The 121,896-nt window shown below is 37.8% G+C and overlaps 3 protein-coding genes across 7 annotated transcripts; 2 read left to right on the plus strand and 1 right to left on the minus strand.

The window, feature by feature from the left end:
- The first annotated feature begins 11,063 nt into the window (after positions 1-11,063).
- Positions 11,064-20,350, plus strand: TP53INP1 (tumor protein p53 inducible nuclear protein 1). Its single transcript, XM_027856957.1, has 3 exons — positions 11,064-11,818; positions 12,392-12,731; positions 15,727-20,350. The coding sequence occupies exons 1-3, from the start codon at positions 11,707-11,709 to the stop codon at positions 15,974-15,976; spliced, it is 702 nt and encodes a 233-aa protein (XP_027712758.1). The 5' UTR covers positions 11,064-11,706; the 3' UTR covers positions 15,977-20,350.
- Positions 20,351-52,677: 32,327 nt separating this feature from the next.
- Positions 52,678-66,732, plus strand: CCNE2 (cyclin E2). Of its 2 annotated transcripts, none has more exons than XM_027856955.1 (12): positions 52,678-53,019; positions 54,273-54,312; positions 54,405-54,501; positions 54,592-54,648; positions 55,681-55,832; positions 57,866-58,001; positions 60,157-60,303; positions 61,756-61,851; positions 62,649-62,783; positions 63,562-63,673; positions 64,693-64,850; positions 65,403-66,732. In XM_027856955.1, the coding sequence occupies exons 1-12, from the start codon at positions 52,875-52,877 to the stop codon at positions 65,514-65,516; spliced, it is 1,389 nt and encodes a 462-aa protein (XP_027712756.1). In that variant the 5' UTR covers positions 52,678-52,874; the 3' UTR covers positions 65,517-66,732. The 2 variants fall into 2 exon arrangements, with proteins under 2 accessions (XP_027712756.1, XP_027712757.1); XM_027856956.1 differs by lacking the exon at positions 52,678-53,019 and adding an exon at positions 53,208-53,231.
- Positions 64,172-119,648, minus strand: INTS8 (integrator complex subunit 8). 4 transcript variants are annotated; one of them, XM_027856953.1, is made up of 28 exons: positions 119,519-119,648; positions 116,451-116,625; positions 115,248-115,388; positions 114,740-114,811; positions 112,457-112,508; positions 111,246-111,428; positions 107,900-108,007; positions 107,019-107,171; positions 103,098-103,198; positions 101,057-101,105; positions 99,233-99,303; positions 97,942-98,117; positions 94,155-94,288; positions 91,258-91,368; positions 89,560-89,761; positions 86,853-86,974; positions 85,375-85,559; positions 84,893-84,926; positions 81,247-81,303; positions 81,109-81,170; positions 79,799-79,917; positions 78,610-78,713; positions 76,511-76,561; positions 75,029-75,102; positions 74,877-74,941; positions 74,510-74,553; positions 66,782-66,919; positions 64,172-64,887 (listed from the first exon to the last, which is right to left on the minus strand). In XM_027856953.1, exons 1-27 carry the CDS (start codon positions 119,646-119,648, stop codon positions 66,803-66,805), a joined length of 2,892 nt encoding a protein of 963 aa, XP_027712754.1. In that variant the 3' UTR covers positions 64,172-64,887; positions 66,782-66,802. The 4 variants fall into 4 exon arrangements, with proteins under 4 accessions (XP_027712754.1, XP_027712753.1, XP_027712752.1 ...); XM_027856952.1 differs by having other exon boundaries at positions 64,172-64,797; positions 100,964-101,105; XM_027856951.1 differs by having other exon boundaries at positions 100,964-101,105.
- Positions 119,649-121,896: the final 2,248 nt, after the last annotated feature.

Genomic DNA, 121,896 nt, shown 5'->3' on the forward strand with positions numbered 1-121,896 from the left:
AGGGCTGGATTGGGGCTTCAGGATGAAGAGGTGGGGCATGATAGAAAAAGTCCTCCTGCAGTCTAGAAAAGCAATAAGGGTATACCCTTAGGTGACTTTGCTACTATGGCCCACTGTGTTAAAATAGTTGTCACCTGGAGCTAAGATTTCATCACATTCACATCAATTCCAGTTCCAATAAGCAAATAAGAGGCTTCTTGCATACTAGCATACCATGCATGCTAGTACTTCAAGGAGATGCCAAATTTATAGGAGACACAATACTAACTGATCCCTGATCTCAATTTTCCTGCTTTCACTGAGTTGTTGAGTCTCAAATAGGATAATTTTTGCCTCTGCAAAGTTTCAAGTGCTATATGTCAGTCATCATCATCATTACAGTTATTAGCTATTGGATAAGTGTTCCACAAAAATGGCCCTAAATCTTTTGGCTTGATGGGGGTTGGACTCAACCTCTAAGATCTCTTCCCCCTCTAATTCTGAGCCTATGAGCATGAAGCAATGCCTGGGTCTGAGTACTGACTCTGACACTCATTAGGTTTACAGAAAACCATTTAAATTCACTGATGCCATTTTTATGTATAAAATTGAGATTTGAACTTATACTACCTATCTTACAGGATTCTTTTTTTTCCCAATTGACTATTCCTTTCTTTTTCTTTTTTTTTTAGGCTATACATATACATTCTTATTACACACATTTTCATATTAGTGATGTTGTAAGAATTAGAATTAATAGGAGGAACTACCAGAAAGAGGAAACAAAACACAACAGAAGAAAAAAAAATAGCAAATAGTATGCTTTGATCTGCATTCAAACTCCATAGTTCTTTCTTTGGATGTGGATAGCATTTTCCATCATGAGGCTCTTGGAGATGTCTTAGATCCTTGTACGGCTGAGAGGGGTTAAGTCTATCAGTCAGTCATCACTTACTGTGGCTGTTACTGTGTACAATGTTCTCCTGGTTCTGCTCACTTCACTCAGCATCAGACCATACAAGTCTTTCCAGGTTTATCTGAAGTCTGCCTGTTCATCATTTCTTATAGCACAATAGTATTCCATTACATTCATATATAAGACTCACAATTAAGATAATTATCTGTTTTTCTCTTCATCCTTCCCCCCCCCCCCCGTTTATGCTTTCTTTCTCCTCCTCACTAATGTTCTGCTTTTGACCACTGTCTCCCTCAGTCCCACTTCCCTTCTATTAGCCCCCTCCCTCTTCTTTCCCCCTTTCCCTCCTACTCCCTATAGGGCTTCTTAGATTTCTATACCTGATTATGTTATTCCCTTTTTAAACCAAATCTGATGAGAGTAAGATTCAAATAATGCTCATCTCCCTCCATTCTTTCCCTCTCCTGTAATAGGTTTTTGTGTCTTTTCCTGTGATGTAATTTACCCTTGTCTGATTCCTTTCCTTTTCTTTCAGTATTTTCTTAGTTACATCAGATTAATTCACTTAATTGGATCCATTTAACCTACTTGATTAGATTTTTTTCAACATTACATCAAAGTCAATTTATACCCACCCCCTTTATGTATACCCCTTTAACTTGGTATAACAATACAGTTCTCAAGAGTTACAAGTGTCATCTTCCCTTGTAGGGATGTAAAGAGTTTGTCCTTATTAATAACATGTTACTTTCTGTCCCATTTACCTTTTTATGTCTCTCTTGAGTCTTGTATTTGAAGATCAAATTTTCTGTTGAGCTCTGGTCTTTATATCAGGAAGGTATGGAAGTCCCCTAGTCCATTGAATATCCATCTCCTCCCCTGAAAGATCATGCTTATTTTCAGTGGGTCTTACAGGATTCTTGTGAGGGAAATGTTAATATAAAGCTTTCTAACCACAAATGTTCAGATAAGTGAGTTACTGCTACTTGGTCCCAGTATCCTGTAGGCATTCTTGCCTCAGGGTAAGTCAAAGGAGCCGCTCCATATCCCCCTCAAATGACTTACACAAGGTTAATAAGGTAATAATAATTTTATATCTCCGTAACTTTCTATTTTCAAATGTTTTGAAACCCACTGTTACCTGATCATCTACTAGTTACCACCTTGTGAACTATTTTATCCCCATTTTACAGATGAGGAAAGAGGCCCTAAGAAAGCAAGCAGCTTGCCGAAAAGTCACAAAGCAAAGTTAGCGGTGAGAGCCAAGGACACACCGGCCTCTCCCTCAGACGCAAACCCCGTCCAGGCGGGAGGTGGGGCTCCCTGTAACCCCGCTTTGGCTGACACCTGGGCGGACCAACTCCTTTCACACACTCCGCCGGCCTTCCAGGTGGGGCCCACGGGTTCAGACAGTTTTCTGGGCCGGGTCTTCCAAATGCAGGTGGGGCCTAGCCCTCCTCTGAATTGGGTGAGGGGGTGATGCATACACCTTTCCGCTAGCAAAGGCCCCGGACTGAGACTGTCCTACTGCCCAGTCCGACACAGGACGCTGGCCCAGACAAGGAGCTCGGAGAGCAGCCCCTGCAGGGAGATGGGGCCGAGCTCAGAATAGGCCTGAGGTCCCGTTAAGACGCCTAAGCCTTTGCCCCTGGGGGTCACGAAGAGGCCGCCCGAATGGCCCAGGGACTCTCAGAGGCGCCTTTCAGAAAGTGCTTCTTGTCCTCCTCAGGCGCAGGTCCTCACCTCCCGACCTTCTCAGACTCTCCTCCGCCCGTTTCCAGGCCCCGCCCCCTCCCACCCCGCAGCCCCCTCCCTCCTCGGCTCTTTCCTCCTTTGTTGCCCGGGCTTGTTTCTAATTTGAGAAGGTCTCTGGCCTCGCCGCCAGGTCACGTGCGTTGGTGACAGCCTCTCCCCAGGCGGCCCCGCGGCTCGCTCCCTCCTCATTGGCCTCTGGGCCCGGGGGGCGGTGCCGAGGGCGGTGCTGCCCATCAGCTGTTCCGTGCTCTCTACAACAACAAAAGGACAGGAGGCGGCGGCTTGGGAGCTACGGCCACAGCGGGAGCGGCGGCGGCGCTGGGAGGGAGGACGAGGACGAGGAGCAGGACGCCGCTCGCTCCCCCCGCCGGGCCCCTTGCAGCTACCTCAGCCGCCCGGGGCTTTCCGAGCCGTGCCCCCCCGAGCCGTGCCCCCCTAGCTCCTCAGTCCCCGGCTGCCGTTTCCGAGGCCAGCGTGAGTGTCCGGGCGCGGGAGGAGAGTGGGTGCTGAGGGCGCCCCGCCGGCTCGCTGGTCCTCCTCCCGGCTCAGACCCGGCCGCTGGCGGAAGGAGGCTGCCCGCCCCGCCGACCGTCTCACACAGCCTTCTTTCGGCCGCATCCGCATCACTCTTTGTGGACTTTACGGTCTTTTCACTTCCTCTTCCCGGGCCGCCGGGGTCAAGCCCAGCCACCTCAAGCCTCAGAGGACCCTTCAGCTGCGGCTGCCCCCAGAGCGCGGCATGGGGGGGCCGAGCGGCGCCCGAATCGGGGGCACGGGGCGGTAGCTCGGGCGGGGGGCTGCGCCGGGAACCTCTGGAATTGAATGCGCGTCGGGTGTCCAGTTACTGCCTCCTCCCCCTTCGGGTGGCCTGTTTTCTCCGCCGTGGTGGGCAGGACCTTCTTTTTCTCCGCCTCCTCCCTGGGCTCTCCTCATCTCCTGCACCTCCTCCTCCGGCTGGCTGTCGGGGCACCTCATCCAAGCCCCTCTGTCTCCCCCTCCGCTCTCCCTCCTCTCCGCCTCCCGGCTTCCTTCAAGTCCCAGCTACGATCCGCCTTCTGCAGGAAGCTGCCCCCAACCTCGCCTAGCTCTGCTGCCTTTCCTGTTGATTATTCCGTTTATGCTGTATGCAGTTGTGCGTAAATGGTTGTTTGCATATATTTTCGCTTCAATTAGTTTGAGTACCTCGAGGGCCGGGACTGGCCTTTAAAGCCTTTTTTTGGCATCCCCGGTGCTTAGCACAGTGTCTGGCACGTGGTAATTAGTTAATAAATGCTTTTTGACGGATTTCACCTGCGGAGACGAAGCTGGGCTTCCATCCCTGTTCTCATGGCTGGGCAGCCTGGCCTGAAGTGATTGCTTCCTCTGCTTCTATCAGTACTGTTTCCATCTTTCTTCCCACTGACATATCACACAACTCGATAAGCATTTATTAAGCACATGCCATGTGCCAGGCACTGTGCTAAGCCCTGGGGATACAAAGAGAGTGAAGTCAGCCATGTACACTTAGTAAGCTCTCAAATATTTTTCTGTTTGCTTTCTTTTGGCTTCCCCTTAATGACCCGCTGCCTTATCTCTCGGTCCATTCTTTAAACCTCACCAAACCTTGGTGTTCTCCTTGTAAAATAAGGATTATCTCACAAAATGTGAGGAAAACAAATGTGTTAACCTTAAACTAATATAAGTTTATTTTTTGCAATAAGCTGGTGGAGGTGATCCTAGCTAGTGAAGCTAGAGCAAAAACTTGACAGAATTGGTATGGCCTTTGTGACAGGCATCAATCATTCTGTTGCCCAAGGACCATCCTAGTGTACCTCACTAGGTTGATTGTATCGGGATACGATCCTAGTGTACCTCACTAGGTTGATTGTATCGGGATTACTTTTTTTGGCCAAAGCAATTTTTTTTTTTAGGCAATTGGGGTTAAGTGACTTGGCCAGGGTCACACAGCTAGTGTCAAGTGTATGGTTTGAGGCCGGATTTGAACTCGGGTCCTCCTGACTTCAGGGCCGGTGCTTTATCCCCGAGCCAAAGCAATTTTCAAAGACCCTTTCTGCTTACAAGAATTGATAGCTACCTGCCTCAGTGGAAGGAAGTTCTCAGAGATCCATGACGAATTGAATTGAGTATTACTGCTTTTATGTAACTAAGCTAGTTGCTAGTGCTGTTCTGAAGCACACTACTTTTTATTTAAAAAACAGAACCAGTTGTTAGTATTGATAAAATATATTAATCCTCATGTTTATCTTCTGTATTAATTTCAGATTTAAGGCTGGGAATAGTAGTGAAGAGATTAAGGAAAAGCCCCTTTGCTATTATCTTTAAGGGAGTTAACTCCTGTTGTCCACTCTGACTCTTCTGTGTTTTGAGTAGCTTTGGGGGGGGAGAAAGGGGTGAAAAATGATCTTGCAGGTTAGATTTCACATTTTATTCCTACTTTAAATGTACCATGAATTAGTATGCATTATATGTAGCCTATCCCCAATAACAGCTTTCTTGCTTCACAAAACCCTGTAAAAGGTGCAAGTATGACCTTGTTTATGATTGAGAAAAATGTGTCTTAGAGAAATTCAGTGATTTGCCCAATTCATCCAGCTTTATAGTTTCTACCATTTTAAGGGGATCTTAATTGGCCTTTTCATTTTGCAGGTGAAGAGACTTTGTCCACTGATAGAGCTAATTTGCAAGGAGCTGAGACTGTACAGGTCACCTGACATTTCTGTTCCAGACTGCATTTAAAAAAAAATAACAATTGTAAATGGTCTTTAAATATTTGATTAAAGAAAGGCCATGATAACTCATTGCTTTGGGCCACTAAAATTATTTGTTTGGTTCTACTGCCTATTCACCAGAAGTGAATTTTATAAATGTTTAAAAATTAAATTTTTTTTTGAATTTGGAGGCTCTTGGAGGGGAAGATAAGTTCATAATCCTTCTGAACCTGTAGTGTAATAATCTTCTGGGAGAAAAAGTGTTTTGAACCAAAGCTAATAGGCTAATATAATTCGTGTGACTGGTTTATCTCCCATCTCCTCATCCTTTTTGTTTTTTTTAAAATGTGTTGTCTTTCTCCTTCTTCCCTAGGGATTGGCATAACTTTGAAAACTCAAGGTTAATGGGTGGGAATTACCACTTAAATGCTATCTTTTTGTACTGTCTTTCATCCTTCTGGGTAATTGTAAACCTGGATGGTTCTCTGGGGAATAACCCAGTTTAAAGACTGGCTGATCCCTGGAAGCAAAAATGAATGGCAAATAATTTTTTTTTTTTGGCCTTATAGTTGATCTCTCTGAAGACAGTTCACATTAGCTTTTAAATTGCTAGAATAAGCATGGCCATTTTCCTCTACAGCTAAAATGCTTCAATATTTCTATAAGTCTGATTTAAGTGGAATTGGGAACTCCTTCCACTTAGATAAATTAAAAACTCCCTGCTTTAGTTAAGATTGAGAGGCTTACTTTTAAGACTGGCTGATGACTCTTTGAAGATGAATCAAAAGTCTTGTCTGAGTCAGTACTTAACCTTCTGGTGTTTGGGGGTCTGTCAGCTGGAACTAGCTGACAGAAATAAGGGATATGAAGTGGAAAAAGGGAAGATGAATACTTTAGCCTTGTAGTGTAAAACCCAAACCAACCACTGACTGTACGCCCAGATTGAAAACTGATCAGTCAAGGTGTGGGATTTTTTTTTTTTAAAGTTTGTTTTTTGGAGCCGCCTACTGGCGGCTGAAGTACAGTTGGAAAGAACTATCCAAGTGAAACTAGTGGGTTGTGAAAAGTAACTCTAATTGAGGCTACATAGTATCTTAGGCTTAAATTCTGAGACACCAAACCAAATATAAAAGATCCTCTTTGTCCACTTTAGTTATAAAATAAATAAATTACAAGGAGAAAAGAGTTCTTTTCCATAGCATAAAAAGGCATTTTACACTGTATGGTGTTTTTGTCTGGGGCTATATCTTATATAGAAATCCACTCCATTCATGGCTAGTTTTTCAAACCTGCTTTTCGGATGTGTCCAACTACAGGACCTTATTCTGTTCCTGTAAATATTAAGCTCTGTCTTGTCTACACAAAGTGTTTTACATAAATTTACCTTGATTAATCCAGTGAAGCAGGTAATATGAGTACTTAATCCAGTTTTTCAAATGAGTCTTAGAGGCATTAAGTGACATGGTTATGGTCATGTAGTAATTTTCGAACCCAGGTTTTGAACCTGGTTCATTTCCATTGTAGAGCCATAATCTTTCCACTGTACCATGGTATCTGAACAGGGCAGGACAGAATTCCTTTGTTTTGTAAATTTAGTCTCAGAAATAGACTTGTTTTCTTGCTAGCTGTTCTCTTTAGTCGTGTTACATATAATCCAAAATGTACTAGTTCAAATATAATTTGTAGTTTTTATTTTTCTAGTTCAGAAAAGCTGACACCATTCCTCATAATCCTGCTTGATTTCCAGGGTAATATTTTAAAATTTGTTAATTTGTGGTTTAACAGCAGGGATCCATTTTTATTTGAGTTTAGTAGGTAAGGTGGTGGTGAAGTGGATAGCGTGCTGGGCTTAGCTAGGAATATCCAAGTTTAAGTCTGGCCTCAGATGTTTAACTAGCTGTGTGGTCCTGAGCAAGTCATTTAACCCTGTTTGCCTCAGTTTCCCCAAATGGGTTCACGAAGAGCCAGACATGAATGAAAGTGATTAACAACAACAATTTTTACATTTTACCCTTTTTAGTCATATAGGTTAGTCTGGGAATTTAATTTGAGGTAATATCCAATATAGCAAAGATAACTGAAATGTGCAAAATCAGTGCATGCATGGTGAGCTCATGAAAACGCCTCCCTTGTGAAATGAATACATGTTATCTGAAGTACTACTTGGCCATACCATTTTTTTCTAGAGTGGGATAGTCTTAACTGCAGGGCTTTTTAGTAGCAATAATAGATAACATTTAGATAGCATTTACTATGTGCTACTTACTGTGCTAAGGTGTTAACAAATACTATCTCATTTGACCTAACCTAATTTATCCAAAGAATATTCTGTCTAGGTGTGACAGAATGGCAATGATAGTGCCTATGTTAAATCATAAAGTTTAACAGTTACTCCTCAAACTTAGTTCTTCAGCTAAAGAGAGTAGCATGGTACATATGGAGAGTGCTGGACTTTGATCCAAAAATTCATATTCTGGTTCTCCTGTTTATTACCGGTGTGACGTGGGGCAAGTTTCTCTGGGGCTTAGTCTTTTCTGTTCATAAAATTAGGGGGTTAGACTAAATCAGTGGTGTCAGACTCACATAGAACTAGATCCCTGCTTATAAAAGCACAAATTAACATTTTCTAAGTTATATTGTATTTTTATGTGCTTTGTTTGAACATTTCTCAATTACATTTCAATCTGGTTCAGGCCACACGTGGGAGTTCTGTGGACTGTGAGTTTGACCTGTCTGACTAGATGTTAAAAGGTCCCTTCTAGCTCTAAACAGATGACCTTCTGAAAGCTTCTGCCAGTCCTAATTTTTTTCTTTTTATGACGATTTTCCTACTAGTCACTTAGCACTGACCATTCCTGTGTCATCTTTTTCTCATTCCAGTCCCTTACCCCCCACTCCCACATAATCAATTGCCAGTAATCATTTCTATTAGTTTCACCACCCCAAGATTTCTTCCATCAGACTATTTCTTTCCACTCTCACTGCAACTATTGGTTCCTATCTCTTTTCCCCAAAGCAGTATTCTAACAACTATGTGACCCTGATCAAGTCATTATCCTCTCCCAACCTCAATTTCCTCATCTATAAAATGAGGGGGATGGCCTGTGAGCTCACCTTCACCTCTAAATTTACAATTTTGTAATCTTCACACCCTGCAGTCTTTTTCTCATTCATCCTTCACAGTCCTGGCTGAGTAACCTTCCAGTTGATAATTATGTAGTTATTCAGCCATGTTCCACTCATCGTAACCCTGTTGACTAAATGTCCGTGGGTTTTCTTGGCAGAGATATTGGAGTAGTTTGCCATTTCCATCTCCAGCTCATTTTACAGATAAAGAAACTAAGGCAAACAGGGTTAAGTGATTTGCCCAGGGTCACTCAGCTAGTAAGTGTCTGAAACGGGATTTGAATTCATGAAGATGAGTCTGACTTCAGGTCCACCCTGACTCTGTCCACTGCATCACTTAGCTGCACCTGCCTGGCTCCACTCCTAATTGGTGGCTCTTTTCTGACCACCTGTTTAGGAGGAGCCCATCCATGATAACTTTATTTAGGTACAACCTATTCTCTGGACTCCTCAGCTGCTCTGCCATTCTCCTTACCCCTCTATGGTTACCATTCTTCCACATTTAACCTAGTTTACCTTAATGTGGTCTTCCCCCATTAGAAGGTAAGCTTCTTAATAGTAGAGAGTTTATTTGTATCCCTGCTGCTTAATATAAGTAGCTTCAATTCCAGTTATCTAAATCTCTTCAGTCTAGCTAAAATTCAACCTTCAGCCTGTCTTGTGTATCTTCTGCTATGTTGACTGTATTCTATTTGACTCTTTGTCTAGCCCATATCTTGAGGACCATCTGTGATGTTGCTTCTGACCTCACTTTTATCTGCTTATCTGTCAAATGAAAGTGAATTTTTTTGATAGCTCTAATTTCTTAGCACTTTACACCTGTTTGCACTTATGTGTTTCTTGATCATATTGTTTACTTTTTTTTTCTCCATACATCCTTTGCCTTCTATTAGATTGTGGACTTGTTTTGAAGAAGGTCTGTGCCATGTCTTAGTATCTCAGTTTCTACAACAGTGTCTTGCTTGTTGTAGGCATTTAATGAATATTGAATACCTGAAGAATCCAAGCTGAGTATCCTTGTTCAGCTGAATTACATGGTTGCACCAAACTGGCTTTTATCTTTCTGTGTATTTTATAATATCAGTCTGCATCTGTTATAGGATTGCTGTATGGTAGGCTCTATGTGCAGTATTTAGTTGCCTTAAAATCACGAAGTCTGAAAAACAATGGATTTTAAAGATGAAAAGAAACCAGATCTAGTCCAAAATCTTCATTTTTATAGGTAAGGAAATAAAGTTCTAGAAGAGGAAAATGGCATCTGATAATAGCCAGTATTGCTAATTCAGAGGTTTGCCATTGTTAAACACAATTTGTAAGTAAATATTGGGAATTGATTAGGCTCCCCATTAAGTGGATTAAGGAGGTCAAAAAGGCTTGAGCACATCTTTCTGGAATTGTGCTTTTAGAAGGTTTTGAAAGAATATCTTTGGTTGCAGGGCATTGAGTGTTCCCAGCATAAAATAGTTTCCACTAAATAAGCATCATAGGAAAGCTGACATAGTCAACTGCTTCTGGGCCACACCCTTGTTCCTCATAGAATGAGGCAGGGAAGCCACTGTAACCAGCAGTATTTTCCTGAGCAGGATTTCCTGCCCTGTAACTGAGACAATACTTGGCCTATTTGGGGCTTCATCCCCAGGCTTCTCTGAAGCAGCTTGCCAAAAGGGTGAAATAATAATAGCTAGCATTTTAAAAATGCTTTATTTGTAGTTTTATCCTCATAACAACCCTAGGAGGTAGGTGCTTTTATTCCCAATTTACAGATGAGAAAACCGAGGCAAACTGTCAATAAACATTTATTAAGTACCTACTCTGCCAGGTGCACTGGTGATAACAAAAAAAAAAGCAAAAGAAAGTCCTCAAGAAGCTCACAGTCTAATGAAGGAGATAGCAAGCAAACACATATTTACAACCAAGCTATATACACAGTAAGCAGGAAAAAAACAGAAAACTTTAGAACTAAGAGGAGTTGGGAAAAGCTTCCTGTAGAAGCTCGAATTTTAGCTGAGACTCAAAGGAAGCCTGGGAAGCCAGTCACACAACAGTGTCTGAGGAGGGGTTTGAACCCAGGTCTTCTTAATTCCAACAATCACTATCCGTTTTTGTCCCTAGGACTAAGTCTGGAATCTTGAAAGTAGTGTAGGCATTTAATGTTAAATTAATTGAATGCAGCAAGCGTTCAATTCAAGCATTCAAGAATGATTTTTGGAAGCAATGTGCCATAATAGTTCACCTAAGTTGAATTCAGTACACGGGACACCTATAGAAGAGGTATAGTAATTTGAAATGTATTACTTTAAAGAATTGCATTTTACTCCTATCTAGTAATGAAAAAATGCACTAACATGATTGTTTTCTGTATGAACTTATTTTTTAATCTAAAATTTGTTGTTGTTGAATTGATTGAGTCATGTTAGACTTTCTGTGACCCCATTTGGGGTTTTCTTGGCAAAGATACTGAAGTAGTTTGCTATTTCCTTCTCCAGCTTGTTTTTACAGTTGAGAAAACTGAAGCAAAGAGGGTCAAATGACTTGCCCAGGGTCCTAGTAGGTGTCTGAGGCTACATTTGAACTCCAGTCCTCTGACTCCAAGGCCTGCACTCTATCCACTGCACCACCTAGCAGCTCAATCCAAAGTTAACTTCCTAAATTTGAGTGTTATTAAACAGATTGGCCAGTCTTGGCTGATGTTGAATCCTCATTTTGCATAAATAAAATGAATATTTTGTATTGAGCTTTGGTCTTCTCCTTTTGAGTTTAATACCTGTAGTAGCCCCTCAGTGACTATGAAGCCTCTCTACCTTTACTGTGCCATGAACGGGGCTATGCTTAGAAGTATGTATTGGGTCAGAGTCAAAACTGGCTGTGGCTTTCTTCAGTAGCATTACAAATATTTGTTGGTTGATCATGTAAAACATTGGCCATTAGAGCAAATACAGTGTAGGAAAGAAGTGTTTTTTCCCCTTCATGGAAGAGCATTTGGCCTAGTGCCTTTCTAGAAATAACAGGAAGACATAAGACTAGAGGGCTATAAATATGTCCATGTAGCAATAATTATTCTTTTTCTATTTCAGCTGAGGATAATGATTCTCCACACTCCATACTTTATTTAAGTAAGAATTTATGCACTTTAATTTCCTGTCTGTGCCATTGGGCTAATCGAAGACAGCATTTTGAAATCGCAGCTACAGAACCAGCCAAAGTCACATTCTTGCCTTAACAATGTTCCAGAGGTTGAATAGTATGTTTGTGGGTGAAATCAAGAACTCTTCTAGCAAAGAACCAGAATTTAGTGAAAAAGAAGATGATGAATGGATTCTTGTTGACTTTATAGGTAAGAGATCTTCAGTATGTAATCATTATGAGAAGTGGTAAATGTTCTCAGTTTGCATGGATAAATCAGCAACTCTGAGGTATTACAAGGTTAAAATGTAAATAAATAATTTGTTGGAAAAATAACACATAGGTTTTTGTGCCAAGGGACCAGAGTGATTGACTCTGATTTATAGACCTTAAAAAACTGACAAAATTAGGGCTAGCTAGTGGAAATCCACTTTTATTACAGGTAATGAAGTTTCATTTTTTTTTTCCTGGCAGTTTATTGAAAAATCAATGATAAGCCATTAGGCTTATCATAACTGATTAACCATTACCAAATCATAGTTGATTACCATTTCTCTTTCTTGAACAGATAACCAAACCTTTGTTATGAAAATAGAGGCATGTGAACATAATGTGATGTTAATAACATTTTCCCTTTTTTTCCCCCATATGCCCTGTGGATTTGATTATTTAAATAATCAATGTGACATCCATTTCCACTGTGGAACTGTTCAACATCCTTTTGGATTTGGAACACTACCTAGACACTAATTTTTCTTCTTTTTTTTTTTTAATTCTTTTTTAGACACTAATTTTTCAACAGAAGTAGAAGAGGAAGATGCCAGTGAAGAATCACCTACTGAGCACCCTCCAGTTTTTTCCTGTTTACCAGCTTCCTTGGAATGTTTAGCTGATACTAGTGAATCTTGCTTTGTCCAATTTGAGGCCTGTCCTATGGAGGAGAGTTGGTTTATTACCCCTCCCCCATGCTTTACTGCAGGTGGATTAACCACTATCAAGGTGGAAACCAGTCCTTTAGAAAACCTTCTAATTGAACATCCCAGCATGTCTGTTTATAATTCCTCCAGAAATCTTAATGAGGGCAACTGTGAGACTGATGAATTTCATAATCCGAGCAGTTCTAGGTAAGTTGTAAGTAACTTACATGATCCATATACATTACAAGTAATTTGCTTTAACTCTAGTACAAAGTCTAATTTGAGATGGAAAGATAAACATTTCAAACAAAAGATTTATTGAAAGGATGTACATGTTAACACAATTATGTGATAGGGTGAAAAATCGCTCTAGTTATTTTTCACTACATGACATAATCTATGTATTAAACTATCATCTAGAAAAATTTTTAAATAAAATACTTGAATTATAGTTGACCTCTGTCTGAAGTTGTAGATGGCATCTGGAAGTCTTGTCATATTTACTAGAATTTCATCCCGTCCCCCTCACTCCCTCATCCATGTTACGGGATTTGGGTGTTTTTAAAAGTTAGACTTCACATAGTTCAAATAGGGATCAATGTTATTTACACCCAAATGGTGACCAGCTAACCTACATATGCTGGGATTTTGTTTTGGATACAGCCTTGCATTCATAGTCCTAGCAATTGGACCAGAATTATTTTACCAAAGCATTTCTTTGCTGTTAGTATCTTAACTCACATTTATATAGCACTTCAAAAATCACAAAATGCTTCATTTCTATAGATTTATGCAGTCCTATGAAGTGAGGTTGGCAGGGCAGGTATCCCTAGTTAAGGAGCTACTTTAGATTATCCAGAGCTAGATTCCTAGGGCTTCAGTCTATCTAAAGCATTTGATCTAAAACATTAAGTTTACAAACAAATTTAAACATTGATTGATTCAGACTAGAACAGTTTGGGAAGCAGAGAATAAGATGGTTGGTTAGTTTCATCACTTTGTTAATTAAAGCAGTTTCTTTTAAAATGTCATTGAAACCACACCTAATTTCTCTATTAGGAGAGTAATAAAGGATAAAAACCTATAAGGACATTATTAATGTATAAATGACAGAAAGTTGTCATTCAATTTTGCACCATTTTAAAGACCCCTTAAATAAATGTCTTTTAAAATATGTCACCCAGTTAGTGTTTTATGAATGAACTTTGTATTTTTTTTCTTTTGAGTTCTAAATTGTAGGCAGTTCTCAGCTTACACTCAAACAGACCCTGCACCCAACAGTTGGGAGTTCTCATGCTTCCTTCAGTCTCCCCAACCAGCCTCCCACCCCCCACCCCTTGCCACCCTGCCCTTTACTGGCTCTTACCTGAGCCTGGTTGGGGACCTTCTGGTTCTCCTCTTACCCCAGACCTGGTCTAATTCTAGGCCTGGAGGTGGTGAAGGGGAAGTAGAGGGAGGAAAAACTTCAAACTCAGCAGCCATCCCTCTCTCAGACTTTCTTCTGACTGCAGTGTCCTAGTAAGGGAAAAACCCTGATTGGAGGATGGCGGTGGAAAGGTAAGCATTGAGCCAAGCCCTTGGGCCTTAGGAAGGGAACAAACAAGAGGGGGTGGGGTAGGGGTGGAAACTGGGTTGTCTGGGGCTGAGAAGTAAAATAAGGAATGCTTAATGAATATTAAAACATGCAGTATTTTCAACTGAAGAACCCCCCACAACATTACAGTTAGGTATTCAATAACTGACTCATACAATTTTCAGATTCTTAAAGATCCATCTATCCCAGTGTGGGTGCTAGGTATCATTTTTAAACAGTTAGATGGACTTTTGATCCATTCTAGCTGTGTTACTGATTAGTCTGTTTTAGTGATGTTACTATAGAACATTTTACTATTTCATTATAGAACTGAAGGAACCCTACAGTGCTGTGAATTGATGGCTCTGAGTCGTGGTTTACACCTGACTGCATTTAAACCTTGATTGATTTGTGATAAATTATGTTCTGCCACCGTCTTAATTAGGTTTAAGTAATACATAAATTCAAGTAAATCAGTTCTAATAAAGAAAATTTGACCAAAAAAGTTTAACTAGCACTTGAAATCTCTTTAGTTGTTCAATAGTATGGCATTTGACATTGTAGGGTCAGGAAGAGCTGCTTAAGGTTCAGTAAGTATTCATCACCTTGGGACACAAGTTACATTTTAAAGTCTTACTAGTAAGACAGAGATTTTGTAAAAATCTTTTTTATATTTTAAAAAGTATTGATTTTAAAACTTAGAATTGACGAGAGTGGAAGCATCTTTATTTTCTGTTGGCTCTTTATGGGTTTCTTTATGTGATTATGAATTCTGCTATTTAGAAAAGTCCATATAGTTAGATAATTTAAGCCATTCAGCAGATACTTATTGAGCCCTCTTTTTTTGATCATATTCTTCTTAAACATACAAAACCAACTATAAGCAGATGAATGAAAATAGCCATGTAAATTTGGCTGTATAGACGTGATCCTCTTCTGTAGTATGTTGGGAATCACAGTTTTTCATTCTTGTTATAAATACAGTTCAGTTCAATACTATTAGATCTTCAATACAGAAAGCATATTATAGTGCTAATGTTTTGTACTATCATATTTAATGTTTATGATAGCTTAGTAGCTTGGGTTACATAATAGCACTCTAAATACCTAGATCAACATTAGATTAAGCATTTTATTCTAAACTAAAAATTATTTGAGCAGTAATTGTATGCCTGGGAAAATGTTTGTTAGAATCACATAGCCAGTTATTACACAAATTTGTATAACATTGGTTAAATCATATTACCCCCCCTTTTCCATTCTAAAGGCTTTGTTTATATCATTGTTATCCAATAGCAGATGTTAGTTCTGTTCCTAAGGGATGTTTAAAGCACTCCACTATTCTATACTAAAATATTTATAGCTGCCTATACTTAAATTATATAGCTGCCTTGTCTGTGAATCTTATGTATGGATATTTTAGCTAAATGTTACCCCAAAGACTGAAACGGTATTTACTGCACAGTCAAAGACCAACTCCTTTACAATGCTAACTAATACTTAGAAGTACAGAAGGGTGGATTTTCAAATTTGGCCAAAAAGTCAATTTTGAAAGTTTAATTTCCAAATAACTGATAGATTTAGTTAACATTCTGTTTGTGAACATTTGACATGTTTTTGCTATTTCAGAATAGAAGTACGGAATGAAGTGGGGCAACATGTTCATTGCTATGTTGCAGCTTTTGCTGCTCATTCAACTTTCCTGGAACAAACCAAGAGCTTTCGTCCCACTCAGTGGATAAAGGAACATGGTGAAAGACATTCTCTGAACAGAAATAGCCTCCGTCGCCAAAATCTTACCAGGGATTGCCATTCTCGGCAAATCAAGCACAATGGGTGGGTTGTTCACCAGCCTTGCCAGCGTCAGTACAATTACTAAGGATTCCAAGTCTTAATCATATCAATTTGTTGGTATATTGCTCTTGGTTTTATATGTGAGAGTGTGGGTGAGTGTGATGTGCGCACATGCGCTCAAATAACAAAGGTGTAGTATTTGCAGCTTGACTGATGATCAATCATTTAAATAGAATTGTTTCTCTAGATAATTTTTTTTTAAAAATTTACATTCTGTGTGTCACACAATGCCTTGCTCTTCAGAGTTAACTTTTTGCCTGAACTTTTTCAGAATGTTTTAGAAACATCAGTATGATTGCAGTGTTTAGTATTTTGGGAATGTCTTTGACTCAACTAAGTTATGTGAGTTAGTTGGCATTTTAAGGAAATTTCTTACTGAGTGATGGAATAGTCAGGTTTCAGCTGAATTTTTTTCCTTTTTTTTTTTTTTTTTTTTGTATTAATCAAAAGTTTGGAATTTCTCAGGGTCAGCCATACACTTTAATGACCAGTACTTGATAATCTTTTCTGTATATAATGAATACTTTTTTTTACACACTAACAAGCATTAAAAGGCAGTGGTTGCCATGGACATAATGGAATCATGACTGAACTTTCTATTGAAAGAGAACTTGATATTTTACTACTTCCTCATCAGTCATACAGTTAATTTTGATATCAGGTACATTTAGTTCATAGATAGGAGTTAGCTGTCTTTCTGATAATTACAATGATGTGGTACAAATATTACAGGTTATTGTGGGACAGAAATACCTGTTTCATTTAGTAAAATTAAAAGCAGACCTGTGGTTTATACTTAGAAGTGTTCATTTATGAAAAATGCTCATTTGTTCCATTGTTTTGATTACTTAGGGCTTTTTCTTTTTCCCCATTGGTTAGTTGCAGAATTAGAAAATAGCCATTATTATTATGTAGAAATTAATACAGCCTCTTCACTTTACACAATGAGAAGCACAAGTCTTTATTTCCAGGCTAGGAACAGAATTATTAGTTCTGCTTTTCCACCCTTGAGTCTGTGCTGATAAGTGATGTGTACGGATTGACTCCTGACAAGCACTGCTTCCAGACCAACATTGTCTTGAATGAAGATTAGTAGCAGCTGGAGTTTTCTCTCTCCTGTTTTCCTTGGTTCAATAGTTGAATAAAAATACCTACCTCACAGGGGTGTTGTGAGGATTATAAATAAGAAATAAGGTTGAAGTGGAGTTAGGAGATTTCTAGAACTGGACCTTCCATGTAATTCCAAGGGGCTCTCTATACTGAATCAGTTGTTATTTGGCTATATCTCTGCCAGGGCTGGGTAGGTAGTTCAAGGGAGCATGGTGCTAATGAAGCCAAGCTCTGGTTTAATTTCTCTTCAGGATAATTAATTAACTTCACAAAACAAACAAAAAAAAAACCAAAAACCCATGACGGACTACCATTAATCTGTAGCTGGCTTTACTTTTTTAGTATTTAGTGATGGCTTTTCTGAGCTATACACACTACAAATTCTCAGTTTCTTGTATGACTAGGGACACAATTAGAACTCAAAAAGTCCATTTCTACTAGCAGTAGAAGAACATCATGTTAATAATTTGTCCGTCCTTTTTCCACCTATAGTCCAGCCCTGACTAAATAATAAATGCATGTTTTAAGATGCTTTCAAAAGCATTATAATCATAGAGTATTATTTTAAATGGCTCTGTGTGGACTTCAGATACTAGGAACTGTGGGAGCCTTTCCTCCCCTTTAAGTGTGAAAAGCTGTGTTGAATAGCATGGGGTGGTTGTAATTCACGAAGTCAGATGGTTAGTGTGTTTAGATGCTTAAAATAGTTCTTCCAGTAGCACTAAGAAAGTGTCATTTTTCAAAACGGGGGGGGGGGGGGTTAAGTCTACTTTTCATGGCTTTCCCCATTATTTATTTATTTTTCCTGATTAGGGGCCAAGTCCACAAAGCTCTGTCAAACTGGGCTAGTATTTTGTTAAACTGCTAGTGTTTACATGGGAGGAGAATGATTTAGAAACTGTTTGCTAATAGGGCAATACAGTTGGATAACTTGAAAATAATATGACTAAATGGTTTCTTGTAAAGCTTCTCAGTATTGAGAAGGAAGATTCTTATACATAGGTTACATGAAGTGCTGGTACCTCAAGCTATAGATCTGACATTCAGTTGTGAAAATTTGCTATGGCCACATGAACAGATTTATGTATAAAGTTACCGTATTCTCCCCTTTCTAGAGGGCTTTTAATTCATTCACCTCTATATTAGCTACTGACCCTTTGTTTGCCTGTCAGTTTAGTTTTGTAAGCTTAAAATTCTTTCTTAAAAACTGTTGGAATTTTATAGAGTGAGAATTATCAGGATGTAATCTGTATGTACTATAAGCATGCTATGGTATTTATGTTGGCATCAAAATTTATCACCTAAACCTTGGTTTAAGTTCGTGGTTATTCAAGGTGCTGCAAGGCCAGTAGCCTAGTTAGAAATATGAATCTGATATATTTTTTGAAATATGGCCAAAGAGATTAGATTTTAAAGTTTGTTGATAAATGCTAGTGATTTGAAATTGCTTATTCTGAAATCATACAAGGAGAAATGCCCCTTTTAAAATTTCATAAGACTTTTTCACTGTCTGCAGTTGAGTTTTTTGTTAATAATGCCTAGATACATGAAGACATTACATTCTGTCCGTCATATGGCAGTATTGTGATATAAATTGAAAACTAACTGGTCCATGATTTATCTTCCATATAAATGCATTTATAATTTCATTTGGTTTGGTTTGTTTGGTGTTGTTTTTGCAGTTCTAAAAGTGGTTCAATTATAAAATTTCCTACTGTGGGGAATTTTTGTTACTGTCCTTCATTTGATTTGTGCTGTATGCTTTGGTTTACATACTCTTCTGTTGTGATTTGATTCTGTCCCCTAACCTAACCTCTTTTAGTGGGAGAACAGTAAATTTACCATCTGATAAAACCTTTTATCATTTGCTTATTTTATGCTTTCAAAGTGGAATCACTTTTTAAAATCCTTTTTATTTTCTTTAAAGGAAAAAGAGCAAGGAAGAGTATAGTCTAAATTTACCCTGATTCTCTTTGAGTTGGAAAAGACAAAAATAAAGGAAGATTAAATCTTGTTCATCTCAAATTAGACTATATAAATTGTCATTTTAAATAGTGAGATTGAATAATGAAGTGAAAAGAACTTCCTAGTCTAGGGCTTTTATTTTTGCTATAGAGACAATTTGAGACTGCTCCTTGTACCAGGAGATACTAATCTGTTGGATGTTTTTTGTTTTGGTAATGTTTTTTTAAAGTTTTTTTAAGGCCTGTTCTTACTAATTCTTGTAGAACTGAGTCACCAGAATTGAACGTCTTTTGTCAGCAGTCAAGTTAGGTAAGGTGATTCATCCCTTTCTACATGTATGTTTAAAGTGTTATTTAAATTTTTATATTCACATAAAAAAAATATTCACATTTTTTTTGTGGCGATGAACCTTGTCATATACCACAATTTTCTTAAAACTGTTCAAGTTTAAGTAGATTGAAAACTAGGAAAATTATGCAGCTAGAAGGACATCTGTTTTAATGTCTTTATTTTGGGAGAAGTTACTTTCAGAAAAGGCAGCTTCCGTTCGAGATGATATATATGGTTGCATATCATTGGGGATTCTTTTAATGTATATGTTGTGGTTTTTTTGTTTTGTTTGGGATTTAAATCTAAATGTTACACTCCATATAATAATGCTCTGTATTTTTGTCTGGAATTTTAAGGGGTTTTTATTTTCTAACTGGATGGCTGTTTACAAACCAAGCCACTAGAGGGGAGGGGAGGTTGGGTCTGGTGTGTGTGAAGGGTTTCTGCTGAAACCTTTGGTTTGTTTTCCCCAGAGGTTCTGGACTTTAACTGTTATCTTTTTTTATGTGTTTTATTTAAAGTAAAAGAAGTGGCTTTGATTTTGTTTTAGAAATGTTAACACATTGATTTTTTTTCCCCCAAGACAATACATTTTGTAACTAGATTAAATAGTACTGTCAGTTGGACTATATGTGCCTTGTAAATGTGTTTCTATACACAGAAAATTTGAACAACTTGAAAGACTCAAGGACATTTGGTTAGGAGAAATACTGTACATCAATCTATGCATAAATGGCAGCTTATTTCTTGAGCCACTCACTGTCTAGTTTCTGTTTTTGTAGAAAATTTGATACTGATTGGTTCACAGAGGAATGATTGGTTTTACAAAACAGACTGAATAATACAGTACAGCACTTTGCCAAAAAAAAAAAAAGTGTAGCATTGCTTAAACATGTGTACTAACACCAGTTTTTGTATGGGGGGGGGGTCTTTGGTGCATTTTGCACTTCTTGGTCTTTACCTGTCAGTAAATAAAATGTCTTTTGCTTCAAAATTATTTGTCCACTTTTTTCCTTTTTTTATTTCAAAATTGTTTTATACAGCAATAAAAAATATACAGCATTTCACAGAACATGAATATCAAGTAATCTCAGATTTCAGAGTGGGGTAACCAGTTTGCAGAGATGAGGTCTTTACATGAAAATATATATATTGTAAATCCCAGAAGAGATACATTATGAAAGGGATGAGGATACCTTACATCATTGTTAGGTTTCTCAAACCCAGTACCTTCAATGTCCTAAGGATACTATTTTTCTGGATTATAAGCTATTTTCTGGACCATTTTTGAGATCTTTGCCGGGTGAGAGTCCCTTGGGTGTTCCTCGGTAACTACTGACCTGACCCAACATGGATGTTGGTATTCTGGAGGGAAGTATTAAGGTCTTTCACATGGGAGAAAATGTGCAGACTATGGAAATTATTGAATATCAGCACACTAAATGTCGAAAACAAACCCTTACTCTACTGTATCACAGTACCTCAGTGACCCTGGGCAAGTCACTTAGCCCCAATTGCCTCACCAAAAAGAAAAAAGTTGTTTGTAGGTATGTAATCACTTCTACTTGGAGTCGAGGAAAGTTCTGAGAAGGCTACACCTCAACTGAAGTCTGAAGAAAGGGGAGATGCAGTTCCTCCTAGGTAAAGGGAATAGTGTGCACAGCTATATGGGTAGGGCAGAAAGGGAAGAGGAGTGGCTAATTAGTAGTCCAGTTTGTCCGGCATATAGAATATATGAAGTAGCATGAAATAAGACTTGGACAGCAAGAAGGCAGATTGTGGAAGGTCTTGATACCAGAAGTGCCAAAACTGAGCCAGATTAATACAACATAATGTTAATTGATGGTTTTCTAAGTTAATAGGCAGCCCACAGGGATCATTTCTATATTGAGTGGTATCACTGTACAGTGGAGATAGCTCTCAAGTTTCTGATGCTAATATTTCTACAAGAATAAAATGGAATGGAAAATCATTTATTAAGTGCTTATTATACACCAAACATTTCTAAGCACTGAGGATACTAATAGAAAATCAGGATAGTTCCTCAGGGAGCTCACATTCTAATTAAGGAGTCAAAATATATAGGAAGGTTTAGCTTCAGGGCAAATGGAAAGGTCCAGTGGACTTTGAGGGAGAACAGCAGTGGACTGGGACTTTGGCCTAATAGGCAGGGGCCGGGAAGAATCTGAGTAATGGCTGAGTAAAATGGGTCTAGTGTACAATTTCAATAGTATTTTTAAATTGGTGAAGTTTTTTTGTCAATCAGCAGAAGTCAGTACTAACTATTCATACTCAATCCAAACCAACTTCTTTCCTCTCACCCCGAAGAATTCCCACTCCACAATTTAGGATAGATGGCCTAATCTTCACTGAGAAGACTGAGGTTATCCAGCATGAACTCCTTTCAGCTCTTCCAAAACCAAGCCCTGCTTAGCCTAATTTAGCACTTGTTTGCTCTTCCTTCTACCTGTTCTCTAGATTCTCTAGACCTCCTCTGTCATGCCTCTTAAATCTCTTTGCACTGATTAGCTCTAGTCTACATTCAAACATGCTCAGGGGTCCCAATCCTAAAAATCAAAACAATAATAATGAGGAAAAAATTTCCCTTGGTTTTATTTTTTCCTCTCATTTATCACAAAACTTCTTGAAAAAATTGTTTATGCCTACTGCCTCTCTCCTTTCACTCTTAGCCAGCCACCGCAATTGGGCTTTTCTCCATTCAAAAATCTCAACCTGCTCTCTTAAGTATCACTATTGTGCTCATGACCTTTAAATCCAATGGCCTCTTTTCAGTTCTCTTCACCTCTGGACATTTTCCTACTTTTTACCATCCCTTAAACAATACTAATACTAATTTATATAGCACTTTTAAGTTTTCAAAAGCACTTTCATGCCAAACAACCTTACAAGGTAGTGTACCCATTTTGCAGCTGAGGAAACAATTTTAAGGAGGTTAAGTGACCTGCCTATGGTCATGGTGTCCCATGGCTGCAGAAATATCACACTTGCCTGCTTCTCCTCCTGTCTTTAACCACTCGTTATGTCTCTGCCTCTTCCTGACCCCTTAAATCCAGTGTTTCTCAAGGGCCTGTCCTTGATCTTCTCTTTTTATGTATTTTCCCTTGGTAATCTAATTCATTCATGCATTCCCTGCTTTCTGTTACCAGCATCACCACTTTAATATAGGCAAGCCCTTATTACCACCAGTTTGAACACCTAAAATAGTGTCCTAATGGGTCTTCCTGCCCATTCCAATATATCTTTTATATCACAGCCAGAATAATACTCCTCTTACATACATCTAGCCACTTTACAACTCGGCTAAAATTTTTTTTAAAATGCATTGGATCTCTATTGCCCTGAGGGTAAATTTAAAACTCTTCTCCCTGCCATTCAGGGCTCTGCTTCTACTTTAATGTTCAACTTTATCTTTACACGTCCTCCATGCACCCTCTACACTGGTTAAACCAAACTGTTTGAGGTCCCAAAAATATGTCACATGCATTCCTAACTCAATGCTGTTTCTCACGTTGCCCAGGTGCCTGGAATGCTCTCTACTCCTCTGCCAATCAAATTCCTACCTATCATTTAAAGCCTAATTCCAATGCTATTTCCTCTGGGAAATCTTGCCTGAGCATCCTGGCCAGTAATAATCTTTTCCCTCAGATCTCATACATATAGCATATTATTTTGTAACTCTATGATGTGCATATGTAACATTATATGGCAATCTTTTCTATAGACTATAAGCTTAGGGCAAGGGCTGTCTCATTTAAATTTTGTAAATCCTTCACTGCCTAGCACAGTGAAGCAGCTTACCAGGAGACTCTAAATAATGTAATACCATGATAGCTGTTTCAGAAATGCTTTTATTGAAATAGATAAACTGGAGCATATAATGTATAAATCAAATGTCCGTAAATTGTGATCAATAATAACAAAACAATAGCTTAAAAAAAAGTCAAAGTATAAATATTCCCATACCAGAGTGTGATTAGTTACTTTATCAATATTCACTGTTCACTCTACCAAGTGCAGACTGTTGTACTTTGTAATATGAGTGATAAAAGAATAATCAGTTGTCTCTCTTTTTTAAGGCAATTGGGGTCAAGTGACTTGCCCAGGGTCACACAGCTAGTAAGTGTCAAATGTTTGGTCTGAAGCTGGATTTGAACTCGGGAACTCGGGGTCCTCCTGACTTCAGGGCTGGTGCTCTATCTACTTCACCACCTAGCTGCCCTTCAGTTGTGTCTTCCCTTAAGAAAGTTACATTCTAGTTGGGAGATAGAATACTGATATGTGAAATTAACAACCATTTATATAGCACCATATTATGTGCAAAAAAATGTGATTGTGTTATAATAGAAAGCTAATAAGATCACCAGAGTAAAGAGCTGAGTAGTAGTCATCTAGTTTTTTATTCTGCCTTTTGGTATAGATTGTCTCTAAGTCAACACAGAAATAGTGCTATCTAGACAAAGTATGATTTTTTGCTTTATAAAACAATTTTCTTTTAAGATTCTTCTTAATAGCAACATTCTCCCAAAGTGCAAATATGATTCAATTTGCCAAAATGCAATTTACAAATAACTACAAGAATAATTATTAATATGCGCAAGGGGAAGAGCAAGTAAAAATGCCCAGAGTCTGTAGATGGAGTGTCTTTTGTAAGAAAAAGAAAAGAGGCCAGGGTCACTGGATTGAAGAGTATGTGGGGGAGAATAAAGTGTAAGAGGTCTGGAAGGGGAAAGGGGGGGCAGGTTGTGAAGAGTTTTGAATGCCTAACAAAGGATTTTATATTTAATCTTGAAAATCATAGAGAGGCACTGGAGTTCTTATGGAACAATAGTATGAATTGTTTGTGCAGTTTTTCAATTTAATGTAATCAAAGTCATCCATTTTGCATTTTGTAGTGTTTTCCATCTCCTGTTTGGTCATGAATTATTCTATTCTCCATAAATCTGATAGGTAAACTATTTCTTGCTCTCCCAGTTTGCTTATAGTATCAGCCTTTATATCTAAATCATGAACCCATTTTGACTTTATTTTGGTATATGATGTGAGATTTTGGTCTATGCCTAGTTTCTGCCATACTCTTTTCCAATTTTCCCAGCAGTTTTTATTAAAGAGTGAGTTCTTATTGTAGAAGCTGGGGTCTTTAGGTTTATCAAATAGTAGAAGTGGCAATGGGGATCACTGAGTATTTCAACTCCCCCACCCTGATCACTGAGTGAAAGGGCAACCAGTGCTAGAAAGGGAAGCCCAGGAGGCTATGTCCCCAGGAGGACGCCAGGTCTCAGTGAGAGTAAGAAGATGAAAGGAGAGAGGAAAAGATTTAAGATGAAAGGTAGTTTGTTACCTATGGAGCAGACATTCCAGAGAGCATAGTGAAAAGGATGGGTACCTTTAAATTGTAACGTGGGGGTGGTGGTGTTGGGTTGAGGGAAATGGAAATGAGAGCAAGCAGTGAGGGATGGAGAAGACTTTATATAACAAAAGCTGGGGGTTCAAGATCACTGGGATGAGGAGGGTATGAGCATGTTAGACTTTATTAACCACTGGGGAATGAATTCAGGGTTATTAACTTTGTAACTGTCTGGCCTCAGGGTGGTGTTTTTTTTACGGTGTTAGGTAGCTAGAAAACAAAGGATTTAAGAATATGATAGTAGTCTGCAGATATCTGTAGGTTTGTCATGTGGAAGATCAATTAAGCTTCTGTTTGGCTTTAGCTCAGAGAAGTAGGGCAAATAGTTATAAGGAGGCAGATTTTAGCTCAGTAGAAGGAAAAACTTTCTATAATTGGAGGATAATATTACATGGTCCATCTATCTCCTAGTTTCTATGAGGAACATGATTTTTTTGGTAGTTTTCTTTGGGCCTTTAAATGTTTAAAACAGTGGGAAGAGCTATCTTCTTATATTTCTTCTTTAAGACCAAGCTTAGGAACATGCTTGTTTAATTAAATGTGATTTATTATTGATATTATGTTAGTGAGATAATGACATATTTGACATTAAAAAAGCTGCTGTACTTGTATCTTCTTTCATCAACTGACCCAAAGCCATTATAGTCTTTTCAAATTGATTAAGGGTTTATTCACACCTAAGTACAGGCAGTTCTGCTATCGAGACATATGCTTTCCTAAAAATCACCTTTCTATACAAAATTGCTCAATAAAAACCACAGGGCTTATGGGAAAAATGGAGAGAGGGGCACAACAATAGAAAACTTTGTCAGTAACAAATTAAAAAAAGATAGGAACCTAATAAAAATAGCAGTTTCATATATGTTATATTGTTAAGAAATACATAAACACCACAATAAATGTCCTCTGCCTCTGGCTGCTGCTTGTTCTCCATGCTGGTTCCCACAGCAGGAGAAGGTGGGGGTGGGGTGGAGTGTGTGAGTGTGGACTAGCCCTCCTTTACCCATAGCTCCTTCTGGATCAGAAGACATACAATAAATATGGCATTTTACCTTGACAAAGATCTAAAGTTCGAAGTTTGGTCCAAACTCAGTCTCAGAGGAATGAGTGGGATCCAGGTCACCACCCCTGGCTGGGTTTTTCCTGGGCAGGTGGCTCAGAGGTGACGGGGTCAAAGGGGCTGGTCATGTCTGTTTTGGGGTAAGTGGGGGACACACTGAGGGTTCTTCCTGTCTTCTCTTGCCTCTCTAGGCCCTCATTTCTCATTTCCCTTGGCACCAGTAGTTCTCACCACATCCTAGCTCAAGAAAGATGACTGAAGCAGTGTTTTCCCCCAGTTGGAGCCAGATATCTCCTCCAGCATCATCCTGCCACTGTGGCTCAATTTTCCTTAATGACAAAATCAAGAATAAACAAGTGCAAATGGTGGAGCTGGAACAAATTTGTGTTTCCAAACCAAACATTACAGCAGAACTTCCTATAGCTTGACTTGGGGGTTAAAGGTTCAGAGTCTGCAAAACCAGAATTTAAACTTGCCTCTGCCTGATGCTGTGACCACAGGCAAATAAATTACTGAACTTCTTTGAGTCTCAGTTTCCTCACCCAACACCTAGCACAGCACTTAGCACATGATAGGTACTTAATGCTTATTCACTAATCTGTCAAATGGAACTAAAACTACAATACCTACCTCGGAATTGTTGTAAGGAGATAAAAGTTTAGTACTTTATAAGTGCTAGTCATTATTATTAAAGCTGATAGAGAGCCAGAGATGAAAAGTTTCAACCATATATTATGTTAGTATACCCCTGATGTACACTATACTCAAACTCGTCAGTAATTAGAGGGGTGTCTACCCCAAGCATGTGAAGACTTCCCTGGTGGAATGGGTGGATGAGAACAATTTATTCCAACAGTCATGAAGGCAGCTGAAGCAGGAGTTGTAGAGTGCTTAGAGGTTGGTTAGCCATCGAAGATGCCAAGGTCATCCACTGCATCCTGAGCCATCACCAGCCCTCTTGACTCTGTCCTGACACTGGAGCTGTGATGACTGGAAGAGAGAGTGACGCCAACTACTCTGTGCAACCCTGCCTCACTGAAATCCAATTTACGCATGCATCAAAAGACATCACCCATACCATTTTACCAATCTCAAAGTCCTGTGGTGACAGGCAAGTGACAAAGCAGCAGGCACAGATACACTGGGAGCTGTAGTCACAACCCAGGTGGCCCAGGCCATAGGGTTGTCTTCTCATTGGAAACAGCAGTGGGATTCGGCAGCCCCCTATGTGTCTGAGCAGCCTTGTAAGAATTGCACTGCCCACCTCCTGGTGTGAGGAAGGGCTGGAAAAGGTGCCCTAAAAATTGTCTGCTTATTCAACCTTGGCCTGATTACCTTGGCAGGCAGGAATCTTACCCTGTGGTAGAAACAGAAAAAAATGTACAAAAACATTTTTTTAGGTTATATTTTATTTATTTTTAAAATTATTTATTTTTAGTTTTCAACATTCACTTTTTGAGTTCTAAATTTTTCCCCTTCCCTCCCCTCCCCAAGATGGCATGTAAACTGATATAGGCTACACATGTACAATCATATTAAACATATTTCCACATTAGTCATGTTGTAAAGAAGAATCAGAACTAAAGGGAAAAACCACAAGAAAGAAAAAACAACAAAAAAAGAAAACAGTATGCTTCGATCTGTATTCAGACTCCACAGTTCTTTCTCTGGATGTGGACAGCATTTTCCATCTTTAGTCTTGGAATTGTCTTAGATCACTGCATTGCTGAGAAGAGCTAAGTCTGTCAAAGTTGGTCACCGCACAATGTTGATGTTACTGCATACAATCTTCTCCTGGTTCTGTTCATTTCACTCAGCATCAGTTCATGTAAGTCATTCCAGATTTTTCTGAAATCCACCTACTCATCATTTCTTATGGAACAATAGTATGAATTGTTTGTGCAATTTTTCAATTTAAGGTCATCAAAGTCATCCATTTTGCATTTTGTAGTGTTTTCCATCTCTTGTTTGGTCATGAATTATTCTATTCTCCATAAATCTGATAGGTAAACTATTCCTTGCTCTCCCAGTTTGCTTATACTATCAGCCTTTATATCTAAATCATGAACCCATTTTGACTTTATTTTGATATATGATGTGAGATTTTGGTCTATGCCTAGTTTCTGCCATACTCTTTTCCAATTTTCCCAGCAGTTTTTATTAAAGAGTGAGTTCTTATTGTAGAAGCTGGGGTCTTTAGGTTTATCAAATAGTAGATTAGTATCGTCATTGACTACTGTGTCTTGCATACCTAACCTATTCCACTGATCCACCATTCTATTTCTTAGCCAGTACCAAGTAGTTTTGATGATTGTTGCTTTATAATACAATTTAAGATCTGGAATGGCTAGGCCACCTTCCCTGGCATTTCTTTTCATTAGTTCCCGTGATATTCTGGACCCTTTGTTCTTCCAAATGAATCTTGTTATTATTTTTTCTAGCTCCATAAAATAATTTTTTTGGCAGCTTGGTATAGCACCAAGTAAGTAAATTAGCTTAGGTAGAATTGTCATTTTTATTATATTAGCTTGGCCTACTCATGAACAACTGGTGTTTTTCAAGTTTTTTAGATCTGATATTATTTGTGTGAAAAGCGTTTTGTAATTGTGTTCATAGAGTTCCTGGGTTTGTTTCAGGAGGTAGACTCCTAAATATTTTATAATGTCTACAGTGAGTTTAAATGGAATTTCTCCTATTTCTTGCTGTTGGGCTTTGTTGGTAATATATAGAAATGCAGATGATTTATGTGGATTTATTTTATAACCTGCAATTTTGCTAAAGTTCTTTATTTCAAGTAGTTTTTTACTTGATTCTCTAGGATTCTCTAAGTATATCATCATATCATCTGCAAAGAGTGATAGCTTTGTTTCTTCTTTGCCTAGTCTAATACCTTCAATTTCTTTTTCTTCTCTTATTGCTAAAGCTAATGTTTCAAGTACCATACTGAACAACAGTGGTGATAATGGACATCCTTGTTTCACCCGATCGGAAATGTTTCTATCTTATCCCCATTATATATGATGCTTGCTGAAGGTTTAAGTAGATGCTACTTACCATTTTAAGGAAGACTCCATTTATTCCTATGCTCTCTAGTGCTTTGATAGGAATGGGTGTTGTGTTTTGTCAAAAGCTTTTTCTGCATCTATTGAGATAATCATGTGGTTTCTGTTAGTTTTACTGTTGATATGATCAATTATGCTGATAGTTTTCCTAATATTGAACCAGCCCTGAATTCCTGGTATAAATCCTACCTGGTTATAGTGCATTATTCTCAGGATAAGTTGTAGTAATCTATTTGCCAATATTTTATTTAAAATTTTACATCTATATTCATTAGGGAAATTGGTTTATAATTTTCTTTCTCTGTTTTGACTCTTCCCGGTTTAGGTAGCACCATATTTGTATCATAAAAAGAATTTAGTAAGACTCCTTCTTTGCCTATTTTACCAAATTGTCTATTTAGTATTGGAATTAATTGTTCTTTAAATGTTTGATAGAATTCACTTGTAAATCCATCTAGCCCTGGAGATTTTTTCCTAGGGAGTTCATCAATGGCTTGTTCAATTTCTTTTTCTGAGATGGGGTTATTTAAGTATTTTACTTCTTCTTTTGGTAACCTGGGCAATTTACATTTTTTAAAGTATTCATCCATTTCACTAAGATTGTCAAATTTATTGGCATACAGTTGGTCAAAATAGTTCCTAATTATTGTTTTAATTTCCTCTTCATTGGTGGTGGATTTACCCTTTTCATTTGTGATACTAGTAATTTGGTTTTCTTCTTTTTTTAAATTAAATTGACCAAAGGTTTATCTATTTTATCATAAAACCAGCTCTGAGTTTTATTTATTAGTTCAATAGTTTTCTTAATTTCAATTTTTGGTTTTCAGTATTTCTTTCTTTTTCTTTTCTTTTCTTTTTTTTTTTTTTTAAGGCAATTGGGGTTAAGTGACTTGCCTAGGGTCACACAGCTAGTAAGTGTCAAGTGTTTGGTCTGAGGCCGGATTTGAACTCAGGTCCTCCTGACTTCAGGGCCTGTGCTCTATCCACTTTGCCACCTAGCTGGCAAAGTATTTCTTTCAGTATTTCTAATTTGGTATTTAATTGAGGACTTTTAATTTGTTCTTCTTCTAGTTTTTTTAGTTGCATGCCCAATTCATTGATCTCCTCTTTCTCTATTTTATTCATGTAAGCATTTAGAGATATAAAACTTCCCCTAAGAACTGCTTTCTCTGCATTCCATAAGTTTTGGTATGTTGTCTCATTATTGTCATTCTCTTGAATGAAGTTATTAATTGTTTCTATGATTTGTTATTTGACCCATTCATTCTTTAGGATTAGATTACTTAGTTTCCAATTAATTTTTAGTCTATGATTCCATGGCCCTTTATTACATTTAATTTTTATTGCATCATAATCTGAAAAGGATGTACTCGATATTTCTGCCTTTCTGCATTGGATTGTGAGGTTTTTATGCCCTAGTATATGGTCAAATTTTTGGTAAGTGCCATGTACTGCTGAGAAAAAAGTATATTCTTTTCTGTCCCCATTCAGTTTTCTCCAGAAGTCTACCATATCTAACTTTTCTAAAATTCTATTCACCTCCTTAATTTCTTTCTTGTTTATTTTGTGGTTAGATTTATCTAGTTCAGAGAGGAGAGGTTGAGGTCCCCACTAGTATAGTTTTGCTGTCTATTTCTTCCTGTAACTCCCTCAACTCCTCTAAGAATCTGGATGCTGGTATTACAGCATTGTCTATGGTGCTTTAGCAGGATGTAATTTCCTTCCTTATCTCTTTTAATAAAATCTATTTTTGCTTTTGCTTTGTCTGAGATCAGGATGGCTATCCCCGCTTTTTTTTTACTTCAGCTGAAGCATCACATATTTCTACTCCAGCCTTTTACCTTTACCCTGTGAGTATCCTCTGTTTCAAATGTATTTCCTGTAAACAACATATTGTAGGATTACGGCTTTTAATCCATTCTGCTATCTGCTTCTCTTTTATGGGAGAGTTCATTCCATTCACATTCACAGTTAATTCTCTCCATCCTTTTTTCCCTTGTTTATGTTTTTCTTTCTCCTTTCTCCCTTTCCCTCCTCACTAGTGTTTTGCTTTTGACCACTGCCTCCCTCAGTCCCCTCTCTCTTCTACTAGCCCCCTCCCTTTTCTCCCCCTTTACCTTTACTATTTCTTCCTTCCCTTCTACCCCCCTCCCTTTTTCTTTCCCCTTTTCCCTCGTATTGCCTATAGGGCAAGTTAGATTTCTATACCCAACTGATTATGTTATTCCCTCCTTGAGCCAAATCCAGTGAGAGTAAGGTTCAAACAATGCTCTTCTCCCTCCCTTCTTTCCTACTATTGTAATAGGTTTTTGTGCCTTTTCCTGTAATATAATCTACCCTTGTCTGCCTCCTCCTCATTTAACCCACTTAACTAGATTTTTTTTATCATTATACCAAAGTCGGCTCATACCCACCCCCTCTGTCTATGTATACCCCTTTTAAATGGCATAATAACAATACAGTTCTCAAGAGCTACAAGGATCATCTTTCCTTGTAGGGTTGTAAAGAGTTTGCCCTTATTAATAATCTGTTGTTGTTTTTTTCTATCCTGTTTACATTTTTATGCCTCTCTTGAGTCTTGTATTTGAAGATCAGATTTTCTGTTGAGCTCAGGTCTTTTTATCAGGAAGGTTTGGAAGTCCTCTATTTTGCTGTCCATCTCCTCCCCTGAAAGATTATGCTCATTTTACTTGGGTAGTTGATCCTTGGTTGTAATCCAAGCTCCTTTGCTTTATGGAACATTGTATGCCATGCCCTAAGATCTTTTAACGTAGTCTTTGACCTGGTAATTTTGGAATTTGGCTACTATATTCCTTAGTGTTTTCGATTTGGGATCTCTTTCAGGAAGTGATTGCTGGATTCTTTCTTATGGCTATTTTACCCTCTGGTTCTAGGACCTCAGGGCAGTTTTCCTTGATGATTTCCTGAAAGCTTTTTTTTCATTATGATTTTCAGGTTGACCAATAATTTTTAAATTGTCTCTCCTAGATCTATTTTCCAGGTCAATTGTTTTACCAATGAGGTATTTTATGTTTTCATCTATTTTTTCAGTCTTGTTTCTGTTTGACTGCTTCTCACTCTCTCATAGAGTCATTAACTTCCACTTGTCCATTCCAGTTTTTTTTGTTGTTGTTGTTTTTTTGGTTAGGCAGTGGGGTTAAGTGACTTGCCAGGGTCACACAGCTAGTAAGTGTTATGTCTGAAGCCAGATTTGAACTCAGGTCCTCCTGAATCCAGGGCCGGTGCTCTATTCACTGAGCCACCTAGCTGCCTCCCCATTCTAATTTTTAATAAATTGTTTTCCTCTACTAGGTTTTATACTTACTTTTCCACTTGGCCCATTTTACTTTTTAAGGTATTCTTCTCAGTGAGTTTTTGTGTCTCCTTTTCCATTTGGACAATTCTGCTTTTTAAGGAGTCATTTTCTTCAGTGTTCTTTTTTTTCCAGTTGGCAAACTGTATTTTTCAGGGACTTGTTTTCCCCAGTGTACTTTTTTTCCAGTTGGCCAACTGTATTTTTTAAGGACTTGTTTTCTAGGCAAACTGTATTTTTCAGGGACTTGTTTTCTTCAGTGTACTTTTTTTCCAGGTGGCCAACTATATTTTTTAAGGACTTGTTTTCTACAGTTAATTTTTAACTTTCATTTTCCAAGCTATTGACTCTTTTTCGTATACCTCTCATTTGTTTTCCCAATTTTTCTTCTACCTCTCTTATTTGACTTTTAAAATCCTTCTTGAGCTCTTCTAAGAAGGCTTTTTGGGCTTCAGACCAGTTCATATTCCCTTCCGAGGTTTCAGATGTGGGTATGTTGACAATGTTGTTCTCTTCTGAACTTCTGCCTTCATCTTCCCTGTCCCTATAATAAGAATCTATGGTCATTGTATGTTTCTTTTTGCCCATGGTGTTTGCTTATTTCCTGACCTTTAAAAAAATTGATCTCTTTTCCTGGGGCAGAGGGGGCACTGACCCAAGCTTCTTGTTCTGGGAGCCAGGGGCCTGGTCACTGGCTTTGAGTGCTGGCCCTCAAGTGCTGGCAGTTGGACGATGTAGGGCTCTGGCAGCTTATCTGGTGTTGGGCTGGAATCAGCAACACTGGAACTCTAGGGGCAGGATTGGGTAGTCTGGCCCCTGGAGGATGCCAGCTCACTCAGGCCTTCCACTCTTTTCTTTGACTCCTGCTCACCCAGGCCTCGAACTTCTTTCTTTGGCTCTTGCTTACCCGGGCCTTGCACAGGGATGTTTTGCTGCTGCAGGATGTCTCAGCCTGGGGCTTTACCTCTTGGAATTGTGCTTCCCAGAGTTTTGCTGAGGCAGTGAGAGACTTGGCTGCCAGAGAATGCAGTGGTGGTTTTCTGAGCCAGTTTCCACCAGTTCCCCTGCCTGTACTGAGGCACTTGGGGGTGGGGGGGTCCTGGTGTTGGTGCTTCCCTGCTTCACCAGCCTGGGGTTCAGGATCTCCCCCTGGTATGCTGAGTTGGGGCTTTCTGCTAGCTTGCTGGGATGCCTCCCATTCTGTACTGTTCCCCCTTCCCCAGAGTGAGAGGGGCCTTTCCTGTTAATCCCCCAAGTTCCTGGACTACAAGACTGCTACACCCCCATCTTTCTGCTGGTTCAGCTGTTCCAGGGTTTTTCCTGGGGCAATATTTTCTGGGCCTTCAGAGGTCAATAAGGGAGGGTAAGAGAGACTTACTTCTTACTCCACCATCTTGGCTCCTGGAAGCGGAACTTCAGGAAAGGCTTTTCATACAAGATGAGATTTTAGCTGAGACATGAAGAAAGCCAGAGAAGCCAGAAGACAGAAATGAGGAGGAAAAGTTTATTACAGGCATGGGGAACAGCTAGTGAAAATGCTTGGATTGGGGACCTGGAGTGTCTTATTTTGAAGAACAACATGGAGGTCAGTGCCACTGGATAGAAGAACACATGGGGGTAAAACAAGGTATTAGAAAACTAGAAAGGTAGGAGAAGACCAGGTTGTAAAAGGTCTTTGAATGCCAAACAGAGGATTTTATATTTGATCCTGGAGATCATAGGGAGTCATAAAGTTTACTGAGTAAGGGGGGTGTGATGAACAAAAAACCCCAAGAAACAGAAGTTCTAGGTAATTAATAATCAATTTATTAATTTTGTTAGCAGTCAATAAACTGATGGGTCAGTGGTTTCTCTCAGCAAACAGGACAAAAGACATGGAGAGCCTGAAAGCTTTAAATAATCCTTGAAAGGGAATTCCCTTGATAACTGATAATCAACCCTGATTGGTGGACATTGGTGGAGGCACGCTAGAAGTCTTCAGCTCTTCCTGCTAAGAATGTAGCTAGATCATGAGACTCAGCCATCTCCAGCAATCTGCACAAGGGAATCCATCTCCATCCAGACCACTTTAGCTGGTTTTCTCCTGCAATATCTGAGTCACCCTCCTCCTGGTAAGAATTCACCTAGAATTCAGTCTATTCTGTTTAGGAATTCTGTTTATACTCTAGATAGAAGGAAGGTCTCCTAATTGGGCGGGGTCCTGCCCAAGATAGAAGAACAAGTTCACAGATTACAGAGAATTAAAAAAGAAGAGTGAGAGGAAGGCAAGTGCCTTGATTATGGGTGGCTTTCTCAAGCAATTTATCCACAAAAGGGAGAAAAGCCATGGGATGAGAGCTAGTAGGGGATGGACAGATTAAGTGAGGGTTTTTTGAGGATGGGGAAGACATGGGTATGTTTGTAGTCAGTATTGAATCAGCCAGTAGATAAGGAGAAACTAAAGACAAGCAAGAGAGTGAGATGATGGAGTGGACAATCTGCTGGAGAAGACAGGATAGAATGGGATCATTTGTGTGTGTAGCAAGGTTCACTGTGGTCAGGAGAAGGACTGCTTCATCATGTGACACAGAGGAGAAGGTGGCAGGAGGCATATGGGAGATGTTAGATGAGGAGGAATAGAGAAGAGTGTGCTCTCCCAAATCTCTCATTTTTTTTAGTGAAATATGAGCCAAAGTATTTAGCCACTAGTATAGGGTGAAATGCAGACATGAGTGTTTTAAGAAGGTATGAAAAAGTTTGGAAGAGATGCTGTAGTGAGTGGAATAGTGAGCTAATTAGGAGATGTTGGTTGGTTGTTGTCCTTTGTACTCAAAGAGAACCAAAATGACATCACATCACCATGTTGGAGTCAATGTACAGTGTGTCCAACTGTGGCTGATCATACCAATAAAAGCTTTGAAGGCTCTACTACAGGTTGGGCACAAGTAGCTCATATAAACATTTGGATGGAGAAGTTCCTACATTTGCACATCTCATGTTTCTTTTGAGCTACTGCAGTTCTGCTTTGTTCATAGAGTACAACTCCTTCTTTGATGCAGGCATGCCATGCTAGAGGTCCTGTGCCAGTGTCTCCCATGTCTCAAAATCAATTCCAAAGTTCTTCAGGGAGACCTTTAGAGTACCCTTGAATCACTTCTTCTGACCTCTGTGTGAGCACTTGCCTTGTGTAAGTTCTCTGTAAAATAGCCTTTTGTAAACATGTGTTTGGCATTAGAACAATGTGGCCAGTCCATCAGAGTTATGCTGTCTGCAGTAGAGTTTGAGTGCTTGGCAATTCAGTTGGAGAAAGGATCTCAATATCTGGTACCTTACCTTGCCAGGTGATCTTCAGACTCTTGCTAAGATAATTCAAATGGAAGCAATTCAGTTTCCTGGCATGGCAATGGCATACTGTTCAGTTTTCATAGGCATACAACAATAAGGTCAGCACAAGAGCTCTGTAGACCTTCAATTTGGTAGGCAGCCTAATACCTTTTCTTTTCCACACTTTCCTTCATAGACTCCCAAACACTGAACTAGCTCTGACAATGCTTGTATTAACCTCTCATCTATGTGTATCTGTGGAAAGTATACTGCCAAAGTAAACGACATTATCCACAGCATTCAAAATTGCTCCTTTTGCTGTAAATGATGGTTCCACGTGTGGATGGTGTAGTGCTGGCTGGTGGAGAACTTTCGTTTCTTGGTGTTAATTGTCAGGCCAAAATTAGTACAAGCAGCAAAGAATCAAACCATACTTTGTTGCATCTCAGTCTCAGAGGCTGTACTGAATACACAATCATCTGTGAACAAAAAGTTGCATACCAACACTCTTTCCACTTTGTCTTGGTTTGTAGACTTTTCAAGTTAAATAGTTTACCATCAGTGCAATGGCTGAACTTGATGCTTTTTTCATCTTCATTGAAGGAGTCAACAACATCATTGAAAACATCATGCTAAAAAGCATAGGAGAAAGTGCATAGCTCTGCTTTGTGGTGACTGGGAAAGCACAAGAGCATTATCCATTATCCAGAATCCATGCAAGCATGCCATCATGGAACTGATGACAATAATGATGAACTTCTCTAGGCAACCAAATTTTGCCACGACATTCCACAGACCCTCACGACTGACAGTATCAAAGTCCTTCATTAGACTGACGAATGTTATGTACACACCTTTATTCTGCTCCTCGCATTTCTCCTGGAGTTGTGAGGCATCAAACATCATGTTGATCATTCCTCAGCCTTTTCTGAAGCCACACTGGCTCTTGGGTAAACGACCATCTTCCAAGTAAAGGATCGGCCTATTAAGGAGGACTCTGGCAAGAATCTTGCCAGTAATGACTAAGAGAGAGACCTCCCTCCCCCCACGATTGTCACAGGACAACTTACTTCCTTTTCCTATACTGAGATGGACAATGAAGGCATCTTCAAACTCCTGGGGGGGGGGGGGGGGGGGGGGAGATAACCTCTTGCCATATAACCTGGAAAATTTCAGTCAGTTTTGTATGAGCAGTAGACCTCCTGCATTGTAAATCTCAGCTGGAATGGAATCAGCACCAGGCACTTTGCCACATAAAAGGAGCCTAATGGTATTCAAAATCTCTTCTTCAATTGGAAGTCCAGCTAGAGAGGAATTGACTTCAACTGAGGCATAAGGTCAATGGCTTCAGGATTGATTGATGACAGTCTATTGAGAACACTATGGAAATGTTCAGCCCATCTCTCCAAGAGCATGTCCTTATCACTGATCAGTGTGGTTCCATCAACACTAAGTAGCTGAGATGCACCTTAAGTCTTTGGTCCACAAATAGCCTTCAGGGCATTACAGAAGCACTTTGGGTTGTTACCATCAGCATAAAACTGAATTTTATCTGTCTTCTTACTGAGCCAAGAATTTAGCATCTCTCTAAGCTTCATTTGTACTTTACTTTTGATGGAGTTGAACCCTGCCTTCTTAGAGAATGATGAAGTACCCTGCTGGGAGTTCTCATTTTTCCATTTACTAGCTTCTGAATTTCCCCATCATTTTCATTAAACCAATACTAATGTTTGTGAGTGTTCTAGCCAGATGAATAAATGTGGTGCTCTACACCAAATCTCTGAAAGCTGCCCACTCCTTTTCTGCTCCACTGTTGCTAACTGTGTGTTGGTTCAGCTTTCCCTCTGCGTAAGCAACAAACTGTTTACTCTTAATTTGTTAACATTAAATCTTCATTAGTCATCTTGCCTTGGGGCACCTGCTTGTTGAATCTGAATGTTTAGCTTGGAGAGGATATGTCCATGATCTATGATTGGTCCTGTACTTTGCACCACATATCACTTTGAAAATGCCAATGTTTGCTGGGAGGGTGCAGCCAGGAAGTTTTATTGCATTTAAATAGAAGACACTGTTGGGTGATGAAGTCATGAGATGCACAGATTTTCAATTATAAGAGATCATTGCTCTTACTGTTTCTGACTCCATTCCTCCCAAGGACTCCTTGCCATGTCTGATAATCTGTGCCTACTTTGACACTAAAGTCACCCAGAATTACAAGCTTGTCCTCTCTTAGGACATTGATGATGAAGATTTTCAGGTCTTCATATATGTATATATATATATATATATATATATATATACATATATATATCATCAGGGCTCATCATGGCGAAAGTATACACATTGACGATGGTGGCTTGGCACTTTCCTTAAAGTGGCAATCACATTGTCATGAATCTGTGTTTATTTCTTTTGAGAGATATACAAACTTGTTGACTAGATCAATTCAACTGTGAAACCCACATTAACTTCATGGCACTACTCACCATGACAACCACTCCAGAAAAATGTGTATCCAGGTCTGATTTCAGTAAACTGGCCTTCATTTGCCAGCTATGAGCCAGCCCCTCAGGGCTGGATTTGGATACAATATCTACTCAGTTCTCTTACAAGCGCCATTCATCTTTCAAGTCTACTGGATTTCATGTTGTCCATAAACATGTGCACTTCTATACACCAATGGTAAGTGGAATCACCTTTGCAAAAGTTTTTGTACATTTTTTTTTGTGTTTCAACCGTGGGGTAGGATCCCCGCCTGCTCCGATAAGCAGGCCAGACTTAGGTTAGGTGAAGCAGACAATTTTTTTTTCTTTTTCTTTTTTTTTTTTTGTTATGGTAATTCTTATTTATTTTGTTTTCAACATTTACTTCCACAAGGTTTTGAGTTCCAAATTTTCACCCCATCTCGCCCCTCCCCTGCCGCAAGATGGCATGCATTCTGAATATGCCTTCCCCTAGTCTGCCTTCCCTTCTGTCTCTCCCCTTCTTCTCTTATCCCCATCCCCTTCTATTTTCCTGTAGGGCAGGATAGATTTCTGTACCCCATTTACTGTATTTCTTATTTACCAGTTGCATGTGAAAACATTTTTTTTAAACATGTGTTTTTAAAACTTTGGGTTCCAAATTTTCTCCTTTCCTCCCTCCCCACCCACCTTCATTGATAAGGCAAGCAACTAAATATAGGTTATACATGTGCAGTTATGCAAAACACTTCCATAGTAGACATGCTGTGAAAAAATAACTATTTCCCTTAATCCTATCCTGTCCCCCCCGTTTATTCTATTCTTTCTTTTGACCCTGTCCCTCCTCAGAAGTATTTGCTTCTGATTATCCCCTTTCCCAATCTGTCCTCTCTATCATCCCCCTACTCTCTTGTCCCCTTCCCATCCTATTTTCCTGTAGGGTAAGACAGATTGCCATACCCAATTGAGTGTGTATGTTATTCCCTCCTTAAGTCAAATCCTATGAGAATAAGATTTACTCATTCCCTCTCACCTTCCCCCATTTCCCCTACACTGTAAGAGCCTTTTCTTTTCTGTTTTTTTTTTGAGATAATTTACCCCCTTCTACCTTTCCCTTTCTCCTTCTCCTAGTATAATCCTCTCACCCCTTAATTTTATTCTCCAGATATGACCCCTTCATCTTCATCTCACCCTGTGCCCTCTATCTATCTATCTATCTATATCTATATCTATATATATATATACACATACATAACAATTTTTTTCCCTCCAACTACCCTAATACTGACAAAGGTCTCATGAGTTACAAATATCATCTTTCCATGCAGGAATGTAAACAGTTCAACCTTAATAAGTCTCTTATGATTTTCTCTTTCCCGTTTACCTTTTCATGTTCCACTTGAGTCTTGTATTTGAAAATCAAATTTTCTATTCAGCTCTGGTCTTTTCATCAAGAATACTTGAAAGTCCTCTATTTCAATGAATGACCATTTTTTCCCCTGTAGAATTATACTCAGTTTTGCTGGGTAGCTGATTCTTGGTTGTAATCCTATCTCCTTTGCCCTCCGGAATATTATATTCCATGCCCTGCTGTCCCTTAATGTAGAAGCAGCTAAATCTTGTATTATCCTGACTATGTTTCCACAATACTTGAATTGTTTCTTTCTGGCTGCTTGTAATATTTTCTCTTTGACCTGGGAACTCTGGAATTTGGCTACAATATTCCTAGGAGTTTTCCTTTGGGGATCTCTTTCAGGAAGAGATCGGTGGATTCTTTTAATTTATATTTTGCCCTCTGGTTCTAAAATATCAGGGCAGTTTTCCTTGATCATTTCTTGAAAGATGATATCTAGGCTGTTTTTTGATCATGGCTTTCAGATAGTCCAATAATTTTTAAATTCTCTCTCCTGGATCTATTTTCCAGGTCACTTATTTTTCCAATGAGATATTTCACATTGTTTTCTAATTTTTCATTCTTTTGGATTTGTTTTACAGCATCTTGATTTCTCATAAAGTCATTAGCTTCCAATTGCTCTATTCTAATTTTTAAGGAAGTATTTTCTTCAGTAAGCTTTTGGACTTCCTTTTCCATTTGTCCAATTTTGCTTTTTAGGGCATTCTTCTCCTCACTGGCTTTTTGGACCTCTTTTGCCATTTGGGTTAGGCTATTTTTTTAAGGTGTTATTTTCTTCAGCATTTTTTTGGGTCTCCTTTAGCAAGCTATTGACTTGTTTTTCATGATTTTCTTGCATCACTCTCAGTTTTTCCTGTACTTCTCTTACTTGCTTCTCAAAATCCCTTTTGAGCTCTTCCAAGGCCTGGGACTGATTCACATTTTTCTTGGAGGCTTTGGATGTAGGAGCTTTGGCTTTGTTGTCTTCTGGTTGTATGTTTTCATCTTCTTTGTCACCAAAGTAAGATAATATAGCCTGACTCTTTTTGCGCTGCTTACTCATGATCCCGGCCAATTACTTGAGTTTTAAACTCTTTGTTAAGGTTAAGAGTCTGCTTCCAATGTGGAGAATGTATTGTCCCAAGTTTTGGGGGATTTGTACAGCTGTTTTCAGAGATACTTCTAGGGACCTGAAAATTTTCAGTTCTTCCAAGGGAGTATGATAAGGGGTGAGGTGTTTCCTCTCCACCGCCACAACAACCTCCACCACACCAGTGCTCCTCCTCGACCCTGGACCGCCCCTCAGAACTGTGACCCAGATCCAAGCATGGGCAAAGCAAGACATTCCTGCCTCTGCACTGGCAAAGAGATCCCTGCAATCCCCCTCTGATTCCCCCTCAGTCTGTGGCCCAGAAGCTCAGGAAACAGCCGCGACTCTGGGCTGAGCTCAAGACTTACGGCTGAGACCTAGCTCCTCTCTTATCGCAGTCACAGACTTTTACCACTGACCTTCCAAGTTGTCTTTGGCGTTCATGGGTTGAGAAGTCTGGAAACTGCCATAGGTACCCGTGATTCAGTCCTCTGAGGCCTGCTCCATGGTCGCGGTGGCCTGTGTGCCCATGCTGAACTGTGCTCCTTTCCCTGTTAGGCGCGATATACCTTTCTGATCAACCATCCAGGTTGTCTTGGGCTGGAAATTTGTATCGCTCTGTCTTTTTGTGGGTTCTGCTGTTTTAGAATTTGTTTGGAGCCATTTTTATAAGTATTTGGAGGGGTTTTGGGAGAGAGCTCAAGCAAGTCACTGCTTTCCCTCTGCCATCTTCTACTGAATGAGCAGACAATTTTTAGGGTAACTTTTCTAGCCCTTTCCTCATGCTAGGAGGTAAGCAGTGTGGTCCTTTAAAAAGGGGGCTCAGACACCTAGGGGGCTGCCAAATCTTCCTGTTGCTTCAGTCCAGTGAGAAGATGACCCATGCCCTTGACTGTCTGTGTGTAGGGTTGTGACTACAACTTCCAGGATATCAGCACCTGCTGCTTCATCACTTGCCCATCACCACAGGACTTTGATTAAAGAGTAAAATAATAAAATAATGAAATAGTAAATAGAAAAATGTAAAATGGTATGGGTGATGTCTTTTGACTTGGGCATAAATTGGCTTTAAGCAAGGTAGAGTTGTGCAAAGTTATTGGCCTCACTCTCTCCTCTAGAGTCATCAGAGTGCAGTGGCAAGACAAAAGTCAAGATGACTGGCAATGGTTCGGGATGCAATGGATGACCTTGGCATCTTCAATGTCTAACCAAGCTCGAAGTGCTCCACAGTAACTGCTTCCGCTACCTTCATGGCCTATTGGAACAAATGGTTCACATCCACTTATTCTAGGGGCAAGTCTTCACATGCTTGAGATAGACACCCATCCAACTCACTGATGGATTTGATGTCCCTTGGTTACCCTCAACTTGATTTAGCTGTCTGTCAAAATGGTTTTACCAGAATGTGGCCACTGCAGATGCTATAGCTTCTCAGAGCCACAGGTGAGAACTGGGTGGCAGATGGTCACCAAAGGTGGAAAGCAGCCCTGAATAAAGGACTCAAGCAGCTCTCACACCAGAAGTACTACTATCACTTGAACACCTGCACACCCCATTAGGAAGGTGTAAAAGAACACTGAATGTTCTAGCTATGCTACAAGGATCCAATGAGATTAAGACATGAAAGTTCTTTCTAAACTGTACTGCACTATTTAAAGGAAAGCTATAATGCAAACAATAAGGTCAGAATTTACCAATATGCTTATATTATTGTATCTTTATGAACTCCTATCTAAAGTCACTATTCACATCCTCATGAGGCTTTTCCTGAAACTTTTGTTGTTGTTCAGTAATGTCCAACTCTTTGTGATTCCATTTGAGTTTTCCTGGCAGAGATAGTGGAGTGGTTTGCCATTTCCTTCTCCAGCTCATTTTGCAGATGAGGAAACTGAGGCAAACAGGGTTTTAGACTTACCCAGGGTCACACAGCTAGTAAGTGTCTGAGGCCACATTTGAACTCAGGAAGAGGGGTCTTCCTGACTGTGCACTTGGCACTCTATCCACTGTGCTACCTAGTTGCCATCTGCTGAAACTATCTGGTATTTATTTTGAGAGGCAGCCATGATATAATGGATAGAGAGGTAGTTTCAGAACTACAAAGAATGGGCTTCAGAGCCTAACTTAGACTCAGACTGGTGATCCTGGGCAAGTCAAGTAACCTTTCAGTGTTCTAGGCCTGAGATGTCAAATTCGACAACTGCTGTAAGCAGCTGCAAAATTCCCCAAATGCTGATTAAACCAGACTAAAATATAATTGAAAAATATTTAACAAAATAAATAAAAATACAATAAAATACAGATAATATTACATTTAAAACTAAGTAAATATGTGCCAGTAGGGATCCTAATATACAATTTAATGGTCCCCTTCTCTATTTAATAGAGTTTGACACCACTGGTCTACTGGAGCACCAAGAGATTAAAGAACTTGCCCAGGGTTACAAGTCAGTATGTGTGAGAGGCGGGACAGCCTGGCTATGATACCAGCTCTCTAGCTACCGTGCTGTGACACTTCTCTTATTATTATTTATAGAGTACTAGATAATAAAATGACTTGATAAGGATGCTACTACTTTAACCATCCTATATTTTTGCAACTCTTCTGAAGCTCATAGGAATTTAAAAAATGTTCCAAGTTCAATTTTCTTGCATCTTTAGAAAAACTTCTGTTTTGTTTATTTTAACAGTATAGTTCTTATATCTATAAAATGAGGCTTCAAAGTCTACCAACTTTCCATTCAGTAAAGTCAGAAAAAAAAAGATGATATGAAGATGTTACAAAGGATGGTGAAATTCTAACTGATGCTTTTCCCCTTGTGGTATGACCTTCGAGTCTGTATAACCAAAACAAATTTAAGGAGCCAAAACTGAAAGAAAACAGAAACTCAAGAAACCAAAACTAATTATAAAACTGATTGATACATGCTGACGCAGTATTTCCTTTGCAGTTTATAAACTGAAGGGAAGTGAAACATTCCCAGTTTATGTGTTTATGTAATGCTATACTAAGCATAAATGAGTTTCGAGAAGGCAGGAGCCATTAACATAAAAATAATACAATATAATAATGAAGTTAGTTTTTCAAAATTTCAGAAAAACAACATGTATCACAATGAAAACAGAAGATCTGGAATTTGGGATACTGAAAACCCAAAGTTGTCAATCAGTATTAACAGAGACTAACTACTTGGCTTTTCTCTACTTTGAATCCATCCTTTAAAGATCCCCTGTGTCCCAAGGACTATGAGATTTCCTGTTAAAATCCACATGATCTTCAAAGCAGGTATTCTTCCTTTCAGCCAGCTAATAATCCACACATATTTAATAAATGCCAAATTGTGCTAAATACTGTAGGGGATACAAGAGAAGTAAAAGATACAGATATTCCTATCTAGGAATTTATGGTTTTAGTAGGGAGATAAGAAATATACACAAGTAATTTTGTCATTTTCTAATAATGTCATTAATGCATTATAACAAAACCCCATGTTAACGTGGAATCCTGCTGCTCATCTTGAGGCACAAATCAAGTGTTTGGCAATCATCTGAACTAACTCCACCTTGTAACATTGTTTCACCTAATAACATGGTTAGGTAGAGTATGCTCATATATAAATGCCAGAAGAGTGATATTGGCTATAATTGCTATAGGAAAGTTTCATGGAAAAGGTGGGATTTGGACTAGGTTTTTTAAAATGGGAAAGTTTTTGATAGGTGGATATAGGTTGGGGGCATTGTAGGCAGAGGAAACAATATAAGAAAAGACATGACAACAAGAAAAATATATTTTCTTTTTTTTTTCTTCAATTTATGTATTTATTTATTTTTAGTTTTCAACATTCATTTCCACAAGATTGAGTCCAAAATTTTCTCCCCATCTCTCCCCTCCTCCCACCCCATGACAGCATGCATTCTGATTACTCCTTTCCCCAATCCGTCCTCCCTTCTATCAAACCACCTCCCCCTCCTTCCTTACCCTACCTCCCACCCCAATACATTTTCATAGGATGGTGAACAGACAAGTTCATCTATGGCCTAAATGTTCCCTTAGGGAAGAAATGGAGAAAAAAATAAAGAAAATCAAGTTGGGTCAGATTGTAGGAGGCCCTGAATTTTGGGATGGGGGAGAGGAATACAACAATTATTAAAGTGACATGATAAAACATGGTTTTAGGAAGATTAGTCTGACAGAAGTGTACAGGACAAAATTGGAAGGGGGAGAGACAAGTGACATGTAGATCGGTTAGGAACCTACTCCAATAATCCAGGTACTGTGGAATAATGGTTTGACCTAGGGTTGTATTAGTAGGAATGTATGACAGAGTTGTATACAAAAGAAGTTGTAAAGGAAGAAGGTGACTAGGACTTGATAACTGGCTGGATGTGGAGAAAAGGAAAAAGACATGAGTAGCCTAATATAGCGGGTAAAGTCTTGACCTATGGTCAAGAAGGGCCTGGGTTCAAATGTTGCTTCCAATAGTTACAAGTTGTGTGACCATAGATAGGCAAGTCATTTAACTTCTTAAAATCTCAATTTCCTTATCAGTTAAATACTTCTGATTCTTATCAGTTATATTGACCATGAACAAAACACTTAACCTTTCTAATTCTTGTTTCTTCATTTTATAATCCTAGGTGGCTAAAGGGTGCCTTGCATGCAGGAGATATTTAAGAAAAGTTCACTAAATTAAACTGAATTCAATTTTATTGCACCGACCTTGCAAACACCTCTCTTTGATGTTTTCCCCCAATATCTAGCCTTAGGAAATCCACATTCAATAGATTATAAGCTACTTAATGGCTAGGACTATTTCATTTTTGTTTTTATATTTCCAGTGCCTAGCACAGTGTTTGTGATCTAACATTATATAGCATTTTAAGGTTGGTAAAGTACTTTACAAATATTATCTCATCTTATCTTCACAACAACTCTGGGAGGTAGGTGCTATTATTAACCCCATTTTACAAATGAGGGAACTGAGGCAGACTTATCAAGGGTCACAGAGTTAGTAAATGTCTGAGGTTGTATTTGAACTCAGGTCTTCCTGCCTCCAGACCCAGCTATCTAACAACTATACCACCTAGCTGACTCTTACATATACTAAGAAAAAAAATTTTTTTTAAAAGCTTGCAATTGTTATCTTCTGACTCCTTTTTTCAGAAAAGAACATAGATACATAACTTCATAACTTTTCCTTACTACATTTTGGATAACTTATCCTGATGTCAGTATTCTATCTATGTGTACTACTTTAGAGGGTTCTGGGCCCTTTCTCTACACATGTTCTATTAGACTCTAAAGCCTACGACACTTTGTAGTGACAATATTACCAGTTTCTCCTTGATGAATCCTCACCCAGATGCTCTTCATTTTACTTCTCTCCCTATGGTTCCTACATATCTTCACAGGGTATATTTTGTTAGGGTACTCTGCCTCTCTCTTCCTCCTTCCCAAACTTTGTAATGTATCTTGTTTCTTCTGAATAAATAATACCTTTCTAGAGTCAAATTCCAGTAAGACGTCTCATCCCACCAGGACCCAATGATACTAGGTCAAGTTTGCCCCTCTGTGTCAGAGTAATTAAGAGTTGGTGTGCAAAGCACTCTGGAGAGAAACTGCTAACTCATCAGACAATCAAATACCATGCCTTTAAGTTTTCTTTGATTCTGAAACTGCCATAAAAAGTTTGAATGATGAATGAGCCTGACTAGAGGGAATCAAGGAAATAACTGGAGAATCGGGAGTGGACAACAGATTCAAAAAGCTTGGATATGAATAAGAAGGAAGCTGCTAGCAAGGACAGGAGCTCAATTCTTTTGAGTCTTAAAAGCTATACTTTTTCTTTTCTCTCTCTTTCTCTCTCTCTTTTTCTTTTTGGTGAGGCAATTGGGGTTAAGTGATTTGCCCAGCTAGTAAGTGTCAAGTGTCTGAGGCCACATTTGAACTCAGGTCCTCCTGACTCCAAGGCTGGAGCTCTATCCACCGCGCCACCTAGCAGCCCCTATTATACATTTTCAAAGCCACAAATTACAAGACTTATAGCATGCTTAGGTCACAAGCCATTCTAATAAACAGAAGTGAGGACAGTAGTTAGATTTTTTTTAATCAATGAGCTGAAGAAGGACTGGTTCTTGTAACAAAGGGGAGGTGACATGGTATAGTGATGAAAGCCCTGGACCCTGGTTTAAATTCCAGCTGTGCTATTTACAAGTTTTGTATATGACTTGGAGTAAGCCACTTCACCTGTTGAGGCCTCAGTTTCCTTATGTTGAAAATGAGGGTGTTGAAATCTATTGACTCCAAAGTCTCTTCTGATCTGGACAACCTATGATTTTATAGATCACTTTGTATAATGTTTGCAACTACCAATGTAAAATTTCATCTGTTAACTGGCTTTAAGGTAGAAGCTCTGTCAAGTAACAGTAAATTTCTAGCTGAATGTCTTTCTCTAAGACAGTCTCAAAGATGATCCTAAAATGCTCTTACCTCAGTGTTCTAAGGAAAATACTATTCAAATAGGCCATTATATGAATTCTTTTAGTAAATGTATATTAAATGCATTACTCATTTTTTCTCTCAAACCTTCCCCTCTTCCAAACTTTCCTATTCCTGTTGAGGGCACCACCACCCTCCCTGGCTCCTAGGCTTATAACTTGGGTGTCATCCCTGACTCCTCCACCTCCCATATCCAATCTATCCCAGGGCCTGTCAATTTTACCTTTGTAACCTCTCTTGCCTATGCCTCCTCTCCTTTGACACGGCCACTACTGTGTGTCAGCCCTTATCACCTCATGCTTGGTTGACAGCAACAGCCTACTGCTTGATCTGCCTATCACAAGTCTCTTCCCACTCCAGTTTATCCTCCACTCAGCTGTCAAAGTGATTTTCCTAAAGAAAAGGACTTACCATGTCATCCCCCTATTCAATAAACTCCAGTGGCTTCCTATTACCTCTACAATCAAACATAAAATTTTTTGTTTGGCAATCAAAGCCCTTCATAACCGCACCTTTCCAGGCTTCTTATATCTTACATCCCATCAAGTACTCCAAAATCCAGTGACATTCTGGGCATTTTCTCTGGCTATCCCCTAGGCCTGAAATGTTCTCTCTCTTCAACTCTGCCGCCTAGCTTCTTTCAAATTCTAGATAAAATTCTATTGTCCACCAGAAGCCTTTCCCAATCTGCCTTAATTCTAGGATGTTCCCTCTGTTAATTATTTCCAATTTATCCTATATATAGCTTGTTTGTACATAATTATTTGCATGCTGTCTCCCCTATTAGATTGGGAGCTACTTGAAGATAGGGTCTACCTTTTATCTTTATTTGTATTCCCAGGCCTTAGCATAGTGCCTGGCACATAGCAAGCATGTAATAAATGTTTATTGACTGACTGACTATATCTATTGTTATCTAGAAAAAAGGCATAGTATAAACCTACCATGAAATTAAATAACTATAAAAGTATGATGAATATAAGCCACTGAAGTTCATTAAATCTTGTAAATTTCACAATTATTAAATAATTTCCTATCCTTTTCATTTGTATTTTTAATAACTCTAGCAAAGTTTAAAGATTATTGTACTTAAGGTAAGAATTCCTGTGTCATACTTCCCTAAATATTAGGTAAGAACTTAATTGTAAATTCTACAAGGCTAAGATCATGTTTTATCTAAACTTTTGCAACTTTCTAGCATGTTAATAAATTTTTGTTATATGAATTACCTGCCTGAGAACATTCACTCCAGCTAAGGCTTCATATTTACTTTCTCCATCCAACTAGTGCTTTTCAGAGACTGAATCCCACTTAAGAAAGAAATATTTGGAAAAGAAAGAAAGAAATATACAAAAATTTCTAGGACAGCCTCAGCAACAAAGGTTATTGTTTTTTTGTTTTTTTTTTTTTGTTAAGGCAATTGGGGTTAAGTGACTTGCCCAGGGTCACACAGCTAGTGTCAAGTGTTTGGTCTGAGGTTGGATTTGAACTCAAGTCCTCCTGACTTCGGGGTCTGTGCCACCTAGCCGCCCCAACAAAGGGTATTCTGACAACATGACTTTTCTACCCTACTTGTTTTTGTCTTGCATCTGTCACACTTACAAAAAAAAAACACAAAAAAGTTAATGCAGTCTCAGGACTGCACTTACAGAGCAAATCATGTCTAGAATATTATGTCTGGTACTATGTATTACAGTACCAAATTTAGGGGTGATAACAAGCTAGGGCAAGATAGTAAAGAAACTTGAAAGCATGTTCAAGTAATGATCAGCAGAGTAATTGGGGCGGTTTAGTCTAGAAAAGGAAATATTTAAAACAGATATATATATATATATATACACACACACACATATATATCCCTTTTAAATATATATATATACATATATATGAATGAAAAGTAATCATCTTATCATGTGGAAGACATGATTTAATTGCCTTTGTATGGTAGATCCAAGATTAATAGGTAGCAAATTTTGACTTACTAAAATTAAAAATAAAATGTTAAAAATTAGAGCGGCTCAAAAGTCAAATGTGCTGCCTAGAGAGATATCGAGTTCCCTGGAATTTAAATGACAACTTGCTGGTGACATGGTAAAATAGATTAATGTTTTGTATTCGGGTAGACCAGATGAACTTTGAGGTCCTACCCAACCATGTCATTCTATAATTTTGCTTAATGAATTAGATGTATGCCAAGATGTTGTGGTATAACTTAGGCAGAGGAGCACAATAACTTTTACATTTATCTTAGAGTAACTATTAACCGTACTTTGAAAAATGCCTCCATGAAGTCCTACAAGCTCTGGTAGGTCTTTTTTTTGACACAGATCTTTGAATCCATTGACAAAGGAGACTCAATGAGGAAAATACCTGGGGACACTGAGAAAGAATAAGTAGGTCACACATACAGTATGTGTCAGAGGCAGGACTTGAACCCAGGGCTGGCTCTCTATCTATTACTCCCATGTTCCCTTTCCTAGCAGGTCCCAACAAGCCAAAAAACCTTTGGGTATGGGTCTCCAATGAACTGTATGTCTGCACCCCAACAATCAACCTAAGTGCAGAAAGTCTCATTATAATAAAGTTGGCTATTATGTGATTAATTTTTTGGCCAGAACAAACCAGGAAGACATCTACTAAGGAACAGAAGGGTTGTGATATATATCTATGGAGGAGGTGCCCACAATTGATGAAATAATGGATACTTTAAGTATTCAAGATACTGTGACAAGCGCATGAGTAGGAATCTGAGTTTTAAAAAACATTTTTGATGAACATTAAGATGAAACAAGAAGCTTAGGGGAAAAAAAGAATTTTGTTCTTGTTTATTTTGGCCTCAACAAAAAAGTATTAAGTTGTATTCAGTTCTACCCACTTTCATAAATCTAAAAGAATAGAAACATTAAAAATTACTGCATTATTTGGGATGTTCTCCATCCTGAATGCTTACTCTAAATTAAGAGTTTAATATGACAATTCATTGTCAATGTGGCTCTTATAATAGTATTAGGAGGTAATCCATTAAAAACAAAACAAAACAAAACTTGTACTTTTGAGAATTTTCCTGTCATCTTCAAAGGAATAATGCAGGAATGACCAAACAAATACACTTAGTAAATATTTAATAATGATTGACTTGATTCTACTTTAATCATGGTAAGGACGTTGTTACTCATTCTGTGGTAAAGCAAGTGGTAAAACTGCAATGTTCTGAATTTTGGGCTACTGTGGAGAAATGTACTTTAGAATATTCCTTCTATCAGAATAAAAGTACACACAAAAGCACACATGATAGATACAAGAAAATCTTATAAATTTGAGGGATGGAAGAATTTTAATCTCGGTTTATATGGGGAAATGAGGTAAGGGAAAATGAAATTATTATGGATGAAGGAAATAAAACAAAAGGTGACAATGAAAGATGATGAAATTTTGGGAAATGGTAACATTCAGCCTCCACACATACTCAAGATTCTAAAGAACTTCATCTTTGACTTCTAGAGACAAAAACACCTAAACATTTTATAACCATGATAAACAACATGTATGCATGTAGTGATAAACACATATCATACAATATTGTTGGTTTTTCCTGTTATCTTCATCCAAATGCCCTTTACCACACTTCTCTCTTTGTGGTTTCTAGATTTTTTCACATGAGTGTATTTTCTTAATATACAATAGTACTCTGCCTCTCCTCCTTCCAATATGGCTAAAATGACTCTCAATTTCCCCAAAAAGGTGACATTATTAGTATGTTGCTATTCTGAGCTGGGTATTCTTTTAACACGTGAGCGTAACAAAAATACGTGCATTATACACAGCACGTAAAACATACACATACGTGCATATTTTCTTAATACACAATGGTACCTTGTGTCTCTTCTTTCCAATATAGCAGAAGCTACTCCAAATTCCCTAAAAAGGTGCTATGAGTATTATGAAGACCTTATTTACTGCCATCCTCATCTGGGTATTCTTTTAAAACTTCAGATCATAACCAAAATATATCTATATATCTAGCTATACATACATGTATATGCATGTATATATACTATGTATGCATATATGTATATATTAATACACTATGCTACTCTGCCTCTCCTCTTTCCAATATGGCAGAAGTGACTCCAATGTCCCTTAGAAGGGAACCTTATGAGTATTCTTAAGATCTCTTACTGCTAGCCTGATTTGGGTATTTGTTTGAAACGCAAGAGAATGACCAAAATGTGTAAGTATACATAGATAATATATGTATGTTTTCTTAATACACAATGCTGCCTCTCCTCTTTCTAATGTGGCAGAAGGGACTACAGTGTCCCTTAAAAGCGGGCCTTACAAGTATTTTGAAGATTTCTTTTACTGTAAGCCTGTTTGTGAATACATACATACACATATATGGGAAATTATTTTAAATTTAAGTGCCTCCTTTATAATTTGCTGATTGGTCAAGTGTTTGTTTATTCATTCTAAATAATAATTAATCTCATCCACTGCCTGATTTCTTGTATATTTTGTCCGAGTGAATGGCTTTTCCTTGCAATCCATTCAAAGACTTCTTCGTGCTCCCCCTCCCTATCTGTGTAGCTTTCTCCTCTCCCCCTCCCTCTCCCCCTCCATCTGTGTAGCTTTCTCCTCTCCCTAGGAAGGAGGTGAAGCCCCGCCAGGCCGCAAAGAAGGCATCCAGAACAAATGAAGCCGGGGCCCTTCCACGCGGCCGGAGCTGGCAGCCGATCGCCAGGTAAAGGAGCGCGCTGAGGGTCGGCACTTCCCCCTTCTCCGCCCCCGACCCCCGACCCCAGCAGCCCGAGCTCTGCCGGGAAACAAAAACCCTTCTCCCTCCTCCGGCCAGAGGCCAGGCTCGCGCGCCCGGGGCTAGCGCACAGCTCCAGCTCAGTCCAGTCAAAGGAAACTGAAAGTCGACGTATTCCGTGGGTCGGTCCCACATCGCTTCAGGGGGAGGGTGGGGCAACCAAGCCGAGGACGGGAAGGGACAGAAGGGTGCAGGGAGGGTGCCACTCGTGTTCCATCGATAGGAAGGCGCTGGGCGGGCTCCCCGGCAGAACCTCTGGCGGCTCCCGCCCGCGCAGGGGCTCACGCGGGAAGCTCCAGGGCGGGCTCGCCCCAGCGGTGGCGGGCCCAGAGAAGGGGGCGGGCACTACACGTGGTCCGGACCTGTGCCTAGTTCGCCCCCTCGGCTAGCAGCGGAAGACCAAACCCCTCCCCCAGCCCTCCCGCACGTCCCGCCGACGAAATTGGGGGTTCTTCTGGGAACCCCGACGACCTTGGAACCCGCAAGGCAGTGGGAAGGAAGCACAGAGAGGGCGCTCGCGCTTCCAGCGCCAGGCCTCCGGGGTGGACTGGGGGACTGGAGGAGGTGAGGGACCAGAATGGAGACGGAAAATGGGGAGGTACGTACTTGAGTCCACGAGCGGGGACAAAGCGCAAGGTCCGTGACCAGGCCCTGCCCTCCTCCCAGCCTCCCTCACTCTCGGGCACGAGGTCCAAGAGCCACGGCTGTGGCTGCACAGGGCTCCAAGGCCAGCTGAGGACACGCCGCTACGCCGGCTTTGGCCTGGGAACCCCGGCACTGTTTACATTCTGCAGCAGCTCCACGTTGTAGAGGCGTTGCCGTATCCCATTGGCCAGAGCTGCAGCCCTGGCCCCGCCCCTTCCACGAAGGGGCGGAGCCAGCGCCTGGGCCGGGAGCAGAGGAAAGGAGCAGCCGCCGGCCGCTGCCACCTCCGCTGCTTCCGCGGCCCTATGGCCCAGGCGTCTCACCTCTCGGGTTTGACGGGTGTCACCTCTCCGACCAGCCTATCCGCTTCTTCCCCCCACCTCCTACAGTTGCCACACCCTCGAGTCAGGCCGCGTCCCCGAGGGCGGAGGGGCGGGAGGAGAGTCGTGGCGGGAGATGCCGGGGTCGAAGAGGAGGGATGGGAAAGGAGTCTCTTCTTCGGCTCCCTTGTTCCCCCCAGGGCCTAGGGTCTGGGCCCGACGGCCTGCGACCGCCGGCACCCTTCGCGTAGAGGAAAAGGACCTGGCGAGGCGGGAGTCAGGTGGGGCTCGCGCCGCAGGACGCTCGCGCGCCGGGCGGGGCGGGCGGGGCCGGCGAGCGGCGCGGGCCGAGGCGGGGGAGGGGAACAGGCGCTGTCCAGGGGTGTCAGTCCTAGGCGCATGCGTACGGGGCGGTGCTGGCCCCGAGGTATATATAGGGTTGGCGCCGGCGCCAGCTGAGAGCGGATCTGCAGCCGGGCTTCTGGTGGAGCAGGTAATGGGGCCTTGGGACCGGGGGACCCCCACCGCTGGGCGGAGCTCATCCATCCTATCTGGTCGGGTTCCTTCCCGCGGGCGGGAGCTCGGGCCGGGAAGAGGGGATTCAGGAAGGCTCAGCCCGGGAGGGACGGCTGCGTGTCACGAACCTGGGGTCCCCCTGAAACCCTGTTGTCCGAGGGCGGGCGGGCAGAGCGGCGTGAGGCGCGCAGGGTAGCTGGAGCCAAGGGGGTGTCAGCCCAGAGGGGATGGGGCCTCGTGCCTGCTTTGGGGTCAGGATGGGGGAAGGAGCAGGCAGGGCAGCGATTGCCCCGCTTTGGTATGGGGAAACTTCTTGTTTGAAAATAGCCCATTCTTACTCCCCGATTCTCAAGCAGGGGCATGGGAGGGAAAGGACTGGCTGCCCCCTCCCTGCCCGAGGGCGGGGAGGAAGGGAAGAGAGGAGGCTGAAGGACACGACCCGAGTCTCAGTTCCCTCCCCCTCTGGCTTCCCCGCCACTGCCGCTCTCCAAATTGGCGCGGAACCGGCTTCCCCAGAGTTTTGGCTCTCCACCTCCACCCCCCATCCCCCGTCCTTCACACCCAGCCCTAGTGCAGACGGGCCAGGGTCGTAGGCGCCCAGCACCTAGGGGCCAGGGACTCGGAGAGCTCAAGCTGCTGCCTCCAGGGAGGGGTATAAGGCTAAAGTGCCTGTCTCCCCCCTCTTCCCCAGCATGGGAATGGGGGTCGTGCAGAGGGGAGACCTGTTTGGGGAATTTACTTTGGGCCTCCCTCGGTGGGATAATCTATATAAATAGTCATTTGGATTTTGTAAGTCTGCACAATACGTATCTCAAGAGTTCTTGTACTTCATCTGGTGGTGGATAGAAAAGCATGCTCTCCCCCTTCCCCCCCCCCCGAAAATTAATTTGGAAAATCTAGAATAAATAATGATGGGACAATCAAAATGACTGGCTATCTCCCCAGTTTACTAATGACTCTGGTTTATGGAACACACATCGAACCATGTGCTTGACTCTTTTTCCCCTTCCTTCTCCAGAAGCTTTGAAGAACCGAAAGAAAAAAATGTCAAGAAGAAGGTAGTATTTTGTGTAATCTGTATGATATTGCTTGTTGTTCGACCGCAGATCTTTTTTTTAATCTTTCCCTTCTTTTTGTTTACCATTTGTAGTAGCCGACTGCAAGCTAAGCAGCAGCCCCAGACCAGTCAAACAGATTCCCCCCAGGAAACTCAATTCCTTCAAGCCAAAAAAAGGAAAACAGCTCAGGTAAGTCGAGAAGCTCAGAAAAGTTACAAGACCACTTGCTGTTATCGTTTTGGGACTTCAATTCACTACTGGTTGTTTTTTATATTCTAGGATGTAAAAAAAAGAAAAGAGGAGACTGTGGCCAAGGGACAGCAATATGAAATTAGGGTAAGGCAAGACTGGTAAAAGCAGGATGGACTGATGAAAGCCACTTAAGGCCATGGGAGGAAGATTTTGAGGGGTATTGCTTCACAATAGAAAAGGTCCATGTGACATTTTTTACCTTGAAATGCCGCCTAGAGGTTCAGCTTGGAGTCTGGGTGATTTAGGATATATGAGCCTGACTATTACAACTGCAGAGTACAGACTAAGTCAGTCTTCTAGCAGCTGGTTCCTCTTTGTAAATCCCTCCCCCTTGGAGTGGTCTGGCCAGTCCAGGGCCCGCCTAATCCTTTTGGATATACAGCTCTTTGTTCACTTCATGACTGTACCAGTGTTCTGCTAACTACAACCTGGGTAGCCTGGCATTTGGGTCCAACATCCAGAACCTCTAGTTTCTTACTGGAACCTTATTATCCATTCTCTTATATTTTGCCATGAAGGGGATCCTGGAGCCAAGGCTCTATACTTTTACCACTGCCCCCACCTTGAACACATTCTTTTGGAAATCAGCACAGTTTTATTCCTTCTCAGTCATTTTCAGTGTTTTAAGTTTCCCAATTAAATAGTATATATTGACTCATGAGGCAGGTGAAGTAAAATGTGAGAATCTTATTTTCAGAAGGCACCTTGTTGGTATAGCTGTAGTGGGGAAAATGTAAATTTTTTGTAAGTCTAGAAATCTGGTATTCTAAAACTATACATTTCCCATACTCCCTCCTCTACCTGTTTCCATGTAATTAGCTATGTGGTGACTCCACTTTCGACCTTCTTATTTTCTGCTTCAGGTTTTTGCTAGTTGCAAAAATTTGGTCCTTTGATCATATTTTGTTGTCTTCAGACTTAGGAACTAAATAAATAATCTGTATAACTTACATGTCATCTTAAATACTTGACTTCTAAAAATTAGATTGTTTATATGCAGGTGTTTTTACAATCATAAATTTCATTTTTAAAAATTATAAACAACAGATCTTCTTTACTATTGAATAAAATAGATCATCAGTAAGCAAACTAAATTTTTTTTTCTTTAAACAATAGAATTGCTGGCCACCTGTGTTATCTGGGGGTATCACTCCTTGCATTATTATTGAAACACCACACAAAGAAACTGTCACCAGTGACTTCTCCAGATTTACTAATTATAGGTTTAAAAACTTTTTCATAAATCCTTCACCTCTGCCTGACCTAAGGTAAGTTATTTTCCATACTTTTCTAAAATAGATGGAAAACCTAAAATATTTATAATTTAATTTAATGTTGCTACTGATTTATTACTATTTTACTGTCATCCTGAAAGGCCAACCTAAAAATTAAAGGCAAGTATTCTTCAATTAAAACAATTATATACACACATATGTATATACATATATACTTATAAAACAAATTTATATATTTTAAAAATTATTATGTTAGTGCCTCCAAGTGGCCTAAAAAATAGGACCATGAATTTAAAGACTCAGGAACATCTAAATTTAAATTCTGGCTAAGAGAGTTAGTACTTATGTGATCCTGGGCAAGTCACAACCTCTCTCAGGCCTAATACCCACATCTCTAAAAAAAGAGATTATAATACTTATAGAACTTATTCCACAGGATTGTTGTGGGAACCAAATATATAAATGGAAAGAGATTTGCAAACTTTTAAAAGTCTATTATTAGAAGAATGATGGATACTGCAAAACCACTTTTAAGAGGCTCAAACAACTATCAGTAATCAAAAATCCCTTTCACTGTACAAACCTCCTAACTGATCTATCCAGTCTCCCCTTTTATACTCTTCACAGAGTTGTCAACACAATATAATAGAGATCACCTGACCTTTTTCCATCTCTAAGTCTGATCTTATAATCATGTCAATTCACCGTCACAAACTTTTAGTGGCTTCTTTAGTCAGTAAGCATTTACCTATGTGCCAAGCATTGTGCTAGGTGCTGTGGATACAAAGAAAGGCAAAATCATGGTCCTTGTGTTCTAATAAGAGGGAACAAATGATTATATATCTGCAAGACACATACAATGTACATCTAGTGTAACTGGAAGATAATCTCAGAGGAAAAATACTAGCAGCTGGGGACCAGGTAAGGCTTCCTACAGAAGGTGGGATTTGACCTCAGTCTTGTTCGATGCCAGAGAGGCTGTGGGGTCTGTAAGGAGGGGAGCATTCTAGGTACCCAGGGCAGCCAAGGAAAATGTTCAGGTTGGGAGATGAGTACTGTGTGAGGAACAGCAGGAAGACCAGTGTCATTGGATCATAGAGTATGTGGAAGGAAGTTAAATACAAGAAGAATAGGAAGGTGTCAGGTTGTGAAGGACTTAACAAGTCCTACAGGATTTTATATTTGATCCTGGAGGTAATAGGGAGCCATTGGAGTTTAAATACATGGGAGCAGTTAACATGGTGACACAGGGGATTTAGGAAGATCCCTTTGGCAATTGAGTGAAAGATGGACTAGAGTGGGAGGAGACTTGAGGCAGGGAGCCCAACCATAAGACTATTGCAACAGTGCAGATGGGAGGTAATGAGGAAGGATCTGAAGCAGGGTAGCTGCAGTGAATAACAACATTTGGTCACAGACTGGATTGGTGAGGAGAGTGTGAATGACAAGTTGAGGATGATACTGTGGATATGAGGCTTTATGTAGCTTTTTGGATAAAAGAAACAACTCCTTAGTCTGCATGCTGTTACACTAGCTCCAGCCTACCTTTTTGTCCTTATTTCAAATTACTTTCACATAATATAATTGGACAACTAGCTGTTTTGTACAAGATGACCTCCATGAATTGTTTTAATGGTCTCTCATGGCTAAAATACATTCTTTCTCTATCTTTATCAAACTCCTTTCTCAAAGGCTAACCTTATGTTCCACCTTTTTAGTGAAATCTACGATGTACCGCCATCCCTTTTCCCAGTGTTCTAGCTTAAGTTAAGTTTTCTCTGCCAATTTTCCTAAAACTCGTCATCTGGATCCCTGGATCAGTTTACTAGTACTAATGTACATATATGTTGTGTCCCTCCCGAGTAGTCCGTAAAATCTTTTAAGGATGGGAACTGTTTATTCATGCAGCCCTAGTTCCTAAGCTTAGACTTTGTGCAAGCCATCTTATTCAATGTTTGAATTTAATTGTAAAAGCCATATACCTTAATTTAATAGATCCCTCAATAGAAATGAAGTACATTTTTGCCCAACAAAATTGTGTATCATATTCTTTTTCTCTTTCATAGTTGGGGATGTTCTAAGGATGTCTGGTTTAATATGTTAAAAAAGGAGACCAAATATGTTCATGACAAACATTTTGAAATGTTACACTCTGACTTAGAACCACAGATGAGGTCAATACTTCTGGACTGGCTTTTAGAGGTGAGTTTAACTCTTTTTGCTTTGTTTCAAAAACCAAAAATCAAAATTTCCCATACTCATCCATGTAAATGTCTTAAAGCAGAAATTAGGCTAGTGGGTTTCTTTTTTTTTTAAATTTATCTGCTTCAGTCTTTGTGATGTTTACAGTTGATGGCATGACTAAAACCTGAAACTAGCCCTATGTCAATTGCCACATATGCTTAGAGAGAGATATAATTTAAAAGGGCTAAAGAGTTTAAAAGGAGCCTAGGTTGAAATACTATCTATGACTCACTTATTCACTTAACTTGGTCTATAGTATCTGCATCTGTGAAATGGGGATAATCCCTACCTACTATATAAAGGTTCTGTGAGGAAAATACCTTGTATACCTCCAAGTAGGGCAGCTGGGTGGCCCCATGGATAGAACACTGGGCTTGGAATCAGGAAGACTTATTTTCTTGGGTTCAAATCTGGTCTCAAGACTTTTACTAGCTGTGTCGCTCTGGGCAAGTCACTTAATCCTGTTTGCCTCAGTTCCTCATCTGTAAAATAAGCTGGAGAAGGAAATGGCAAACCACTAAGTATCCTTGCCAAGAAAATCCCAAATGGGGTCACAGAAGAGTTGCACATGGCTGAAGTGACTCAACAACATATCTTAAAGTGGTAAAGAACTATGAGTTTTTATTCTGCAGTATTAAGGAGCTGAGTTACAGCTGTATTATGGATGGCATTAACCAGCTTGATTACTAAATAGGGTCCTCAACTTTCTTAAGTAAAAATGAAAGAACCAAGGAGGGAGACTGAAGATGTAATTTCTGCATTCCTAAACTATGCCAAGGAATCCTGACATACACGTGCATTTGAGGGAAATAAAAAATTTGATTGAACAATTCCTAAACCACCAGGTTCAGGGTTGTGAGGTTCCTTGAAGGAGTAGACTATAGTCCCTGAACAAAAAAGGCAGGATAGCTAGAGTTCTGAATGTCCTTGTAGGGTAGGCCTATGATCTTAAACTTTTCTGGATTTCATGTAACAGCATACTCCAGAAATATACCCTTAACCTTGCCCCTCACCACCTCTGGGGGAAAAAAAAAAACAAAAAAAAAAACCCCAAAACCCAGACCCTTAAGTCTACTCCTGTTAGAATAATCACTTTAAATTGGAAAGCCACCTGTACAATTAAGCAGTAGCCAAGTACCACCAGTAGACCCTAAAGTACCAGAGAAGAATAAAAGAAGATTCTTTGAACCAAACCTCCTACTGCTCAGCAGAGGTGGTGGACTACAGGTACAGAACGAGGCATACATTTTCAGACATGACCAGTATGCTGATGACTTTTGAGTGTTTTCTAGGGAAGAAGAGGCCCATTGGCGATGTAAAAAGAGAAGGCATTAACAAAACTTTCTTTAAAAGCACATAAGAGTTAAAGGAAAGGTACATGTAATTGTCTCAGGTGTCCCTTATAAGCACCAGTGTCTCAGAAATACAGTCTCACTGATCAGAGAACAGATGCTTCACCTAGCTACTCATCTCTGCCACCCTAAATCTTCTGCAGGGACACCACCCAGGTCTTCCTCTAATTAGCAGTTTTTAAAGTTGTGTAATAGACTCTCTTGGCAGTCTAGTGAAGCATATGAACTCCTTGGAAGAATGTTCTTAAATGAATAAAATACATAGTATCAAAAAGGAAACTAGCTGTATTGAAATAAATTTTTTTCCCCACCCGAGTTTACAGATCTCTGCAAATCTAGCCAGGTTAAGAACCCATGCTCTTGGACTTGTGAGACTACATGAATATCAATGTCCCACAGGGCTAACTACATTATTATCCCCCTTAATATGACTGGTCCCCTTCCTTTTTCAGTCATATAGTTGTGATAACTTTGGGGAAGAACTGACCCAATTATTCATAACTTTCTATCAACTGTATGGAAGTAAAACTGGAGATAAAGTAGTTTTGCAAATTGGCATCTCCACTTAGTAGTTTGGGGAGAAGAAATAAATCCACCCATTCTAGTACAAACTAACAACTTTTAAAAATTTATCTTGGGCAAATTTTTTAAAATCTAGCCTTAAAAATAAAAGTGCTTTATTTAACTTGTAGTATGTTTAGAATTACTTTTCACTTTGAAGAAACCTAAACAATAATTTAAATGTTTTAATTCCTCTTTAGGTATGTGAAGTATATACACTTCACAGAGAAACATTTTATCTTGCTCAAGATTTTTTTGATAGATTTATGTTGACACAAAAGAATATAAACAAAAATATGCTTCAGCTCATTGGTATTACCTCATTATTCATTGCTTCAAAACTTGAGGTAAGTGATGATTTCTGAAATACATTTTTAATGGAAGAAGTAGCAAATGCTTTTCACTTAAACTTTTAACAAGTGTACTTGATTAGAATAGTAAATATTTTAATACTCTATAGCACCTTTGTTTTGGAAGTTCCATAGTGATTCTGCATCAATACATTTGTTCCCATAATAACATCAAAGAAATAGTAAGTTCAGATACTACATGCAATCCGTTTCAGAAGTGGCACTGCATATATCACTAAAGGTAGACCATGTCTTGAGAGTTAGAGTAATTTCATTACTAAATTGTGTCCAATGTATGAGGTTTTGTAATATTTTTCAAACTCATCTATTACTATATAATTTTTGACCATACCATCCTGCCTATCCTTTCTCTGAAACCTGTTTTTCAAAAAACTATGGTGTGTGTCCAACTGTAACTGGCTTTCCATTCTAACTCAAAGAGTAGTGACTTCTTCTCAAGATTACCTCTCAAGGTTTCCCTCTTTTTTGTTTTGGTAGCCAGTTCCTTCATATTGTCAGGATGAGATCCAGAATGACACTTCATTTGTCCTTCAAAAGGTGTAGGGAAGGATATCTCAAAGGCTAATCAAGAATTCATGAGCAGTTCTGCTTTTAATAGGATCTCCAGCAGATGTTTAGATCTCTAGCTCACCATATTACCCTTATGTTTTACATCTGCATCTAATTAAGAGGTCGTAAGTTAGTACTGCCCCCCTGCCTGGATATTGTTTCATGTTTAATACTGTTACTATCCCCTGATTAGGATAACATGTTGTTATTATGTGGTTTATGTCTTACCTGCAATACAGTCCCATTGTAGGGACTGGTGCCAAGCTCTTCTTCCTAAATTACACTTTTGCTCATGTCACTCCATTACTTTTGAATTAATTCCATCTGAATTTAAGGTCCTAAAGTGATTTAGTCCCAACCTCTTACCCTGGTACTTTCCCTTTACATCTTATAAGTATATATCTTATAGTGGTTAAGTATGCTGGACCCCAGATGCATTCACAACATCATGCCTTTGCTCATGCTATTCATTCCTTCTCAACAAAGCATAGGGTTTATTGCTTTATTTTACCCAACATCTCTTACCAGCCTACTTGTTCCCCCAAGTTCCAAACTCTTAATTCCAAGATCATTCCTTATTCAGACATAGTTACTCAAATCTTGACTCTCATAGCATTCATTAGTATCTCTGACTACACTTTTACATTCCATCTTGCATTATATACAAAACTAATCCTATGAAGGCATGAAATATTTTTCATTCATCTTGATGTCTGTCTACTTCCACCAGCCACTCTGTAGGCCTTCAATAAATGTGGAGATTTATAACTTATCTGTGAAGTTGTCCTCAAGGATAATATATTTCAGCTGACTTGAGTAATGCTTTTATATTCTCTCACTATGAGATTTTATTTAAAATACAAAATTTCATCTTTAAAGGAAATCTATGCTCCTAAATTACAAGAATTTGCTTATGTCACGGATGGTGCTTGCAGTGAGGATGATATCCTGGGGATGGAACTCATTATATTGAAGGTAATTAAGATAAATTTTCATTATTTCTAAGTGTTAATTAAATGCTAAGTACATTGTCATTCAGTTCATCATATGATTATACTAGGCTGGTTGATTTTCATAATCTAGCCCTAGTTGGTAATGGCTTTCTTTCACTGTGGATATCACATAGGATTTAGCTGTGTTTAGATTGTAAACCCCAAGAAACCAAGAACTATATTTATCTCAGCTTTGTTATCTCCCCTAATACTCTACACTGTACAAAATAAGCAATGTATTGCCAAATATATGAATGAGTAGTCAGTGACCACATAATGGCTAATTCAAAACTGTCATTAAGAACATTTTTAATGATGAGTAAGCCAGATTAGAAACGGTCAAGAAAAATTGGAGAAATGAGAATGAGTATCAGGATCAAAGAGCTTCAGTGTAAATGACACTGGCTAGTAGCTAACAGGACTAGAGAGTGGTTGTTTTGGCTATTTAAATTCTGATTTTCCAGAACCAGAGATTATGATAAATATTTCAAAACATCCATATAGCAACATACTTCAGGAAACAGGAAGTCGGGCCACAGAAACTTAACTGATGTCAAGAAGTGAGCTGAAATCAATCTGATTCTTAAAAATGTTAGAGGCAGTATAGTATTGTGGAAAGGACTAGGAATATGGAAAAGGGGTTTAAATTTTTCTCAGTTACTCACACTAGGTAGTTTCCTCATCTAAAATGAAAGAGATGGACTAGTCAGATGATATTTAAAGGCTTCTGAAAGACCCAATAACATGAATTTATCTTTGTTATAAAACTTCTGTTAACAGGCTTTAAAGTGGGAACTCTGTCCAGTAACAGTTATTGCCTGGCTGAATGTCTTTCTTCAAGTTGATGCTTTAAAAGATGTTCCTAAAGTACTCCTACCTCAGTATTCCCAGGAAAAGTTCGTTCAAATAGCCCAGGTATAAAAGTTTTTAATGAATTTATATTAGCATTACTACCTATGTTTTTCATGTTGAATTAAGCATACTCAATTGCAAATCTACCAAAAAAACCTATTTCCTGTTTTCCCTACTTGTGTTTCCAGAAAACTTCAGAGATTAAAGTGAATAAAACTGCTCTTAAAACTCCCATGAACATACTTCCCCTAAAAAAGAACCAGATTAGAGTGATTTGTTATAAATGTCTTTTTGGAGTAAAAGAGGAAAAAAAATTGAAGTGGGCTAAAAGAGATTGAGTGGTAATTCTGATTATTTTCTGTAGAAATTTAACCTTAACTTTTAAATAACTTTATGCGGCACTTCAACATCCCATAAAAGGCCTGTGACTTTTGGGTGTGTGTAACTCCTTTTACCCTACTCCTCTATATCTATACTATTTTCACTAGTTATGATGGGTAAAAAGTAACCTGGTCCAGAAATAGTTTGCCATTACCTTTGTCTTTCTATAGTCTTTCCAGATTGGCAGGCCCTCCAAGAGCTTGCAACCGTACTGGCCAGATTTGAGAACCCAGGCGAAGGTTTGATATTAGAATCATGAAATTAAATTCTTACTATGAAATAAAATCTTATGTATACCATTGACCAATACCAAATCTTAGTGCTTTGAAAGGAGTGGAAGGGTAGGAGGTAGGACATTTGTTTCACCACTTTTCCCCCTAACATACTGTTACAGCCTTCATACAGGCACATAATCTTCAGTTCCCAAGTTGATCATAATTAACTATTTTTCCTTGGATAGCTCCTGGATCTGTGTATTCTCTCCATTGATTCATTAGAATTCCAGTATAGGATATTGGCTGCAGCTGCTTTATGCCATTTTACCTCCATTGAAGTCGTTAAGAAAGCTTCAGGTAAGACATTCTCCTACTTCTTGTTCATACAATACACTAACTTATGCTATTAAATTTTAAAAATTTAACCTAAAGTCTAATTGTTGAGGGATAATACTTTCACTTTTGAGTGAAATTTTCTAATCTGATCAGAAAATCATAGATTTAGAGCTTCAATGGTTCTTATAAAGACTTCTAGTCCTACACTTTCATTTTATAGATGAGGAAACTGAGGCCTAGGAAACATAAAGTTCATGGTCACACAAAGTAATAAGGTCTAAACAGGGATTTTGAACCCAGGTCCCTAACTCCAAATTCTGTGTACTCTCTTACTGGATGCTATTTCCCTTGTTTTCACATAAAAATCCATATATAAAAAAGTTTAAGCTCAAATGGAAATTTAATTTGTTACGAATGGACTAAAGTAGTAGTCATTGTTTTATCCTAACAGACTTTTGTCTGCTGCATCACTCACTCTGTAGTTTTGCTATGAGATGAATAAGAAGTTATATTCTGAGAAACAGCACAGATATGAAAGTTTATTTGTATATTATGCTGAAAACTTGGCTTGCACTTTGAAAACTAGCCAGTTGTCTTTAGATGGTTTTAACTCTAATCAGTCTAAGTCTTTGACATGTCTCAGTCATGATTCCAAGGCATAAAAAACAGCAATATGAAATGAGTATATTATCTAGATGTGGCTAAAGTAAAATCAGTTGCCATTACTAAAATTTAAAAGTTGACTACATAAACTGCCTCTAATGTTGCTAACCATCATCTCCCAATTCACATTTAAGATACTGGCCTAATACCACAGGCAAGATGAATAAACAGCATCTTTTTCTTTCCAAATATAGTGAGATACAGAGAGATACAGACATTAAACTTGGGGATCAAATAATAAGGCAGAGAAGGAGAAGAAAGTTCATACATCTTAAGTTCCAGAAGATGAAGCAAAACATCACACACATAAATGTATATTTTAAAGGAAAAAATGTTGATCTGTAATGTGAACTATACATTTTCCTTTTGATCCACAGGTTTAGACTGGGACAACATTTCAGAATGTGTAGAATGGATGGTACCTTTTGCCAGAGTAGTGAAGGGTGGTCCTCCGGTGAAACTGAAGGTTTTTAAGAAGATTTCTGTAGAAGATAGACACAATATCCAGACACACACAAATTACTTGGCTATGCTGGTATGACTTTGCTTTCTTTGGGGTTTGAAAAGATAATCTGAAATTTAAATCATTTTGGATAATTTATTAACTAAAGAACATTATTCCATTATTCACCTAGTTTTTATCTTAGCATATCACAAAATGCAAACTGATACTACTAGACCAAATTTATAATTAATTTAACATGGCTAGGGAAATAGGAAATTGAGCTAATTCTTATCCAGAACATTGGATCAGTGTACCACACTACTATCGTCATTATTTCAAAATGAATATAATGATATACTCAGTTTGAACTGCTTCCTATCCAGAAGGTACCTCAGGATTTTACAGTTACATGTCATTATGCAATTAATTAGAAAAGCTGGTAAGGACAATTATGATTATGAGGAATGCTTAATACATTTGTGCAAACTTTAAAAGGCAGAGAGCTATTGGGCTTTAGAAACATGATCAATCAGAGTCATATTTGGCCAATGCTTGAAAGAGAAAATTTGAGAGAGGATAAATTTGACAATTCTGTTGCTAAAGTGCTTTGTGTTGATAATACATCTTTCTTTCTCAAAACAGGAGGAAGTCAATTATGTGTCAGCTTTCACAAAAGTGGGACAGTTATCACCAGTGTGCAATGGAGGCATCATGACACCACCGAAGAGCACAGAAAAATCCCCAGGAAAACACTAAAGACAAAGTTAGCTGACAAAATGCTGAGTGGATTTGTTCTTACTTGGCAGTAGAATATCATATTCCTTTTGGAGTACTAAAACAGCTGAAACAACTTTATTCATAGTCCTAACCAATTCAGAATTACACTGCCATGAACAAGTTAAAAGCCTACCCATTCACAATTAGGATAACCATAGTTCAAATTTTAGCTGTCAAGAAAACAGCTGAACTAGTTTACAAACATTAGTATTTCATTCCCAGAGTGAGTACAGATCCAGGAACTATGAAATCAGATATAATTTTTACCATAGCTACATTTTTGGGACTCGTGCAACAAAGTTCATTCTGATAAATTAGGAATGTTTACTATCTGAGATATTTTGGACTAAATGAGTGCTACTTTTAAATTGTACTCTGGAAGTTCAAGAACTCATTTGATTGGTGCTATTCAGTTAATTCTTGAAAAAAATTCTTGACTGTTTACAAAGGTTTAATAAGATGATAAAATTTTCATATAGCTGCCGTAGCATTCTGCTCCAAAATACACAAACTTTTATGAATTTCAGGAAGATCAATATAATCAATCTTTGGGTAAAACCAAATAAGATAAAACAAGAAAAAGGTTGGCTTTTCTGAACTCCAGATTTAGCAAACAGCTGTGCACATCTTAATCAGAGCTTTGTTTAATATACAGGTTGCTTTATATAAAACCTTTGTATATTATCACAATGATTTTAATAGGGAAAATTTTATATGAAAAATAGCTTTATGAAATAAAAAAATGCCCTTTTAAGGTACGTTTTTTAAAAGTTGTAGAAACTAAAGTCATTTATGTTCAGAAAATTTAGGGTTCCCCTCAAAAAATACATTGTCTTTTTCATAATGTGGAGAGACATGATTTAAAGTAGAAACGGCTAAAGCAAAAGAAAGGTGTATATACAGTGGCTTCTAGAAAACTTACTGGAAAAATAATGTAAGAACTCAAAGCGGGGCACTCAAGAAGTTGGTGTATAAAGAAAAATTTCTGTGTAAATATCTCAGCAGCTAAGCAACTGGACTTCATCAGAAAAAAACCATTACACTAGGTTATTTCTGCTACTTGACCTGTGAAATCTTTTCTTCTTTTGAAGAAACTGCACTAGATTAGTTTTTTTTCCCCTTAAAATGTTTCAGTGCATTGTGTGAGGAAAACACCACCACTTATGTGTACATATATTGTATAAATGTAATATTTTAATATTGTTTATTTTAAACTTTGTTTAAAAAAATAAAGTTAATCATACTTTTTGAATGAGAACATTTCTTTAAAAGTAAAGTTTTGCCATTGCTTGGAAAAATTTCTTCTTTCTTCTCTGGGCTGCAAGCTGTAATACTTCTTCAGGATTACTCATATTCAGTTCTGTCTGTCCAATGGCTTTTATCTTTCAAAACAGGATAGGTTTGAAAATTAACTATATATATTAAAATAGTGCTATACTGACAATTCACATAGCAAACTTCTGACTTTTAAGAAAGAAAGTCAATGAATTTTATCTAATAGGTATGCATATAAAATACTAAAATATGACAATTTTCCAGTTCAATCTGTATGGTAGCATAATAGACCTTAGTTCCTACCCCACCTCATCCCTAGATCATTTATCTCCTTTTATTCTCTATCCTCATAGTATATTTAGCAACATAATGGAGTGAAAAGAAAGATTTTTTTTTTCCATTTGTTTTTTTTTTGGAGTGAGGCAATTGGGGTTAAGTGACTTGCCCAGGGTCACACAGCTATTAAGTGTCATTTGAACTCAGGTACTCCTGACTTCAGGACCAGCGCTTTAACCACTGAGCCACCTAGCTGCCCCCATTAACTTTTAAAATACTAAAAAGTAGTAGGCCTATATTATTCTTGGCTCAAATAATTTAATTAGTATAGAGTTTAAGTGGTCCTCATTTACAGTTTAGTTTATGCTGAGAATATGTTTTCCCAAAATAAAACAGCAAATTAATCTGTCTTAAAGCCTTAAGTCAATACACATTTATTTAGCCCATATTATGTGCACTGTGCTAAGGGCTTGGGATACAAAGAAGCTAGTCACTGCCCTCAAGGAGCTCACAGTCTAATGGGGGAAGACAACAAATATATGTAAACAAGCTATACACAGGATAAATAAGGATAACTAACAAAGGGGGGGCACTAGAATAAGAGATTGAAAAATGCTTCTTGTAAAAGATGAAATTTTAGCTGGGATGAAGCCAGGAAGCCAGGAGGCAGAGATAAGAAGGGAGAGGTTTCCAGTTATGTAGCAACCAGAGAAAATGCCTGGAGCAGAGATGGAGTGTCTTGGGTCAGTGTCACTGGACAAAAGAGTACGTGGGGGGGGAGTAAGGTGTAAGAAGACTGGAAAGGTAGCAGAAGGCAAGGTCATGAAGGGCTTTGAATGCTAAACAGCATTTTGTATGTTATCCTGAAGATGACAGGAAGCCTTTGTAGTTTACTGAATAGGGGGAAGTGACAGTTGGATCCGAGTTTTAGGAAAATCATTCTCGTGACTGAATAGGGGATGGACAGGAATGGACAGAGACCCATCAGCAGGCTACTGCAGTTGTCCAAGCATGAAGTAACGAACGCCTGCACTAGAATGGTGACGGTTTCAGGGGAGGGAACGGGGAATATTTTAGAAGTTGCAAAGACATCATTACAGGCTTTGTCAATAGTTTGGATATGGGGGTGTGTGTGAGAGAATGAGGAAGTCACGGGACTGGGAAGATGGTGTTGCCTTCTACAGAAATAGGGAAGGTGGGAGGGGGGAGGTTTTAGGGGAAAAGAGAATGAATTTGGATTTGGATATAATGAATTTAAAATGCCTACTGGACACCCAGTTAGAGACATCTGAAAGGCAGTTGGAGATAAAAGACTAGGGGTTAGTAGAGAGCAAGACAGGTAGATGTGACAATCATCAGCATAGTGATAGTAATTAAATTAATGGAGCAGATAAGAGCACCAAGCAGTATAGAGGGAGAAGGCCCAAGAAAGACCCTGTGGGACAACTATGGTTAGAGGGTATTATATGGATGAGGATCTAGCAAAGGAGATTGAGAAGGTGTAGTCTAAAATGAGAGATCTAATAGGAGGAGAACCAGGAGATAGTGGTTTCCTGAAAACCCAAAGGCCAGAGTATAAAGGAGGGTGTGACCAACAGTTTCAAAGGCTACAGGGAGGTAAAGGAGAACGAGGACTGAGAAAAGGCCACTGGATTTGGCAACTATGAAATCACTGATAACTTTGGAAAATGCAGTTTAGTTGGCAAGATAAGGTCAGAAGCAGGATTATAAGGAGTTAAAAAGAGTGAGAAGAGGAAAAGTGGAAGCACCAATTGTAGACAGCTTTTTTTGAAGAGTTTACCTACAAAGGGCAGAAGAGATATAAGATGATGACCCAATAAACAGGGAAAGACTGAAAATAAGTGACAAGAGTGGAGATAATAGGGGGCATTGTGGAGGAAATGGGATAGAATGGGATCATCTTAACAAGGAGAGTGTTAACGTGGGTAAGGAGTAAGGCCATTTCATGTGAAGGAGGAGATAGTGGCAGAAGGCATTTTAGTGACAGGAGATAAGGAAAAGGGAAGAAGATGGAGCTCATGGCAAGTGACCTATTTTCCCTGTAAAATATGAAGCAAAGATCTCTGCTGAGAGGAGAGAGAGAAGGGAGTCATGGGAGGTTGAGGAAGGGATAAAAAGATTTAGAAGAACTGCAGTGGAGAGTGGGGCAGTGAGTTAATAAGAGAAATATAATAGAACTGCCCAGTAGCAGTGAGGGCTCAGCTAAGGTTGTGTATCATAAATCTGTAGTGGACCCAGCCAGAAGGGGTGCATGACTTTTACCACCTTCATTCAGCAGCATGTGTACAGGAACAAAGGTTCCAAAAAAATTCCAAAAAATTGGTGGGAATGATCCAAGGTTGAGGCTTGGCAGGGCATAATCACCAATATAAGAGGGCTAGTGATTCAAGAGAGTCTGTGGAGTGAATTGGTTCATCGAGGGGTCAGGATGGGGAAAAGAGAACAACGTCATTAATGTAGGGAAAAATGGCCAGAGAAAGAACTGAGGGGTCAAGTAACTGGACGTTACAGTATTATGGAAGAAGAGTAGGGTTTTGTAAGGGAAGGCAGAGGGAGATGTGAAAAGCCAATGGATCTAAGGTTGGATAAGTGAATTTCAGAACTCTTGAACATGGAGATGGTGCATTTGTGAGTGATGGCAAGATAAAGGTATGACCATCTTTGTGTGTGGCTGAGGTAGGGTAGAGGAGTAGCTCATGGGAAGTGAGTAGGCTGAAGAACTGAGAGGTTATGGTGTTTGAGGAAGAGTGAGAATGTATGTTGAGGTCCCCTAGTATGAAGGTAGGAGCTGGGGAGGAGAAAAAAATTATAGGAATTTGTGGTCCTTTACTATAGCTATATAGTTGTGTTTTCTCTTAGACAGAAGTGCCAGAAACATCTAAAGATGGAAGGGTTAGTGCTAACTGTCCGACAGCATTTTAAAAGTGGATTTTGAAAATTCTGTTATCACTTTAAATTGATCAGACCTTGATGGATTAAATAATTAAATCTAATAAAACCCCACTAAAATAAGGAGAAACTGGCTTATTTATGCAAAGAACCTTTGACAGATAAGATACTATGGCTTTTTCTGTGATTTGTTCCTGATGCAGATCTTTCTTTGCATTTCTTATCCATAAATCTCAAAGTCCCACCTAACACACTAGAGATTTCTCATAGTCCTTTAAAAAAAAAAACTATCTCTGGGCTACTGAGGTAGCACCTTGGCTTGTCATCATCTCTTATTCCTACCAGTCAGTGTCTGAGACTGGATTCAATCTCAGGTTTTCCTGACTCCAGACCCACACTACCCACTGACCCACTGGCTGCAAGTGGGCTGCTATCTATCTCAAGATGGTGACTTTTACACTAAACTTCTTTAAGAAAGGGCAGCTAGGTGGTGCAGTGGACAGAATGCGAGGCCTAGGAGTCAGGAAGACCTGAATTCTAATCTGGTCTCAGAAACTTACTGGCTATGGGAGCCCGGGCAAGTCATTTAACACTATTTGCCTCAGTTTCCTCATTGCAAAATAAGCTAAAAAAGAAAATGGTAAATCACTCTAGTATCTTTGCCAAGAAAACCTACACTCGTAACGACTTAACAACAAATTTCTAAGAAATGATGACAGTCATGACATGTCCCGCATTGTACAACTGACAACTTTCAAAAACACATGCTGTAATCCTGTATTCATCTCATCTCTCCACTCATAAAGTAACTACCTTAGTTCGGGCTCTCATTGACTGTCACCTGAATTATTCCAAAGACGTTCTAACTGGTCTTTTTCCTTCAAGTCTATCACCATCCCAGTCTATCCTACACATTGCTGGCAAAGTAATATTTCCTTAAGCAGAGACAGGATGGGACTCCCTTATTCAATCAACTCCAGTGGCTTCTTAATTGCCTTTAGGATAAAACAAACTTCTCTGCTTGACTTTTAAAACCCTACACTAAGTTACCTTATTTGTCAGACTCTGCCTTCTGTCTCTATGCCAAACCCTATGCCTACAAGTCACTCCGTTTTACTTCCATCTAACAGAGTTCCTCTCTTCCTTTATGGCGCAGCTCAAACTCTTATGTTCTACATGAGGCCTATCTTTATTTCCCTAAATGCTAGTGCCTTCCCTGTCAACTTACTTGTATTTAACTATTTGTATTTATTCATTTCATATTCATGCTGTACATATTTATACAGTACTTGCCTTCCCCATCAGAAAGCTTCCCTAGAAGAGCAAGGAAGAAATTACTTTTTTAGTAAGGGAAAGGAGAAGAGTTCATGACTAAACAAGGGGTAGAGAAGATCATAAAATATGAAAGTGACAATTATGATTACATAATTTCTTAAGCATTCAGTATGGGGCCAGAAACTGTGCTAAGCACTGGTGATACAAAGAAAACTCCTCCCTTCCCCAATGAAGTTCCCTGTTGTCAAGCAGATTAGATGATATGCAAGCAACTATGCTAAAATTAAACATAGACAGGTTAAACTAGGGTAGTCATTGAAGAAAGGCACAAAGATGAAAGAGGACTAGGAATAATTTAAGCTGAAACTTGGAGGAAGCCAGAGAATCTAGCAGGGAGAGCATTTAAGAATATAGTCAGTCAGTGAAAAGATCAATAGCTGGGAAATGTGATGTTGAGTGAAAAACAGCCAGGAGGCCAGTGTCTCTGGATCTCAAAGAATGTAGAGAATAGTAAGGTGTAAGAAGACTGGAAAAGCAGGAAGAGGCCAGATCATAAAAGTCTTTAAAAGCCAAACACAGGATTTTATACTTGATCTAGAAATAATAGGGAGCCCCTGGAATTTACTGAATGGGTGTGTGTATGTGTGATTTTTAGACTTGTGTTTTAAGAAGATACAACTGAGTAGAGGAAAAACAGGAGTGAGGAAAGACTTTGGGCAGAAAGGCCAACCAGCAGATTATTGAAATAATCTTGGCATGAGGTGATGAGGGCCTGGCACCAGAACTGTGGCTGTGTCAGAGGCATACATGACAGATATTACAAAAATAGAACAGGACTTGACAATAGATTAGATATTGTAGTGGGCAGGTGCAGAATGAGGACTCGAAGTAACACCTAGGTTGTGAGTCTGGGAGACTGAAAGGATGGTGGTACCATCAACAGCAATAGAAGTTAGGAAGAAAGAAGGTTTAGGGAAAAGATGAATTCTGTTTTGAACATGCTAAGTTTCAGGTGTCTATGGGACATCTAGGTTAATAAGTAGCTGGAAATCAGGAGAGAGCTTAGGGGTTGAAGAAGTAGATCTGAGAATCATCATCAGAAAGATGATAACTGGATCCATGGGAACTGATGAAATCACGAAGGGAAAGAGTACAAAGAAAGAAGAGGGCCTAGCACAAAGACACACACCTTTAGCAAGTGAAAACCAGGATAAAGATCCAGCAAAGAAAATTAAGAAGGGTCAGTCAAATAGGTAGAATAGGCCTAGTAATGCACTGCTGGGGGAACTGTAAACTGGTCCAGCCACTCTGGAAAGCAATATATAACTATGCCCAAAGTTAACTAACTGTATGTATCCTCTTACCAAGCAATATCACTATTAGTTCTACACCCAAAAAATTCAAAGAAAGAAGAAAAGCTCCCGTAAAACAAAATATGTCAGCTCATTTTGTAATGTGAAAGAGCTAGCAAGTAAAGGAGTAGTCAATAATTGGGGAATGAGAACAAATTATGGTATGTGAATATAATGGAATACTATTGTGTTGTAAGAAATGATACAAGATTTCAGAAAAACCTGGAAAACAAAAACGGCAGCATTGTAAAAATGAACACTTAAGAATGACTTAAAAGAATTCTGATGAACATAATCATTGACCATGATTCTGGGGAGTCAATGATGATGATTTTTTTTTAACCTAACTCCTGACAGAGATAGTGACGGACTAAAGATGCAGTCTGAGAGTCACGTTTTTGGACATGGCCAAAGTAGGAATTTGCTTTGCTTAAAAATTCATTTGCTAAGATATTTTTTATTTTTTCCTCTACAGCATGGAGAAAAAAAATGCCTGATAATTGAAGAAATAAAATTTACCCTTCCCCCTTAAAAAAGAAAAGTTTCTTGCTTGTAGGGATTCTTATTTCTGTATACTTGTATCTCCAGCACTTGGCACAGGGCCTGACACATAGTTGGCACTTAACTTTGACTGATCTTTATAATTCTTCTAATTCTGTATTTACTTCTTTTGTAATCCACCAATAAAGTGCACAAACTTGACTTTCCAGTGACTGTTCCACCTGTATCTTTTTATGTTCTAAGACACAGTCAATTTCATTTTTAAAAAAAAAATATTGATGGAGGCAGCTGGGTAGCACAGCGGATAGAGCACAGGCCCTGAAGTCAGAAGGACCTGAATTCAAATCCAACCTCAGACCAGACACTTGACACGTACTAGCTGTGTGACCCTGGGCAAGTCACTTAACCCCAATTGCCTAACAACAACAACAACAACAAAAACACATAACATTGATGGATCTCCATGTTTACTGCCTTATGACACTTTGTGAAGTACAAAATTCATTCTACCGATGCTTCTGAGAAGTCAAGAAGCCTCTGGTTTCTCTTGTTCTTAGACCTATTTCCCAATGTAGTTCCCATCATTTTCCTTTGTGCTCATTATTGCCCTGAAGTCTACAAACATCAAGCTATATGCCTGAAAACACTGGACAATTATTTTTTCCAGATTCTTGATAGGATTTCTCTATAAATTTAGCCTCTGTAGTGGAGGTCAGTCTGTAACCAGCAATTAGCTCTATGTTAAGTCTGCTTGGTTATATCTTCATAAGCAACAGAAGGTAAGATGACCAAGCCTCCCATGAAATGATGTTATTGCTCTCCCTTCAGGAGTAAACTGAAACCCATTTACTATTTATTTGCCCCTTTCAGAACAACCCTTAAATCATAACTTTTCTTTGGTGAAATTTCTTAATGTGGTACAATGATGAGATTAGAACTGTGTCTGAATCTTGTCTCTGACATTTGTGACCACAGGAAAGTTACAACCTGAGCCCTAATTTCTTTAACTCTGTGGAGATAATACCTCTTTACAGAAGTGTTTTGAGGCTTCAAACAAAATATATGAAAAGTGATTTGCAAAGTGAAATGCTATATTAATGTCAATTACTGTTATTATTGCTTTGGTTGCATTTAAAGTAAGAATGTCACTATATATGGAAATAATTAAATCTAATGAAATCCCACTAAAATAACAGCTTTACATATAAAAGGAAAATGATGCATTTAAACAAAAATGTATATTTTTTTAAAAAGATGAAATGTTGAAAACAAAACTCTGTCAATTTCTGTCACATAAAATGGTAGCACTTGAATCAAGATATTCTTGATTTCAATACTATGGACAGAAAAGTATACCAATGATCAAAGAAGAAACAAGCTTACCACAATTTGTCTTTTATCTGTTTCTCCTCTTTTATGATGTAGATCTAAATAAGTTAGTTAAGAATAACGGAAATCTTAAACATTATCAATCAAGTCCATAGAGAAGATGAATTAAAAAAATTCCCAATTATGTTTTGGATGACCACAAATATAATGGATTTCATATTTCTTGCCTTCTCAAGAAGGGAAGAAGAGGGTCTGGAGGAAGGGAGAGAATGTGAAACTCAAAAAAATGAATGTTAAAAAAGGAAATTCTGAATTCAACTCTCATTTTTAGTTTTTCTTTGGAAAGCATGTGGTGGCTTTAAATGCTTTGTTTCTTCACAAAAATAAACTGCTTCAATAAATATTTATGACAAAAGGATACATGTCAAATATTCCAAAATGATAACATCCCATATGTAATCATAGTAGGAGTCCATGGCATCGTAACTAAAAGAAAAAAAAAAAGAATTTAAGTTACTTTAATTATTAAGCAAACAAATTTCAACTTCATTTTATTTTTAAAGTGATACCCACCTATTTTGTTCCTGCAGTGCCTTAAATGCTGTTTTATAGTCAACTTCTCTAAGGAACTGACATAAAATTGCTACCTAAAAAGAGATGAAATCTTTTTTTAAAAAAAGTTCTTTATTCAGTATCAACAATTTAGAATCCTTATTCATTCTTATATTTCTCAAGTTATAATGAGTTTATACTCTTTCAGGGAATACTTGTTTGAGGAGGCCTTGAAAACTTCTTTAACTCAATTAGATAACCATGATGCTACAATGCTGAACTGACTGAAATATAGGTATCCTCCAAATCTAGCTCATATGTTACATGTGTAGGATGTTTAACCTGTGTTCTTTTTCCAGGCATATTTATATAACTGCTTCCTTTAAAGAGATCTCACTTAGGTATTTGGCCTAAAAAGTTCATAGACTATAACAGAAATCTCTGGCTAAGCTCCATCAAACTAGTTTATCCTAAAATAACAAAATGCTATTTTTTTTTTTTTTTTTTTGCCCCAAATGTCCATGGAGGCAGCTAGGTAGCACAGTGGATAGAGCACTGGACTTGGAGTCAGGAAGTCACAAGTTCAAATGTAGCTTCAGACACTAATGCTGTATGACCTTGGACAAGTCATTTACCCTGTCTACCTCAGTTTCCTCATCTCTAAAATGAGCATAATTTTAGCACCCACTTCCTAATGTTGTTGTGAAGATAAAATATAATAATATTTGTAAAGCTGATTGCAAGTCTTATCAAGTTTTAGTATTGTCCAATTTTGGTGAGGACATTTCAGAACACTAAGGTGACATATAAGTCTAACAAAAGTCTTAATGCGGTTAAGAACTACTAAGGAAATGAACAAATATCATAAGCCCCAACTAAAATGCTTAATAGGACAAGACCAATCCTAAATATTCAAAAACATACACTAGAAAGCAATGTTGTCAGGTGGGTCAGGTTTCAAAGATAAATAAAACTACTCTTGCCTTTAAAAAAGCCTAAAATCTATCAGAGGAGATAAGACAGAGACATGAGTTATAATACAAACTGGAATGCATTAAGTTCACAAAAGCAATGTACAAAGTATTAGGAGAAGTTCAAAGGATAGATCACTTTTGTTTGGGAGGTGACCAAGAGAGGTTTCACAGAAAGCTGAGCCTTGAAGAATGGAAGGGATCTTAACAGGCAGAGGATTAGTTAGGGCTCTCAATGCTAAATTAAATAGTTCTTCAATTACCAAACAGATCTATTCCAATCTGTCATTTCATCTCTAATTTTTTTTAAGGTTAACTTTTTTTCTAAGCTGTAAATTTTTTTATTCTTACTGAAATTCTACAAAGTCCCCAAAACATTTAAGAACATCAAACTCTAGTCACAGAAAAAGCAACACTTTAAGTAACTGAAATTTTGATAAACATAAATCCTACTCCCAAGAAAGCTTACTATCTTCCATTTTTAACATGCAATAAATATATACTCCTCTAATAATAACAGCAATATACTGACCTGTGTATGGCAATTCAGAGAGGAACAACATTTTATCATTCGTTTTATGACCTATAGAGAAAAGTAATTATGCTTACTTTCAAGAAACCATTTAAAAAAAAGAAAGAAAAAATAGTGAGGAAACAAAATGGGTGATGTATGATCAAATTTTGACATGCCATTCAGATCTATAACTGGAATATCACTAAGGAAGGGTGTAACTTTATTCAAAAGCTTAGGGTGGGAAGAAGAGTAGCACTGGTCATTAGGAAGATATACTCATGTGTATGTATATTAGGAGCTAGGTGGCTCAGTGGATAGAGCACTGGGCCTGGAGTCCAGAACACCAAATCCAGTTCCCAGACACCTACAAGCTGTGTAACTCAAATCCAGTCCCAGACACCTACAAGCTGTGTAATGTACCTCTGTTTGCCTCAGCTTTCTCATCTGTATAATGGGGATAATGTAGCACCCACTTCCCAGGGTTGTTGAGGATCCAATAATTGTAAAGCACTTAGCACAGTGCCTGGCACACAGTAAGCATTTTGTTAGTTGTTATCATTGTTAGAAAAATTTCACAAATGGTGCCAAGGGGAAACTATCATTATTATTATTATGAAGAACAACAAGAGGAAGAAATTTACGAATAGAGTACCAAGGTGAAACATGGTAAATAGCATAATGGTCAAGAGCCATAAAAACAGAAATATTAACCATATCATTGTAATATATTACAATCACAACAGCAAAAGGGAAAGGTAGGAGAGATGGAAAAATTTTAATTTTTTGAACACCTACTAGAGCTCTCCTTCCAAAAAGCAGAGCAACTAATACTTTCCTAACTAGGCTTGATTTCATCTTTCAAAAGTTGGAAGAACCAACAAGGGGAAAATCAAGTCTGGATCTCATTCTTAACAAGGTGGCACTACTGACTGCTGAAGTGCAAAGAGATCTGGTGAATGGGAGAAGGGACCCTTCCATCCTATCTATAACTATGATAACAGGGACAGAAAGAAAGCTGGCAAGTTTTATCTGTACCCTAGATGTGGGGAGAACAGATCTCAAATGGTTCAGAGAAAGGAAAAACACGATCCCATGGCCTAAAATTCTATAAGGGTAGTCCAGTCAAGGATACAGAGAGGAACAATGTCATGAAGAAGAAAAGAATAGTTGTTTAAGGAGACAAACCATGAATACACGAACTTACCAACTTGCTTTATAACCAAAAACATGTACAAAAGATAGAAAGCCAAGAAGCATCAATTCAAAAGTGTTTAACCTGGGAACTATAAGAATAGTTTCAGAGGGGCTAGAGACTAGAATAAGTTGAGGATGTTAAAGAAAGCTCAGGGTAAGAAAAAACGGGAATAAGAGACTCCTTGGTGGTTGAGAGAGTACCACTGAGTGGGAGAGGTGCGAAACAGAAAAGAGGGAAATCGATATTCCTTCTACTGTCTTTCAACAGATGAGGGCAGAACAAAAATGGTATTAGGAGGCTGACACCCAAGATAAGGAAACTGATAATAAAAGCACATAGATGTCCTTGATGAAGTCAAGTCATGGATTCAAAAAGAACAGACAGATGTGTTTCTTGAGCTTCTGTTTGGTTCAAGACAGTGATGCACTACTCCAATTAGAATGGGTTGCCTGCAGAAATAATTGGTTCTCCCTCACTTGAGGACTTCAAGCAATGTCTGAGTGACCACTTGTTGAAAATGTTGTTAAAGGGATTCTTATTCAGGTATGGGTTGGAATAGAGGCAGCTGGTGGCACTTTGGATAAAGCACTGGACTTGGAGTCAGAAAGACCTGAGTTCTAATCTGGCCTGTGTGACCCTGAGCAAGTCACTTCATCTCTGCCCTGGTTTTCTTAACTCTAAAATGAAGATAATGACAGTACCTGCCTCCCAGGGTTGTTGTGAGGACCAAATGAGATAATAGTTGTAAAGTGCTTAGCCCAATGCCAGACACTGAGTAGGCACTTTATAAATGCTTACTCCCTTTTCCCAACTCAAGAATTCTCTTCATTAACAAGCCACAAGTTTTTATAAGCTTTTTCCACCTTCTATTTTTCAAGTGCTACTTAACTGTTAATTAACATGATAATAAAGAATTAGTTACCTGGTCTGTGTAAACATCTGGTGGCACAGCTTTATTAAAGAAATCAGAACACACAGCTCCAGCTTGAAGGTAATAATGAAGAGCTGCTGAATACTGGTTTGTGGCTGAAGTGGGAAACATATAAAGAATTATAATCTCAAAGTCTATTGGGAACAAAATTAGATACAACATAATAGGAAAACTTCATGATACCTATGCACAAGGTAATTAGAAATGACAAAACTAGCAAGAACATTACACTAAAGCATCAACTTTATAGCAAAGGTAGGCGCAAAACAAATCTAACACAAATACCTTGAGAAAAAAAAAACCTTAATATTGATTTTGATTTTACCATTTGCCAGGGTAGCCAACTGATAGCTTCTTTGCCCCTTAACTGGGAGGAAAATGGATCTGCCAAAGTTCCAGTTCATATTTTTCTTATCAAGTAATTATTAGAGATTTTGTTTATTTTAAGAAATTTTCTTTCTTTTTTTTTTAGGCAATTGGGGTTAAGTGACTTGCCCAGGATCACACAGCTAGTCAAGTGTTTGGCCTGAGGCCGGATTTGCCAATGAGCCACCTAGCTGCCCCAAAAAAATTTTTTCCAAAGTTTCTCTCTAGCAATACACACCCACCCAGAGCAATTTGGGAAATTTAACATATTTTGTTTTGAATGCGTATTGGGGCCCTGGAAAATATGGGGGGAAAACAGCTAAATATTGTTCCAAAATAATTTATATGAAAAATTTTATTAGGTCTGTACAGTAATGGAAATACTAGGCATTTCCTAGTCAAGATAAAAATCAAGAAAAAGAGTAATTCAGAGTCCTAATAATTTCTAAGGGCATAAATAATTAGGTAACTGTAACACTGGATTTAATCTATTTAACAACAATTTAGTATTTGAAATTATTATCTAAGACATTTCATCTTAGTTTTCCGAAAGGTCTGGATCCAATATTTAAAGTAAAAAGGTGATAAATGTCACTATCAAATTAGAATCATCTGAACCAAAAGTTCTACATGGAAAAAACTGTAAATCATTAAGTTTTAATCTCTCCTTCCATTTACTTTGGAGGAAAAGTCACAATTACAGAAAACACAGAACTTAGATTTCTTAATCTATGCAAAAAGTATTTTAATAAAATATGGACTTAATTGCAACCGAAAAATCAACAAACACCTATGACAAGTAAACACCACTTACCAAAATAAATATCTGCCTGAATAATTAACCAAGAATGATTGTTTGAGTTTATAGTAAGTGCATAACGAACCAGTTCTTTCACGGTAACAGCCACAGCTTCAAAGTCCACTGATTGAAGGCTAGAAAAATAAGATATCTGACATATATCATTACTTTAAAAATAAATCTACTCCAAATAACAAGCATTCATGAAACATACACAGAAAAAAGACAAATGATAATTATTTTTTAAAAATGCAGAAATAATAATCTAGGATCACAATCATAACTGCGTGAGATTTTTGTGATAAGCAAGCTTCTCACATTGGGCTAAATTATCAGGTGTGGTTTTTCCCCACTAAGCTGCAAAGTGAAGGCAAAATAGAATAATCAGTCAACAATTATATTATGAAGCACTTAATAAGCCTCACCAAAAAAACATATAAATCTAGTGACTAAAAATGCTTCCTCTAAATTTCTGCTTCAGTCTGATCAAATTAAGATGAATAAGAATGATATCAATCAGTTTTGCAGGTGATTCTTGAGAACATTTTTGTCTTTGTATCCACTACACAACACAGTTCCTGGCACACAGTAGATACTAAATAAATACTTGATTTATGCAAGTTTCAGTATCTCAAATAAGCTGCAAAAGAATAAGGCTTTATTTACCTAAAATGTGCATTCTCTACCGCAAAATGCCCTTAGAGTAACTGGAGATTTCCAGTGGTAATCACGGGAACCTAACTCCTTAAACTGTATAACTTACATTTACATAAATACTTTTTAATTCATCTCAGCACATTTCTCTACTAAACTTTGACTCTGTCACTTTATCAAGGTATGGCAGTGACTCCGGGTTCTCCAAGGCTATACCAACAAAACACAAGCTGGGACAGACCCAATGACATTTTGTGTATTTGTTATGCAAGGGCCAAACTAGCTAAATCTGGAGAGGCTCATTACCAGAAGGTTATCTATACCAATTAACGAAGATGGTCCACTAAGGCACACAGGATTGCAATCTTCATTGATAAAGTGGATATAAGCAATGTTAAAATCACTGATTCTTGAGGAAGGAGATGTATACTAGTCACTAAGTGTTAATTTACTCTAATTCTCATTTATTACTCATAATTGGTATTAAGAGAACTTTTCAGAGAAAACTGTATGTCCCTCAATGTGAAAACTATTCAGCTGATTAGAAAACAGTAAATGACTATTTTAGATACTTTTAAGACTGTCCCAGACTTTGGCAAATCAATGTTTTGTTATTTTACTAGTTCAGTTACTGAGTATGCATAAGTACGCAAAAATTTAATGTTTCTTACTTGGGAATGGAAGAAGGCCAAATAGAAATGTGCTCAGCTGTAATCTCGTTCACAAAGTTCTCCTAAAAATATATTAATAAATTAGTAACATTTTTATCAAAGTTTTCTAAAAGGATAAATTATGAAATAAAAACTAACCCGAACATTATGAAGTTTCACAAACAGAGATAATATTGTAGTCAAAACCAATGGTTCCTGTAAGGGAAAAAGAAAAAAGAAATTACAAAAATTATACATTCTAATTTACCTTTACCCTTAGAACCACTTTTTTTCCCCAACAACATTTATTCTTTTTATTTTTATGCATTACTTTAAATATTTCCCAATTACACATAAAAAATTTTATCAATCATTTTTCAAAAATTCGAGTTCCAAATTCTCTCCCTCCTTTTATCTCTCTCCCCTCCTTAAAAAGGCAATTTTACTTCAATTATACATGAGAAGTCATGCAAAAGGTATTTCCACATTAACCATGTTGCAAAAGAAAATACAAACAAAATAAAACCATAAAAATAAAGGAAGCTTTAAAAAAGTATGCTTTAATCTGCATTCAGAGTGCATCAGTTTCTCTCTGGAGGTGTAGCATTTTTCATCATGGGTCCTTTGGAATTGTCTTGGATCACTGTATTGATCAGAGTAGCTAATTTATTAATAGCTGATCATCCCTACAATATTGCTGTTACTGTGTACAATGTTCTCTTTATTCTGCTCACTTCACTTTGCATGAGTTCATATAAATCTTCCCAGGTTTTTCTGAAACCATCCTGCTCATTATTTCTCATCAAACAATAGTATTCCATCACAATCACATACTACATTTTGCTTAGTTAATTTCCAATTGATAGGCTATCAATTTCCAACTCTTTCCAACTGCAAAAAGAACTGCTATAAATAGTTTATATAAATACATCTTTTTCCCTTTTCTTTGATCTCTTTGGGATACAAACCTAGTAGTGGTATTTCTGGGTCAAAGGGTATACACAGTTTGATAACTCTTTGGGCATATTTCCAAACTGTCCTCCAGAATGGTTGAACTACTTCACAACTCCAACAGCGGAGTGTCTCAATTTTCTGCACAACCTTTTCAACATTTATCATTTTCCTTTTGGGTCATATTAGCCAATCTGATAAGTATGAGACAGTAGTATCTCAGAATTGTTTTAATTTGCATTTCTCTAATCAGTAGTGATTCAGAGCATTTTTTTCATGTGATTATTGATAGCCTTATTTTTAATTCTGAACATTGCCTGTTCACATTCCTTGACTATTTATCAATTGGGGAGTGGTTCTTATGTTTATAAATGTGGTTTAGTTCTCTATATATATTTGAGAAATTAAGACTTTATCAGAGAAACCAGATGTAAAAAAATGTTTTCCACTTTCCTCTTCATTTTGGCTGCATTCATTTTGCTTGTGCAAAAGCTCTGTAATTTCATGTAATCAAAATTATTTTACTTCCCATAATCCCCTCTACCTCTTGTTTGGTCATAAACTCTTCCGTTAACAAGATATGAAAAAAAACAAAACAACAAAAGATATGACAGGTACATTTCTTCATGCTCCCCCAATTCATGATATCATCACTTCTGTCTAAATCATGTATCTATTTTGACCTTACTTCGGTATATGGTATGAGAAATTGGTCTATGCCTAGTTTCTGCTAAACTGCTTTCTATTTTTCCCAGTAATTTTTGTCAAATGTTGCGTTCTTACCCCAAAAGCTTGGATCTTTGGGTTTATCAAACACTAGATTACTATGGTCTTTTACTACTGAGTATGATATACCTAATCTATTCCACTAATCTATCATTCTATTTCTTAGCCAGTATCAGATTGTTTTCATGATCATTGCTTTGTAATACAGTTTGAAATATGGAACTGCTAGACGGCCTTCCTTAACATTTTTTTTCATTGATTCTCTTGATATTCTTGATCTTCTGCTCTTCTCAATGAATTTTATTACTATTTTTTCTAGCTCTATAAATTGATTCTTTGGTGGTTTGATTAGTATGGCAATAAACAAGTAAATTAACTTAGGTAGAATTGTCATTTTTATTATATTGGCTTGACCTACCCATGAGCAATTAGTATTTCTTCAATTGTTTAGATCTTTTCGTGAAAAGTGTTTTGCAATTGTGTTCACACAATCCCTGGGGTTGTCTTGGCCCATAGGCTCCCAAGTATTTTATATTGTCTGAAGTTATTTTTAATGGAATTTCTCTATCTCTTTCTGCTGGGTTTTGAACAATCACTTTTCTAACAGGATTTTACCCTTAAGGAAGGTAAGAACAAGATCTTTAACCTATATTACTTCATTTGATATAACACTTAACAACAACCTGTTTTCTTTTAGAGGATGAGAGACATCACCTTCACTTTTTGCCACTTTAAAATTCAGGTACATGATTTATGTCAAAGTTCCATTATTTAGGTGTACCATGTCCTTATTTGGCCTGAGGTTCCCTCAAATCCCTTCCCTCAATCTCCATTCAGCTTCCAATGTGACTTCTTCTCAAGCCTATCTGCCTAGTCTCCAAGGTTTTTCTGATCCTTTTAAAATGAATTTATAAAACAAAAGGAATAGTAGAGCTTGTCCAATAAGTGAGTACGCTGCATGTGACAAAATCTTTATGCAACTAACAGAGGCATTCCCCAAAAAATAAATGGTCAAAGGATATAACAAGCAGTTTTCAAAATTAAAAAAAAAGAAAGCTATTAACAATCTTATGAAAAAATGTTCTAAAGGACTGTGGGTAAATAGGTATAGTACTAATAATGCACAGCTGGTGGAGCTGTGAATTGTTCTAGCCATTCCAAAGCCACTTGAAACCATGCTTATTTAGTCAAGGATACCACTACTAGACCTGTAACCTAAAGAACTCAGAGAAAAAAGAAAAGGATATATATGTACAAAAATATTTATGGCAGCTCTTTTTCTGACATCCCAAAATTGGAAACCAAGGAGCTAGCCTCCTTCTGGGGAATAGCTAAACAAATTATGGTATATGAATGTGATGAATATTACTGTGCCGTAAGAAATGATGAAATGGACAATTTCAGAGAAAACTGGGAGGACCTTTATTAACTGTTGCAGATTGAAGAGAGTAGAATTGGAATAATTTACACAGTAACATTATAGAGAAAAACAACTTTGAGAGATTGATCAGAAAGACACTGATCAATGTCATAATAAACTACATATCCAAAAGAGTAACAATGAAAAACCTTTTACCTCTTGACAGAGAAGATGAAACTTATACTTCACAACGACAGACACATTTTTGGACATGGCTAAGGTGGGATTTTGTTTTGCTGGATTATTAGCCATGATGGATGGGAGGGGGGTAGGGGATGTGTGGGGAGGGCAGGTTCTCTTGCTCTTTTTTTTTTTTTTTTTTTAAATTAAATTTCCTCCATGGAGGCAGGAGTAATAGAGGGAGGGAAAGATTAATAAAAATATACATTACTTGAAAAATGAAAATAACTATTTTTTTTTTTACCAATGAGAGAAAACAGTCTTCATTTACATATCCTTTCCTCATGGATATTATTCTCCAGTTACAAAATATTTAGTATTGTTATTAAGGTAAAACCACAGTTAACAATATCCATTTAGACCACACTACCTGTAAGAATTAGGATTTGAAATCATACAAATGAACTCAAAACTGATTCCAGAGTTCTCTAAAAATCTTCTCTATGTTTAGAACCTGGAAAAACATTCTGGTTCAATTTTATACTAAAGTAACATCAGCAATAAGGCCAATCTTCTTGTCAAACTTACCCGTAGCTTTTTGATAAAAGAGAGCAGTTCACTCCTACATAACAAAAAGTTTTGAACATGTTATTCAATATCAGAAATTCAGATAAAAATCAAGATTTTTTTTTTTAATAAAACTTGTTTATAAAGCAGAATGTTAAGGTTCAGGACAAATTCCAACTTTCTAGCTCCACAACGATAAAAGCAATAGTTGTTACTATATTATTTCCTCTAAAATTCTCAGTACTGAATAACTTGCAGTGTTCTTCATTCTGAATTTTGCTAGATATTTAGCAGTTAGTATTTAACATCCCAAAATGACCAGTATCAACACAAGTTGTCCCGTGCAGCTAGGATGATCACAAAAGATAACATCTTCCTATGTTCTATTTTACACAGATGTAATGACCAGGATGTTCTTAAGGATGGGTGTTTTTCACGTGGCAAGTTTTGGAAATAATGACTCAAACATGCACATTTAAAGAACATAATTGTCAGAAACTTACCTGTACATAATACCCAATGTAGATTCCCTCTGCTTTATTAAACTAATTCTCCCATCGTTGCCTCGCTTATGCTGACTGGATATACTACAGATCTGAACCACTACTTCCCAAAGATCTTTAGCTGTCTGAGTACTTTCTTTAGGGCCTGGGAGTTCTTTGCATGTAGCTGCCAAAAGCTGTCCCATCTATAACATGAAAAAAATAAAACCACACACACAAAGGAGAATGATGTCATTGTCACACTTCTCTCTTCTGAGTGTATCTGAACAAATATAGGTAACACACATGCTTGTTTAAGGACCAAAGTTTATTTCATGTTGTGATATTAAAATCGGACCACTGGTTGCTCTGCTTCTCTAAGTTGTGGGTAAAGTTGGAATCATGATTTCTCAGCAATTCTACACTAGCATGAAATATAAACTATGTGTATTGGTCAGAAATATACTTTACATTTCTATAGTTCTTTACAACTTACAAAGCACTCTATGGCCAGAAAATCCTCACAGACTCAATATGGCAAAGGAATGAGAATTAAGGACATTCAAATTGTTCTAGGAACTTTCATCTCTCAGACCCTAAGAGATTCCTCTCCCACAACAGGGTAATACAAGTAGGTAATATAACTTGATCTGAATCAGGGATGCTGAAGCCCATTAGCTCAAACCAATTTTCTGCACACAAGAGTTAGATACACTCAGTTTAGAAAAATATGCTCAGTTTAGGTAGCAGTTAAACGTTTGGCTTCTTTAATCATATAAAATAATTTTTTAAAAATCAAGTATCATAAAATATGCATATAAATTACTTTCATTCTCCTGTTTCCCATCTATCATACTTACCCATATATTTAATAACTACAGTTATCTGCAATTACCCCTGCAAAACTGTCCTGGTATGCTTTTACACATGGGTTTATGGGGACAGGGGCACTAGAAGCAAAAGAAAGTCTCAATGTTTCACGTTAAAACTAGGAGTTGGAACCAAGACACATGATGGTCACTCTACTTCACTACTGGCTCCTCTTTCCATCAAAAATGAACTAGAATCCTTTCCACTCAAACTCAACTCCTTGAAAAGCTCTTGTTCATCTACTGCCACTTTCTCAGAACTAAGGGTCCAGACCCTCAAGGATCTGTGATGCTGTGGTTTCCATCTCCCACAGACTCTTTCAGACATCCTTTCTACCTTGAGTATATATCCTTGCATCTTTCACTCCTAACTACTAAAATCCAACATGAATGTAAAATTCCTAACAAGGTCTGAGAGTACGAAAAGTTGTCTATATCCACTGCTGCCACTTCCTCAAAAATCTCTCAAGATATTCAGTAACAATGATGCTTTTCAATGTTTTTATAATAGTAAAAACTGCTAAAAAAAAAAAAAAAAAAAAAAAGGAAAGGTTTCCCAAGTATTGCAGACCTAAAGGAAGTGGCAGCGCCACCTTCCCCATAATTCTTTCACATTAATATCACCATTACCTTCACATATGGGTTACTTTGAAGCAGGAAGGCAGGAACTTGAAGAGTCAGGTATTCATTTTCTCGCCAATTTAACAAAAAGGCAACACACTCCTCTGCCACAACTTGTCGGAGAGGGATATCTAAAAGTAAAACCGAATAATGTTTGAATAACTAGTGCAACATTTTAGTTGAAGAAACAGAAAAATTTTTTAATTTATATTTCCTACGTGTCTCCATTATTTTGACATAATATACTATTGTTTTATTGTGTTGAGTACCCAGTTCTGAATTTCTGCTTGTCATTATCTGGATCATGCCAGTTTAAACTTGATTATATCCTGTCTTGGATTGACCTGCTTGTTTTGTGTGATAATCTAGATAAACAATGCTGTCTCCTTGTTTCTTTGATTTCAAAGAGTATATGTAACCTTTATTAGGTATCAGTATTTCAGGATTATGTAAAACAAAAAGGAATCCCACAACATCCTCAAAATTATACAGATACAGATAAAAGGAGTTTCAGGTTATCTAAAAAGTAAGAGACTACATAAAATGATTTAAGGTCTATTAAATAAATATTACTCATTCTCAAATACCCAAAGGTTTAGAGTTGGAAGGAATCTTAAAAAGCAACTTCCTGGGGTCAGCTAGGTGGCGCAGTGGATAGAGCACCAGCCCTGGAGTCAGTAGGATCTGAGTTCAAATCCGGCCTCAGACACATAACACTTACTAGCTGTGTCACCATGGACAAGTCACTTAACCCCACTGCCTAACCAAAAAAAAAAAAAAAAAAGCAACTTCCTAATTTTACAGATAAGGAAAGGGTAAGCCCAGAGAAGCTGACAACCAAAAGACATAAGTTAAATGGCAGAAAGGGGATTTGAACTCAAATCCCCTAACAATAAATTTAGGTCTTTTTAATGTTCCACACTGCCTTCCTTCATAGGAAATACTTACTAAAAAGCAATCTTCAAATTTAGAAAATGCACTTCCATCCCTTCATGACAGAAATGGAGAGGTAGGGTGTGCAAGTATTGCATCAGACACAGAAATGTTGATTAATTTTTGCAGAGCTCCCATTTTTTATCCTTTAAAAAACCTTTGTTACAAGATAGGGCTTTCTAGGTAGTGGAAGGAGGAAGAAGAAACACAGCCGGATACATTTAGAAACACATTTGAAGTAAAAACAGAAGATCAATTTAAAAAGTAATTTTTTTTTAAAGAAAAAGCAGTCAATATGAAGATAGTTAATTTTTATGTAGGACCTGTCTTATCATCACTACAATTACCGAATACTAAACATATTGCTGAATGACATTATTAAGTCATAATTCACAATCAAGAAGGCACTGGCATCTATGACTTTCTTACAATGGAGGTAAAATTAACACAGTTAAATTTAGTTGCCCAAATCTTGAAAGGTCAATCCAACCGTATTTATTTTGAAAATGATTAATATTTCACCCCTGACCCTTTCCTATTTCATAGCATTAAGCACCAGAATATTATGGCCTAATTAGAAGACTGCACAGCTAAATGTATAGAGGTAAATCAACCACCAACCAACATTCACTAAATACTTTCTATGTGTTGAGGGCTGGGAATCCAAAGACAAAAAAACAGTCCTTGCCTTCAAAGAATGACGAAACTGAAGTAAAAGGTTGCTTTTTGCTTTAAATTTAAGGGGAAACAAAGATTCTTTAGCACTTTTGTAAAATTCAATGAAATACAGGGTTAGACTTAACTTCAAGTTTTATCACTACGGGACAGGATCATGTTTCTGCATATAGCTTTACTGGCAACAATGTGCACATTTAAGTTCCCAACCCTGTTCAACACTTTGAGAAATGCCAGAGTCAATCAACAGGCATTTATTAAAATATGGTGAGCCCCATGAAGACAAGAACAAAAATGGAAGTCCCAGATAAAGGGCAAAAAAGAACAATAACAACAACAAACAACCTTGGTTCCTAGGCTTAGGAACTTATCTAGCTGAAGAGATTTGCACAACCGTATATTTATATTTGCATATTTAAATACTATATATTTATATACACTATATTTATTTTGTAAAAATCTTGTATAAATGTACATGTGCCTCTCTTCCCTCTCACAAAAAAAAGGAAGCAGTTCCTTTAAAAAAAGGAGTTATTTTGTTTATGTCTTTGCATGTTTCCCAAGTATCTGGCACACAGTCGGTACTTAATAAATGCTTGTCAATTAGTAGAAAAAATAGCGTACAAGAGGTATAATAAAAGTTCTATTTATAGTTGGGGGTGGAGGGAAAAAAGAAATAGATTTAGAACTTCATTTGGGCTGAGTCTTGAAGAATGAGAAGAGTTTCAAAAGATGCTACTGAGGGTTAGAGAAGGCAATCTAAGCACAGAAAAGGCACAATAGTGAAACATCATGGAACGAGTGGTGAATAATCAAGTACTCATCTATTTCTTGATAGGGAAGGTTGAAATTATACTCTACCCTCCGTATTAAAGACAATATTTGATTGTTCATACACTTTATATATTTTTCTAGATATATTCAATTCAATGTGGGTTCTCATGAAGGAAAAAATACTTTCATAGCTGGCATATCATAATTAACTTCCCACTTGCCACTACTACCATCACTATGCAAATAAACAGTTATAGTTATCTAGGTACTGAATAAACATTTTTTTCTTAATTGGAAGGGTTTTCTTAGCCTTCAAATTGTAAAATCTTCATACCAGGAAGCCTCATTTCCAGATATCCACGGACCCTGCTGATGAGGTCAGAAGGAGGACGCTCCCCTGATTGCCCTGGTCCAGCTTCATGCGTGTGAATGTCCAAGAGCAGCATCTCATTTAGCATTACTTGACGGAGCTTTGGGGAGAATTCTGTCACCAACTCCAGACAAGCAGCAAACAGTTGTTTAGCATGAACAAAATCCTGTTAAAAAATATTTAAATTATGTCAGAAATGTACACACACTTCCATCATTATGTTTTTGCTTTGAATGGTTAACCAGTATATGAACATGTATCAATACACATACATATATAGAGAAATGCAAGGGCCACATACATATACACACATATATACATCCACAAATACATTTACAACTATATGAAGAAATGAGAAATGCAAGGGGACAACTTTTTCTCATGGCATCATTCTAAACACACAATGCCATGTTAGTTACTGGGTCACCTGTGAATTCAAAAGCTTATGGAAGAGATTGTTGATAACTCAAAAAAAAAAAAAAGAAATTAAAAAAATTATACATATACATACACCCTCTAATTTGCCCTAACTCAGACGCTTTAAATGGTTTCCTGTGGTTTGCCAGACAAAGGTGAAATTCTTCCATCGTCTTCTCCCAATGAACCTGTATCTTCCACTATTCTTCAGTATAACGCTTCTAATTTTGGCCCAAAAGGTCTTTCTGGTGTTCCCAGAATACCTTTTGTTATCACGATCCTCACTGCAACTAGCATGTTTTCATTTTTCCTCTTTATGTATCCAAACAATATCTACTTTTCAAGTTCCATACCTAGTTTTACAATGAAAAGCTGACATTTCAGTACAGGAATTCTGTCCCTCTTCTTAACTTCTATGCACCTTGCCTTGGATTATTAACATTTTGTGTGTGTGTGTATGCCCTGACTCACCACAGAGAAAACCAAGATCTTGATGCCTTATAATTCTTTCAATCTCATAGGGATGTGATTCATACTACTTCAACATAAAAGATACTCAGGAGCAGCTAGGTGGCGGAGTGGATAGAGCAACGGCAATGGATTCAGGAAGACCGAGTTCAAATCTGGCCTCAGACACATAACTCTTACTAGCTGTGTAACCCTGGGCAAGTCACTTAACCCTATTGCCTAGCCAAAAAACAAACAAACAAACAAAACACATAATAGATACTCAAAAGTATTTGACTAATTAAGTTATGCATAAGTTTTTAAAAATCTTTTAAAAATAATTTATTATTTATGATAATGAGTTGAAAAGGACTCAAAAAGAACCAAGTTACTAACTTGTATTATCTCAGGATTCGAGAAAGGCTAATGTAAGAAACAGACTGGGCACACGGGATGATTTAGACATTAATATGTGAGTGAAGAGCGTAGTGAGGTACAGGGGCCTGGACCTGTGATTTCATTGGAATAAACAATCCTTGATAAGTCTTAGGGAACACTGAGAGATTAAGCAACTTGTCCAGTACTACAAAGGCACTATGTGCTAAAGATGGGTCTTGAACCAAGTCTATTTGATTCTAAGGCTGGCTCTCTGTCTGCTGTGTCACAGACTCTCAAACAGGCTAGGAGACTTAAACTTACATGTTATTTCTCTAGAAGTAAGTTTCTGACTCCGAGTTTTAGTACGAAAATCAATGACATATTGTACCAATGAAATAATCAACATAGATCTTTACTCACCTTAACAATACTGCAGTGTAAGCCCTTTGCCATAAGAATGTAAACCAAATCTCTTGTTAATCCATCTTTAATTCCTAGAATAACACTACTGTAAACACCTGGTACTTCCCACTAGAAGAAAAAAAAGTCACTTTCAAAAATTATAATTTCTATGGATTAGTAAAAAGATAATTCTTAACCTCAAGAGAAATAACAGCTTACCAAAGCTTAATTCTAACAAGATGGAAATATCCATTATGATGAGCCAAGAGTTGGGATACAGATTTAGAATTAGAAGTAATCCTGGAGTTCATCGATTCTAACTTTCTCAAATCATAAATCCTATTTACTATATCCCCACAGGTGACTGATCAATTGATCATTCAACTACTGCTTGAAAACATCCAATGATGAATTTATTATCACAAAGTTAACTCAATTCACTTTTTTTTGGCTAGGTAATTGTGGTTAAGTGACTTGGCCAAGGTCATACAGCTAGTAAGTGTCAAATGTCTGAGGCTGGATTTGAACTCAGGTCCTCCTGACTCCAAGGCAGAGCTCTAACCACTGCACTACCTAGATGCCCCACAACAGTATTTTTTCTTCTTTTTTTGCATTTTTTTTGTTGAGGCAATCAGGGTTAAGTGACTTACCCAAAGTCACACAGCTAGTAAGTGTCAAGTGTCTGAGGTCACATTTGAACTCAGGTCCTCCTGACTCCAAGGCCGGAGTTCTATTCGCTGTACCACCTACCTGCTCAACTCAATTCACTTTTGAATAGCTCTAAATGTTAAGTGGGTTAGGTTATCAAGATGAAGGGAACATAAGATAAGCTTTAAAAGAAGATCCACAAAACTCATTTATTTTTTCTTTCTGGCCAGGCAATCTAGAATATTCTTAGATATCCCTGTGGGGGATATAGTAAAAAGGACTGATGATTTGAATAGATGACAAAATAGCTTATTTCTCACTCCACTGATATTCTCCTACATGTTCATCTCCACCACACTGCCTCTACTCTGGTTCCTGGATTCGTTTCAAAGAACATATCTGTTAAATACTATATAATGCTACTCAGCTACATTCATCTTGTTTATCATTAAAACACTGTATCTTTCCAGAGCCATAGTTCAGTCACGGATCTCATTCTACCAAGTCTCAGTGATAGCTACAAGGTGAAACTTGCTTTCTTGCATTAGGATGTCTAGTTTACCTTGCTTGTAATCTGTACTTTGTACATTTGTACCCAGATATCCGAGGTTAAGGGCTTTACTGCTGGTTCCCCTGAATTTCTCTTCTGTGAATATTTTGGTGTCTCTACTGTTATTCTATGTCCTATATTCTCTACAGTATATAGCTCGGTGAATAAATAAACCTAGTTTTTTCCCCACTCCCTTTTCAATTTAAAGTCTTTTTGATTAGATTTGTAAGACAGCAAACAAATACATTCTAATGAGCCATTTTAAAGGGCATTTCAGTCCTGGCCAAGAGCTTATCATATCTATATTTTAAGATACAGTCCAGAAATTCATATCCCATTCTGAGACACCATTTTATATCTTTTCAACCATCTTGTTCACTTTTGAGATGTGCTTCCCTCTTCAGAATCCCTGATTTCAATGGGCAGTAGTGATAAAAAAACAAACAAACCCCAGCACCCTAAGATCTTTAGTTTCTTGCCTCAAACTAAATAATCTTCAGCAATAACTTCTAGTTTCCTTCGGGGAGCATGATTTGGTCCATGTGAACCACTAGAAGCAGGCAGCAGTGTGCCATTGGACAAGTCTTAAGAAATTCTCTGACTTAACCCTTCTCAGCAATACAAGGATCTAAGACATCTCCAAAGGCCTCATGATGAAAAATGCCAACCACATCCAAAGAAAGAACTATGAAGTTTGAATGCAGATCGAAGCACACTATTTGCTTTTTTCCTTCTTCTGTTGTGTTTTGTTTCCTCTTTCTTGTGGTTCCTCCTATTGGTTCTAATTCTTCCTTACAACATCACTAACGTAAAAATGTATTTAATATGAATATATATGTATAGACTGTATCAGATTGCGAGCCGTCTTGGGGAGGGAGGTGGGGAGGGAGGGGAAGAAAAATTTAAAACTCAAAAGCTTATGGAAATGATTATTGATAAATCAAAATAAATTAATTGGAAAAAAAAAAGAAAAAAAAGAAAAAAATTCTCTGTTATGTCAAGGGCAGAGGCTCACTCTTTCATTCTCTCTCTCCCTCTCTCATTCCTTCTTGGTCTGTCTCTCATTATTATCCACACACTGATGGAAAGCTTCTTAGTAGTACCCTAAGCCAGGAGCCACCCACCTTTACTACACATCTGTTCTTCTTCTGCTCTTACTGATTACTCTCACCTAACAGCACCAATTCACATTTTCATTCCTTGGATGACTAGAATCTACTTTTTTGTTACAGGATCTTCTCTAAGAAGGATCTTGAACTTTTTTCAGTCCTAAACAGATGATGGTCTTTGTACTCCTGTATGTTACCTTTTTCTATTCTCCAATTGCCTCAATCAAGCTAAGACTTCATTCTGTCTCTTCAAATCTTTTTTCCTGGTTTTCACAATAAAGCCTTTCTTACAATTTCCTAAGAAACATTTCATTGTCCCTGATAACCTGGAGTGTGTAAAGGCATTTCTCATTTTATTTTGAGTATGGAATTAGGCAGGTAGCCAGAAACACTGACAGAGATATATTTAAAACTATTTAAATTTATATTTTATGGAGGGTTTTTTTTGTCTTTTAAAAGCAGACCGCCTTAAGAATCTGTACAATGGTAAGAATTACAAAACCAGAAAATGCTATACCAAGTAAGTCTCTAAAGAATGCTTAGTGTTTCAAATGAAGTAAAATACTACTTTCTTACCCATTCTTAAAGAGTACTGGTAAATTCCTTACCTTACTAGATACTGTCCAGAATTGGCGTTCTGAAGTCATGCCATGTAATTCAATTAAAATCTGGCGAATTCTCCAAGGATCTACTGATAATATAAGCTGATGCTCCAACTGCCCAATGTTGACACTTGCTGAAGCTAAAGAACAGACGAGTTATAGTTGACTAATCACTTAAGAAGCATATTTTATATTAGTTTAGTGTTGCTGTTTTTTTCCCCAAATGGACCTGTGATTTCATTTGGCAAAGAGAGCTCCCAATAAGGAACTTCCTGTACAAATACAGACTGCAGTCTCACAAAATGGCCTGCCGCCTCAGACATTTGACACTTACTACCTGTGTGACCCTGGGCAAGTCACTTAACCCCTACTGCCTCACCAAAAAGCAAAACAAAACAAAACAAAACAAAAAAAACAGTATATGTCACAAAATGGCCTGCAGCACAGAGAAGTTAAGAGCCTTCTTAGGGTCACAGTGATGATCAGATGCAGTACTTGAACACAGGTCATCTTGACTCCAAGGCTGGCCCTATCTAGTAGGCCACGCAACATCTCATTCTAAGGACATATCTTACTAAATATGACAAGGATGACATCTGGAAATTAGGGAGTACGGCAGAATTTTACCTCAATATTAGGTTGAATTTTGCCTTAACAGACACATAAACCTTACTTATACAATTGAAATGTCTTGTACCTAGAAATTTCTGCTTATAGTCCTGATCTCTGAACTATGTTAGTATGGAAAAAATAATTCTATAGTTTGAATAAGAAATGCTATCTAATCTCACCATCAAAATAATTAATGATTTCACCTGCACTAAAAATATTCAATTCAAACCAAGTCATTAAATGAATAACATTAAATGAATGCAGCATATAGGGTATTACCAGATAAAATTACATTTCAGCGCAAGTACAGGCCCACACTTCAGTGCCTCTTGTGGCATGGACAATGGGTTTTTAAAGGGTATTCCAATAAAGTATAAGACCTATCAGGTTCTACCATACTGGAAAGGTTTAAGCCTTTAAAAGTACATTCCCAGTAAAAAAACTACTTTTTGAGGACCAGCTTAGGTAACTGTAGAAAGATTGATCACCAGCAGGCTGGCCCCTTGGAGGTAAATTTTTTGGTCATAACAACCCTAGAAACGACAAAAAAAATAATAATATGCGTTTGCAGTGATGGAAGCAGAGTGACATAAAAGGGATCAGATGATGCTAAAAGTTCATTTTATTTTATTTTTTTTCTTTTTAGTGTCTGCAAACATTAACTTAGGTGTTGGCATTCTAAATGTACGATACTTTTCTAATGACCAACAAGTGAGACATACATACTTCCTGAAGAACTGAATCATATTAATCTTGATATTCTAACGGAACCAAAGACCAACAGAAGGTGCAGTTAATGAAAGGTAGGCTCGTAGGTTCTCCATAAGAGAGGTAAATGAAGGAGTTGGTGGGTTTGGTTCTATCATATGTCCAAAAGCATTTGGATCATTTCACGGGATATGTGGTCATTAAATTGCAGCATGTGTGATAAGTATAAAAATAACAGCACCTTACAAATCAATATCAGTTGCAGAGAATTCTATCAAGAATTTAACAGAATTATCCAAATTAAATCAATATAAACTTCAATACTTGGTGACTACAATGTAAAGTGAGCAAAAGAGAGGAAGATGAAAAAAATATGCTAGAAAATATGGGCCAGGATTAACAAATGAGAGGCCAGTGGCTTGTACACTACACAGAAGGTTCATACTTATATAACATGAATATACCAAAAATTTAAACAAAAGTCTGATTATTAATATGAACACTGTCGCCAAACCAAGTTTCTCTGTATAATTAAACCTGTCATAGCAAAGATCAAAATGAATATTAAACTATAACAAAAATGAGAATATACTGAACACAGCTGAGGCAACTCTAATCTGACCTACCTAAACAAAACTCTACCTTGATTATCAGCATTTCCCAAAGGAGTTCACCCAATGCAAGCCAATCACCACTGCGAGACCAAAAGATCCTAGAATCACTGATCTTGCTAGGCAAAGAGGAAGAGCAGAAAAAGATAACAGTTGATGTGGAATATACCCACCTCATAGGAAGGGATGGCAGAATACAATTGGCATTTTTCATAAAATGGTGAGGAGGGCAAAACTTTACAGAAAGTTACATAAGAGACCAAACTAAGCAAAGTCCCCTTGAAGACATTTAAAGATGAAACTGGACAGATAACTTTTACAACTAATCCTCTTCATCACAAATTACAGGGGAGTCATCACATTAGGTCTCTCATATTATAGTCTTAAATGTGCGTTTGCAAAGGAGGGGAGGATACCAAAGGTTGGGAAAAAGTCTTGAGACTTTATTATAAAAAAAAAAACACCAAGAAAATATCAGTAATTACTAATCTAGTAAGTACTAATACATATGCCTACTTTTCCATCTCTACAAAACTTTTATAAGAATTTAGACGTGTTTTGAGATCATCACTGATAAAAATCTGAGAAGGGAAGCTTTTGTAACTAATATTATGGAACAGACATCTCTAGTTACATAGAAGGGTACAGAGCAGTGGTTCTCAAATTTTCTGCTCTCAGGATCACTTTATAATTCTAAAAATGACTGAGGACACTGAACAGTTTTTGTTTATGCAGGTTACGTCTATTGATATTTACCATATTAGAAATTAAAATGGATAAATTTCAAAAATATCAATTCATTTAAAAATAAACCCATTACATGTAACAAATAATTTTTTTAAAAAAATCTCTTAAATGTCTGGCTTAAAAGAAGACAAGTAGGTTCTCATATCTGTTTCTACACTCAATTTGCTGTGATATATTATTTTGGTTGAAGTATATAAAAAAAATCTGGTCTCAAAGATATGTAATTAGAAAAAGTAAGAATATTTTAATAGGTAAATAACATCCCAGTATGTTATTTAAAACATACTAGAGATGAATTATGAAAATATTTTTGACTATGGAAAACAGTTTTGAGTCTATGGACCCCTTGAAAGGATCTCAGAGATCCCAAGGGGTCCACAGACCACACTTTGAGAACTGCTGGTATAGAGAATACCAGATCCCTGTGTCTTTGTGTTTGTTGACTTATCTATAAAATGAAGGGGTTAGAAGAGGGATCGGCATAATATGGCCAGAGAACTAAACCAGTTTTTTCCCCCACATTAAAAAAAAAAATTTTAAATTAAAAAAATAAAAATAAAAAATTTTAAAAACTTTATTTAAAAATGTAAAAACCATTCTCAGCTTATGGGGTACAAAACTGGGCAGGAGTTTGCCAACTCATAGGTTAGACTAAATGATTTTTGTAGAGCATCCAGATGTAGGTGTTTTTTGAAGATACATCCAGAGTTCAGAAGAAAGGAGATACAGATTTGGGAGTCATTTGCCTAAAAGATAATAGTTGAAGGCAAGGTAACAAACACTGCCAAGAGACATAGACTAAACGGAGAAGAGGTCACTGGGGAGATCTGAGAATAAGAGTTTGGGAGGATGAAGGACTAGTAAAGACAGGAAACCTTTTAAAGGGGCAGAGAGAAATCCATCATTCTTGCTTTAATTCATCCTACCACTCTCTCTATTCAGTAAATGGTAGCATTAAAGCAACAAGGCCATTCACCCTACAAATTTTCATGCACAATGGTTTGTATAAATAAAATGAAATAAAAGAACCTCACATTATTTTACAATGTAAAATTGAATTGTAAAGGGGGAAAAAAAACCTTGAATATTTTTAGCAGCAAGATTATAAAGCTGACCTGGGATATCATAAAATGAAGTTACAGGTTTGGTGCACAGATTTACTCCAGGTGATCTTTTCCTCATCTGTTCTATAAGTAGCTTCTGTTCATCATCTTTCAACAGTGTAATGAAGAGTTCATGAGAAGAAATCATAAAGACAAACTGAAGATCGTCCAATCCCAAGCAGAGATTTCTAGATTAGCAAGAAATATTATGAAATAAAGATGTGAACAATTTAAATTTGTCAAAATATTTTGTTGTCAATTCTGTGACTTTGAGAACTCTGTCACTACCGAGGCAAAGTTTTCTATTTTGTCTCAATTTAAATTGTGCAACATAAATGCTATGAGATAAAAAACCAACAGTTTTGCATTGGTACACAGATTCCTAGTACTGTACTTGGTTGTTAGATTGGTGACAATGCAAATGTAGTAGGCAAAAGCAAGTGAAAATTTCACAGCTTAATCAGGAAATAAAATACTGAAGAAAAACATATCCAGGTAATATTACAAATTATAAAGTTATCAAAAATAAAACATAAATATACAAGTTACAAAACAGTCTATGATGACTAAAAAATGGGGTACATGAAAGTAATGGAATCTTTGCTATAAGAAATGACGATTGATTAATACAGAGAAGCCTGCAAAGACTTACCTGAACGGATGCAAAGTGAAATAAGCAGAGCCAAGAAAACAATATTCACAATGGCTACCACAATGTAAATGAAAAACCACAAAATTATTGAAAATAAATATTGCTAAATTATAAAGAATAAGCTCAGACCCAAAAAACAGAGATAGAAACCTCCCCCCATTTCATTGCAAAGATGGGGAGAATAGGGGTGTGGAATATTGCATATGTCAGATTTTTCAACATATTGATCAGCTTTCCTGAATGTTTTTTCTCTTCTTCCTTTTTCTTATTTTGGTGAGGAAATTGGGGTTAAGTGACTTGCCCAGAGTCACACAGCTAGTAAGTGTTATGTATCTGAGGCCAAATTTGAACTCAGGTCCTCCTGACTCTGGGGCTGGTGCTCTATCCACCGAATCACCTAGGTGTCCTTCTTTTCTTTTTTTAGAATTCTGTATTGGGATGGCTCTCTGGAATGGGGGAAGAAGGATATAGGGTAATATTTAAGTAATGTCAGAACAAAAAAAGTCAACAAAAATGTTTATTCAAAAAATAACCACAATCTAATGTATACCTGTTATTTTGAAAATACTGAGTAAAGAAATTCAATTTAACAAGAATTTATACAATGCTTCCCATACTCAAAGTCAAAAAATTATGAAATCAAGCACTTACTTTAGAAAAGCAGCCATGTTTCCTTTCAAAGTATCTGAAGCTTGTTCCAAGTTTATTGACTTTGAACATACCTAGGGATTTGAATGGCTATAGTTGAAACAAAGACACTACACAGTTATCCCTTCCACATGGTGGGGGTTAGGGACTTGGTGCTCCCTTGTTATGGATAATCTGTATAAAATTTTTTGGTCCCCCCTTCGTACCAGAGAAGAAGTCTGAATTTCTTCTTTTTCTTTTATAGAGTGCTTACAGTACCTTACTGTAAAATTCTGGTATATTTATGGTATTAAAAGATAAAACATGTTGATACTATAATACTAAACATATTTTATACATTTTTGAGACTTTTTCTGCATTGTTTGCTGGCTGTCATATGTCTGTGGCTTCCACAGAACTCCCAAAAAATTCCCATTTAATTTCTTATGCCAACTTGCGATATCAAAACCATGATGGGGAAAGTTGTGGTGTGGAAGGGCTAACTATATAATGTCAAAAGGCACTTGTCCCCCAACTACTACCCTACAGAAAGCTGCAGTGCAGGCAAGTTATGTAAGTGAAGAAGTAATAAACACAAAAGCTTCATAATCCAATTGTTAAAACAAAATTAATTATATTTTTTAACAAAAGGAGGCATTTATATGAAGAAAACAATTTGTTCAGAATGGATAGCACACAGTTCTCTCACTGTTTCAGAAGATAGCAATTACTTCCCTGCACCCACAGCTACTGCCAGATCAGAGTAAACGTTGTGTGCAGAACTAACCAACTAACATAAACAGTTCTCTTAGACAGCAACATCCACTTGGTGGAGAAGAGTGACAACAATCAGAGTTTAATGAAAAATATCTATTAAAATACATCCAATTTGTTTTGCTCTCAAATTATTAACCAAACATCTATATGATCTTGGTTTATTTTCCCAAGTAGATTTCCTAATCGGGAAAAGAATATGTTAACCAACTGATATCTCATGTACTTGGCATAACTTTGCATCAAATAGGATAATATTTTTATAAGTGCTTAGCACTGTGCCTGGGCACATAATAATCACTTGATAAAAGCTTATTCCCTCCCCTTCCCCTTTATTTTGTATATTCTTCTATCTCCCCATAACGCCTGGCACACAGCAAAAGCTTTAACAAAATGCCTGTTACTGGTCTTTAACAATCATAACTCAGGATTATGTAACTGTTCTAGAACAAACAATACCCCCCCCAAAAAAACCCTTTTTCTCCACGAGACGTTAAGAGTTCTAAATGATGATTTTCTAATTTTCAAGATGATTTTAAAATTAGCATCAAATATCTCAGTATTTTAAAGTAGGAACCATAAACTAATGTTTAAACATTTTATTGCACACTTCTTTAGATATTAATAGTATACATATACAAATTTTAAGTTTCTTTGAAAGCATTAGGTATTAATGATAAGATATTAGTTACTATGTACTACAGTTTCCTATGAAAATAAAAAAGAAATTACCATGATTCTTATGTGTACATATGCTTTTATATAGTCCTAGGAATAATCTAGAGAAAATAATGTGACCTAAATACTATTTGGCATGCAATATAAAATAATTATATATAATTATACAAATGAACAAAGAAATGAGAAAACTTATTGCCAAACTTTTAAAAGCTGGACATAAGTTTTAAATTATAGAAATGGAAAATCTGGACTCTTAAAAAAAAGTTTAAAAGTACAATTCAACATAAAAAAAAATCTTACCTCAAGAAGGAAGTCTATTTTCTCTTTGTTAGGTTGAAGAAATAGCTGGTTAAACTGAACACTAATTGTTCTACCCTCAAGTATATCACGTACCGTATTAGAGGCAGAAACTTTGAAACATATTTCATCTAAAGCTTCATTTCTGCAAAATACAAAATGAAAACTCTCTTAAACTACATAATTATGATTACAAAAACTAAAAAATGTTACTCATTTATTCTAAAATAGTTATCACAGGGTCCTTTCCTAGATCTTTACTGTTCTTTATGTTAATAACAGGGAAAGCCTTAGCCCAATCTAATTAGTGTGAAAACCAAGTCTGGAAGCCTGAGAACAAAAACAGGTTAGTTCCCTCTGTGCTAAGAAGGCTGGGTAATTTACTTTCTTAACCAATGGAGGGATTTATATCCCATACCTATAACTGTCAATAACCCACATACACAGAGGACAAAGCCATAGGGCTCAGAGCATTACAGAAGAAAATTCCAGGGAATGAATAAATAAGGCATTTATTAAGTGCTTACTATGTGCAAAGCACTGGGCTAAGTGTCAGAGATTCAAACAGAAAAGAAAGTCAGTCTCTCAAAGAGTTCTCGTTCTCATGGGAGAGAGACAACACATATGGAAGGTTTCAGATGCAAGTCAGATGAAAAAGCCCCATGATCCTTAGGGTGCAGCCATAAAACAGATGCATCTTCTTTAATGTCATTTCCACTGATAAAATCCCATCAGTTTGTGCCAAAGACTTTGGTGGCAAGAACTTTCCATTCTGGTTCTTTAGTAACTGTTGTTGCAGCCCCTGAAGAAGCAGGAGCTACTTCCCCCAGGATGATGGCTAAGGACACTGGGCTAGAAGAAATGCTATGCCTCAAGCTCTTGGGTTCAGGGTCCTGGGCTGTCTCCCTCAGCGTCTGAGGGCAAATGGTGGTCAAGGCAGTGGTGGTGGTTGCACTTGCTGCCTCCTCTCTCTCCTGCTTAGGGTGTTGAGCTGAGTCAGCAACGCTGGCTTGCCTGCCTGGACCTTGGATAATGGCTCTGAGGATTGGGCTGGAAGCAGGAATGGTGGCCTGGGGGGACCTGCCACTCTAAGAACTGTTGTGCCTCTGCTTGTTGGTGGCAGCTGGTCAGGCAGGGTCCCTTCCCCACCATGATTTAGAATGAATTACAAAAATCACAAATCAGAAGGAAGAAGGATGAATTCCAAACCTGTGCTACTAAACCAACCAGGCTACTAGTAATTACCAACATAAGGTCCTGCACTGCATTCAACAGTCTGACTCTATGGAAAACAATAAGTAATGACTGGGGGCAGTTTTAGAAGAGTTCCCAATCCTCTCATTACTGGACTTGCTTTGCCTGAAGTTGTGTTTGTAGCCCTCTGATCTCACTCCTTTTTTAGAAAGCCTTCCTGCTTCAATTAACTGGTAAGTGAAAGAGAAGCCTGGGACAACGAGACTGCTTTTGAAGGCCAAACAAGGAGGGAGACCCCCCAGAGGCAGAGAGGACAGTTAGGAGTCTAGAAAAGTCGAAGAAAAAGGAAGTAAGAGCCTGAACTCTTGACTGTGGCAATTAGAGCCAAAAGGCAATGAAAGCAAAATACTCTGGAAGAGGAATTGATAAGCTTTAGCAACTGAGTTTGTTTTTTCCAAGGATCTTATGAAAGCCTCGTGTGAATGCTAGCTTTCCCTTAGCCAGCAGCAGAGAGATGGAGAAGGGAAGTGTCACAAATACGCCCTATTCATACTAGATGCAAAAAGCTGGATGGATAATGCACCTTGGTCCATCTCATAGCAAATCTGGGCCCTATCATAGGAAGTTTCACAATAACAGAAACTGACATTCACACCATACTTCAAATACAAAATTCCATTTGATCCCAACACCAACCCTTTGAGGCAGATACTAAAAGTATTGCTGCCATTTTACAGATTAGGAAATTAAGGTTCAAAAAGATGAAATACTTGTTCACCACATAGAAGTGGGATTCAAACTTCTCAAATCCAAGGACATATCAACAATACTCTGTATAATATAATGAAATCTGAGTGGGGTTTTTTTTTTTTTCTTTAGCTGAAAATATCCTGCTTTTATCCAAGTTTAAATACAAGGTGAATCCTCTGAGTTAAAAACTTACCCTTGCTGAGCTTTCTGGTAAAGTTCTCTTAGCACTGACTGCCTGAACTGAACAGGTAAACTCAGTGTTAGATTATCTTCAAGGAATATATTTATCACCTCCTACAACAGATTCATAGCATTGTATCAATTTCAAAATCCACAAAAGAATTTCTCTACTGAAATAATTTCTTTTTTAAAAATGTACATACTGTTGTGCAAAAACAAGTTGAACAATGGTACCCGGCTGCTAAAACTTCTCTATTCATAAGATTAAAATTGAAACCTATCCCCCACCCCACCGCACCCTAAAGATCACCAGCAAAATCCTGAAGAAAAATAAGGCCATATAAGTATAAGCAATGCAAGTGATTTTGGGAAGGTCACTTGAAATTCTTTCCATTATCAAATTAAGAACAGAGAACAAACTTTTTTCAGTAAATACAACAAATAATTTAAAACATATTTCAGTTGTATATTATAGCCAATCAAAGAAGATTGACTGGGCTAGAGGGTAGAGGAAAATATGAGGGATTAGACAGAGAGACAAGAAAACAGATCAGGAGACAGATTAATACACATAAACTTTCATGAAGTTTACTCATAACCTCAAAGAATAATTCTACTAAAAAATCTTAAATCCCATTGTGTTTCAGCAACTGTGAGGACAAATAAGAATGCTGCCTTCTGGTAGTTCTCATGAAATTATCTTTGAAGTTCAGAAAAGAGTTTGTTAGGGATTTTCTAATCTAACTCTTCCATACATTTTACAGATGAGGCTCAAGGTAATTACTCAAGGTCACACAACCAGGACCATAACCCAGGTATTCAGATTCACAGGCCAGTGATCAACTGTTCACAATATGCCATGGACAATATAAAATTAAAATGAGAGCCAGATCTAGACTGTAAGTGAGAAATTTTATTTTAAAACATTAAGTACCTAGAATACAAGATAATTTAAGGAGGGAAAGAATATTAAAAACTTGGGATCAAGAAATGTTTCTTGTAGGAGGTAGAACATGAGAACCCTGAAAGAATTTAGAGATGGGGGTGAAAAACGGTATTAGGAGGGGCAGCTAGGTGGCAGAGTGGATAGAGCACCGGCTCTGGAGTTAGGAGGACCTGAGTTAAAATCCAGCCTCAGACAACATAAAAACTCACTAGCTGTGTGACTCTGGGCAAGTCACTTAACTCCAATTGCCTCACTAAAAAACAAAACAAAAAGGAATTAGGAGATAAAACAGCCTGTGTAAAAGGCAAAGAAATGGGAAACATAATATTGGGTTTGGAGGAACATCAAGTAGATGAGTTTGGATGGTAAAAAAAAAAGAAAGAAAGAAAGAAAGAAAGAAAGAAACACAGCTCAGGTGCCACATAGCAAGACCTTTCCTAACTTCCCCAACCTCCCCACCTATTAGCACTCTTGCGCTCCTAAAATTACTTTGTAAATAATTTGTGTTAACTGCCTATGTAAATGTTATATTCCCTCAGAAAAATATGAAATTGCTTATGGGCAAAAGTTGTTTCATTTTTGCCTCTGTGCATCTTTAATAAATATTTTTGAACTGAACAGAGAGTATATGAGTGATATGAAATAAGCCTAAAAAAATTGCTGTAAGCAAGATTATGAAAGATTTTAAAATGGCAAGTGGAGGAGTTTGATTTTGATTGCTAAAGGCAATTAGAGTAAGCACCTACTGTGCAGACATGAAGACAAAATTAAACAGACCCTGTTCTAAAGAAGTTTAAGGGTAAACAATATGTATATTAACACATACAAAATATATACAAAGTAAATTTGCGGTGGGAGGAAAGACTAGTACTAATACTTCAGAAGTACCAGGAAAGGCTTTGATGGACAAGATGACACTTCAGCTAGACTCTGAAAGAAAGAGGCTGTTGTCTTGAGAAGGGGAGAGTGGAGGGAGGGGGAGAAAATTTAGAACTCAAAATCTTATGGAAGTGAATACTGAAAAACAAAAACAAATAAATAAAACAAATTTACTAACAACAACAAAAAAAAGAATTGTAAGAAGCTGAGATAACAAGAGAATACATTTCAAGAACAAGGGATAGTCAATGCAAGTGATAGAGGGGCAGACCTATGTTTTACAAAGAACATTTTGGCAGCTATGTGGAAAAATAGATTGGAGAGGTGAGAGAATAGCTACAGGTAACTGAATTAGGATAGGTACGATACATTCTAGACAATAGGTAATGAGGGTCTGCACTACAGTACTGGCCATCTAAGTGAAAGATGGAAGAGATATTGTAGAGGCAGTTTCATCCAGTTCCTCCTTCAATGGAAATATTCAAGCAGACACTGGATGACCACTCATTGGTTATATGGTAACAAAGATGCTTCTTGTGGCATGAGTTGGATTAACTGGTCACTGACATTCCTTATAACACTAAAATTCAGAGACTGATCACATGAGAAGAGTAGAAGAGATATCAAAGATGACTTCAAGAATGTGAACCTGGAAGAACAGATGAATGGTGGCTCTCAACAGAAATAGAGGAAGTTATAGATAAGAAAATCTGTTGAACCACATTAAGTTCTTACTGTTATATACTTAGAGAAAATTTTTTTTCTATCACAATTTCATTTATTTTATTTACATTCTTTTCTACACATTTGAAGTAACATATCCAAAAATAAAAAACCAACACCTTAGCAGATGAGTAGCTAAAAATCTATTTAATTGTATTTATAGTCATTTGTACCTCTAACTCATCAAAAAACAGAATACGATCCTTTTTTTAGAAAATGAGTAATGGAGGTGGGGGCAGCTAGGTGGCGCAGTGCATAGAGCTCTGGCCTAAGAGTCAGGAGAACCTGAGTTCAAATCTGGCCTCAGACACTTGACACTTTACTAGCTGTGTGACCCTGTACAAATCACTTAACCCTGAACGCCTCACAAAACAAAGAAAAAAAATTAGTAGAGTGGAAAGGATGAAAAAAAGATTTTTTTTTCTTTTGTGGTTGGGCAATGGGGTTAAGTGACTTGCCCAGGGTCACACAGCTAGTAAGTGTTTTATTGTCTGAGGCTGGATTTGAACTCAGGTCCTCCTGAATCCAGGGCCAGTGCTCTATCCACTGTGCCACCTACCTGCCCCAGAAAAAAGGATATTTTAAAGTCTCATTTGGGGGCATGAAAATAACAACACAGTAAGCATATCATTTGTTTTGAGAAATGCTATATAATATTACAGTTTTCTGATTCCTATCCTGGGCTGAAAAATATACAAGCATCCTTTATTTACAGGAAAACGCTTTTTAGCAAAGGCAGAAACATCACAAATTTTATTGTGATTTTTTATTTTATTTTATTTATGTTATTTTATTTTCTTTATAAAATCTGATCTAAGGAAAAAATGTCAAAAAGACCGATGAAAGGAGTAAAACAATAGTCAATCTAGTAAAAAGCTGGATGGGACCAAGTAGAATAGCACATCAGCAGTACAATGTTTAGAAGCACTGCTTTTTTCCCTTTTCTAAGTATTTACAATGGTTAATAAGAGTGAACTGTAATATCCTACTTTGACAATATATACTGTCATTTAACATGATATATTCCAGTATGAAATTACAAAACGCAAGAATACAAATTGTGAAAAATATCAGACTGCCTTAAATAAAAACTATACATCCTGCCACACTCACCCCCTCCAGATCTGGTGAGCATGGTCTACAATTGGTATTGTTTTCAATGCACACTTTTACTTTTTTTCCTTTCAAAAAGATCTCATTTTAAGATGGTGACTTCTATTTGGACCATGATGCCAACTCTCCACTTTTTCAATTATGAGGCCAGATGTTCTAAATCTTTCCTTAAAATGCAGAATACAGAAACCAATCTTTTAACAAAGATTAGCTTCAAGAAATAATGAAGTCAATTTTCCTCTGCAAATCTAACACAATCCTACCACATCTTACCTGATAGTTGCCTGATCTCATACAGATATGGATTTGACTATATGGAGTTGACTGCTGGGATGAGTTATCAGAAGGTGCAAGAACATCACAAGCCTGACAATAGCCAGCTAACCGTTTTTCATCTATGGAGCAATGAAGAGATAATGAGCCTATCTGTAAAATAAGAAGGCATTTTCACTTAGTCATCAATAATTTAACATGCTAAACAAAAGCAAAACAAATCCTAGATATTGAATTTTAACAGAACTGGCAATAATGAAAAAATAATTATCATAGAAAATATAAGTAACAAAAACTATTCTTGGGGCTCTGAATTTTCAGTCTGAGGATATAAATTCTACCTTCCAAGGAGGTTTGACAGTTCAGTTAACACCAAATGAGTATTCGAAAGAACAAACCAAGAAACTGGAGAACATTAAAAATCAAAGCTTGGGTGAATAATCAGCCAGAGATGTAAAAACAAGAAAGGGCACAAAAGACTTTTCTTGGGGGAATGCTCTAAGTAGGAGAGCAAAGAAAGATCTACCAATAATTATTATAAATAGAACAATGCATTTTGAAAAAAATTAAAGTATTCTGACAGCTAAGTCAAATACTAGGCAGATTAGGAATTTAAATGATTTTTTAGGTAAATGTGAAATGTTAAGGTTGAAAGGAATGAATAGATACAAGTTATTTATACGTCCAATAAAGTCAAATGTCAACACATAAGATTCAAAAGCCTGGTTGATCAGTTAAAAAAATGATTAAAATTTGATTTTGCATGTCTGCAATATAATTCAAGACTACAGATTATGAAAAATAACATACTGGTTTGAATATAAATGATGTACCTCCCACACTCACCCACCCAACCCTCCAAATCTGGCTGGCATGTTTACCTTTGAAATCAATTCTTTGGTCCTGAAAAACTTTTCCCTTGCATTTTCATAGACAGCTGAAGTTGTAGAACCTTGTTGGAAGTAAACTGCACCCAAATCATAACACACCTGAGATATGGAATATGTTTAATAATACTCATTTTTCAAGCATTATCAGTAAAATGCATTTTATGTTTCTTCAAATTATATACATAAATAAGGAGCATAAATTAATTTCCATAAGCAATAAGTGTTTAAAGTACTTAAATACTTAAAAGTACTTAAAGTACTTAAATACTTAAAAATACCTAAAAGTTCATCAGTGTGGGAACTCCTTTCTACTTGCATCTTAAAGTGTTGCCTGAGGCTCAGAAAGGTTAAATGATTTGTCCCTGGTCCCAAAACTTTGCTCTCTCCAGGTTCTCCTTCAACCTTTTTTGGTTTCCTTTGCTGGATTTTCTTCTACATCCTGCCCTCTAACTGTAGGTGTCCCTGGGGGTTCCATCGTGGGTCCTCTTCTCTTCTCCCTCACTACTTCACTCACCAGTTCCCATGGATTAAATTACCATCTCTATGGTGACAATTCTCAAATCTACCTATTCTGCCTAAAACTCTCTGCTGACCTCCAATCTTGCATCTCCAACTGCCTTTCAGACATCTCTAACTGGATTCCCAGTATACATCTTAAATTCATCAAATCCAAAACTCAACTCATTATCTTTCAGTCAACCTTCCCCCATTCCTAACTTCCCTATTACTATCTACGGCAGGGCTTCTTAAACTTTTCCCCCTTATGACCCTTTCAGTGACCATATGGGGGAAAGACCCACCCACTAGGGCATCATCATCCTCACAGTTCCTCAGGCTCCCAACCTATGTCATCCTCAACTCCTAATTCCCTCTGACTCCACCCCCCACATATGATCCATATACAATATGTTACCAAGGCCCATCAATTTCAACTTTGAAACATCTCCAAACATACCCCTCTTCTCTCCTTTGTTACTGCCATGATCCTGGTTCAAGCCCTCAGCACCTCACAACTGCATTATTACAACAGCCTGGGGGTAGGTCTGATTGCCACAAGTCTTTCCTTACTCTAGGGTATCCTCCATTCAGCCACTTAAGTGATTTCCCTAAAGTGCAAGTCTTGACCATGTCATCGCAATATTCAATAAAATCCAGTAGCTCTCTATCAACCCTAGGATCAAATACAAAATCCTGGGTTTGGCATTCAAAGCTCTACATAACTTAACCCCTTCCTCCAACTTTTCTATACTTCACTTTATCTCCTTCTCCCCTCCACCCCTTTAATTTAATTTAATCCAGCAACACTGGCTTCCTTCTTGTTCCTCAGACTCCATTCCAAGCATTTTCTCTGGCTGTCTGTCCCCCATGCCTGCAATGCCCTCCCTCCCCATCTCTGCTTTCCCAGCTTCCCTGGCTTCAATCCCAGCTTCGAGAGGAAGCCTTTCCTAATCTCTCTTAATTCTAGTGTCCTCCTTCTGTAAATCATATCCTATTTATCTCGTATAGTTTGTGTGTACATATCTGTTTGCTGGTTGTCTCCCTCATTAGATTGAGACTGTCTTTTGCCATTCTTTGTATCCTAGTACTTAACACGCTGCTCTACACATAGGGCCTGCTTAATGAATGCTTACTGACTGACAAAAGCAGGATTTGAAATTAGGTTTCTGACTAAGTCCAGTATTCTATCTACCACACCATACCATGTAAAATAATAGCTTTTAAAAAATGCTTTAAGGGGCAGCGAGGTAGCACAGCGGCTAGAGCACAGGCCCTGAAGTTAGGAGGACTCGAGTTCAAATCCAGCCTCAGACCACTTGACACTCACTAGCTGTGTGACCCTGGGCAAATCACTTAAACCCAACTGCCTTAAAAAAAAAAAAGCTTTAAAATAACAGTTACAAATTTAATTCAACTAACATTTATTAAGCACTTCCTATTTATAGAATACTTTGCTAGGAGATGTACAAAATTTACTCTATTTGGCCAATAACATTTTTCCTAAAAACTCTGTCCAGAATCCACTCACATTTGCAAAACAAGTTCTACTTATTGTCTTATTATCTCCATTTTACAGCTAGGGAAAGAAAAGCTATCTATTTACATATAATTTGTAAAAACCAGGTCTAGAACTCAGGTCTCTTAAATCCTAGTCTAGTGGGGTTTTTTCCTCAACAAATCATGCTACCTATTTCCTACTATTCCCTACTTTGATAATTTTCTTTTTTTGGGGAAAAAAAAGGAGGGGGCACTTTCAAGCAAAAAGTACATGCATACATATGAACTATTGCTCCTAAATTAAGCATCATAAATATCTATAGCACTTTAAAATATTCTACAGCCAAGTTACAATACTGATTTCAGGCGCTACCAAATATCAGAGAGCTATCTTTCAATTCTCTGATTGACTTTTTCCCCTCAAAGTTTGAAAGAAATAATGTTAAGGCTTTCACTATCTGAAGCACTATAATCACTTTGACCCTCAGTACCCTTGTGGCTGTCCAGATCTAGTTTCATCTTCCCCTTCCTCAGTATTTGGAAGCAGAATTCCTCCCCATTAGATTGTTAACTAAGGATTGTCTTTTGCCTCTTTTTGTATCCCTGGCACTTAATAAATGTTTAATGACTGACAAAAAACTGAAGAAACCAATCCCATACAACTAATAACAAGGCTGCCAAAAATAAAGTCAAGTTTAGCAGCTCTGACTTTTCTTCACAGGTAATAAATTTTTAAAAAAATTATAGCCTTAAAAAAAAATTATTGAACACCAAGATGCAAAAACAGCTTATTTCTGCCCTCAAGAAATTTACAAGTTAGTCAGCAAATTAAGACACAAATGTAAACTTATCAATGTAAGTTTAATTAATTTATGTTACTAATTAATTTATCAAATTAATATCAAGCATTAAATTCATGGTGGTCAAGGCTACAAAGACCCAGGGTTTGAGGAAGATAGCTTTATACTCCTTAAAAAGCTAGAAATTTGTTTTGGGGACACAGATCCTTGGGCTTTTAGTACCACCAGCTTAATGTTCATCAAGTCATTTAACCTTAAAATATTACTTATCTACTATTCACTATAAAAAACACAGGAAAAGATATTAGAAGGAATAAATTCAAAGGAAACAAACCAATCTTTTGTGGAAAGTTAATAGTAAAGTATCACAAAATTTAAGAGCCAAATTCTTTAAACAAAAAAAACTGAATATATCCTTGTTCAAACAAAAACTCAAATAGTCAAGAAAACACCAGGAAAAAACTTCAATTAAAGTACAAAGGCTCAGCTTATTTCTATATTTATAAATAAATACAGTAACAACAAATAATTTAAATAAGTACCTGGCATTGCATTTCCTCAGTTTTTATTATTAATCCAGCTGTTAAACTCTCAGTTTCTCCATTTACCATACCCGGTTCCATAGCCAATAAATCTAGTGTTCTCATTGTATGGACATAAAGATCCTTGTTTAGTTTCAATGCTGCCTCTAACACCAGAATAGAATCAGCAGCCTGTTCTTTTAGCTACAAATGTTCAAATACATTAAGTTAAAATAGAAACAACTTTTACTATGTACCTAAGTGCATAAAAGAAACATCTGCATCAGGTACTATGACAAAAAGGAGGACAAAAGGATGAATAAAACATGTTGCCTCAAAGAGTTTACAATCTCATTGGGAATAGCAAGACACAAACATAACACGAAGCAGAGTATGAAAGAAAGAGATAAAACAAAGAATTATGAGATTTGAAAGGAGGGAAGGATATCTTTCGGCAGGGGATAAGGTGAGAGGCAATGAGGAAAAGAATACACCAAAAATGGAGGAGGTTGAATTTAATCTGGATATTGAAGGATGAATACGATTGCAGTTGGAAATCTTGTGGGGGTTTTGAGGAGAGGAGAAGAGGGAAAGCTATCAAGGCATAAGAAATAGCATAAGCAAAAACACAAAAATGGAGAAGTTAAAAACTATAACGAGATTTAAACTCTTTCTTTTAATAGACATTCTGAAAAGTTAAATACTGAAGCAAGAATAACTTTTACAAATATTTTCAGTATGATCTGCATTGTTCAGCATAAGCAACAAATATTAATTTAAAAGAAAACTTTCGCTTCCATATTCTAAGTAAGTTTACTAAGATTCACACATAATATGTTTATGTAATACTATCAAATCTCTATTTTTTTGCATTTAAAAAAACTCATTATTTAATATTCCAAGGTTTCTAAGTATTTAAGGTTTTCTTCAAATTATGGTCTGTAGAAAAGTGTCAAAAGCAAATAATTCGAATAATTAGTAAAAACTAGTGCAGTCCAGTGAAGAGTGCTAAATGTGGGTTGGACTAGATGAACTTTAAGGTCCCTCTCAGTTCTAAATGTATGATTCTAATAAAAGCCTATAATCATAATCCAACAGCCAAGAACTAAACTTAATTGAATCTTACAGTTGTCACTCATCTAATACCATACTATATTTAGTAGATTGTTTTTAACAAGCTTGAATACACTTCACAATTCTAAAGTTATTAACTGACTTAAGTTAATACTCACCACTTTCAAAATGTTTTCTGTTAACTCCTTCTCTTGCTGCATTTGATTCATACTAAAAGGGTGAAATGAAATGGAAATATTTGAAAATAAGAATAGAAAGCACATTGGATTTACACTGTAGAGGAGCCAGTAACTCATTATATTCAAATTAAGTCACTTAGAGAAAATTTCAAATAACAGATGTCAAGCATTCATCTTACAAGCTTAGTTCCCCTTGGTATATAGAGAATTCCTTGTATAAATGAAACCACAGTATAGGACATATCCCTATGAATAATGCATAGCTTTTAACACAGCAATGTTTTATATGCACATTTTAATTAATATTTTAGTATTTGCTTTACAAAAATAATCTCAATAGTATTTTCTTTACAAAAATAATCTCAATCTGAAAATAGGCAATTCCAAAACCTGATGTTAAGGTATTAGAGCACAGCAATTTATAGGGTTCAGATCTGTAACTCCATTGGAAAAAGAAACTCCTCATGATGAAAACACCCTTTACCAATGTAAACCTGTAACTTCTCATTTTAGAGAGTTGCCTGGGTCTGTGAAAGCTAAGGGACTTACTCAGGGGGCATACAGCCACCAGTATGTTTCAGAGGTAGCACTTGAACCCAAATCTTCCTGACTCAGACTGGTTTTCTATTCCCTTCACCCCATGATGTACCCAAGTATATGTGTTAGAAAAATAAATAATAGTAAAAGTACCACTTGTAACTCCTCGTCTACCAATTATATAAGAAAAGATACTGAAAACTGCTTAATTTCTAACTATATCTACTTTCAGTTATATGGAATGAAAGAAGGAAATAAGCATTTATTAAGCGCTGGGCCTAGAGTCAGGAAGATTTAAGTTCAAATATGCTTTTCCTGACTCTAGGCCCAGTACCCTACCACTGTGCCACTGCCACCAGCTGCTTCTGTATAAAAGAGTAGCATAATATAGAATTGCACATTTCAGGAAACTTCTAGTAGCATATACAAATATGGCAAAGGCATTAACAATCTCTAAAGGAATCATTATATAATATTAATTTTCCATCATCTTCATTTGTTCTCCTTCCAAATTCTTGTTAACACTGTGTTTTAAAGATCTTTGTTAACACTAATCTTGATTATCTTTACAAATAGCACAGATCCAGAACAGAGGGGGAAAAATAACACTTTCCTCCCCCCATACAAAGAAAGCAAAAGCTGAAGACCTGAACTAAAAAATCCAGAGGAAAAAGGAGGCAACCCTGGCTAAACTGGTGATACGATTCATCTGAACGTGGGATGTGTGGTAAGAAAGGGAGGCAAAGGCCAGTGAGATCCCATGACACAACAGTTAAATTATACACATGTATGTACGTGAGTTTCCATGAGAGAGACAGAGAGAGAGAGAGAGAAAGAGTGTGTGTGTGTGTGTGTGTGTGTGTGTGTGTGTGTGTAGCTTTGAATCACGTTTCTTTAAAAAATCGAGAATTGTATCATGACCCTACTTACAGAGACTATAAAATATCTTTCTAAACTATTAAGGCTAGAACTGTGTGTGTGTATGTGTGTGTAATGAATGCACTCTATTTTTTCATGTAAACAACTTCAGGGACTTTAGGAAACTGGCTCTTTGACTGCACTATTCTTTTCCTAATAGCCTAGGAAGAAATACTTAATCTATACTATTTTAAGATAGTTAATGTAACTTCTTTTAACTTTATTTTTCTTGAGAGTTTTTTTAATCTGTTTTCTTTCACAACATGACTGTTATGGATATGTTTTGCATGACTACACATGTATTACCTATGTCAAATTGCTTGCCTTCTCAATGAGGGTGGGTTGGGGAGGGAGGAAGGGAGAGAATTTGAAACTCAGAGGTTTAAAAACAAATATTAAAAACTGTTTTTACATGTAACTGGGGGAAAACAAAATATGAAATGTAAATTAAAAAAAAAAAGAAAGTTAATGTATACTGGACCATTTGAGAGGCAGTAGACAGGTTGGGCTCAAGTCTTAACTCCACCAATCCCTAATAGTACCACCTCAAGGATATCATTAGTTTCTATAACACTGTTTCCTTATCTACAAAATGAGGATAATACCTGCAACTACAAACCTCATAAGGTTATTGTGAGGATCAAATGAGATAAAAATATATAAATCATATGAAGACATATTTTCCTTTGCATGACACCAGAAATTTCTAAAGAGGTCAGTTTTTAAAAAACCTTCCAGAAATCTAATTCTGACACAAATAGAACTCAACAGTGGTTTCAATACATCAGAGCACCCTTGCTAACTTACACACTCAGTTGGGGGGGTCCAGGTTTCACCTGTCTGATGGGGAAGCTACTTTGAACAATTGTTCTAATTGCCCTGAAATAAAAATACAGAAGTTAAAATAGTTACAAACATAACAATTAAATATACATTTCCCAAAAAAAAACTCAACTTAAGATTTTCTTATACTATAAAACAATTGAGGTTTTGAATAATGAATAATATTGCTGAAATCATTACATAAGGGAGCACAAGCTGCTCTTTATTGATGTTTAAAAACTAACATCTAGCAGTCACAGAAATATCCTGGCAAGTCAAGTTTCCTAGAGCACCCAGGGAGGAATGTTATCTGTATACCTACTACATCCCCAAAGAATGACCTCACAGAATTCCATATCCTTTGGAAATCCTACTATACAAAAGGAAGCTTCTGTTCACAGTTGTTACAGCACTCAAAAGAGATAACATTGAAAGTTAAAGTAGAACTTGTTACATTACAAGATGCCTAGCACACTATCATCTTTGGACTTACCATCTATTGTAGAGTAGTATAGCCATGGTAGTAGTTGGAGGTAAAGCAGACAGATCCATATCTATGTGTTTTGTCCCTGGAGGAACTTTACTGATACACAGTAGTTCATTTAGTAACATATTCAAAACAGGAACAGACAAGCTAAAAGAAAGAAAGCATACTCTCTATTGGCTGGGTTTTTATACTGTTACTAAGTGCATCCTCCACTAAGTCCAATTCTGAAGTCTCACAGCATGAAGACAACTTGAGGTTTTTGAAAGCTGTACTAGGAAAGATCTTAACAAGACAGAAGGCTTTGAATGCAGGCCTGGAAATATAGGACTGTACTGACTTCTAAGAATCAATCTAAGTTTGAATAGGCAAAATTGGCCACCAGGCGATGAATTTTTTTATTCCACAAAAGATCTAAGGCACTGAGGAACTGTATGTGATCTAAATCAATTAAAGTACCTGCACCAAAATCAACACAAATCCTTGAAGTTTTAAATATTAGATGCATGAAGAACAAAAAAAACTTTCAATGTATATAATTCAAATCAAAGGACTCCAAGTACAACTCTAAACTGAAGACTAATCTAGCAAATTGAACACATTTGCATAAAATTATTTTCCTACTGCGAAAAATGTTCACCTTATAGCTATTTATTATTAATAAAGAAACATGTCTTTCTTTTTTGCTGCCTAGAAAGAAATTAATTATTTCTAAACAAATAAAAATTCGTTCTAGTACCTCAAAAGATGTAGTATTGATCTTGGAAAGAACTTAGCCAGTAACAAAACTGTCACTAAATGAGTAACAGTCCCATTATTATCCACTTCTTCTACTTCAATAACCACTCATAACCACCTAAAGATAAAAGTAATTTCTTAACATTTTAGCAAGTATTTCACCTGATATAAATTTCCTATGGCTACAAAGCTGCCCATACATTCTTTATTGAATTATTTTATTAAATTTATGGCATAAAAAACCGTACAGTTGATAGTACTATTGAGTTTTAATCAGTCTCTTTCTTATATTTTATTTTAAAAGTCATTTATATATCTTACATCTAGATGTATTCTTATACTTACTGAGACATTTTCAAATTTAATTAAGAAAAGAAATCAAAATAAATTTTTTACCTTTAAGTGCCAGACATTAAAAAAAAAAGGAATGCCATAAAATAGTACTTTAGATAAATTCAGTTTAAAGTTGCATACCTTTTCTCTAATATGTCTAAATCCCATTTCAAATGAGCAGCAACTTTAAGAGCAAGAAGTTTTAAAATTCGATTTCTCTTGTTATCAGCTGGAGGTTGAACCTGGTTCTGTTCATTAATTGAAGGTTTAGAAGCCTGTTCCAAAAACTGAACTATCAGCTGAACTGGTGCAGGATCTAAGTTAAAAGGAAAAGCAGATAGAATTTTAATTTTGGTGATATGGAAATCAACAATACTTTTTCTCACCTTCACTAGATATCCAATCAACTGTTTATATAGAATATGGCATAATCTACTTACAAAAAAGTTCTGTGCTATGAGATAGAGTAGGGAGAAATGAGGAATATGTTTCAAAGGGTACAAGGTGGGAAAAGTATGACATTCTACACTCCCAGGCATTCAGCCAAACATGGCACACGCTACAGGTCTCTACAGACCCCATTTGGTTAGGTAGCACTAACCAAATAGCATCTTTTTTTCTCTCTAAATCATCACATACAGAATCAGTGAACTTTACAGCAAGTGGGCAGTATTGCCTAAGTAAACCACTCTACTGTCTAGTGTAACAGGCTTCAATGATGATAAATGCTATAATAGAAAAGGAAAAAAACATACTTTAAAAAAAAATCTCTGTGTACTAGTTGTTAGGGGAGTATACCTTTCAAGATTAAGCTGTGTTATCTGTTGGATGGAGTGTTTTAAGTTCTCTAATCCAACAAAATATGCCCAAGTGGTATAGGGATAGCAAACATGTTTGTTGAATATACTGATGACTACTCCCTGACTTCTATTATAGCAAAAACACTTTAACTGTTAACACTGGTTGTCACCTGACTTAATATTCTACTCATCTCTGTGTCTTAAGACTTCTCTAAGACATTTGTCCATCTATAAAATGGAGATGCTGACCTCTAGTTTCAGTTAGCTCTAAAAATTTATGAGGTTACTGCATTTTGTTCCCTCAAGCACCTTGGGAGGTAGGCAGGACTGACATTATTTCTCATTTAAGAAATTAAGGAAACAGTAACACAGACTGAGTAAACTAGTAAAATGGAAAGCCAGACCTGGAAACCAAGTCTAACTCCCAGGCTAATGTTTTATATCCCTTCAAATACCCTAAAAGTTACTGAAGTACAAATCCTTAACATTCTCATATAATACAACAGCAACTAACGCTTACTTGCTTTATCATATATAAAGCTCTTTCTTCACTTTGTGAGGTGAGCAATGTGAGTACTGGCACCCTCATTTTACAGATGAAACGGGTTCACAAGAGTTCCCATACAGTGTCTGCCCTGGAGCGAGAAACCACTCTTTACTCACTACACTACAGAGACTACTATGTTCCCATTCCCAAATAATTTATCCTGGGCATACTGGTGAGGCTAGTTTCACTAGCATCTCTGGGTTCCAAAAACCCAGAACAAGCTCCACTCTCCAATATTTTCAATCCCAACAGGACCAGAGGTTGTGGTGGTTCCTTTTTTTTTCCTTTTCTCTTCCAGCCCAGCTTGCCAATCAACCAGAGACCCAGAGGAGCAATGAGCTGCTCCACACCTCTGGCAGCAGTCCCACCTAAGAAGTCAACGTCAAGCTGAAGTCTCTCACACTTCTTAGATCTACCCAGCAGGCAGGTGGACAGTAAGGAAAATTAAGTCAGGAAGAGCAGTAGGACCTGACCTAATAAGAGAGGAGATCTAGAGCTGAGGGTTCTTAATCTTTTCTGGATAGTAGATCCCTTTGGCAGAATGATCAGTCAGTCAGTCAACATGCCCTGATTAAGTCAGTATGTGCAAGACTCTGTATTAAGTGCTAGAGATATAAAGACAGGCAAAGACAGACCTTGGCCTCAAGAAGCTCATAATCTAATGTGAAGTTTATGGACCCCTTCTCAAAATAATATTCAAGAATACATAAAATATATATAATTACAAAAGAAAGGGCACCTAGGTGGGGAAGTGAATAGTCAGGAAGATCCGAATTCAAATCTGACCTCAGACACTGGCTACATGACCCTGGGCAAGTTACTTAACCCTGTTTGCCTCTGTTTCCTCATCTGTAAAATGAGCTAGAGAAGGATACGGCAAACCACTCACAACAATTACAAAGGAAACTAATTATACTGCCTCATGAAATATTTTTCCCATCCAAGTTCATGAACTTCCTGACATCCATCCATGGATCCCTTGGAGGTCTGTGAACCTCAGGCTAAGAACCCCTGATATACAGGGAGCATAACTTAAAAAGCATGCAGGGACATCCTTTTTTTTTTTTTTTTTTTTTTTAAAAAAAACTCAGTGAGGGAAAAGATTTGAAAACAACGGCAAATACTGAAGATAGTATTAGGACCAAAATAAAGTACAGATAAGAAGAAAAACTACTGATGATTGATATGCCTACTCTCTCATCACTATACAACATTACTGAAAAGTCTACAACCGTATCATCGGTATCTTTGATGAAAATATTTAAATGAAAGTAGCAAGGGCACAACCTTGATTTTGATTTGCCAATAACCTTCCTATTACATCCATCTAAAAGTAGAATAAACTATCTCAAGATGATCTCACTCACAAGCATCTCAAACAAAGGACCACGGATCCACTGTGTACCTGGCGGGGATGGGGGGTGGTATTTTGTGGGCAGGAATAGTTTCAAGGCAAGAAAAGGAGGTGTGTGTAAAAGGAGATCATTTTAATGGAAGAGGGATGTGTACGGTACGGGAGTAATTTCAAGAGAAGAAACGTGCGTAGTAGAAGGTTAATTTCAAGAGGAGAAACATGCGTAGCAGGGAGTTAAATTCAAGGGGAGAGAAGGAGGTGTGTGCCGTAGGGGATAATTTCAAGGGAAGAAAAGTGTATAGTAGGAGGATAATTTCAAAGGAGAGAAAAATTAGCTTGTCTGTGTTTGTGCCTGCGTGGGGTTGTGCGCGCGCGTGCGCGTGTGTTTGCGTGCCGGGAGGCGTGCCCCCCTGCCCCCTCGCCCTCCAAAGCTAGGAAACTCGGCCCAGGGTAGGCCCCAAGGCTCCCCCCAGCTCCCCCGATGCTGCCTCCGGCGCTAGGCTCTTACCCGGGCAGGGCTTACGCAGATGCTTCTCCAGCAGCGATTCCTCCAGCAGGAACTCGAACCAGCACGTCTGGGGCGGGGTGCAGGGCCGGCTGGAGGTGGCCGCCTCCCGGTCCGCAGCCTCCGCGCTCATCCTGCCGCCGCCGCCGCCACCGCCACCGCCGCCCCCTCCGCCGGCCGTGCCGGGCCCGCTTCCCGGATCCAACCTGAGGCTGTAACGCGGACCTGCAGCAGAGTGACACGGTATGGGGGCCTCAGACCGGGCCACCCAAACTCCAGCCGCGCCGCGGACCCAAGCCGATAAAATGGCGCCAGGCGCGGCGTCGTATATAGCGAGCACGGTTCCCCGCCCCCTCCTCTAGGGTTCGGACCAATTGGCTCGCAGAGCTTGGGGAGAGGGCGTGGCCACAGCTCAGGCTCCGCCTCCCCTGGCGGTTTTTGATAGAAGACTGGAAGGAAGGAGGGAGGGAGCGAAGTGGGGTCAAGTGTGTTGGAAATTGACCAGCCAAGCCCTGCGCCTCAGGTTGTGATGGAAAGAAGCTGGCCGCTCCTCTAAAGACACCTGCTGAAACTGCATTGATTGTGGAGACCCAGGAGACCTGGCAGTGCCCGATCTCAAAGTAGACTACAAAGCAATAACAACTCAGTTCGGTGCTTGATGAAGAATGAGTTTAACAGAGCAAAACAAATACAACATAAAGGAGGAGGAAGGAGGGAACAAGCATTTATTGAGTACCCATGTGTACAAGATGCTTTACAAATATCTCATTTGACCCCTTACTACAACCCTGTGTTAGGTAGCCTATTATGATGATTTTCCAGTTGAGGACATGTAGGCAGACAGAGGTTAAGTGATTTGCCCAGGGTCACATATAGTAAGAGTTGGAGGCTGAATTTGGACTTGTCTTCCTGGCTCCAGGGCCAGTGGATCTATCCACCTCACCAGCTCGTTGCATGTAATACTCTAGTACTGGATAAATGCAAAATCCCAGTTACCAGGATAATACTCAGGAAGTGACAAAAACTGCTTGTAATTGGATAGCAGTATAGAAGAAATTAGATTTAGATCTGTCCTTCATACATTATGCTGGATGAATCTGATAATACTGTTAAGAATTCAAAACAGAAGGGATGAAAGGTGTTAAGTAAAGGTAGGTCAGAGTTTAAATTAGTGGGTCCTGAGCCTCCCCTTTCTAGTAGGAGGTCAAAAGACATAGTATATTGATACTACTGACATTCACTGGATTTAGAAGACTTGAAGTCTCACACATTTCCTATATCTGGGTGATGCTGAGCAAGTCACAGCCTCTCTGAGCCTCCTTTTCTCATCTCTAAAATGGGGCAATAGCTATCTCACAGAGTTGTGAGGAAAATGTTTTTTTAAACTATAAAGCAATACATAAATATGAAGTTATGTTGCCATCATGTAATTATATAATCAGTTGATATTATTATTTGTCCTTCATTTCAAAGAGGACCAGTGTCATTCTGGGATGATGTCTTGATGTCTTGACTTTCAGGTGAATTGGATTTAAGTGAGGCAGAGTTGCACAAAGTTGTTGGCCTCATCCTCTCTTCAAGAGTTATCGAAGTCCAGTGTCAGGACAAAAGTCAAAATGATTAGTGATGGCCCTGGCCTAGGATGTAGTGAGTGACCTTGGCGTCTTCAATGTCTGACCAAGCTCTCCACAGTGCCTGCTTCAGCCGCCTTTATGGCCATTGGAACAAGCTGTTCTCATCTGCCTATTCTGCCAGAGAAAGTCTTCACGTCCTTGAGATAGATATCCTTCTAACTCACCAATGGGTTTGAGGCCTGTCCGTTCCCCTCAACCTGGTTTAGGCCATTTGCCAAGACACTTTACAGGGGTGTGCTGCTATGAAATGCTGCAGCTCCTTAGAGTCACAGGTGAGAGTTGGGTGAAGGTGGACACCAAAGGTGGATGAGCAGCCCTGAAAATGGCTTGGCAAGTCTTCACACCAGAGGTGCTAGTCCTCCCTGAGCACCCCAAACACCCCAGACAGAATGGTACTAAACTCCCTAAGTTGTTCCCTAACTAAAGTTTCTCAGACCTAGGTTAGCTTACAAGAGGTCCCTGCCACACCATTCGTTTTATGACTTAGAGAAAAATTGGATAGGGTGATACACATACCCACAGTGCTTTGGGAATCACCCACCTGGGGACCTGGAACAAGCTCCTTCATTGACTAGAAGTAAACCCAGAACTGCTCAAATCAAGACCTTGCTTCCCACCCTCCCCAATTTAACTTGAGAGCCAATTCATTAAAAATATACCCTGTTTCCATCATAGACACTTAAGTAGGGACTTTGTTTTTAATAGGGGTCTAAAATTAAGTATAAGTAATTACATATTCTTGAAAAG

This window comes from Vombatus ursinus, unplaced genomic scaffold (assembly GCF_900497805.2).
Source record: "Vombatus ursinus unplaced genomic scaffold, bare-nosed wombat genome assembly UNPS02011767.1, whole genome shotgun sequence".
Classification (NCBI taxonomy): Eukaryota; Metazoa; Chordata; class Mammalia; order Diprotodontia; family Vombatidae; genus Vombatus; species Vombatus ursinus.

Coding starts and splice junctions, on each gene's coding strand:
- CCNE2 (XM_027856955.1), top strand. CDS start 52,875: ATGCCGGGGTCGAAGAGGAGGGATGGGAAAGGAGTCTCTTCTTCGGCT. Junction 53,020..54,272: donor CCTGGCGAGGCGGGAGTCAG/GTGGGGCTCGCG, acceptor TTCCTTCTCCAG/AAGCTTTGAAGAACCGAAAG. Junction 63,674..64,692: donor AGTCGTTAAGAAAGCTTCAG/GTAAGACATTCT, acceptor TTTGATCCACAG/GTTTAGACTGGGACAACATT.
- INTS8 (XM_027856952.1), bottom strand. CDS start 119,648: ATGAGCGCGGAGGCTGCGGACCGGGAGGCGGCCACCTCCAGCCGGCCC. Junction 115,389..116,450: donor TTAGACATATTAGAGAAAAG/GTATGCAACTTT, acceptor TCTTTCTTTTAG/CTTGTCTGTTCCTGTTTTGA. Junction 99,304..100,963: donor AAATAGACTTCCTTCTTGAG/GTAAGATTTTTT, acceptor TCAAATCCCTAG/GTATGTTCAAAGTCAATAAA.
- TP53INP1 (XM_027856957.1), top strand. CDS start 11,707: ATGTTCCAGAGGTTGAATAGTATGTTTGTGGGTGAAATCAAGAACTCT. Junction 11,819..12,391: donor GATTCTTGTTGACTTTATAG/GTAAGAGATCTT, acceptor ATTCTTTTTTAG/ACACTAATTTTTCAACAGAA. Junction 12,732..15,726: donor CATAATCCGAGCAGTTCTAG/GTAAGTTGTAAG, acceptor TTGCTATTTCAG/AATAGAAGTACGGAATGAAG.